Source organism: Myiozetetes cayanensis, unplaced genomic scaffold (genome assembly GCF_022539395.1).
Source record: "Myiozetetes cayanensis isolate MyiCay16 unplaced genomic scaffold, myiCay2020 scf2-11, whole genome shotgun sequence".
NCBI classification, from domain to species: domain Eukaryota; kingdom Metazoa; phylum Chordata; class Aves; order Passeriformes; family Tyrannidae; genus Myiozetetes; species Myiozetetes cayanensis.
Window position 1 is genome coordinate 77,235,136 of NW_026087411.1, and position 144,179 is coordinate 77,379,314.

The 144,179-nt window shown below is 36.0% G+C and overlaps 1 protein-coding gene across 1 annotated transcript; it reads left to right on the top strand.

Moving 5' to 3' along the window:
• The first annotated feature begins 17,537 nt into the window (after positions 1–17,537).
• Positions 17,538–61,563, top strand: LOC126640148 (uncharacterized). The gene is made up of 4 exons (XM_050315709.1): positions 17,538–17,679; positions 17,804–17,928; positions 54,341–54,403; positions 61,082–61,563. The coding sequence occupies exons 1-4, from the start codon at positions 17,642–17,644 to the stop codon at positions 61,561–61,563; spliced, it is 708 nt and encodes a 235-aa protein (XP_050171666.1). The 5' UTR covers positions 17,538–17,641.
• Positions 61,564–144,179: the final 82,616 nt, after the last annotated feature.

The window sequence follows — 144,179 nt, forward strand, 5'->3', positions numbered from 1 at the left end:
AATCTCTGATCGTTTATATTCTTGTTAACTCAGTCCCTGGTTTTGATTTGGATTTTTAAAAATAATTCCAAGCCTAATCTTTTGTAAAGCTGTTGCTAGCTCCAAACTCTTGGGACACATATTAGTTACTATTTTGGGGTATTGGACACAAGGGGGTCAGTCTCTGGGTCTCTTTTGTTTGATAGGATAAGCAGAGCCATTGATTTTACATAACTTTCTTTACGGTACAGGAAAGGTTTTTTCATTTTATTTTTTAATCCACTTGTATCAGAATTACTTATTATTTTCTTCCTTTCTCTCAAAAAGTTTCTAAAACCCCAAAAGTTGAAGCTTTGCTCAGATAAGTTCTATATAAATATCTTATTCTCCTAAAGCCAGAAGAATTTCTCATTTACTATAGTACAGTTATATGCTTATATAGAGCTCCTAAGGCTATCTCAGGTAGACTTTGCATCAGTTAACAGTATGTCAGTTGAGAAATCCCTCTGCTAAGGTCATAGGTCTCAAATTAGTTCATTTAAGGCCAGCGTAGTCTAAAGTAGCTGAATGAAGATGACCTCAGTTACAGTATTCTGTGTTAAAGCTTTTTTAGTTAATGCTCCCAGGGTCTTTTTCTTCCCTGCAGGACACAAACTGCCTCTATTTAAAGTCAGTAGAAATTGCTGTTATTCTGCAGGGAGGAATAAGGTCTTGAGATTAGGAAGCCTACATTAACAACACCTCAGTTAAGATACTTTTCTTTCCAAAATACCTGTTAAAAAGCAGCTGCTAAAGTGATTTAGGTGCACCAAGTGTCAGATCATGTATCTGTAGTAACTCCTAAAATGTAGGTAAAGCAGTTGAACAGCTGTGATTTAACAGTGGGGAGACTTGTCTTGTTTTCACTTTCTTAGTTCTTTTTGACTAAGCAGTGGTACTGATCTTTTATAACATAGAGGGCAAAACATGGAACTAAAATAGAAATAAATGTATAAAGTTCAGTTATAGATTGTGCGTAACAACATCCCGTTGACTGAGATCACCAGATGCAGTGTTCCAAAATGATGTCCAGGGGAATTACCTTCTCAAGATATATTTGCCTTGACTATTCCTCCCTTCTCCCTTCTTGGGTACATTTAGCTGTGGACAGCTGGTACCTGTTTCCATTGTGTTGTAGAGCTGTGACCCTTGATAAGCTCAGCTGTTCTGATAGGAGAATGGAAGTATAAATGGTGCTGGACCTACCTTCCTCATAAGCTCTGTGTAGTCATTTGGCCTTCATTTACCATGACCTATGAAAAGCCAGATACAAGTAAAGAAAAGATCACAACTTGTACATTAGATTGGCTTTTAAATAAACTCAGTGAGTTTGGTCTCACACTTAATTAAATTAGACATTACTGTAAGTTAGCAGCATCAGTGTGCATTAATATTGAGTACAAATTCTGGTGGTGTTTTGTTATGCTTCAGCTTGCAGGTTGTTGGCACAATATTAAGAGTTCTAAAGAGAAGAAAAAGCACATCTTTTTCTTCATTGCTCAGTCAGGCCCTATCTACACAGGGAAGATGGTTCATGCCTTAAATTTGTTAGTGGCTATCTATTTATTTCTAATCAGTTTGCAGTTGGTATGAAGAGAACTTGAATCCATTAAAGGCATGAAGATATTATTTAAGAAAGGCTTGTTTAAAGTAACTTCTATTAAAGAAAAAGTTAGACGTTATAGTCTTACTTGTCAGGCAATGCTAAGTTACTGAGGTGCTGATTTTAATGTTGCCTGGCTTCTAATTGCAGCAGCAAGAGGTATAGACTTACTTATAAAAATAAGTATGAAATTAAGGTTTGTCCTATAGTTATAATTGTGGTGTAACTGAGTAACAGGGCTGTGCCTGTGTGCACACCTGGTGCACTCAAGTCATTAACTCCTTGGGTGATCCAGAAACTCCCCATGTATACATCTGCATAGAGGAGATAATGGAGTAATTTAGACAATAGACTGACTTGAGACAGTGATTGACCGAACTCCTAGCCACCCTTTCAATTAAGGATTTGACTAATTGGTGCAGAAGCTCTCCTGGTGGAAATTTCATACTGCCCTGAAGATTTCCCCCAGGAAACCCTTCAGTGCCTAGACCAATTTCTATGCTTAAATATGTTGATTAACAACCTAGGAGGAGAAATGTGCTATCTCAGAGACTCTCAGGAGGTTCCTACCGCAAAATTGATCAAATTGTATGTAGGTAAGTCCAGTGGGGCAGTCTTTTGTAGATCGTTAAGAGGATTAGATGTTTTTCCTGTAGTTTGAAATACTCTGTTAGTGGAGCTTGCATATGATGGAGTTGTCACACAGGACAGTGCCAGATGGACTACAAGCAAAACAGAGGGTTGAGGAGTCTCGGGCAATCCAGCTGAAGACACTGCTTCAAGGACCGTTGCAATGGTGATTCCCATCTCTGTCTGGAGAGCCACTGAATTCTGTTTGAAAGATCCAATTTCCCCATGTAAGCCTTAACTTGTGCCAAGATCCTAGCGAATAAGATTTTAGCAAATGCTCCATATGTGTCTATGCAACATAATCATTGAAAAGTTAGTTGCCTAGTCTAAACTCAGAAGAATTAGTGTCACCTCCACAGCATGATGTATGCCACCTACCTTTTAGGTAGTTAAAAACGTGTAATTCTTCTCTAAAAGTAAGAGCACTGTACTAATTATACTGAGATGCAGGTGTGCTTAGGGCACTCAGGTCTGCCATTCACACTCGACAGCAATGTTGTCTCCTATATCCTCTGATGCAGCTGTGATTACACAGCTGCAAAACCTCTTTCCCCCTCCATCACTCTTTTCCTCTTCCCTCACCTCCATCTATGTCAAGGTTGCAAAGGTCCTTGATTTTCTTAGATTCCAGTAAAATACCTCACCCAGTAACTTTTCATCCAAATATCAATAATTTAAAGCAAATACAAAACATCAAGAGTAATTTACAGTGGAAAATCATGGAAACTTTACTGCACTGTGTTAGCTAACTACCTAAATAAATAAATAAATTAAATAAATAAAACAGAAGATGAATGGAGAGAATAAAAGTCACTCAGTAAAAAGGAGAGCATTCATTTGAATTTTGACTTTCTTTTAAATTGCAACTGCTGTTAGCTAGTCCTGTCTCCATACCATATACTCCCTTGTGCCCACATAAGTTTGCAGCGGCAAACACTAGGGATGATTAATATAAAAACTTACACAGCAGAAGGAAACAGTTATTTTTCAGCTCCACTGGTTCTCCAGTGTGGTTCATTACACACTGCTGAAGTGAGAGCAGGTGTGAGTGGTAAGCATTGTTTCTGGCAGTGCTAGCATATGACAGCTTAAAATGCTTACAAACCACCTCACACTCAAAGTTTTCTTATAGATAAACCAGTAAATCATTCCAGAGTTCCTAAAGTTCTATTTAATGCCTTATAATACAAGAAGAGGGGTTTATCCATCAATTGAGGACTATATCTGTAAAAATTAGTTAATTAACACCTTCTTAATCAAGGCACGAGTATCCTTAAAAAATAGAAAAAAATATATATTGTTTAGATTCTCTTCACAGAAAGGCTGTATTTATTACTTTTATTCTTACAATTTTTCACAGAATCACAGAATATGCTGAGTTGGAAGTATCCCACAAGGATCATCAAGTCCAGCTCCTGGCCCCAAACAGTACAGTCCCAAGAATCCCACCATGTACCTGAGAACATTTTTCAAATGCTTCTTGAACTCTGCCACGCTTGGTGCTGTGACCACTTCCCTGGAGACTCTGTTCCAGTGCCCAGACACCCTCTGGTTGAATGATCATTGTGGGTCCCTTCCAACTCAAAAAATTTTATTATTCTGTGATCAGTTTCAGTGATTTCATCCTCACTTGTTGACTCCAAATCTTCACTGTAAAACTGAGTCAGTGTTTCCTTGTGTATCTGTAAGTTGCAGAAGACTCTTCTATTAGAATCCTCAGAGCTAGCACTGAAAATGAAACTGTAACAATATCCACACTTAAGAGACACCAACTTTAAGAATATGTCAGAAAATTTATTATCACTATAGGTTCTCTGTGATTTATTACCAAATTATGGTAATAAATATCTCAAGATTAAGGTATGGTTTCAACAATGAAAGGCAAGAAGCGAAAATAAACACATCATTATGCTCTGTATTGTTCACTCATTTTTTACCTACTCACATTTGACAATGCAACACTTTGTTCTTTCTACATCCAGTATCTGAGTTTAAATTTGGAGCTGTATCACCTTGCACTGAAATCTTGTAATATCTAACATGGTAAACAAGGTCAGCCATAGCTTTTGCTACAGATCTAAGAAGCTTCTAAGAGCTATTTAGAGGTGAAATCCAATTGAAGTCAATAACAAAACTTCTATTTACTTCACCATGTACTTATATTAAAAGTATTATGTTATTGATTCAGTAGAAAATGCTTTTATCTCTAAATCAGAACTCATCCAATGTCATATTTGGGACTCTGAATTCAGTATTTTGGGCAAGTGTGGAGCTGTATTAGCTTTGAAAATCTGCAGGAAATGTTACCATCAGATGACCTTTCAGAAATACAAATTCTGAATAAAATTTAAATCTAGAAGCTTGAATGTTTATAGCTATCAAAATCCAAAGACATTTCTTATAGAAGAGTTTCTATAAACCTTGTAATTTTGTTTAATTCCCAATACTTATATTGTATAACTAATACAAGTTGTATTTGTTATTTTTGTTGCTTTATTATTTTTATATGCAAAATATTCTCTGCTTTCTATTCAGAATTACCATTTTTATATATTTTGATCACTTCTGCTCTGTAAGTGGGAGACTGGGGAAGGTTCTTGTACAAATGAATAGCTGTTTAAAAGGCAGGAAAAAATATATTAAAGATCCAACTTTGCAGTATAGGGTACTTATGAATGGAATCTTAGTGAAATTTTTGTTTACACCAATGAAAACTTAACAAAAGATTCAGAAAGAAATACTGATAGGGAATTGTCAAAATCTGTAATGAAACAAAATTATCTGGGAAAAATGAAAACCAGCTGTGAGGACTGAAGAAATCTCACACAGTCAAATACCTGAGACACCCAATGACAAACAGAAGTCAGTGAAGATAAAAGTAAATCAAAGCACAGTAGCAAAAACAATCAGATTTTCATAGATGGAATCAGAGCAGCCTGTTAACACAGTGGAATACATCCTTGGGATTACACAGATAGTTATATGAATACTTTAACTCTGTGACAGTCAAAAAAAGTAAATGAAGTGTTAGGAAATGAATCTAGAGCAAGCCAGAATTTTTTCTATGCCAACCAGAATTTTTTTATGCCACTGTATAAAGTCAGCTCCCCCCCCAAATTGCAGATCTTGTTGGTTTTTTGCATGTTGCTTTGGTTTTCTGTTTCCAGAAATAATATAATAGAATTGAAGAAAAGCAAAAGTTATAGTCACTTTCTGAAAAGCAAGACTGACAGGTCAGTCGGTCTTGCTCTTGCCCTTTCAGAGCTCCCAAGGGAGCAAGTTCCCTTTGAAATATTGACTTCTGTAATGAGTTTATTATATCTGTGGATGTGGTGGACAGTGCTTATTTTGACTAGCAAGGCTTTGAATCTCATCTGCCACAATGTCTTTCTTGAGGCATTATGGCATAGATGAACGGACTACTAGGTAAATGAAAAATAGGATGTACCACCCTACTCAAAAGGTGGTGGTTCAGAGCCTACCTGGAGAGTGGTTATAGGTGGAGTTTCTCACAGGTTAAACAGGGAATTTATCATGCTCAATATCTTTATCAGTGTCTTGTAGGACTAGATGAAGTGCGTCTTCAAGTTTGTAGGTAACTCTGAGATGGAGCATACAGTTGGTACGCTCAAGGACAGGGCTGCAGTTGAGATGCATCTGGAAAGGCAAGAGGAGTGGTCTAACAAGATCCTTATGAAATGGAACAATGACAGCTGCAAAGTCCTGTGCTTGAGGCACACTCACCCCCTGCTGCAGTATCGGCTGGGGACTGACTGCCAGAAAACAGTTCTGCTGAAAAGGACATGGTGGGCAGTAGGCCAAATAAGAGTCATCTCTGTGCCCTGGCAGAAAATCTCATTGCATACTGAGCTATAGCTAAAAGCATAGCTAGTAGATCAAGGGAAGTGATTATTACCCTTTACTCAGTAGTTAATAGACTCTGTCATGAATGTTCCCATCATTTTTTAGGACCTTGGTATACAGAAGTGTTTATAAACTTCTTGGTGAAGATGGTGGAAGGTCTAGAGGGGGAGCGGAGGTGGGTGGCTGAGGTCACTTGCTTTGTACAGCCTGGAGAAGAGGAAACTGAGTGGAGACCTCATTGCAGTCTACATTTTCCTCTCATGCAAAAGTGAAGGATTTCTTCTCCCTGGTGACCACTGATAGGACCTGAGGGAATAGCATGAAGCTATGTTGGGGAGCTTTAGGTTAGATATTAGGAAAAGATGTTTTAGCCAGAGAGTGGTTGGGCACTGGAACAGGCTTTCCAGGAAAGTGGTCACAGCACCAAGTCTGACAGAATTTAAGAAGTGTTTGGACAATGCTTTCCAGGTACATGTTGAGATTCTTGGGATAGTCCTGTGCAGGGCCAGGAGTCAGACTTTGATGATCCTTGTGGGTCCCTTCTAACTCAGCATATTCTATGATTCTAAGATCCTATAGCAAAGCTGAATGAGTGCAGCAGAGTCCAGCAGAAGGTCACAGAAATGGGTTAGGGTGGAGCATTTGATCTGCGAGGAGATGAGGATTGTTCAGCTCGGAGAAGAGAAAGTAGAAGCTTTCTAATACATAAGAAGAGGCTACCAAGAAGAGAGAGCTAAGTTCCTTGATGGAGTGGGCAGAGGGAGAAGAATACACTCATAATAAATTGAAACAAGTCTAGTTTGAGGGAATATAAGGAAATTAATCTTCTATGAGGGTAATTAAACATTGGGACAGGATGCCCAGAGAGGCTATGGGATCCCTGTGTTTGTAAGTTTCCCAGACTGAAATGGACAGTAGAAACCAAGCAATCAGGTCTGAATTCACTGTCCACTCTGCTTTGATCAAGAGGGCTAGATGACCTCCCAAGGTCCCTTCTAACCTCAATAATGTTATGGTCTCATGTTCACATGTTTCTAAGACCCAAGTCAGAAATGTCAGAAATGAATAGTTCATAGGTTAATATGTTCCAGAAGGTGGTACCTGAATAGTTGTACTCTAGATTGTCATAGGAAACCATATCTAGAAAGCAGAGGAAGTCAAGAGAGTAAAATGGAAAGATGTGCTTCTGCAGAGATCCAGTACTGTCCAATATGCAATAATTTAGACAGTGGAAGCAGAAATGAGATTTATCAAAATGACATAGTATATAATTTTGGAAGTTGTAAACATAAATTGCATGACAGATTCCAAAATCAAAACAATTTTGTCAAATTGAATAATTATTTGGAAAGGAAAAAATCAATAAACATAAATGCAAGATTCTGCCTTTTGATTAGAATGTTTCTTAATCCAACTGACTACCTAACCATAAGAATGGAGCTGAGTAACATGAGCTGAGCATGTATCAATGATATTTTGTATTTTTAAAAGTATAGATCAACACAGTGAAATACAGCAACCAAACCTGAAGACAGGTAGCAGTATTTTCCTTCTTCTGCTGCTAGTACAGCTTCAGCTGGGTCTTTTACGAACATCAAACTACAAGAAAGAGGTGGGTAGAGAGACTCCTGTCATAAATTATCAGGAGTAATATAGAAACCTACTCGCATGACCTGTGAAAAAGGTTTGAAACAACTAGTTGTTTAGTCTAAGCCAGGAGACAGAAAAGAAACATGATACCATTTTTGAAATATGTAAAAGTCTCCTGCAAAGTGAAAAAGAATAATCTGTTTTCTATCTGCGCGGAGGACAGGTCAAGAAGACGTGAACTGAAATTGCAGCACAAGAGCCTTCTGTGACATTAGGAAAACTTTCTGACTTTAAAAATAGCAAATCACTAAAATAGACTGATAATGAAAGTGGTAAGAGTCCACATAAAGTGTGGATTTTGGGAACAGGCTAGACAGACCCCGTAAGGGATGCTAAAGGTATAATTGTTTCAGCCTTGGGGATGGAGAGCTGGAGCAGATGACCTCCAGAGAACTTTTCTAACCAGAGGCATTGAATCATGCTAAGAGCTGAACATGAAGTTTCTCTTACTAAAGGAATGCATAATTTCATGGAAATGGAAAAGTTCAGCCCTTATGGAAAAAAAGACTTTTTTTTTCTCGTACAGTTATGCTTTCCAATGTTGATAAGCAGTTCCACTGTTCTTAAAGTGAGGAGCCCTAAGGATAAGACTGGGCTCAAGCAAATCACTATTCTGAAAAGCTGTTTCTGCCAAGCACAAATTGAAATAGAAAGGATTGAAAGATAGAAGGTTGAAGGGAATGTATTTAATGAAGGAATAAACAAATATATTGAAAAGAGGTGATCCCACAGAGCCTATGAGTCCTGTTTGTAGGATAAGCAACTGCTTATTTCACAGAATCATTTAGTTTGGAAAAGACCTTTAAGATCATCGAGATCCTCATTCTCAGCTAGAGAAGAATACAAGTCATCACTGCAAAAGATGTGATCCAACAAATGAGCCCCCTCCCCTTCTATCAAAACCTCTGCCCCATTCACTAATACACAGAGACAAAATGCAAGGAGATATAGAAAAAATAAGTTTACTGCAAATAAATAAGCAACTGTAACAATACAAACAAAATTACTTAAGCCAATAATAGAAATAATTCCTATTCTCTTCATTCTTCATACACAGACAAGATGGTGGCTGACACGTGCTTCCCTCACCTCTTCCCCCCAGGAGAACAAAGAAAGTACTGTGGCAGACAAATTCTCCCAGTTTAACACTCTCCCCAGCTAGGCAAAAACCACAGGGAAACAGAGGTAAAGCAAAAACCTGGAAGGCTATCCTCCAAAAAGAAGTTATGCACCCAAGATGATGGCATGGTTCCTGGCACCACAGTAGTGAAGGCAGACTCATCTCTGGCTCTCTCCGGCATGGGAGACCACAGTAACAGCCAACAGGGACTGTAGAAATGGCAGATGAATGGGTAAAAGCCCTGGAGCAGCAGACAGCCCTGGGTGACTTCCCCTCAGCCGGGAGTCCATGGTGAGATTTCGTGAAGTGGGATTTGTGAGGTAGCAGCGATCGCTTTTCTGCATCACTCAACAAAGTGCAGCTCTGTTCTCGCTTGGTGGTGGTGGTGACTCCCATCCCTGAAAGTGACCAAGGTGTGTGGAGCCACGTGGCTGGCAGGGCTCACTGGCTGCTCCCTTTTATTTCTTTGGCACCAAGGACGAGAGGTGGCTCCCAGATGCAGAGAGTTCCACTTCCTCCCTGGCAGCCAGGACTATTGGCACATGTTCCTTCCCACCTGCCCTGTTGTGGTAAGGGGTTCACTCCTAAAGGAACAGTTTCTCCAAAACAGTGTTGGAAAAAGGGGAATAAAATACAAAACCGACTTTAACCATGCTGGTCTGTTGGGAGGAGGAAATATTACAATGTGCACTATAAGTTACTTACAATTTGCACTCCATTTCACACAAAGCTTTTGTAAACATAAGAAAAGTCTTACCAACTCCCTTTTCTTTCTCATTGTGTTGGTTCTCTGTCCAAGTGTTGGTACTGTAATTGTTATAGAGCAGCTGAGACGTAAAAGCTGGATCCACCGCTGGTGATTATACAAGACAATTATATTCACTTCAGTGGAATTCTGCCAATTTATTACAGCTCAGTGGCAAATCAGAAATGTCATGTGTCCAAAAAAATGCATCTATTTTTAATATTGAAAGGCAAAATGCCAATAGGCTTTTGGTTTTCTAATTTGTTTAGAAAACTTATTTTTAAAAATCATTATATGAATTTATATCAAATTAATAATCAGATGAAGTATAACAGACTTTTCAAGATAAGCTATATTTAAAAAAAGACCCAAAACTTCTCTTCTTTCTATGGCATCTTTTTAGGCAAATTCATACTAAAAATGTGACAACAGGACAATTTCAAAGTGGAAATGGTAATTATTGTTTTGGCCAATTGTGTGGTAATCCAGAAAAGCGTAAGGATTAAGAGTGCTGTATAGGAGACAATTATTCTGCCTGAGAGAAGAATGGCTAGAATTAGTTGCTCTTTCACAGGAAAGTGATGAGAAGTGGAAGGAGATCTCTAGAGCACTGAGTATATTCAACAATGCTGAAAAAGAGCAGCATTCCTTGTTGCTGAGAGACAGGAGGAATAGCAGCTGTAACTGTCCCCTTAGGGTAATGACTGCTATCCCACAGTCTTCAATGATTCTTTCAATAAGAATAACAAGATTGATTTGCTGAATTTAAGACATAGGCAAAATAGGTACCAGGATCAAGGTGAGTCTATCAGACTGCAGCCAGATATGGGACTCCCTGTAGGCATAGGCATCTTTTTGAGCCAAAAAACTTTCACATTTCCCTCTTAGAGTCTTTGCCTAAGGCTTCTAATCAGGGTGTTTTAATTATTATTGTTTTAAGCCTCAGTCCATAAAAGCTTAATGCTTACACAATAATCTACTAAAAATTTCGAAGGGATTTACCTATGTGCAATTGTGCATAACAGCTTGCAAGATGAGACCTTCAGCGAGTGTTTCAAAATCGTCTGAGGAAATTGGGAGCTGTCCTTTCCAGTGTCCTTGAAAATGACAATCTCAACCTAGACCCCTGTAGTCATGGTAGTTTGTTCAGTTTATTTCCATGTGAATATCAAACAGGCAATTTAGAAGTCTAATTTTTACCCTCCCTTTACTGTCAAAAGGGAATTAGACCACATGAAGTCATCAAGGACTATCTGAGGATTTGCTGTAACACCCATCACCATGGTATCTAAGTGCTTCCTGAAAAGACCTATTAATCACTGTGACTAAGCGTTCCCTCCTACCTGATCTGTCAGCTGAACGGCTGTTACTTCAGTTTCTGATTTATGTTCTCATGATCTAGCTTAAATATGGGCATCAAGTAGGATGCTGGATAAATTCTCTATTTTTGAAATTATCACAGGAAAAGACTCACTTTAACATTGATGAATTTGTTTGTCCTAGAAACAAATCTGGGGCAAGATTAGGTAAAGAGTATAAATTTTCTCACCAAAACTGGGAATTTCAAAATTAAACTAGTGTTAACTAAAGGAGTGACACTAACTGAGTTATTAGTGCATTTTCTGACAAAACAGTTTTCATCAGCCAGTATTTTGATTTGAAGAAAAATTAAGGTAAAGATTCTGACAACAGTTTCTCAAAAGCAACTGGAAATACTCATCATAACTTGTATCACATTGTCTAAAAAGTCAATGTTGGCCAGTATTGTGAAATGTAGGATACATAGTTACAGTGTGATAGTCTAATCACGACACTTTCAGATACAGCATAGGAAGTTTAACAAAAACTATCTAAGATTCATGAAAATGGTACAATTGAGTTTTCAAAATGCTTCAAAATTTTAAAATGCTTTGGTCTTTTTCTTTTCCAATAGGAAGACTTAAACACGTGAAAGAAAAATAATTTAATCACCCTTATGCTTATTTTTATATGATTTCTCTGTGAATTTAGCCAGTCCTACCAGTTCATTAATTCAAGGAAGATGGTAGTTTGTTTTGGTTGTTTATGATTAATCTCAGAGGTACTACTGTTGGTCTATTTGTTTTGATTTGAAATAGAAGTAGCATTCAGAATTCCCCGTTGTCCTCAATAAACACTTAATTGACACATCATCACAAGAAAACCTAGAAGTTTCTAACCAGCTTTCATTAAGGATTGTGATTTTTCTTACTTTCTGATCTTTATCATGAGTCTTGCACTCCTTGCTGAACTCAACCAGCTTCACCCATTTCTCTTCTCCCATATAAAAACTTTGTTCTAAATACATAAATGTGTTTTATGAATATCATTTTATATTTTAGTTCTATGAAATCAAAAATTTGGGACCTTTTTTCTGAAAAAAAAAAAAAAAGCTGGTAAATTATTTTATGGATCTTTAAAATATTATATTTGTGTAAAGCACACTGTAATTTTAGAATTGTGCCTGACATTATGGTATTTCTTGACACTTTTAAATCAGTATTCTTTTTAAAGAAAAGCTGGTAGTCTCTTCCTCTCCCCCTCCCCTTCCCTTTCCCTCTCTCTCCTTTTTTTTAAGATAATATATACAAATATATTCGGGTCTAAATATATACCTTTACAAAAGACCTATATGTACCTTTACATGGAGACAAAAATATACAGAATGATTTGAAAATGGATCATTTTGTTCTCCCAATGCCATTCAAATATATTTTAAGGAAAGTAGAAGTTGCATGCATTGAAGTCATGAGAAAGAGGCATAAGAAGTTAATCAAAGCACTAAATTTTGGACAAACATTTTCATCAAGTCTGAGCACTGCAATCAAAATCATTTCAGTGTTTCCTCTTAAAATAAATTTTGCATCTCCTTCATAACTCCAGTCTTCTGCCTCTGAATCTTTTCTGATTTTTATCTATTTTAATGACAAAACAGAGGTGACTACAAATGTTCTAAGATATCTAAAAGACAGAAGTAAATCACAACTAATCAAAATCTTACCACAAGTATTTTGTCCAGAAGAGAAAGATTCAGTTTGGCTAACTCAAGTTAGTTAACTATTCAAAAGTACTTCTCAGAGCCTGCCTCTTTCTCTAAAAACTCTGTCAAACAGATTATGGCTTTTTCAGTGACCTCACAGTCATTAGGATGATCTCATGTAACATTTTTACTGGCCTTGTCTGCATGCTCTTTCATTTCCACATTCTCCTTTTTTTTTGAACTTCATTGTTATTAGTTAGGTCTTTATAACTTCTCTCTAGCTGATGCTGTTCTTAAGTCACTCAGCTTTAAATCATTTCTCTTTAGAAATATAGTTTTAAGTTGCCTCCTATGGATGCCTTATCACATTCTTTAAGCTTCAGCTAAGGGTCTTAAATGAAACCAGGACAGATCATCCACTGACTTTTACACTTCACTAGCATAAAAATCTAAGCCATCGTCTTCTCATTGTATTCCTTCTCATAATCTTTTGTAATCCTTATTCTGTGTTATAATTATGCATTAGAGAGTGTTCTCTGTATCTAAAAAATGCACATCTTAAATTTTGCATACCTCAAATGAAAGAAGAGAAAAGCACTCTCTAATGCTGAGAAGCTTGTGGTTTTTCTTTTTGTATTACTAATTTTCAGTTTAACTACTGTGTGTTTGTTACCTATTTATCTATGTACATAAATAAAACATAAATAAAACCACATGGTATTTCCTTGAGGTTATGAAAACCTTGTTTCATTTCAACACCAATGAGGGATTAGTAAATTGCAGAAAAAAGTAGGTGCATAACTGAGGTACAAACAGCTGGAACCAGACGGAATCCCCCATATATTGGACCATCACCTTTCTTGCCTCAGTTTTCCCTGTCTGTAACAAGGATTTCTGTGTTAGAGGAGCATGTGTAACACAAGAACTTGGGTGTGCAGAATAAGAGCAATTACAGTTGTGTAACAGCATTAGCCTCCAATATCTGGTGGGAAGAAGAGATGTCTACCGCCATCTCCAAAAGTCTCTTTTAAAGCCCAAGTAAATACTCTAAGCTTTCACTTTCTCTGGGGATTGGTAGTAAGTATGTTTCCAACAAAATCGGGCAGAAATAAGGATTATTGTCTGAAAGAAGTTAATTTGTAGTGGGCAGATAAAGTTTGAAGTTTTCCAGAATTTTCTGCTGAGCATATCTGTTTCCATTGGGATCAGCAATGAATAAGCTTGGAGCAATATGTTGCAGGGCTTATTTTAAAGGAAGGAGAATGGGCTTGAACTTTCAGCTCAATACTCTGTCCATCTTCCATTAAGTCACTTTTCAAAAATTGTCTGTTCCTAACTTTCCAACCTTCTTCCTGTCAGAATGTAGGGACATAGCTGTTCTTCCAGTCCCAGTGTGCAGCTTGGCTGTATCAATGAGTACTTACAAGCCCCAGAAGAGCTTGACTCCTAGAATCATTTAACATTCCTTGGCACTGGAGTTTAATTAGAGAATGTTTGAACTCTTTAAAATACTAGGTGCTCACAGTTACTTGCATCACCTTTTCAAACTTTCAAACATTTATTTTATTTTTAGAAATGCTTAATCCCTTTTTAATAGAAGAGAGTGAAGAGGATTAAGCCAACGAGCAGCGAATTGAATACTAAACAATGTGAGAGAAGATATTCTGACAGCAGCCTGCATAGATCCAGTTGGGAAGGCTGTTGCAAAACAGGCAGAAAGATAGAGGACATTTTAAATATACGTATTTCTTGCAAATGACTGTCAATGCCCATGCATACAGAAATGTGAGACTTAGGTGTAGACAGATGTTCAAATGAAATATGAGGGAAATAAAATGGAAAGGATCTGGGAAATAAAATTATTAGGGATTGATCAAAAGGTAAGAATATACCTACCCACAACTGACAAATGTACAGTTAGTCAGCATCCAGCACCACACAGACATCAATTCATTGCTATGCAGAGTGCCAACAGCAGGTTTCCAGTTCAGATGTGCCTTTGAAATAAGGGAGAAATATGCAGTGGGTTGTGGAGGTTTGCTCATTTCTGGTAGCAGAAAACCTTTGTGGTCAATTTCTTAAGAAAGCAGTATCAAAGGATAATTTAGGTTAGAAGGAATCTTTGGAATTCATCCCACATTTGCTTTCAGTAGGGTCAAACTCAAGGACTTCTGCTTCATTGAAGCCTGCATCCTATTTTGTGGTGTAGATTATATTGGGTCTCACATAGATCAATGCACTGTCAGATCTATGTTTATTTCAGAATATAATTCAGTCAGCTTTTAGGCACTGATTATTTAGACTTATTATAGAGATATTATGGATAGATTATGTGCCATACTTTGCCAAAAATAACCACAAATACAAGGTAATAGAAATCTCTGATAATAAATACATATTGAAGATTTTAGGCATCTGAACCACTGATTTGCAGCCTCTCTCAGAAACAATCAGTTTTCCTGAGGACTTACAGGAGAGGTATGATCCAGATGACAATTTATGCACTTTTACAGATGGTCTGGATTATTTTTTTTTATGCAGAAAAATACTAAATAGTAAATAACAGGTAGGCAAAGAAGCTCCTTAAAATTCAGTATTTATTTCACAAATATTTCAAGGGTCCCATGGTTGTGTGAGTACTCACTTATCTGTGTTTCTGAGCTTTTTTGCAGCATAAAGCTTCTGCAGCTATAATATATGTTTTGCTGTGTTTGAGTCAGCTTTGTCCTTTGGGCATCAAAATTATTTCCTTGAACAGAACTTCAGTTGTCAGTGGCCTGTAAAAGTGAGCTTGGTTCCTTGGCACCATGTGGGATTCTTTAGTGAAATTCTCCTAATTTTGTTCAGCCTGAAGAGAGCATTAAGGAGGACATGAAGCCCAGGGTCCACCTTGTGGGTTAATATGCAAAGAATGATAATGAGTATGAAAGCTCCTTTAGCTCAATATCATTTGAAGTCCTTGCTATCACAATGCCTGACCACTGGAGTTACTGGAATGGAAAAGACTGTTCTGTCATTTAATCAGTGCTTTCCACTCATTGGGATTCAGCCCTAGTCTCTAGTGGCAACTGTGCTAGGATTTCTACAGCTTTAGGGCTACAATAACTCACTTAACCATAAAAAGGGGTGGGACAGATGAAGAAGATTAAGAAATGCAGTGGTTTGTGGAGGTTTGCTCATTTGCATATGTTTTCATCTCCCCTGTGGACAGGCTGACATTCTGGCATTCATGAATTTCCCCTCAGACAGCAACTCTTGTTTGTCACAGAAACCCCCAAATACGTCTCCTGTATTTGTCCTACATACAGATATTATACTACAGAGAGCAATAAACAGTATTGATTGTTTCCTATCATATTTGGGTGACCCTGACTACTTTGTAGTAATTTTTAAAATCTGTGTTTCTTAAGCAGTATCCAGGAGGCTGTTGGACTTGTGGCTCAGCTTCTGAACACATTGTGTCTCCTTAAGAATGAGCTTTATATTGGCTGCATCCCAGAGGTGAATATAATGACCTCTTTCACCTTGTCAAAAGGGCAGCCTTGTCAAACTCGCAGTAGTCAATATCCTACAGCGCATCCATTTAGCACAGGAGCAGAGCCCAAACTGGGACTTTGGAGTGCAGGTACTCAAATGCACAGGTCTGACAAAGACAAATAGCACAGGGATGCACTAACCGAGCAAGGACAAAGGGACGCCTTGCCTCCACTGTGTGAGAAATTGAAGCCCTCTTAGATTTCTCCTGCATGGATTTTATTATGTGAGACGAGATTTAATTTTTTGAAGTCCCTGATTCTAAAATGTGAGAAGCAGAGGAATACTTCTGCTCAGTCCCATGCATTTTCTTTCATTAATTTTTCCTTTTTCTTTTTTTTTTTTTAATCATCTGGAACATCATCTTTTTCATATAAGTAGATTGGCTGGGGCTTTTAAGTAGTACAGTTTCTGTATTCTGTGGCAAGCAGTGGTCATATTCTTTATGTGAACAGTTCTGATCTTTTTACTGACTCTCCTGACCAAATTACGCTACAATTTTGTTCTGTAGAAAACTGCAACACAGAATGCATTTCACAGGAAAAGATTTACTAAATTTTAGGAGTACATTTCAATTTAAAAAGAGAATTTTGGATGACACTCGTGAAAAAAAAGAACCAAGAGGTTTTCAACTGATATTTTTATGACCTTTTTGTAAAGCCATATTAAGTTTTGTATATGATTTTACTTTTGCATAACTGATGGTATACACAGTCCAGCTGCACACAGCTCTGCTGTTTTTTCTTCAATGTCAAGTTCTGCAATGATCTTGAATTTATTTAGAATTAGGATTGCATGTCCCCTTCAGATCACAGCTTTCTGACTGCAATTTTAATTCAAATCACAACAAGCAAACTTAGTGGAGCCAGTTAAGTAAGTTCTGTATCAAATCACCACCCGTCTCCAATCCTACAAACACTCAGCATGTAGCTAATAGTAAGTCACATCGATTTCAACAGTACTACTAACAGTGTGCAAAATTAAACACATTTATAAGCCTTTGCAGGATCAGGGCTTCAGAGAGCTCACAAACTGGCCTTTGATGTCCATTTATAAATCCCCATTATAATTAACAGGAGTTTTACAGGCACATCAATAGCAAAGTATATGTAGAGTGCATTCCTGCTAGCCAAATAGTCTGCAGATGGAGTCCCAAAATATTCATTGACTCCCTGCTGACAAGGAAATTATTTATTATTACTACCTACATGATACAGTACTAACCTTGAAAATCCATTATATTCTAATGAGGCCAAAGCCACTTAAATTAACAAACAATCACCACCTCAAAATCTGTATTAATTTAAGGAAACATTACAGCTACCATAGAATTAGAAATTTTCAGACTCTTTTTATTATGTCCCATAATGGAGGAGAAAAAGCTTTCAAGAAACCAGAACAATACTTACTGCACTGAACTCTATTCCTTTTCTACAGTAGGAAGTCAGCATCAAACTAAACCATGGGACAGAAGGGCACATGGAAAAAGAAAGAACAGACTTTTCAAGCAAGGGGAGGTAGGATCAGTGGGCGCTTCAGTGTAAAAACCAGTCCTCCTACATTTGCTCTCAATGGAAGAGCAACCAGAAATGTTAGTCATTTAAGAAAACCATATTACTATTACAGTTTTTTTTTTTTCAGGTACTTATGGAATATGCAGGAGTATGTACTGGAAAACAAATTACTAGTTTCTTTTTCTTTGATTTATACTGTTTACCCTAAGGCCTTGCTTCATTTTCTCAATGGGGAAAAAAGGACACTGAAAGGTGGGAAATCTTTTGCTGTTTTTGATTTTAAAAGGCAGCAGAAGTTTAATCTGTACGTGTGGGGTTAACTGTTGAGGAAATGTTCAGATATACTGATTACAGTACAGAACAACTGATTCACTTTTCTAATTAAAAACTTTGAAAACACAAACATTTATTTATTTATTTCAGTGAAATTAATGTGTAATATTGAGGAAGGGGATTTGGGAAGAGGTAGTATGTATATCTAATGTATTATACAAAGACTTCAGTGCAGTGTCTGATTCTTATGCTTTGGAAGGGTCAAAGCATAGCATACAGAATAGATATCTGTCTTAGGTACATGGGGAAATATATTTTTTATAAATCTACTAATAAAAATCTTATTTTACTGGTTCTATGCCTTGATCTTCACAGACTTTTGCAAACATTTTATATTTCTTCTCATACCAAGCTCACTTAACCCAGGAGGATATCAAATATTAATTATTTGGCTGAAAAAAATGTTCCCCATGTGCCAAAGGTTTCTGCTTTGTGAACCTGGAGAAAGCTGATGTACATTTACAAAAGCAACTTAGTTTTGCATGCTAACACTGAAAAAACGATAGTTTCATTGAAGTATGACAAATTAACCAGAGAGATTCTGACCTATTCAGCAAATGTCGGGGCTGTGGGGGTTTATATTGTGTTAATAACAAACAAGCAATACAGTCAAAAGTTCAAGTTTGGAATTAGAGTAAACAAATTTTGAATTTTGTGTCTGAGTCACAAATTCACCAGCTGGTGTTTTCATGATAAATAAGGTGACCTAGTGAGTGCTCTGAGAAGGTAGCATATATGCTTTTTGCTTGTGACATATTATGAACGACTACTTATGATTCACCATAAATTTTTCTACAAAATGTTCTGGAAATTGGAGTAAGAAGTCTATCATATAGTTCACTAGCTGTAAATATGTGTTCACCTCCTTCCTCTTTTACTGTAATTACCACTCCAGGACAAGGTAAGACAACTGGATTTTGGTGAAAGATCAATATGACCAGATCGTAAATAAAGACCTTCTCAAGGAAAATGTACCCTCATACTCATTGTCCTTCAGAGCAGGAGTTTTAGTCTCTTAAAACCTCTTCATTATCTTTAATTGAAACATAGATAGTAGGAGAATTTATCCATTTCCTCTTCTCTCCATGCTTTACTCTTATTCTAACAATTGTTATTATGAAAGAAGCCTAGATGAGTTTATAGTAACTTGATTTTTGACATGAGAAATTTCAGAACTACTTAACTCTTGAATAATTATGTATCTGGAAGAGCTTTCATGCTATGGCAGAAACAGGATCCCAAGTGTTAACTTTGTAATGGATATCAGAAGATCACCATATGTTATATTTTATTATACCCTTGATTTTCTGGTTTTTGCTGAGATACTGGTTGAAAAGTTAAACATCTTATGTCTATACTTAAAACAAATTCAAGTAGGTACAATGGGAAAGGAAAAAATATAAATTATCATTGTAAAGCATGCCTAGAATGCCACGTGTATCTCAGATTACCGTATCCAGGAAACATGAATTTCAATGAGGAATATCTAGTAAAATTCCGGTATTAGACATCTATTAGAACAGAGAAGACAAAAACAGTCAGAAAGTGATTAGCTGGTGTTTTCAGACCTGCAACAGGTATTGACAGTGTGATACCAGGTTGCTCAGTCCGTGGGTCCTACATTTTTCATTATTAACAAGGGAAAGGACTCCGTTCCATTGAGCCCGGCTCCTCCTGATCATGGAAGCAGGATTAATACTTGTGTTATGATTGCAACAACTTTGCTTTATTATCCTCCTCCAGCTGCAGTGGAGCACAGGAGATATCCCTGGACACCCCCAAACACATCATATATGTATCTTATTGCCCCTTTTCCCACTTCTTTACCTTCCTCTTCTCCACCATTCTGCACTCCAGCCCTGTCACAAGCAATTATTTTCTGATAATTATTTTCTTCATTTGAGCTCATCTTGCTACATTCATAACCAAATTTGGTATTTCTTTTTCTGCCACCTAGGTAATCTCAGCATTACATGCTCAACTAACAAGGCTGTCTAGGTGCTGTTCATCCTGCAGGGCTGTTCTTCCCCAGAGGTCTGCAGTGCTCCCCTCCATTTATCTGTGATGTTCAGCCCTTTCTCACCTTCCCATTAACCACCTCTGAGACTCAAGTGTCCCTGGCAGTCCTCAGAGTGCTTAACTATAACTTCTAGCATCTTCTCCTCTTGTTTATCTCTTGTGTCCGGCAATTTATCATGTCATAGTTTCTTACGTCCAATCATGTTCAGTCAGCCTAACTCTGGACCAGGGCTTATTCAGATGCCTCGATATTTGCTGTAGCTCTAAGAAAAAAAGGAAATGAGACTTGGCTTGTGTATCTTTGCAATATGAAGACTGAGTTCAGATATGAAATAAGATCTTGCAGATGTTGGTTTTAAAAGTACAGTATGTAGGGCTAAAAACACTGAAAAGAATAATTTTAATAAACAAACTGATATGGCAGCAACTGAATATATGTATAAGGATGTATCAAACACCTAAATATCATTGTAATGTTTATAAGACTGATAAACCTGGTCAGTTTGAACTCCAAATTAAAACTTAACTGGATTGACTTTCATTAACACCCTTCATGCTAATGCTTAATCCCTACTCATTTTTAATTGAGATTACTACACATTCAAAGCAGTCAGTCCTTATGAGCCATATGCAACACCTGCTGTGAGCACACAGTACTGCAGCATAGGTCCCAAACCCTCGTTGGTCGCCATCACCAGCATAGGAAGCAGGCTCCAGAGCCCTTCCATGTGGTAGACTGATGTGGGTAACATACTTGGGATCTTTCCCTTTGTGAAAATGTCTAAGTTTCTTGACACTTCTCAGCCCTAGGCTTCTGGTGGTGGCAGAGGTGCTGTGGGATACTCAAGGCAGTTGCTGAGGCAGGTGCCCTGTCCTACTGCCTGGCTCTTTCTTCCCTACTCAGTCATTTCTCATTTTCTTAAAGGTTTCATGTTTTCAGTGATCAGCAATTGTTCTTGAGCAGGTTGCTTATAGTTCTGGAGCTTCTGCTTTTCAGATATATCCATGTTTTAAACACTTAAATACTCCATACTTTCAAAATTGTACATCCTACCAAGAGACACCATGTAACGGGTTCCAGTTTGCATCGCAAGTTCTCACAGCAAATTGGTAACGCTCTTAACAGACCACAGCTGGGGCCTTGCAGAGTTAGCTTGAGGTCTTGAAGCTTATTCTCTGAAGCATTACAATTTTTACAGGGCTACGGGGTGCAAAAATGTTTTTATACCTATTATTATTTACTGTTCTTGTGTCTAAGTTTAAAATAACCTAATATTTATTAAATCATGCTTAGTCTAGATCTGTTTTTATGAGTGCAATAGACCTTTGCTTTGGCCACAGTATAGGCTGTTCATGTACTAGGAAAGTCTTTCTAAATGCTAGGCAGTAAAATTAAAAGGCAGTCAGCCAGTGGGATAGGAGATATAAAAAGACGATATATTATAAAGCAGAATTTAACATTTATGCAAGGAAGGACTCTGTGATGTGTTGGCACAGAATGATCAAGGATTACAATTCCTACTCCACTCTCCAACAACAGATAATGTCTTGGCTTCTAACATCTCAGATATCACTGATCTCTGTCTCCAGTCCAAGCTGGATTTACTCTCTACTGTAAAGTTTAATCCTGAAGAAAAAGGACACAAGGACAAAGAATTTGAAGTGAATTCACCATTCCATCAAAAGTTAATTTAGAAATCAACAGATAAGGTACTTGTTGTCTAGTTAAGAGCACGCTTGAACTGCAATAACCTCATACAAACCTTACATTACATCGGACACTCCAATTCAAAGAGTATTTTCAGTGAAAGTACAGTATCTAGAAGCATATGCATGCTATCCTCTCTTTTTCTAACTCTTCTTCTATGCATGCACTCATTAGCTTTGAAAGACAACTCTTAAAATGAGATATGACCTCTTACATAGGAAAATACATTCACTTGAACTGAAACAGAGATAATTGATCAGGAAACAATGCAGGGCTTCTTCCTTTAAAATAACAGTCAAATCTTGTGAGTAGTAGCAATTGAATTCTTATTAATTTTGCCTAATAGTTGTTATCATAAATGTATGAATACATAGATTATAATTTTTAGACACTAGCAATCTACATGTAGTAGTAGAATAATTATGCCAAAATTGCTGGTTTACGATGAGAGTGAGAAAAGGTGGGCATATTTTCAAGTACTGAATAGAAATGTGATAGCTGTCTCACTTGTATTTAACAAACTGTATTACTGTTTCTTTGTTCTCCATTTAATATCTGATCGTTTTACTGTTCTGGCAGGAAAAAAAATCTTTTTAAATTAGGACACACTGTCTTGTTTATAACTGAAGTATAAATAGGCAAGAAAGCTTAAGGACTCAAGAGACACTTCCAAACACATTTTGCTTCTTGTACTTGAAGGAGATATGAGGTACTCATTCTTCAGAGTATGAGACTTTGGGAGTGTTACATGCCACTATTGTTCTGAACATGAGATTTGACTTCTGCTGTTGCCTTTGCTTTCAATTTCTCAGACATAATAGTGCTATTATCTTACGTTTTTGAATTATTTTTCTGTCAAATGTTCCTAAGGCATTTAAACTTTAAATCAGTTTGTCATTTCCCTACAGTGAGTTTTCAGAGAAGTTGTCATGCTGCACTTCCCCCTGTCCCATCCTACTCTCCATCCCCCAGTCTTCTCTACCAGATGTCATACCATGTCTACCTCATTGGTATTGAGTTTGAAAATGTAACACAGCTTCGTGTGTTTCACATACTAGGTGGGAAAAAAAAAAAAGAGGCTTCTCTTTCTAATTCCCTAAGAGAAGATTATCTCCTCCCTGACACCTCTTTGTAGTGTGTTGTTCACTGCTGGAAGAAATTTTGGATCAAATGGACATAGCACAGAAAATCATTTTGACTACACACTCAAAATGATCCTCATCTTGCTATCCAGCTGTCTATCCTGCTGTAACACAGCTGCATCCCTGCCTGTATGCCCAGTTTCCCTTCCACAAACAGGACAGAAACTGGGCTAATAGTCAGCACTTTTCTCCTCCCTACATACTGATACAGAACTGTCAAGGTTAAAGGTGTATTGGCAAATCTGTCTAGGCTGTTTTTAAGTATTTTGCATCTTATTCTACCCCAAGCCCATTCAGTGATCAGAAGGTCTCTGCACACAACCAGAGCACTGCACTTCCTGCAGACAGTGCTACTATACTACCGGTGTCCTCCAGAACTGACCTCTAGTTTATAGGTTCTAAGTATTGAAGAAGCAAAACAGTTCTCTCCCCTTAATTAGGGAGATGATTAATGAAGGCTCTTTGTTGGGTGGGTCAGTTCAGATGACAGGAAAGACTGACTTGTTAACCTTGTGGTTAAATGTATGTTTAGAAGCTGTTTTAAAGATACATTAGATAAAATATACTCCATCATCAAGCATTCATAACGTAGCTTCAAAAGCTAAACTAAGGACAAGAGAGGAGGATTGATTTAAGTAATTTTTTAATAAAATTACTCCAGAAATAAAAATATCCCAAAACACAGAGTTAAAGATTCTGCAGTCAAACACCAGAGGACATAACTTCTATTTAGCTTTATGTTGCATAATTACCATGGTATACCCATGATGTTCAGGGTGAAGCAAGCATATTAAAGATAGATTCATAATTAGATCTGAGGTACTTGGCTAATTAACAAAATGGATAGACAAAATCTGTATTTCATTAGGGTGAGATGTATCAGTTTCCTCCTGTGCTTCTACATGTTTGATATATTATACTGCAGTGAGCTATTTCCAGTGGATCGTGTTGGGATGTGGTGATAAGTCACATGCCAAGCAACATAATAAAATAATTTACAATCAACCAGACTGGAAATATCAGTTGGGGGATTCTCTGTATTTAATGTTTCACTGTAGGAGTTCATCACATTGCTCTCAGGCTTTCAAGCTGGTGTTGCTACTGATATTCTTTCGGCAGTCTTCCTTCTCTCTCTAAGAAAATGAAAGAATAAAAGTCCCTAAATGTATGTGTATACTTGCTAAAGTGCTATCCTCTCACACTGAATGTTGTGTGTTTTAGGTCTTATAATATTGTCTTATACAGCTTGTTAGTCAAGTAAGAGCTTGATGCATACACATCCCAATGAAAAGTGATATACAGGTAAATAGATAGAAAGCTAATTCTCATTCTCTGTTTATACTATAAAGTTGGAAGCTTAAAGAAGAAAAATGCACCTTATTGAAGAATCACAAAAGTATGAATTAATTTAAAAAAGCAGTACGACTTTTTCCCCATAATTTTCCTATTGTCCTCTAAAAGCATTAAAAAACCCCCAAACCTAAGGCTTTCTTGTAGCCAGTGCTGCACATGGAAGAAAAGGAAGCTACTAAGCCCAGGATTGTGTCTATCAGATGATTTTCTCTGTGTGTGTGCACCTGTGTATTTTTAATGTTTATTTTCATATACACGTATATGATGCTATCTTTCTCATGGCAGATGTTCTCTTTGCTTCTTGCTATAATTCCGCTCATATTTGGCGTGCCGGTATTACTGGATCTTTGTGTCTAACTTGTGTACTCCATCTATTTTTTATACAGGTCTTTCCTGAAACTTGCAGCAGGTAATGTTAGTGAAGAAGAAATCAAATCTGTTTAATTACAGTAAAAAAAAATTAACATCTTAAGCAGCCATGCGTCATGCCTTTTCCCGACTCCTCTCCCTCGTACCAGCTCAGGACAACTGTGACACTGACAGCATCGATGTCATTATTATTACCATCACTGATACCAGAGTGCTGTTGAATGCTTTTTTTCTTCATAGGTAGCTTATGTGCTAGTTTGTTGTATTCACACACTAAAGAATAATAATATTTCTAATGATAAGGATAATATAAACCAAGACCTAACTATGAAGCAAAGACTAAAATAACTCCAGGGGTTAAACTATTTGATAGACCTTTTACTGCTTGGATATAGCAGTAATCCAAAATGAGGTAATAAAATCACTTACCTCCCACTATACAAAGATTACTTGATAAATGCAATAGAAACATAAAGAGAGTCTTCATGTTTAACAGTAAATTGTTATGGAGTTGGGGTTTTTGTTGTTTTTATGTTAATTAGATTGGAAAAGACTTCTGAGATCATTGAGCCCAACGTGCGATCGAACACCACCATATCAATTAGACCATGGCACTGAGTGCCACATCCATTCTTCCATTAAACACCTCCAGGTATGATGATTCCACCACCACCCTGGACAGCCCATTCCAATATGTAATCACTCTTTCTGTGAAGAAATTCCTCCTAATGTCCAACCTAAACTTCCCTGGCATATCTTACGTCCTCTTGTCCAGTCCCTGGTTGCCTGGGAGAAGAGGTTGACACCTAGCTGGCTACAACCTCCTTTCAGGTAGTTGTAGAGAGTGATAAGGTCGTCCCTGACCCTCTCCTTCTCCAGGCTAAACAACCCCAGCTCCCTCAGCTGCTCCGCATGGGGCTTGTGCTCCAGACCTTTCACCAGCTTCATTGCCCTTCTCTGGATAAGTTGTATATTGTTATATACTATTAGCAATTCACTACCCTTCAGCAGTCCACAGAAATGTAGTATTATCAAGGTTACAACTGTTCCCATTCAGAAATACTTTATTTAAAATGAAATTTACATGATTTATACTGCTGTAAGTATTAAATCTTGTTTTAGTAGTCTACTGCTTTCTCCAAGATTCCAGTGTTTGAAATGCTGTAGATTTGTTCATAGTCAATCTATGCCTTACATTTTCTTCGTCACAAGTTTTACAGACTTACGTTTGAAAAGCAGCTTCATAGGTTTGGAAACAATGTGATTTCAGACCCCATTGCATAAACACAGTCCATCTGATGTTTGGCAGCTTGTAGTAGTACTGACATGACAATTTTGACTGAATCACTAAAAAATGAGACCAGGGCTCAGCTATTTAAAGACAGTTAAGAGTCTAACTTTGCTTGAAAACATTTTTTTTCTCCATTGCAATGTTGTTGTTGTTGTTGAAAGCTTTTATAAGGACATTATAATTGTTCAAATAATACAATAAATGAATATTGGACTGCTTTGGATAGTGTTGTGAAGTAAACTGACATTAAAGTAAGTGATAACAACTGCTCTTGTTTGTAGTATTGTTACCCTCCAACAAGTTTAAAGAATGGCATTCTGATTTGCAAGACCTTCTCCATTATTATTTTTAATGTTCCACACAGGTACTTAAGCTCAGATGGCATCTGAAATGTCTGAAAATCTGTGGCTGAAGAATTCCAGCATTAGCTTGTAGGAGGTACATGTAACACTGATGTTAGTAATTAAAATGACATCTGCAGAGAAAACATGCAAAAGCAGCTGTCGTTTGATTTGGGCCATTCTAGATGTCTAAAATCCATCAGACTGCTTGAAAAACTAATAAAAGCCAGCTGATTCACTGTATTAGTTGCTGAAAGGCATCTGGGGCTTTGAATTTGCAGACAGCATATCCCTTCCAGACCCAAGAGAAGAGATGTCATGGAGGCCAATTAACCTAGGAATAGCTGTTAATCCCTTTCAGGTCATGTAGAAGAACAAGTACAGATAAATACATGGGACAAAAGCACTTTTGAGTTTACTAAGCTGCTTTTTAAAATAGTTCTCAGGCAGTCAAACAAATAACATAGTAGCACTTCACGTCTTCTCCACGCTATACAAACACCTAATTAGCTCTCAGAGTCGGTCATTGTTCTCCAGATCTTACAGGCAGGAAAACTAAGGCACAGAGCTGGAAGGTATCCAAGGCCAAACACAGTGCCAGTAACCGAGCCAGGATTACAGTTCTGGAATAGCTACAATCAAGACCCCAGCTTGATATGCCCCATGCAAAACAACATTTCCATTCACGAGAAAGGTTGTCTTTAGAGTACAAATTTTCAAGATCCTGCGTCTTTGAAAGCTAGTTATTGACCCTGATGGGCTCACTCTAGGTGCTAAACATCCAGGCCCTGATCCAAGGCAATACTTAAGCACCTTTACTAAACAAGCAAAACAAACAGACGAACAATAGTTTTCAAGTATTTAAAATCAGTCTCAAACAAATAAACCTGAGGGGTTTTTTAATATAGTTGTCACCCCAACAGGATCAGTAGCCTTGGTTGCCATCTTTTACCAAGAGTATCTCTTTTGCAGTTATTATGGTCACTTATCTATACTGTCCAGCATAAAGACAGTGAATAAAATCAAAAAAGTGCCTATGATTCACCCCATTCTGTATTTTTTTCATGGGCTAGGTAATCTGGTGCTGCCGTGCAGCCAGGCAGACCATGTTGAAAAGCATAAACTGAAACATTAGGCACAGCAGGTAAAAGATGAAACGGGATATTCCTGTTTATGTCAGTTTAGATTCAAATATATATGATGTATATTTATGGTATTTAAAAAAACAATAAAACCCCCATACCTTGTGTAATCCAATATTTTCTCCCATACCTGGATTCAAATTTATGTCCAAGAGATTATTTTGCCATACAGAGAAATGACAGAATATTATATTTGTGTTTACTTTATTTTGTGTGCTTGATTAAAAAAACAGCTGCCTCAGAAGTTGTGATAATCAAGGATCGCCAATTCCATAGGCTCTGTCTTCTGCAGCTATAGAACTCCTATAAGTCTCTTGCAACATGGCTTTCTAATTAGTAACAGATACAGGTTTGTTGTTGTTTTTTTTTCATTTCCACACAAAAAAATTCTTGTTATAAATTTTTTTCCTAGTCAATAGCAATCTACTGGAAATATGTATATTATGTACTATATGTCATTTGAAAACACTGGACCCTGGCTATCAGTTACATTAAATGTGCAGTCCACAATGAGAATAAGAGATCCAAAGTACATTTCTCTGACTTGTGTTTACCAATCAGTCCAGAATAAACCAATTACTTTTTTTAATCCCAATTTATATAATATATTTAATTTAGGATACTGGGTTTTGTTTATGGGAGTCTGTTGATAACGTATATTATAAGGACCATTATTTTCTTAAGAGTTCACTTCCTCTCCACCACTTTAAACTCCAAATTCATATTTTTAAATTGGTTTCTCTTATTTTCTAAGAACTAGGTATCAGTCTATGCAAATTCTTATCTTACCAGAAGTTTTATTGAAAATCAAATATCCTGGTTTTCCCTTCTCCATAATACTATTTCAAATAGATATACTAATTTCTTCAATCCATTCAGTGTTCTCAGTGTTGAATTGAACTTTATTGAAAATCTAGTGTTAAAGAAAATGCACTATATTCAATCAACCTTTGTAAGAAACAGAGAAACATTATTTTGGTATGTTAAGCTTAGCCATGGAAAATATATGGACAGAATTTTAGATGCTATTAAATACTGAGCTACAGTAGAACAACTTCATCATTGTCCTAACAGATAGAAATATCAACTTAATATCTAATTTTTTCCCTCAGTTCCAAACACTGTAACTTCACTGTCTTCAATTTATAATTGCCATAGGATTTACATTTGGATAAATATATACTTCCAAGAACCAGTTATGGTATTCTCACGTTAGCCTCTTCTTCTACTTCAGATCAACAAGCTCCTTATGGAATTCAATATCGCATCTCCTCCCATGTTGAGGATGCAAGCTCTTCGTGATTTCAGACACACGTGTTTATTGGTAGAGATGGTGATATTTGTTTACGGTTTTGTTTTTGTTTACAGCAAGCTGTGTCTTCAGCTGAAAAGACAAATTCAGATGTGGAATTTTTATTGCCTCTTTGACCCTGTATCCGTGAGAAATACTGGTTTTTATTCATACTCAAATGTACTAATAAGATTTCTAGCTTGTATTTGTCTTATGGAAAACGCAAAATAATTTGTACCAACACATCCTTACATAGTAAGTAATTGGGGGATTGGAGGGAAAAGTAAGATGCCTATCTACAAATAGTGGTTTTCGGGAATCTTCTCTACATCTTTGTCACTTCTATAGAAAGCAAACTCTTTCTCTCTTTTCTTACACATTGCAGCAGGATAATGATCCAAGCGAATAAGATAAAAGTGGTAGTGAGAGCTCATTAGAAGGACTATGTTTATTCCCTTGCAATTGGCTCACCTCATATTTCAGTGTATATTTACTGCCACAACTTTTTCTTTGTCCCGTCAGAAGATGCATGCAACTTTGTTATGAGAATCAGTTCTGTCAGGTGTATCTTTTTTTTTTTCCCTTCCCAGCCACTAAGATTTCAGTATTTCTGACATCAGGTCTTATTTAGAAACTTTGCCTGTTCTTTCCTGAGCCATTTATTTCTTTTGTGCTTTCATAAATAGTCTACAAACTGTAGTTGAAGCTTTACTTCTTATTAAATTATTGCTTGAAGGGTTTATTACTTTTCTGTCTCAGGATGTAAAGTTAATATTGATTTGTCTAGAAATCTTCCTTCTAGAAAATGTTGTGGTATTTTTCAAAAAAAGAGAGATTGGCAGAGAAGCCCAACCGACTAAAGTTCCTGACTTTTAAAGCTTCCAACTTTTAAAGTTTTCTCTCCTCTGAACGAGGAAGCAATGTCTGCAGAGATCCTAAATAGATATTTCCTTACTACTCTAAAGCCCTTCTTTAGATTATTCTAAAATACTGAAGAGAAGGAAGGGGAGAAGAAATGAAGGAAATATTTATCCTTTATCTGAAATGTCTCGCTTAGTGTAAGATAGTGTCTCCTACATAAATTTTTGAGAAATTGTCCTTTTGTTTACTTCAAAGTCTGATCTAACACGTCTTATCTAGTGCATTTTCAGGCAACTAATATATGTTTTCAGGCAGATCACAGAAATCATCAGTCTGGTTGCCAGTTTTAAAGAAGTCTTTCAGTTGGAAATCACGTGGGAGGGGGATATGACTAAATATTTTCACATGGAAAAAATTATAGTAAGCTGAAAAACTCACTCTCCCCACTCTCCTAGCAGTTTAACAAAGAAGACACTTCTCTCGAATCTTGCAGCCTACCAGGCTCTGAGCTGAGAGTAACAGTTACCACCAAAGCATTTAGAGTTTTCCGTCACGTCCCAAATCTGCCCCAGTCATTGTCTCATCTTTATTGTTTCAGAGGAACAAACTTGCAGGGGTCCAGGAAGGAGCAGATAATCAAAACAGAACCAGGACATATTTATCCAGTTGTGCTTTAGGGAAAGTATTGCTGAATTTGGGTGACTGAAATGGTGAGGCGTGACATCTGATTGAATGTTGTTATCCCAGTGCAGATCTGCACATCCTGTGAAACTGTTAGTGCTGGCAAGAAAAGAAGAGATGAACACAGAGACCAAAAAAAAACCAAAACACACACACACACATGAAAAAAAGTAAACCATACTGTTTAAATTATGCTTGTAGAGGCTATTTAGCAGCTCCAGAAGAATTGGACTGAAAAACTTCTTTAAAGGAAATCTTGTCTCTTAGAAGAAAAAATATTCCAAATGATACTGAGTTCATCATTACTCTATGTGAATTGCTTTAATATCCATCTCTTAAATTCACGTACAAAGATCTCACAACAAGTTGCTGAAATACTGCTGGCTATTAAATATGTTAATATAAACAGTTAATTTATAGGATAATTAACCAGTAATTAAAGACTAATTAAACTGAGAGACTCAGGAAAAAAAAAAACAGTTAACTCATGAGACAAAATGCTGTCTGTGTCAACCAGAATCAAGAAAAAAATCTACATAAAATTTGAATATCAATAAAGTATGCAGTTACAATCACATAAGAACGAACCATTACTGAAGACTCTTTAACAAGTTATTACTGCAATTTGCAGTATTCAAAAAGCAAATTTTTAGCTAAAAAGTGAAATTTAGAGAGTTCAGACATGCTGATAAGCTATGAGAGCCATGTATTTTCTTAAGAAAACATGTAAGCTTCTCTAAAATTGTTGCAAATTATTTGTCCTCCAGAGCTGGGAACAAGAGAAGAATATTTGTTGATTCTTATAAATATTTCTCGCGACTAGTAACTCCTTTACTATAAAATAGTATAGCCTAATCCCTAAACAGTTCTATTGTATTGGATTAACTGAAAAGGAGAACAAATCCATAAATAATTCAGAAGGAAGACTGGATTGTCCTTCAGATAATTCTATATTCTTATCAATTCTATTGATATGATTTCCCTGAGCCTTCTCTTGTCCAGGCTGAAGAGTCCCAGCTCTCTCAGCTTTTCCTCAGAGGAAAGATGCTTCAGCCCTTCAGTCATCTTTATGGCCATTTGCTGGACTCTATCCAGTATATCAATGTCTCTCTTGTACTGGGGAGCCAGAACTGACCACAGTACCCTAGACGTGGCCACATCAGTGCTGAGTAGAGGGAAGCGCTCGCCTCTATCTTTCTTTCAATCCATAACTCATGACACATCTTAATAGAGGGTTTTGAACACAGCAGGTAAGTAATTTTTAAACATTTTTAACTGAATATAGCTGTTTATTTTCCTGACTCTATAATATGAAATTTTTGATAAATTTTGTTCAATGAATTAGTAATTTTTGTGCATCTTTTTTTTACCATCCATACCAATTATGTTGTATTGTGTTTCAACTGATCTTATAGACTACATTTTTTCCTTGTTTGTGTTTTTTTAGTAATTGTTTATTTGTTTCTTTGGGGAGAGATGCTTTATTTTGTTTTGTTTTCTTTTGGTTTAATTAATAAATACACCTAGAAAAAAGGCACAGTGGTGATGCTAAATACTTTGAAAAAAGGTTACTCATTCTCAAGTAGCTACATGGAAACCCAGCTCTTTCAAGAAAATGACGCTGGTCCCAATACATTCCTGAAGTTTCCAAGTTTCCTAAGCTGATCAGCAGGCTTAGGTAGCTAAATGCAATAGTACATGGCAGTGAATCATCGGATTTGCCACTTAAAATCCCAGGCTGGGGACTGAAATTCTTTACATGAAAAAAAAAAGACAAAAACATCAAACCACAGAAACTAAAACCAACCAACCCAAACCCCCCACAGTTTACAATACCCTGACTTACCTTTTTATCACTCACTATCGTAAAAAATTATCTAAAATCAGTACCAAGTGGTGTGTAGTTCCTGTCTATCTGCTTCTTTGGTTTATTGTTGGTTTTGTTTTTCTTTTTGTTTGTTTTTTCCCTAAGACAGTTGATTTATTTCAGACAAATTTAGGAGAAAGACGTCCGATTCTTTTATATCATGTACACTGTATATATGTTTCCTATGATACCAGAATCTAGGCAGGGAGAAGAAGCTAAATTAAGGGCTCTCATTGTCAGTAGCTGTTTGATCTGCTTGGCCTGGTGAGTATTCCATTAGAATGTGCATGTAAGCTATCCAGTCATCTCTGATTTAACAATGGTGAGGGCTGTATACTGCGCTGTCAGTCCCTGGGAAAAAATGGGATGGAGCTAACTGCACTTTACAGGTTTGGTGTGAAAACTAGAAAAGTGAAGATACCATGATAGAATAATCATATGAAAAACGGATAGGCATTTAGAGACAGATCCATATGAACTCAAGTACGATTAGCATTTCATTTTGTTTACTTTTAAATTTTATGTATTTAAATTCCAAGTACTGTGTATCCCTGTGGTAACACAATTTCCTGTCGAACTGGCATGAGATACTACAGAAAATCTCTTGTTTTGTTTATATTTGTAGTGGAAAAATACATATGAACTTGTTTGTCATGAAAACTATGCTAAGATTGTAAACTATGAAGCTATTTGCTATCATTCAATAAGTATCAGTAAGATCGTATGGAAATCAATACTACTTTTAGGCAATGAAAAAATTGCCAAGTTCCAGTTCTGCACTTCATTATGAGCTACTGACATCAATACAAATTTTAAAAACAAATTAAAAAAAATATTTCTTTGATGTGTACAAAAGGGGACCCTCAAGTTTCCATCGTTTCTGTCATTTATTACTGTTAGAAATGTGGTTCTCCTATTTGTAAATAGCTGCCTCTGGTGCTCTATTAATGCTTTCTCTGAATATAGCTGAAGTCATGGATATGTACAAGTACAAAGAAGTACTGAAAGAGCTCTTCCATCATCAGAACAGGATTTTCCTCTTAATACTTTTGCATCACTCTCATTAACAGTAGTTGCAGATACAAGGGAAGGATAAATCCCAAAGTATTATCTAAATGCAGTCCAGCTGACATTAGAGAATTCTACTTTGTTACTTGCTGAGTGTTTTACACAGTGACATTTTAAATTTGAGTTAAACAAAACAAAACAAAACAAACAAACAAAAACCAAAACAAAAATCAAAATAAAACCAAACAAAACAAAAAAACACAAAACAAAACCAAAACAAAACAACACAACAAAACCCAAAACCCACAAACAAACAAACAAAGAAAAACACAGAGAGAGAAAGAGGACAACCAGGGAAGGAAGAAATTAAATTCCTTTTACACTTTGGTTTTTATTAATATCCTGCACCTAAGACATGGGTAATCAGTTCAGCATAGGTGTTTAGTAGTCTGCCTTCAGAACACACATATACATACCTCACTAAGGCCTGCCTTATATATGCCTTAACTTTAACAAAAAATGAGAATTTTTCAGAATATGGTTCTCTTTCACAGCAGGTTCCCACAATGTCATGTTACTAAAAAATACTCGTTTCACAGATGTAACTCAAGTGTGTAGAAAGATACAAATATCTTGTCACCTTTCCATGTTAATACCAGATGAAATTACATATTTTTAACATGGGGGGATTTGTCAGAGGTTTTGAGATTCCATATGAACAGACTAATTTTGTAAGGCTAAAACAATGAACTAGGCATGCTTTCCCTATGTTTTTTGTAGTGTATGTGGCTGTGCCAAGGTCTGAGCTCATTCGGAGTAGATAATGTAGTCCTGAACTGACAGGAAGATTGCTGCCTTGTTAGTCTGCAGTCCCACATGAACTCACACACATGTTGACCCTAAGACTCAGCAGGCAACTCCAGAAAAAACACTGAAGTTGTTCTCAGAGCATAAAGATAAACAGATGGATGAATATTTGTAAAACAGGGATCTTAGAAGTCGTGCCATTTGTGGATGAAGTGACAAAGTAGTATTCTTTTGGTTCAGTCACATAGACTGTGCTTTCTGTAATATTGACTGATTCTGATTTTATAGTGTATTTGATGCTCTTTAAAAACACAAGGATAGTGTAGAGATGAATCAAAGATGAGTTTGTATGTTAAAAAGAAAAGGATTCACTCTCATTATCAGCAAGAGTACTGTCTATGTTCCCTGTCAACTCACAGTTCTCTTCAGGGAACTACCAATATGTGCATAATACTTTAGGGAGAAGAAGGTATGCTTTTTGAAGTTGATAAAAGAGGAAATAACTGTGGATGAGACTGAATTATTGGTATGACTATTTAGGAAAAAACAGAACTAAAAAATTTATTCCAACTGGGGTCTCCAGGCTATGGAAGAAAGTGGAAGGAATTGATCCCTATTAGATAGCATGCTGGAGGAATTATCAAGAGAATTGGTCAGGACAGAATATGTTAGCAAATGAAAAAACATGAAACTATATAATACATGTGCAACTGTCCATGTGTAATCACTGACAGACTTCTAAATACCACAAGGGAATAGATTTCTTTATACTTCAGAATTCAAAGCAGTCATTGAATTCTGTTTGTTGTTAAGGTTTTTTTTTTTTTTTGACCAAGGCAAAGAAAGAGAAAAGACAGATTAATATCATCAATGTTATCCAATACAGTGATAGCTACTGACAACATTAGTGTATGACAGTGTCTTCTGCCAGGAAATAAATAGCATGACATGGAAAAATGATTTTTAAAAGAGGCTGCATTATATTGTCTGTAATAGGAGGGAGGGTTAGGAAAATAAAAAAGGAATGTTTAACTCGTTTGGTTTTCAGTATAAATTTTCATCTGATCAGATTTCTCCACAGATTTTGAAACATTAAAGTTACTGAAAGTTACTTCTTCCCCTTCCCTGCACATGACAACTAGTCCCTCTTACTGCTGGTGCTTGGGAACCTGTACAAAATATATAAATTTTACTTGAAAAGTTTGATTTGTCAAATTTAAATAAATAGTAGATTTCATTCTGTTGCCTCAAATTTGGAAAATGAACAAGACACTCCAAGTTGCTGCTTAGAAATGTTTTTTTTTTCATTTCATTATCAGAACAATTTCTTTTAATGTTGAAATTCAAATCCATTCAGAAAAACAGTTGACTTAATCACAACAAAGATTTGTTTGAGTTCAGTTTACTTTCATATTTTGGCTCCCTTTTTCTACTTTTACTTTTGGTTCAGGACAGGAAATAATGTAAACCTCCAAATAATTCATCATATCAAAAACATTAATTCCTACCTACCTCTACTTACTCCAGCCTATCCTTTCTTTAGCTCTGTACTACAAATATGGCACTTACTCATTGCGAAAATTCCTGGGGCAATCATATTTCAGACAAAAGAAAAAAAAACACAAACATTTACTCTCAGCTTAACTCCTTGTATTTGCAAGGAACTATAGTACTACAACTGAAGATACTGCCAAATGCATTTCATGTGATTGGTGTTTAAAATCTCCCCTGAGCTGCAGTTATGTTTCTGAATTCAGAATTTACCCCAAAGTACATGGTGTTCCCTGTGTGCATTTCTATAACGTTTACTATTCACAACTTGTACAATAGCATAGTGTGTGTCATATTATTCAATGTTTGGGATCTAACCCACATAACATGCGAGAGTGAATCTTACTGCTAAGAAATACTTTAATTCTCAAAGGTGCATGTTGTCTTTCTTCTTCACTTCAAAAGCAAATAATGAGGCAGGCAAAAAGGCTGAGTGTTTCAGAGGCCATGCAGTCAACTACATGTTGAAGGGAGATGAGCTTAGTATCTATTTTCTTAGGTTGTTCACTACAAAGTGAAAGCCTGACATACCAGCTGAATTCTGACTCAGGAAAGCATGTCTTATTAGATAAGCTCTGAAACCAGTGAATTGTTTTTCTTTCTAGTTTTGGGGTTTTGTTTAGTTTTAGGCACAATTTAGCACTGAGAACACAGTGTGTTCCTAATACAGGGAATCTCTCGTATGAAAACAGCAATGAAAAACACAATAACAATAGGAAACTCTGAAATGCACCATGCTGTTGTTAGTCATCAGGTAAGCCACCCTCATCTGGTGATTTGAAGAATTCGAATGAACTCAAACTAACCTACAGAAACAGCTCCATGAGCCCCAGCTTACAGGAAAGAAAGGTTGTGTGGGGAAGCCTCCTGTAATACTTACTTTATCCAAAACATATGTGACTCTTGTTTTAACACCTTTTTAAAACAATGCCTCTTTTAGGTGTCATGCTCGATAAAACACTTGTTCGCCAAAACTCAGAATGAATTAGAGAAAGAAGGAGAAATAAAAGCCACACTTTTTATCATTACATTTTTATTGAAATTTAAACACCCAAGTGGAAGAGATTTACATAAAAGAATTTGACCTACACGATATACCATACGTGATTGAAAATTGCTTTGCCATTCTTCATAAAATCTCAGCTTGACTGACAGATAGAATGTAGAAGCAATATATGAACTCTGCTTTCATTTATATTTGCACTCTCACGTATCAAATAGTATTATATATTTTTGCTTAGTATTTTACAACAACCAGGACTTTAGTTCAGCATCGTTCTAAAGAATAACCCAACGTATGCCAAAACAGGCAGAATTTTTGATTCTTTGCTTAACTTTTTATATAATCACGCTTTCAGAGACTTAAAATGTAAACAGAAGTCAATGGGGATACTTTTACTGAAAGTCCAGCTGATTTGCATAGTAGGGTTTTATCTATGTAAGGAAACTTTTAAAGTATCTGTGGACATAAAGGAGTTGGACATGCAATTTTACTAATTAAATTTTGGAAACTAAGAATATGATTAATGGGATTAATTTATCTCTCTGTTGCTTGCATTTTGATAAACAAATAATAAGTAAACTTTGAAATTGCCCTCAAATTGGAAACATAATGATTTTTTTTTAAGTAAAATAGATTAATTTCCTTCAGAACATGAATTAGCAATAGTCTCAATTAGTTTGGAATTTTTCTGCAAATGATAAACCTAGAAAGAAGTATCATTTCCAAAGTTAGCGTGCAAATCACAGAGGATAACAATAATTTCAATCCACTTCCTGCATGTAATAAACAAGAGGAAAGTTGAACTAAAAAGTAACAAACCTTTTACTACACTGTTCTAAAATTTCTAAGTAACTAGCAACAGGATGGAAACACAGGAAGGAATGATCCAATAATCTAGTATGTGTTAGATCTGGATATTTTCAGAAGCTGTCATGACAGGTAAAACCAAAATAAAAAGAACATTGAAAGTTTGCAGTGAAGAAGTACAGCATTAAGCTTCACTCTATATCACAGAGAATTGTAAAACTCTGTGAGAATTGTGCATAAAACCCTTACATCTTTGATGGTTTGGTCCACAATACATATTTGGTATGACAATAAGCATATTGAGCCAACTCTTTTATCCATTTCTGGGTTCATAAGCTGGCTTTGACAACAGTGAAGAGGTCCTGAAGAGCAGCCTCTGCCAGTCAGTAAAACCAAAAACTATTTCTAGGAGAAGCCTGATGTAATGAAGTTATTGTCAGGGAGGTGGGTGAGGGAATAGTTGTGTAAGAGAAGCAGTGATAACCCACAAACAGCCTTTTCTAGGGGCAGGGTTGGAGAATGGGAGGGCAGGGCTGAACAAAGGGTCCAAGTGTGAGGACACAGGACAGAGACCTACTTGTACATTGTCAAGCTTCATTGGTAATGAAGATGATTGGAGAGGAGCAGAACTTACTGCAAAGAGCCTTTAAGGGTTAAGCTACCTCTAGTGCAGTCTTAGAAATAAAACTAAACATGGACATATCATCAGAGAGCAGAGGGAAAAGGAAAGGTGCTGGTGGACAATAAAGAAAAAGAAGCATAGCAAAATATGTTGTATTTTCCGAAACAGCAAGATTGAATCACTGTGTTTTGATTGACGCTTTGCTATTGAAAGTGTGAATATTTTAAATTATACAGTTTTGCATCTTCAGTCTGATAAAATTACATATATATATATGTAAAAATAATGTCCACTAGTACAGTATAAAAATTATAAGACAGGGAGACATGAAGTTTAAATACTTTAAAAACATAAAATCGCAATAAAAATGCATACATGTATGAATATGAAATAACTCCAAATACTTGAAAATATTACTTAAAAATTAGAATGCTAATTTGATTTGACATGTTTACATCCACTTTTAATGCAAAATTGCTTATCTAACCAAATATTCTAGCGAGAGTAAGACTATATTTTTTAATGGAATTTTTTTCACTGTATAGTTCCAATCCCATTAGTAATGTCTTAGAGTGGTGTTCACATAGGAGGTTATATAGGGATTTAAATACATAATCATGCATTGTGTAGATCAGCATTTAAAATCAAGGTTATGAAATATCTATTTGCTGAAAAAGTGGAGTGGTTGCATCTCATGAACCCTGAAATATTTCTTTTTTGAGTGTATTTCAAAGTTTCAGGTTTATTCCTCATAAATGATCCCCTATCCTACTCTGAATTGCCTGTGGGGTTTTTTTTTTTAAGCAGAGGTAACAATAATTTAGAGTCTACTGTTGAAAAACAAATGCTAGAGTAAATTCTTCTATTCAGCAGTAAAAAAAAAAAAAGCAGTCGAGAGAGCAGTCTCCTTGAGGGTATCTACATAACTATATTGATTCTTTTTCTGTAGTGCTCACAGCTACTGTGCTAAAGGGATGCACACAAAAGGTTAGAGTCAGCCTTCACAAGGTCCTTTCTAAGTCTGAGACAGGAAAGTTTGACTGGGCTTTCTCTCTTTCCTGGACATTTCATCAGTGAATCTTCCCTTTCAAATTGCCTGGTCTTTGTCTGTTTGTTCCTTTACTCTTTATAGTCATTGTTTGGAGTATCTATGTGGGTCCCTCTGTGTGAAACATTGTAGGATATTGGGAAAGCTTGTCTTTAAAGAAAAAAAAAGAAGTATTATGCCCAGTGTTATCTTTTAGACGGTGAGTATCTGCGTCTGTCTATCATAGCCAAAACCCCATAATCCCTAACTATTTATATGTGCATCTTTTCTCCTAGCTTTTTTTTTTTTGTTTTTTGTTTTTTGTTTTGTTAGTTGCCATGCTCCAAAGGATCAAAGCTGTCTTGCTGGGTCTCAAGTACAAAGCCATATCTAGGTAAAAAATGTTATAAAAAGCTACATGATGCAGGTCTAACCCACTCGTTAGTATGCCTCACAGGTTCTCCTGTGAGCCATATCCCTAGGGGCTATCAGCTTCTCATGGTCTCAGCTGAAAAGCTTGGGATCAAATTGCTGAGACTTAGGCATTTAGCTTCTGAGATTCCGTGCTTTGTTTCTGAACCTGTCAGCAAATATTGTGGCCTTCACATAAAAGGAATGGATCTACATTTGAATTACTGTGCCACTCACATGCTTGGATCTGGCTCCTTTTGATTTTGGGGAATAATTAAATCATTGTTTAATATGTACTGTAATCAGAGAGAATATCTTACAGACTGCATGTATCTTCACTTTGCATATACCCTCATGAAACTCAGTGCATGCTTTATAACACTGTTTCCCACAATCTGAAGTATATTGCCCAAAAAGGTGTCTGACATTTCAGAAGATCAGTAGCTCAGAGAATGAGTTTTGCATATGCCAGAGAGATAGTTGGTAATGTTTGACTTTGATGCACTATTATGAGAAGACTGAACGCTGCCACTGCCCCTCTGCTATTTCTGTACTTTTCTTATTATTTCTATACTTCTGTATTATTGCTGTTAGTTCCTATACTATTCTTTCAGTACAGAAAAATAGCAAATATTAGGATCCAAATATTACATTTTCCCTGGAGTTTACATGATAGTAATTTCTCAGTCATTTTTGAGGAGGCACATAATGAGAAAATACATGGAGAGATCTGCCGAAATAACTGTTCTCGTCTGAGGAATTATCAGACCTTTGCATCATTTGATTCCTGTGCAAAAGGTGAGAAAGAGGATTTACCAGAGGGAATCAGAGGGTTAATTTCTCTTTTCTCTCCTTGTCCTCTCCTAGTAACACCTGCTTGTTTCTTTCCCATGTCACTTCTGCTGCCTGCAACCACTGTATAACTCACTCCTTTTAGGTCAAGGACTTGTCAGCCTTGATATAAATATTAATAATTTCAATTCTTTACAAAGAATGGTGTATATGTTGAGTGAGGGATTTTCTAAAAGCCAGTTTCCTCAAAAACAGATGATCTTAAGGGACAGAGCATTGTCTAGTAAAAGCAGCAGAAACTGGAATAGATGACTTCTAAGCTCTGCCTTTGAATTTTTCTTTGACACAGAAGTAATTTAATTCCTGTGATGCAGGCTACCCACTTGTAGAATTAGTCTAATAATAATTACCTGGCTCACAGCATGTTCCAAGACTTCATTATTGTTTATAGAGCACTCTGTTTGTCAGGTTTGAGCGTTTTGCCTCAAAACTTTACATAATAGGAAATCAAACAACGAAACTGTTAATAATTATTAAATTACTTCTCAAGTAATGCAGAGCTCTTCATTCACACTGATAGTCTTTCTCTGTTTATCTTTTCATGTATAAATGTGCTGCATTCTATCAGATCCTGAATTTCAAAAAATATTCAAAACCTTCAGCATGAAGAAGTGGAGATTACATTATTTGAGACTTCAGGTTTTGGATATGAGGAAGACAGAAAAAGGATATGTGCAAGGGAATTTGTCTGATACAGGAGTTTGTCTGATATTGAAGAAAGGAATGTATTTGCTAGATTTGGTCACAAAAATTACTCCTCTTCATTTTCTTTTGACAACTGCACCAGTATGATAATGTGACAGAATGTTCTGATATCAACCAAACCTTCTCTGGAGCTTTTCTGGCACTGCTTAATTTCTTTGGGGCACCTATTTGTTATCTCAGTGGATACTCTAATCTAAACTACACTAAATATTTACAGCACCACAGCTCCTCCAGACTTTTTCTCCACAGCGAAATATCTGTGTTTCAGGGAGCAAATAAGCCAGTGGTTTTCCTTACATATGTTCTCAGCTGATTCTTACACTGAAAAATAAATTTACACTTCAAAAGCTGCATACCATGCACTCATGTGCCCCATGGCTCTCTCACTATATAATTTTATTTAAGAATATCCTGATTCATTTAACTTCTAGAATCAATCTGCAGTTCTGAAGGCAATATTTTATCAAGAGACATGGTGAAAAACAAGCAATTTGCGAAGCAAATCCAATAAACAAGGACAAAACCAGATGACAGAACCTTATTTTTTTGCAGTTTTGCAGGAGCAAATTTTGCAAAGGCACTTTGCACTAGCAGATGTCCTGTAAAAATACATTGAAAATACATCTTGGGATATCTTCAGTAAGGCAAAGGTTCTTCCTGCTCATTTTAGTGGGATAGCTACAATGCGATCCCCATATTGAAATGGCATGAATCATGCAAGTGTTTCTGGAAGTATGTGAACATTGCTGTGCACAAATAGAATGACAGTGATCTAAAAGGATTTTTTCAGTTATTCCCCTTCAACAGCATAGGCAGTTTGTCAGCTGCTCAGGTTTTTCAGAATATGTATGTAATCTCAGATGGGGGCAAGATTTTGAATTAGGTAATGCCTTTACAGCAGGAAAAAAATCCCAAACCAACTGTCTTACAAATGTACTAGCAATATAAACTTAATTCAAAGAGATGTATAAAACATGCATATGCAGGTAGCGACATAGATGAAAGGCAAGTAAATCCGTTTGGATCTAATACTGCTGTATCTGATATTGGCAGGTTGTTCCAGTGTCTCATCTACTGCAATTTCCAGCTGTCTCTCAGTTTTGATATGTTTCCTGTAAGTAACATAACCATTTTTCAAGTCTCAAATTCACAGCTTCCTATTATACTTGCAAATAGCTAAAGTACATATGTTCTCTACAGAGAAATATGGGTTTACCTCTTTTTTTTCTCCATGGCATTGATTGTGGCATACCAAGATACATATCAAATAATCTTCAGAAATATTATTTTACCTTAAACACTGTATATTCTAGTAAGAAAGCACATGCACATAGATATGCATCAAATTTAGTCACTAAAATATTCTGCTAAACAGGAAAAAAATTAGGAAATAAGTGTATGATACTTTTATATTACACTAGGCTACTTGTATTAAACCACGTAGGTATACAACTGACGTTGATGGAAAACCTTGGAGAATGTTTTTTGCTCACTAAGCACAGATTTGCATGATGGAAAACAGTTTCTCCATTACTGCTGATATTAAGAGGCAGTATTCATCTACTTGGCAATTTTGCTGCCTCCCTGCCTCTTCTGTGTTTTTCACTGTAACTTTCTGGACTGGACACTAAAGATCCTTCATTTAACTGTCATCCAGGCCCAGTGTTTTAGCCTGACACCCAAAGTTAATTTAAAAGGATAAGATTGTTGCTATGTAAAATAATTCTTAGTATCTGCATTTAAGGTATGCAAAATGTATTGCAATTTTAATGGCTCAGTTGTTCACATTTTTCTTCAGTTGCTGCAGAACACACTTCAAAACATATGTTTTAAATTGCATAAAAATATATTTTATTATGGTGCATTGAGAGCAAGGCAATCTGGAGGACAAAATTTTCCAGCAGCAACAAATCTGACTTGGTATTATTATAAAATTCTTATATTCTGAATTTTGTTTTTTTCTTTCTGTTACATTTGTATATTTGTTTTTTTCAGTGGGAAAAGATAAAAAGGAAACACTTTCTATGAAAATAATGTATCAAACAAATTCAGGAGTAAATCAGAATGAAAATGAATAACTTTTTTGTATTTACCATCCAAAACCAATGGTAAAGTGCTAATACAGAAAACATTAAATTTATAATGTACACTAGATTTAGTAGCTTTCTCTGTTTATACAGCTCTGCCACTATTAAAGGCTTTACCAATAAGTATATATGGAATTATGAATGAATGCATGGAAAATACTCTGATATTTGATATGTCTGTGCATTCTTGCAACAGGAAGTTACCTGTAGCTCTGCTGGACTATACAAAATCAGGGGGTTTTCAAGCTAAGCATCCTAACCTTTAATCTCACATATTTGTGAGGCAGGAGATTAGCTAACTAGGAGCTGCTCAGTCTGTGGTGAGAAGACACCTAAGGGAAGCTTTGAAAACCCTGTCGGAAGATGGGAGCCAAGACATGTTCCTTTGTTATTTTGAGAGCAAAGCCTACTGTCACCCACAGATGTTTTATTCACCATCAACATCCAGCAAGATGTTCAGTAGTAAGAAAGCCTCAATGACAAGAACAAACAATTCAGATGACTCTACTAAGCAGCCTCCTGCAGTCAGAATTGGCCCAGCAAAGCCCTGCTGTGCTTGGAGGAATTTTGCCTCTATTCCAGTTTAACAATGAGCCAGAAAGGAGACATTTGAAGCAATAAAGTGAGGAACAGATGGGTGAGCCAAAGGTTAGTGTTAATATGATCCTCTGAAAATTAGCTGGATGGTCATCATTACCACAGACAGGCACAAGAAATGTCACTGGAAGAAACAGAGGAAAGTAGTACAAGCACAGAGGGGCAAAACCCCTCACTCTACCACACCCTCCAAGAATATATACACATAAATTCATAAAAAGAATTTCGTGCACCTCCAGATCTACTAATTGGAGATGCTGGTGGTCTCCAAAGATAACAGAGACATCTTTAGTGAGGACACCCTAATTGAAATTCCCATCAAGTTAGAGTTGCTCAAACAGACTCATAGGTTTCAGAGGATATTAGTTGCCTTAGGTGGAAATGCATTTTGTTAGACAGCTCTCCCTGAGAGTGCTTTCCCGAGCTCTCATGCGCTTTGCCTCAGGCTTGTGATATGCATTATCATAGACAAGCACAGTTGTCTCACTGATTCATAGATTGTAGTGGGGGCATGATCCATTATCCTAATTACCATGTTGAAGGAAATATTCAAGAAAAATATAAAAAGATGTCTTTTTAAGCTTCATCCTCAGAAATCCATGTCTGGCCAAGTGAATTAATGCACCGACGTTTTCTGGAAACCTCATATTATACTCATTGGCACAGATTATAATTCCAGTGAAGTCCATGGAAAGATGCCAAATTACAATAGATGAAAAAACTAGATCTAGCTGCACAATTTATGCTTTTCTTTTTCTTTCTACCGGTTGAATTAACGTATCATTGAATATGTGTACCAGCCTTATAATATAAATAGCAGTGCTTTTTTTTTTTTTAAATAGATGACTAAATAAAATGGTTCTTAATGGCAAAAATGGCAAATAGTATAAAGAATGAAATATAATTTCATACAAATCAGCAGAAAACAGCATATTTTTACAGAGAGAGAATCATTTATTATCAGACGGCTTTGGAGAGTGCTAAACTTTGATAGTCAAAAGATCCTAGAAACAGACCCTGTTAAGAGCCCTGTTGGGCCTTAAAACAAAAAGAACTGGTGTAGCACTACCTGGAACCACAGCCTAGGAGTGAGAAAATGACTTCGTTTTACCTAAGAAAAGTTAGAAAAAGCAGGAGGTGCAAAATGACAAAGTCCACCTTGAAAAGAAGGAAGGGACACAGGAGGGCAACTAGGCATGAACAGAAGAAACAAACCCTTTGAAACTATATATCCTCCCTGACATTTCACTCACTGCATCTTATAAAGACATTGGCTTAAAACCTTCCCTAACTCTAAACTCACCTTTGAGCAATCATAAAAATGTTTGCAGGTTTACAGCATTTACAAACATTATCCAGAAAGACTATGCTAATTGGCCACCCAGCATCTTATTTGAAAAGTAATACATGTTTCTCTGTGGAGTATCTGATATAATAAAGATCCCTTGTTCACTGTCTCAAAGAGCAGAGAAGGAGGCAGGAATGTCTCCAGCTTCTAATGCAGTTTCTATATTCTGTGAACAATTATATCTTAATTGCCACCCACACCCACGATTCACAGTCTGCTCAATCGTTTATATACAGAGACAAAGAGAAGAAACTATATACAATCCTATTATGTCTTTCAGGTGAGAGAGAAAGATCACCCTTTTAACTTTCCTTCAAATTTATCAAACAATTCAAATCTAGATGGCAGTGAGAATATTTTCCTTACAGCATCATTTAGAGATATTAGAAGAACTTACCTAGGGAAAAAGAAGTAGAAACTGTTTAAGTCTTAGATGACTGAATTAGTTTCTAATCATGCTCTTATTTATTTTAGCTTTATGATATAAACTTGTTCTTTGAATAAGTCAGAAGCAATTCTTTCCTATAATTCTGTGAGAGTAAGAGGTGTATCAGCCTCTATCAGCTGAAACAACATAAACCCAACAGACTGTAACACAGCTGAGTGCTTTCCTTAAATTTAGGATTCAGGATCTGGAAGAATTTGGAGAAAATATAAGATCTTTTCCATTAGATTATTTTCCATGGGAAAGACACACAGACACCCCTTCGTGTAGGTAATATGGGTCCTACTACACAAAACTAAGGTGCCTAAAACATCTAGGGGGGGGCAAACCTCTCCTGGGGGGCATTAGGCAAAGCATCACCAGCCAGCTGAGGAAAGTGATTGTCCCACTCTGCTCTGCAGTGTTGTGGCCCCACAGTAGTTGTGGACACCACAATGTAAGATACTAAGCTCTTAGAGAGTGTCCAAAGGAGGCCAACAAAGAGTGAAGGGCCTTGAGGGGAAGCCGTAGGAGGAGTGGCTGAGGTCACTTAAACTGTTTGTCCTGGAGAAGAGGAGGCTGAGGAGAGACCTCATTGCAGTCATGAGAGGAAGAGAAGGGGCACTGATCTCTTCTCTGAGGTGACCAGTGACAGGACCCGAGGAAATGACTTGAAGTTGTGCCAGGGGAGGTTTAGGTTAGATATTAGAAAAAGATTCTTCACCCAGAGGGTGGTTGAGCACTAGAAGTTGCTCCTCAGGGAAGTGGTCACAGCACCAAGCCTGACAGAGTTCAAGAAGTGTTTGGACAATACTCTCAAACACATGGTGTAACTTTCGGGATGCTTCTGCACAGGGCTAAGGGTCTGACTCAATGATCCTTGTGGGTGCAGAATATTCTGTGATTCCATGATCTAAACCATAAATGCACACAAAAATGTGCCTTTCAGAACACATGGGTTCCCAAGGGGTCTATCTCTCTCTGTCTCTCTCTCTCTCTCTTTTTCTTACACTCTCTCTAAGGCTATATCCATATATCTATATACACAATACAGTTTGTCCAATGTGCCTAGCCTTTTAATGACTTCAAGACTTACAGGTATATACAAAATACAGCCCATTAAGTATTTCTCAGCTAAGGACAATTCTTTGTTGCCTCCTTCAACTCGGGCCACTGAGATCTAAGAGAATATTTCATTAAAATATTCTGCTGTTGTTAAATGTTATTTGGAGAGCAAAAATGAGTCCACTCAGAATTATAAAAACATAACAGTATAATTCTGTGTTCACCAAAAATTCTTTGAAGTCCCCTTGAACTTCTGTAGATATAAAAAAAATTAAATCAAGCAATTAAAAAAACAAGTGTCAAAATTTGAGTCTGCACTGATTAAAAGGTTGCTTAAAAAACTATTTTGTATTTTTTCGAAGGTAATTTTTCACAAATAAACATTTTGAGTTTCTGATGGCATTAAACATTTAAAATTTCTGATGGTAATTTGGGTAAGAGCAACCATGTCTGGTTATTTTATAATACTTTAATTTAGCATGGTTCATATAGAACAGGTACTGACGTTACTCTCTCCACAAGCAAGAAATCTGGGGAATGGGAAAAAAATGGTTAATCTCTGTATAGAAGAATAGGACCCAGAACTGAGGCTGGCCTTGCTTATAGACTATATATTGACCTGAATGTTCATGAAGTTAAGTCTCTGTTATGAAGTCTCATACATATCCTCAGATCAGATATTTTCGGTAGTCAAGTAACACTGACTTTTGGGAAAGCTCCTGGGGCATTTAATAAAATAGAAAATTCATGTCACTCTATGTAAACCACACTTTCCAGTGTCCTATATGCAGATTAGTACAGATGCAGTGAGTCTTGCTGAAAGGGTAAAGTCAGACAGTTGCTTCAGCCAACACCCAGTATTGCTTTCTCCCTTACCATTTTCAGCTTGGCCTTTCTAATCTCTAGACTTCAGTGCAGCTGTATTTGTGGTATCCATGACAGGTTTACTACTAAGTCTGTCTCTGGAAGCAGCCAGCAAAACTAACAGCAAATCAAATCTCACATGCTTGCACTTCACTATTTTGCCTAATTCCTCAAGTATCCAGACACCAGCTCTGATAATTTCTGAACAAGAAGTATATGGAAAACAAATTATTGTATGCATGCACATGTGTTTATAAACATGGATAAATAAACACAATCATATATTCCTTTTTAAAAGCAGATGATGTGTTACAGTTAAAATGTATCGCTGTGGTATAGCATTTTCAGTGAGGGAGAGACAAATAAGAAAGCTGCCAAAAATTATGGCATCTATTTTCTGGAGGCATCAGCATGTACTGTTTAACTGTATTATTTTAGAACAAGTTTTAACTCTGGGCTGGGATCATAGAAAATGTTACACACATTCAAACCACAGAATAGAGTGTGAAAATAAAGATCAGTGCCTTTCCATCCAAGTAGAAACTAAAAGGAGTTCAACTTCAGACTTGTAGGAGTTGGGCAAATTGTCTCAACTTCTCTTTTCTGAGGTTATCTATGCAAAAGGGAAAACTATCAAAGGAATAAAAAGTGGAACACTTAAATATTTCAGGTTTTATTCTCAGATCCCAAATTAAAGGCAAGTATGATAACAATAATAATACAATAATAATAATAATTATAATTATTATAAAAGCTCTGGAAAAAATAAAGGCTTCATTGTTTTATTTGGTGTGTTCCCCACACCATCTCGTTTCCTCTAATTTCTGAGACAGGCTGAAAATACTTAAAATTACCCTGATAAAAATGTGCTCCTAGAGGCGCATCTAGCCAAGTTCTTTCTTCTTGCACAAAGCAAGGATGGATCCCTAATAACTCCCTGCTTAACAAGTGCTTTAAAAGCATGAGATGAGCAACAATGTTTACAACCTAACAGTGGTGATTCTGGAAATGATGGCTCAGGGCACTTCATAGCTATGTTATTGCTGCTCCGCAATGTCCCTGTAGTTTATGAGGACTTGTGCATGAACAACAAGATTAATGATGTTATTTAGTTATGCTTACATATTGCACCATATTGTTTTATTTCAGTTTTATATGTATACTACCTCTGCAGTTTAATACACCCAAAAATTTGAATAAGAGATCCCCAGGGACCTATGTCAATGGGGGTCCTGGTCGATGGCAAGTTGAAAATGAGTCAGCAGTGCCCTGTAAGCCAGGAGGGCCAACTGTGATCTGGGAGGCATCAGGTAAATCATCACCAGCTGGTTGACGGAGGTGATTTTCCCACTCTGCTCTGCACTGGTGTGGCCTCTCCCTGGATATTATGTGCAGTTTTGGGCACCAGAATATAAGAAAGGTATAAAGTTCTCAGAGAGTATCCAAAGGAGGGCAATGAGGATGGTGGAGGGCCTTGAGGAGAAGCCGTATGAGGAGCAGTTGAGGTCACTTGGTCTCTTCATCCTGGAGAAGAGGGGACTGAGGGAAGACCTCGTTGCAGATGTGAGAGGAAGAGAAGGGGCACTGATCTCTTCTCTGTGGTGACCAGTGACAGAATTTGAGGGAATGGCCTGAAAAGTAGCCAGGGAATGTTTAGGTTGGATATTAGAACAAGGTTCTTCACCCAGAGAGTGGCTGGACACTGGAACAGGTTCTCCAGTGGTCGCAACACCAAGCCGGACAGAGTTCAAGAAGTGTTTGGACCAGACTCTCAGGTGCATGGTGTGACTCTTCAGGATGGTCCTATGCAGGGTTAAGAGTTGGACTCAATAATCCTTGTGGGTCCTGTCCAACTCTGAATATTCTGTGATTCTGGGATATATTTGGAGAGGTATAAGACAAGATAGTAAAATATTTATTTAACAAAATATTTATTTAACAAAATGTTTAACAAAAGGCTACAGGTATGAAGTGAAAATGAGACAATTCTTTCTTAAAAGGGTCCTTGGAACATAATTCTCTAACTAAGCATGCAATGAAGAAATATGAGTAAATGTCTGTGTAGAAGACAGATGTAGTAATCCAAACTAGGTTTTAGTCTGTATGAATATGAAAAAAAATTTTAATGAGCCACAATGAACTGAGCAAGTTTCTTCCAAATTCTTTTTGTTCATTGTAGGAAACATCCTGTTCCCAACTCCTAATGATACTCCCCATATTCCTCCCACTCTCTTTCAAGCTCAAGGAATGGTTTAACTTGAAGCTGAGGGATAATTTTTTTATATTTCATGATTTTCATGTTTAACTGAACTAGAGAGCCAGAGGAAAGGATGATTACCAGTTTGCATCACTTTGACTTGGACATAGCCTAATTTTAAGAGACGGGCATGACAAAAGAAGGAATAACCCATAGGAATATATTTTTTCCAAACTATTTTAGGATGTGCCTCATTTTCCTGTGATCTCTTCAAACTTTCTTCCCCTCAAATCCATTTCCTTTTAATTTCTTTGAATTTCCTGGTCAATCCAATATTTTCAATACAATATACACTCTTCTAAGCTCAATTTATTCTTAAAGTAAAAAATTATCGTTCAGAGCCACTGCATATCAATTTTGAATCAATTCATATTAATTGAAACTGGCATATTTTACCAAAAGATTACTTTTTTAATGTACTGTAATTAAAAGTGATGACCTTTCTTTTTAAATGTGTTTGCTGTTACCATTGTAGTCAAAATAGTGAGTTATATGATGATATGAGAAATTGTTGCTGTGAGAGTTACTATTCTGTTTAGTTCCTAAAATTTCCTGTTACCCATGAATTGTCTAGAAACAGACCACCAGAAGAAGAATATACCTAACTCTCAGAGTCTAGGCATGTTTTTAATTCAAAGCATGGTTTTATGGCCTATTTCTTCAGCCTTAGAAGATAAGCTGCAGTAACCTTAAGGCTAGAATACAACCAGTAGCTCATTTTTATATTAGCACATTTTATGTTCAAGTAGATGAAGACATCTTATCATATCTGAATGGTGCTCAGAAATGCATTTTCATGTGTCCAAGAGCTTTAACAGCAGAAGTAAAGCAATGGTAGAGTATGACTATGTTATACACTGGAAGGAATGGTAGCAGCGTGAAAACTGGCTGTGAATTAACTGTCTCTGGCACTGGATATAGTGTCTTCATAGAGCAAAAGATAGGTATTTTGTAGTTAACTTTATTATCCTGTTTGAATTGCTTTGACACTGATTGGAAACTCCCAGTTTATTTTGTGAAAGCTGATCCTTTACCATATTTTCTTCTTTGCTAGATTTGTAGATGCTATCTTTAGCAGTAGAGACTTGGTGACACATTAATATTTCCTCTTTCTTAACATCAAATAACAATTATCTCTACCTTTCAGTGGACTGAGTACAGTAGAGCTAAGGAGATTTAAAGAGTTGCTATGAATCCTGCCACTGAAATCTAGCATATGGCAAAGGATTTGAAATCTAGGTTTTTATTTTGAATCCTGATATTAGCCATCCAAAATAAGCAGATCTACTTTTTCTCTAAGATCTGGTATGTTCTCTAGACCTTCTCTTAAAACATTGTCTTTCTAAAAGTTAGAGAAAGTTGTGTTGCTAAACAATAGTGTGCTCCATTCATGTGAATTTCATTGTAGACTGCACTGGAAGCATGCAATATTCCCAATCTTTACAGTTCAGACACTTCTAGATAGCCTGTATTTCCAAGAATTAATGACAAAGCATCAAATCAAATGAAGGGATAAGTACTTATGCGGTGAGCTGGACAAACGTGTGCCCACGACATTTTTAATTTAAACTCCTTTTAACTGTATATATACTAATAAGTTCTAAATATATGCACTTTCACCCAAACTAATATAACTTAATACCAATGCATATTTATTGTTATTAGATTTTTATAGCATTTTTCCTGTATGGCACCTCATAGGCGTTAAGTTAGCTGGATTCTCTAAAATTTGGGCTGTTTAGAGAACAATAGGCCTATTCACAAGCAACATTAACTGCTTAGCAATTTATAGCTCTTATTTACACTTACCTTGTGCAATATAGGTTGTGTAAATCTTCATTGAAACCAAAAAACTAATGCATTTGGATATAATGAAACTAGAAAATATCTGAGATGGGTTTTTTGTGTTTCATGAAAATGGTCTTTAGGGTTGTATGTAGGCAAAAATATCCATACTGAATATAAAATCCAATTTCTGAGAATAGTTTTCCATAATAATGTTTCATTTACCTTTTTGTTCTCTCTGCACCTCCCACCTCCCTCATTTACTGCATTTAACAGTGAAAGCCTCCAACAAAGATGAGCTAGGAACAGAAGAGGAAAATCAACCTATTTTGTCAAAGCACTGACTCTGACAGTGTTATAAATGATGGCAAGGCTCCAATTTTTAAAATAGTTTCATTTAAAACCTAAACACTGAATCCCTGTACAGTGTTTAGAGGTTTCTCAGCCTTCTCTGATTCAATTTAGAGGAAACATTTATGGGGTTTAAATTGTTCCTGGCAATTCTGAGCTCGGTTGCATATTAAACAAATATAATTTATACAAAGCTGTGCCACATATAGTCCCAAGAAATATAAAATATCAATCAAATTTCATTTGCAAACCAGTTTTACTAGTAGTCAATTATTTGATTGTTCTTGGTAAAAAGTGTAGTTTAATACTGATAACTGTGAAACACACATTTCCAACAACAATCTTTCTCACATGGAATGACTACAACACTTCTATGTCTAGATCAAATAAAAGCATCAAAACATCATATAGATTTCTTGTTCAGTTATTATATATCAATCCAGTACAGTAATCAAACATCAGCACAGCAGTGTTTGGATACTAAAACTCTTGGTTTGTTTATTTATTAATAAAATAAAAACACAGAGAGAAATTCAATAATGTCCTTCTGGTTTTGAGATGTTATAATTAAACAACAGCTAGACTACTCTCAGTGTGTCAGCTATTCCTTTTTTCTAAGATTTTTCTCTTCTCTTAGCTGTTGCTGTACTATTGTATATATGCCTCTAGTTGAAGTGACACAGTGAGATCAGCTGATTTAGTCTTCTTTTTGTGAGCTTTACAAAGAGGATAGGGCTGTTCTAAATCAAGATATAAAATGTATACTTGTATACACAGATTAAAGAACACCTAAAGATTGAATGTGGAGTAACACGGTTCTATTCTCAATGTGTTATTGATAAGTTCTACACTCATGTCAATTGTAATTATGTATGTATGTCAATACCTACATAAAACTCTTAAAATACTTAATGTTCCACTAGGTTTTTTTAAGTACTCATTTACTTTACCTTTTTCATATTTTAATATTTAATATTTTGCTTGTCCTTTTTAAAATTTCTTTCTCCTTTCTCGACAGCTGCCTGCTCAATTTTTCCTTTTCAGTGAACATTAATCCTATCTTGTCTTTCTTCCCTAACTTATATAATTATTTTTTTCTTGCTTCCTGCTACTTTAAATTCTCAAACCTGGAAAGTCTGATAAGTAGCCTTTCTCTGGTTTTGGGGGTTTTTTCCTTCTTATTTCTTTTCCTTCTTATTTTTTCATTTAGACATTATAGCTGCCTGTTACTTTATATTAGCCCACTTAAGGTGCAGATTGTCACATTTGTTAGTTAGTTGCAGCCTGATTTTCAAAGCTGATAGATTCTTGCAAAATCCACTAACTTCAGTCAGATTGAATATTCCGGTGCCTTTCTGGAAATCTAGTTCAGAGTTAAGTTTTCATCTTAATTTACATCTTTCTGCTAAGTAAAACTTTTTTAAGTACTCACCTTACACCTTTCTCATTGTGTGAGAACTTGGGAATTCTTTCAGCTCAAACCCTACCATTGAAATGACTGGCAGCACCTCCAATTAGCATAACTTCAACTAGTCAGGTGAACAGTTACCATTTCTTTTAACTTCATAAACTGATTAAAGTTCAACCAGTACATCATTTCTCTTTCTAGAAATCTAAAAGATTTACACCAACTGTTTAGAGAAAGTACATTTTTGCTTGCAGCTGTCAAAACAGCCTGTCAGTTCAATTATCTGGAATGCCTATTAGTCAATTTTTAATAAAGCTTCAACTACTTTTCTCTGCTGTTTAATGAATAAGGTCCTTCTGCACACCTTTTAAATATGTGTTTCATGGCCCCTTGGAATTCAAAATTATAAAGAAAAAGTGATTTGATTTACTCATAAGATGCATTATAATTTCACGTGTTGCATGAAACTGCCATTAATTCTGCTTATGGGACCTCCTGCACTCTTGACATTATTAGGCCTTCTGCTGGAAAAAGCCCTTTGTGTTGGTAAAAGCACTTCGGAAAATGTGGCAATGTTAAAATGTTTTATTTTAACATCTTCCCATACTCACTAAGTAAAAGAAAGTTAGGTGAACTAAGTGCTTGCTTGCATAGTAAACATATGAAAGGGTTGTGACATTTTATTTTTCTTAAAAAACTATAATTATTACTACTAGTAATCATTACTAGTAGAGTAGCAGAGGGTAAAATGAGGAGGGATTGGGTACCATATACAGCTGATGTCTTGTTCCTGTTCATTTGCTTCATCAGCCCCCAAAGTGGGGTCAGGCCTACTGCCAAAGGGTGGGGCAGGTCAGGTGTTTGGTTTCCTGTGGATACACATAAGGAGATGTCTCTTACACCTGTTCTGGATGTTCAAGGGAACACAGCACCCTTTCCTCCCCTTTGGAGAAAGCAAGTCCTTTGCTGTTTAGCCATAGTATGAATTAAGCCTGCAAAATTTACCTGCGTGATTGCCCTGTGATGATGGTCCTATCACTAAGCAGCAGCAGCCTCCAGGTTTCTTGCCCAGCATGGTCAAAGGACATTCAACCACAAAATTATTGCAATTTTGAGGAGCTGAAATGACCATTACTTACTTGACCTTATCTTTCCTGACAGCTGCTTTCTTGACACAAGTTTCCATGGGATATTGTCTTTCAGGCTGTCTTCTGCTCAAGCAACATGATGACAATTTACTCACATTTCTAATGGGAATGAATTTTCTTTCTGTTCCACTTTACACAGCTAATCCTCTGTGTGAAACGACACTGATGATGTCACTGATAAGAGTGGACCTTATTGCCTGGGGTAAGCAGTTAATCCAGCTGTTCAAGTATTAGTTTTGTATTGTATTGTCTTGTTCTGCATTGCTTTGCTTGGTGGGTGGGGGCAGTGGGTGATGTCACTGTTTTGCCCAGCTTGAAAACTCCAGTCATTTAAGTACACCTGAAATTTGATGAGGCTTTCTCATCTAGCCTTATCTGAACCACTGAGACACAGCAAGTCAAAATCCTTCCCATAAATGAATATCTACAAATGTTTTAAAATAATAAAGATTTACTGAGTAGGTGATATTTGTTTAAAAATGGAAAAGAATTTGAATAAGAAATATGTCTGACTGTGATAAGACTGCAGTGAATGTGAGATTTGAGATTAAATTGCATGAACCTTTTATTTAAAGTGAGCACAGCAGGACATCATCAGGACTTTCAAGCTAAAAGTTAAGTTTTGTTCCAGCATTCCTATAAACAAGAAATCCTAAATCTTCTCCTTAGAGGAAAAATAACCTAAAAATCTCCTCCCTCCCATGTACACTCTCCTCCAACAGTAGATATTTTTCCAGTCCTGATCTTTGTCCAGAAACTTTTAGCAGTTTCTCTGCTTCCAGCAGCCTCTCTCCCTTTCCTGTCCAAAGAAAAATCTTTTTTTTCCTTATTGCCTCTGGGAGGCCTGGCTATGTTCCTGCATACTTATCCTCTCTGGGGCTGCCCAGCCTCTTCCTGCTGTGGACCCTCTGCTTGCTGTGTCCTTCACACTCTGCTACACACGTCCTGCTCTTCCGAAGCTTCTCCCAGCTGAGCAAGGTCAGCTGCTGTCAGGGAAAGCAGCATCTCCCCTTCTTCTAGAGGATTTCTCCTGACCCAGGCTTGAGCTGTGTTAACAATGCAAAGCAAAAAGCTTTCCCCTCTGCTGCCCATCTAGTTCCCTAAAATGGAACAGAATCTAAAACAAAACAAAACAAAAATAAAACAAAAAAAACCCTATCATAATTGCAAATAGAACAGATAAACATCAATTTTACTGTAATGTAAAACCTAAGTCTACAAGTAGCCTCTTATCTTGTATGCTTGGAAGCCAGAGAATTTGAAAAGAGATGCTGTTTTAAAAATTACAGCCCATGTCAGGCATAAACAAGGTCATTTCAACAGGAGATTAGTGTAACCTGCTAAGAATGAAATAAATCATAAGGGCTAAAATGTGTCTCTAATATTGTGCAACATTTTAAGTGGTATTATGTCATATTATTTTTATCTAACTTCCTAGATGCTACTATCATCATCATATTAACTCTGGTTATCAATTTCATCCTCATAATAGCTGCATACTACTGACAGAAATTATTGATGGTATACATGGAGAAGCTGAAACACTGAAAGACTAGGGATGAGATTTGATACTGTGTGTAGGGATCTAAAATAACCTCTACTGGAATGTTTGTCTTTAAAATAAATCTGTGGTCAAAATTAATCCTCTATGGTGCTTAGCCCTGGAGGTGCCTATATTTTATAGACTTCCTAGTTTTTCACCTGTAGGATGGTACTTAGGGGTCTGAGCTACTCCAGTATAGATTTGTTCAAATTCAGGCCTTCTCTGAGAGTTCAGTTAGGATGCCCAAAACCTGACTGAGCCTGTTACAGGGTTTTATGCAACAGCAACTTGTCAGTTGAAATGCAAAGGCAGTCTAAGTTTTCTTTAAAAAGGAAAGGAGACTGCTGGTACCCTTTACTGGCATTGTTTCCCCTTTACTGTTTTGTAAGAGATGCTACATTTCCCTAGGGTGTAAAAGTGGGTTAATTCCATTCTCTGTCTCTTACAATTTAAACATACTATTTTCCAGATAAATGCCCTAGTCACCAAGGCCATGTTTCACCCATAGCCCTCATGAGCTTTTCTCTTCCTCTGCACATGACTTTAATGGGAGGGCTAAACAGCCTTTTTCCCTGGAGAGCTGAGCAACTAATACACTTACATAAAAATCAGTTTAAAGAGAGCTTAAAATTCAAGTCTTTCTAGGGATTGCTCTGACTTACAACATGCTGCAAAGGGTGCATTGTGGAAACACAATCAGTGCAGTCACAATTGCAATTTGTGAAAGTTTTGATGGGTGTTTATCCATAGCTAGAACATACTTATTTCATCAGATTCCTCACAACGGAAGGCACAATACAATGTGGCTTCTGAATATCAAAAGACTTACGTAGAGGAGCAGAATGGGAGAATTATATTATGTGGTCATGAAGTCCCCAGGATGAGTGAGAAAGACATGGAAGTGGCTGCTGAGACCATAGTTTTTGACTACATGCCTAACAACTATATTTGATATTCGTATTTTGTCTTTGATGCAGTTGTAGATTTCGAACTTTAATTCTTTACTTTAGGAGTCCCAAAGTCTTGATCTACAGCATTAAATTTTAACTGGAGGACACAAGGCCTTTCCAGAATGTATATGGCTTATAATTAAAAACATAGATATTCAAAATATATGCACGAAAAGACATACAGTTGCCAGTTGAATTTAATAATGTCATATCTTGACCTTTGATCCTCTAACTGGTGGATTTTTTTGTATGGAATGCTCTTTTTAACTCCTTGTGTAGCATGTCAGCATGACATTCTTTGGTCCTCAACAAACAATAAACCCCATTCAACTGAAGACAAAAATGATTGCCAAAGACAGTAAATTATACTGGGTCACTTTATTGCTTTACTTACGGTTTAGCATTTATTAAGAAAAACAGCACAGTGGAAATGGGATTCCTAATTCACAATCCTCACACCCTGTGCTTTTTGTTGTTTGTAAAATACTGCTTTCGTTTTCATCTGTAAAAGATGTGACACTGGGGGAATAAAAAAAGTGACTGTTCATTTAAATAGAATGCTCACAGGACAAAATAAAGTTTTATATCCATTGGTTAGCCAGTTAATTGAGATAATTCTAGTTCAAACAGAACCTGTTCCTCCTTATTTTAAATTTACATTACAAAACTATGAAAGAATCCTTCAGGGAGAACAAGGAGAGTTGTAAGGGAACAGTTTTTGGACAGCTGAAGAAAAAGACGGGCACCTGCTGTTCAGTAAGTTGAGGGAATTGTTGCATATTGCAAATTTTCTCTGTGTTACCAGGACAAGCAGATGGCCAGAGACAGCATTTTCTCCTTATGTGAGGTTTATCTCCTTACATCTTCTAATGGCCTATATTAAGGCTTCCCAGCATTACATTCAGTTCAATTTAACATAGTTAATATATGTTTAAGCAGTACAAGTTGCTGTCAAAATTGCCTACTTGGAATAGATAGCACTTTCAAATACTTTAGCAAGGATGGCAATAAAAGGGGCAGAAATGTTTGAATGGTATTTCAGGTGCTAACTCAGACCCCTGGGGATGCAGCTGCTGCCTCATTCAACATTAGTCACTTGTGTTTCTCAAAAAATTGCTTTGTCTTGCTGAGCCTTCATAGGGGAGAAAGAATATAACAGCTTTTGTCTCCTGAGAACTATTGCAAGGTTTAATTTGTGCTGACAATATGCAGAACTGGTCAATGTTGTTTTTTCTGCAATGCTAGACCACCACTCTTTTTTGAAAATGTTGTTTTGTTCATAAAGTTATGCTGTCAAAAATGTCTTTGTTCAAAGCTAATCAGGCCTTTATAAATGTTACCATTGAACGTTACTGACATTTATATTTTAATTGTTAAGGAACATTAAAAAGTAGTGGATATTCTTAAACAGAGAAAGAAGGAGGAAATATGAGTATTCAGTAGCATTCAGTAGTATAAAGACTATCTTCGGCAGGACACAGGAGAAGCTGGAATTGCTTTTTTACTGATACTTTTACCTGCTTGGACTGCCTCTTTTCCAACAGCTGCTGAAATGAAGTAAAATGAAATTAATCTCTGAAAATACAGACTGTGTCCCACAACTTCTTTATATTTCTTATGTTTACTTTTATTTTGTTTCTTCTTGAATTCTGTATTCTTGTCTGTAACACAGTTTAAACAGCGCAGTGGGGTTTAAGTATGGTGGTCTTCAAACTGGTGTAGTTTCCTTTTCAGTTTTGGACTGAAAACATCTAACATCTGTCTTGGACAGCTATGTCCCTTTTTGGAAGTAACATTTAACATGCGGTTGCAACCACAGTCACAAACAAAACAATAGACTCCATTATTTTTACTTTGGTGGGATACCACACAAAAATATTTGCTGTTACAATATTTCCAGTCACATTCCAGTTTTCAGTTTTATTTACTTTTATAGTAAGATCTGTTACCTAGCCCAGATCAAATGATTGGAGAATACAAGAAAGAATCTCTGAGAAATAAAAATATATTTTAGATTTTTTTTTTTTACTGAAAGCCAATGTCAACTGCTCAAGGCAAGATGATTCCTGAGGCTTTTCAAATTGTTGTTGGAGTTTGAAGTGGAGATTTAGCAGTCTTATCCAAGGGCAACTTGTATCAGTTCTCTGGCTCAAGAAGTGGGTGCAGAGCACTGTGTTCTGAATGTGGGATTTATGAATAATTTAGGAAAACAGGGATCAATTTCCAGCAGAATGTTTTATTTCTTGTCAGTTTTACTGGAGGACTGGCCATTTTGATTGGAATACCAAGCATCAGCTCTTTCCAAGAATAATGAGCTGATCAGAGGCAATGCCTGACCACAAGAACTCAGACTCACAAAGTGGTAGTTTATGTAGTGCCAGTAGTGTCTGGTACTAAGCTTTTCACTATTTCATGAAGAGTATTAGGTTGTCCTTCTCCCATGAAATGCTTTACTGCTGATCATCTGCTCCCTCAAGTAAGGATGTAAGAGAAATAAGTGAGTGCTATGATAGTGGAGTTCAAGAAAAACAGGATGAAAAGGCTGATATTGGGAGAGTAATTAAGGTGCATTTTTTTATTAAAGAGAAGTGTTGTCTCCTTGAACAGTAAAGTCTTTAGTATTTTGTTTGTCTGATGCTTTGCCTCAGCAGTAAAAGAGTAGATGCAAAAATATAGATGATCAAAGTGATACGTAATTGACAATATCTATTGTCTACTTGTTGTGTTACCCATTGAGACTAATCTTGTGAGACTGAATCATCATTTGCTTTATTCAAGCTATGTGTTTTAATATTATTTCAATTTTTTTGCTATATAAATAATGTTATATGAAATGTACTATAGTTTTGGAAACAGGAACTGAATCTTACTTGAAATAAAAACCGAAATCGCTTATTAGTGTTGCCAAAAAGCACAGTTCAGCTCTCACAAAAGAACTCTCAATCTTGTAATCTCTATTTTTCATCATGAAAATAAGCAGTAGAATCTCTGTCATTTGTTTCCTACCTATTTCTTATGACGTGTCTTTAACAGGACAATATTCTGTCAGAAGCCTTCTAGAAAAGGACTAAGAATTGGGTACTAGAGCATTACCAAATTTCTTACATCAGCTTTGACTAAGCAGCTTTTATTTCAAGACAGAATCTTGATAAATATGAAACAGTGATATGTATTTTAATAACATGTAAGTTTCATTTGTAATTAGGAGAAAGTTCATGAGAAAATGGGATTTTCATTCTTTTTATCTCCAGCTCTCAGGTTCAGTAAAACTCAATATAACTTTAATTTTTTATTTTCCATAAATCTGAAAAATAAATACTTTCCAGTTCTAAAACAGAATTTCAAGGACTATTTGCATGTGATATGCAAAATTACCACCTACACAGTGCTGAGAAGAATGAAATTTTTATCCCAATTGGCTGTTTCAGAGACTGGCTATAAAACAGTTTCAGTTATTAGAAATGAATTGTATTTGGAAAAAAAAAGTGCATAAATTAACCATGCTGTAAGACACTGGAGCTAGCCCACAAAAATAGTACATATGGCATATATGTACATATAAGTACACAGACATATATGTACAGAGCTGTGACTATATACAATTAAGACAGCCATGTAAGCAAATGCAAACTGAGCTGATTACTCCTCCCTTATACCAAGAAGATGGTAATGTTAGGTGTGTAAACAAGTGTAAGTGCACACACTTCCAGATAAAATAAAAGGCTGTTATAGAATTGTTATAGTACAGCTAATGTCAAATTGAACCACAGAAAACCTTATACATTATAGTGCTTGTGATGAAATAACAAACCAAAACAAAACTCCACGGAAGCAAATCGACTTCTGAATGGTTATGGATGCAGATTCTACTGAAGTGTTCTTCTGTGATGACACAGGATTTTACTGACTTTGGCTCACTCCATCATTTTTACTGTATGCAGGAATAACGGTCACATTTTAAAGTATTAGTTGGCTTGGTTTTGATAAGCATCCAAAAACTCTGCTGTTCATTTAAATTTTGATGCTGCAAAATTGCTTTCATTGCATTCTGTCATTTTACATTGATTTTATGTGGGTTGTTTTTTTTTTCTTCGGAGAAGGTCTGAGAATATCCTTGTTATCAGAGGGGTCAAAAGGACAGTAAAATATGCTAAAAATGTAAAAATGTGATAGAGAGATATCTTTTTAGTTAAATGACATAGAATTGAATTCCATACCAACTTCAGCAAGTAGATTATGTTTTACAGTATCTTCATTTCTGTAAGCCAAAGTACAGAGAATTTTTTAAATAATTGTTTTGTTTTACTGCTAAACAGTTTTTATCAGAAATGTTTAGTTTCAGGTAAATAATTTTTTTTTCACTTGAACTTCAGTGATTATTTTTAAGATTTACAGAGCACCAAGTTTTGTGGTGAAGTCAACACACTGGATGGAAGCAACACCATGCAGAGGGACCTTGAGAGGCTTGACAGGTGGATCTATGGAAAACTCATGAAGTTCAACAAGGCCAAGTGCAAGGTCCTGCATCTGAATCAGGGCAATCCCAACCGCAAAAAAAGGCTGGTCAGTGAATGGATTAAGAGCAGATCTGGGGAGAAAAACTTGAGGGTGTTGGTAAATGAGAAGCTCAACATGACTCAGCAATTTGTGGTTGCAGCCCAGAAAAACAACTGTATCCTGGGCTTCGTCAGAAGAAGTCTGACCAGCAGTTTGGCAGAGGTGATTCTACTCGTCTACTCTGCTCTTGTGAGACCCCACCTGGATGGCCCAGATTGGAAATGTGTGCAGGAAACAACGTTGGTGCAGGGCTGTACTTCCCTTGGCAGGTCTTTTCCATCCTCACTGTCTCTGGAGCTTGTGTCTCTCTGAACCCTAACCCTAATGGCAGCTTGGGGCTGCTCTCTGTCTATGTTTATGCAACCTATACCTGAGTCAAAAACATTTCCATTGCATAAATCAAATTGACAACTGCATTAGTAATATATCCCCCACCACCTGACTAAGTCCAGGAAGGAGAATCAGGTCATAGCATTGTCTGGCTTGCAGTCCTAAAATGTCAAAGAAGTATCTATGGATTTGGACTGCATTTGTCTAGGGGATGAACAATACCCATATGTTCACCAGATGACTATAGACCTAGATTGTTTGAGTCAAAGTTCAAGGCTGCAACAAAGGAAAAATTGTTTCTTCAGGACTGTCTTCGATTAGATTGCTATTTACAAAAAAATTTTTTTAAAAGAATATTGCAAGATATGTGGGAGTATCATTGTTCCTTGTTATCTCTTTATTTTTCAGTTATGTTCTATTAAATGCAACTGTTTTATGGGCTATTTTCATTAAGCATTTATTTCCATCACAGTGACTCACAGTTGGAATCACAACATATGTAGTTCTCTTAGTTCAGAAGCTGTAAAACTGTAAATTAACTCTAAATAAAAATACCAGGTAATGTGTATATTCACTCTCATGCTCTCACTCTGTATATGTATGGTCACAGATGCATATGCAGGCATAAAATAAAAAATATTTTAATTAATTAATGCACACATGCACACACACCTCTACATGTATATGTAGTGTGAATATGTACTTAATGATATTTACGTACATTGTAATGATACTTAGATATATAAGGATTTTTGTATGTGGGTGTGTGTGCATGTAAAATTCCAATTTTGTGTTCTTCATCCATTGAGTTACTTAAATTTTGAATGGAGAGGGCAGAAGAATTTGTTTTATGTTTTGTTTTTTGGATATGAAATGGCTGGCAATTGACACATTCTGCATTATAATATCCTTAGGCAAAATGTTAACATTTACTTATGTTCCAAAGTCTTTCTCTAAAACAGTTGTAGCAAAAACATTAGAGGCTTTTAAAAGTTATTCCTTGACTAATGTGTGCTTTGCACATCCTAGAAATAGAAGTGATCTGGACTCTGAACATGATTCTTTTATATTTACATAAATTGAAGTAATGCAAATATAAATTTCCTTTATTCTTTTGTGCAGGCTATTTACACCTTGACTTTAATGGAGCTTCACTGCATCTTGAATAGGCAAGGAAAGACTAGAGGTAGGTAGGGAATATGCCCAAAATTTTTGCTGTTTGTCTGTAGATTATTACAGGGTGAGAAATACCTTTTCCCACTGAGGTGGAGGATGCAGTGTAGAATACTGTTTCCAAGTATCAAATAGCTTATGAGGGCGGAAGTGAACCCTGAAGTGACTTGCTGAGGGAAAAATCCTTCCCAAAAGGAATAATAAACTTGCAGAAGCTGGAAAAAAAAGCTTTGCTGTAACTTAAATGTACACATTGGTAAGTTTGCTTAACCATTACCAAAGGTTTAATTAAATAATTGTTTTTCTTTGGAGTAGAATAATTTAATTGGTAAAATAATGTTTATTTAATTTAAAATGAAATTATAACCCATTATCTAATGCAAATAATCTAAAAAGCTGGCAAGAAAGGGGATGAGAAAGCCCTCTGAGTTTGAGAAAGACATTTTGGTGACACAAAATACTTAGATATTTTTTACAGGGCCACAACATGTTACTAGGTAAGTGTCTAGATGTCTGAATGATGAAGGGAACAAAATATTTACCATTTGCAAAGTTGTATTTATGTATCTTGGTTGATATGAGAGGGACATATTCTGATTCACTGGAGTTACAAATATCACAGCAACACGTGGTCTTCTAACTTTACAACAGAAAAAAACCCCACAAAATATTGTGGAATAAAAGTAGTAAAATCCTAGTGACATAAAAATCATTATTTCTTGTAACATGGGAATCTGTATTATGAATTTTTTTGTTGTTGTTACTTTGTTCTTTAACCATCAGAGCAGTAAAATCCTGTAGCAAGCTGACCAGAGAAGTAGGGGGAATCTCTGTCATTGGAGATGTTTGGCAACCTGCTTGGATTAGACCTGCTTTCAGTAAGGAGTAGGACTAGGTGACTTCTAGATATCCCTTCCAGCCTGTAAGTCTGTGACTCTGTAATTGCATCAATCTGAACCATCAGAAGATTTTAAAACCAAACTAAAATAATTAATTCATAATCTCTCCTCTCCTGTGTTGTTCAGACTACTATTTACAGTGGCACTTTTAATATTTTTATTCACCATGGTGCCATAGGCTTTGTTGCCTTCTCTAGTTAGCTGCAACCCTCTGCAGTCTTTGTATATCACCACACGGGAGCCATGCATCTTTTTGTGCTCTTGGGTCCCAGTAGGCTCTTGGTTTTAAGTCTATTCATCATTGTAGGGTTTGCCAGCTATTACTTCATGAATGTAAAACCCAACATTGATCATTTCTGAAATATGTTGACTTTGTTGTAAATAAATAGTTCTATCAGCCACAGGTCATGTCAGATTTTCTACAGTTCTTTATATATATTGCAGACAATATTTGAATACTTGAAGTAACAGTAGTTAATCTTTTAAGATATCTTCTAAATTGGGAAAGTAAATAAACAATATGAATGCTGTTCAGAGTCCCTGCAAAAGAAGATAAAAAAAAAAAAAGAATAATAAATGAAGTTGGAGAATTCAGAAAAGAAATTTCCTTGGTCTCATGAAAAAGGACAGACACTCCCAATAATTCTCAATACCAACTTTCAGAAACATGTACAGCTATGCAGGTATTATATATATATGTATATATGTATACATAAACTCACACAGCAAATTCATGGCTAAACAGTGAGCTTTGTCACCACAGTTATCCTTCTGGGATGATTGGGAGTATGAATATGATCAAATATCAAACAAATAATCAGTGAGATTCCCTAGCAGTTCATTTTTATACACATTTGTTATCCTGCAATTTTTCTCTGTCTTCTTGGAAAAAAAGATCCTCAGTCTTAAGTGCACTGCATCCTTTCAAGTTTATCAGATTTGAAACAGTGTTTAAACACTACCTGAAAAAAAATTCATTGGGAGGAAAAGCAATTGTCAGGACAATAAGAGGAAACTTGTTGTCATTTAGGAATGGTATTCTCCAATTTACTGCTCCCACTAAAACCACACTGCTATGCATTCCACCCTCCCTCCACCCCCTCTCCCCTGAAGGTGACTGGTGAGAAGTGGAGGCACAAAACGTAAAAATCATGGCAATAGATGAGATAAGAGAAACTTACTGGAATCAGCAGTGAGACAAGAAAACAAACAGTAACAGAAACAATATCAATAACAAAAGTGTGTAAAAGAGTAATTCACATACAGAAATGCCCACTGTGGAGCCTGTGACCCAGTCAGAGCCACAACCACTCCCCCATCTCAGGACTGGCATTACCCAACCGCTCTGTCCACCAAGCTGGCCCCATCAGAAGCAACCTCTTCTCCCCATAAGAGAGAGTCTCTTTCCCCCAGCCCCAGCAATGATGTGAGGTGGTGTAGAATAACCTCTGGGTCATAACCATGCCCCTCACCGTACTGCAAAAATGAACTTTGTCCTGGCCAGAACCAGGACAAATTGTGATGAAAAAAAAAAAAGCCAGTGAAAACTTATTTTGGAGGAAATTCTTACTATATACAAAATTCCCAAACAAGGAGATGCTTATGACACTTTTCAATCACCCTAAAACATATAATTCATTTAATTTCTTTGATTTATTTATACATGTTTTGCCTCATTCAGTGTTTTGGGTGTTGAAGGTTGAAGGTCCAACGAAGAAGCAAAAGTCTAACCTTGCAATAGGAACTTCCATGTAATCTATTTGTCGTGTAACACCGGACTCCTACCTTTTTTATTTTTGGAATGAAGTATACAAAAAATACCAGCTGAATGATAATGGAAAAATTAAAATTATGGCATTGGTTTAGTCAATATTGGCATATCTATAGAGAAAAAAATATCTCTTTTAACAGATTGAAAAAAAATTATTTACTAAGTCAGTTAAAATTTGATTTAGAACCAGTCTTCAGTGAAATGTATATAAATGTATATAAAATACATGAAAAAACCTTGACGTCTAAAATATTTTTATATATTTTTTCTGCCACTCCAAGTAAAATATTTCTAATAAGCCTAGAAAGTTGAGAAATCACCTAAATCTTATGTAATTGTACACACAAAACAATGAACTTATGCCAGCATGAATAACTATGGTTAATATTTTTGAAGATGACATCATAAGACTACTACAATTTTCTTTATCAAATAACAATAATAGAATTTTTTTAAAAAATAAATATTTTAGATGCTTTTTGTCCTAACTGTGATTTTATATTCAGTTGCATTATTATATGCCATTTAAAAGCAGACAGTGATTTTAAATCAGAAAAACCAAAATATGATTTGAAAACTGTTAAGTATTGCCTTTAACCAGTTCATTTTCTTTTTTCTCTTCTGAAACAAAGAATTCCAGCAGTCTGAATACAATTTCCAGTTTCAAGTTTTAAATGAAAATTGCTTTCATCAAAGCTTTTTCAATATGAAAACTGATAAACCCACAATTTAAACTCAGATCCAAAGATTGTATGAAGGAATAACTTTCCCTGCCTCCTTTCTTCTTATTTCTATGCCATCCATTTGAAACATCACACTTTTTTAGGAACTACTCTTCCTAGTCTTCCCTGTAGTCTGTGAATCATATCATCTGAATGAGAGGTTCTTTCCATTTACTACTTTGAAGAAACAGTTTCAGGAATGTTAGTTTAAGCCTAGGCTCGAGATGGGTATCACCTTACCTAACAGGAGGACTGCAGTATAGATTCGTACTTCATATATACTCCTTACAGCTGATGGGGAGAAATATACAAGTTCAGCATATGCCAGCATGAGAAATAAATTGCCATGTCTTTAGCTGAAGCTCCTGGCAAGTAGAAGTTTCAAAATCCAACCTCTTGCACTGCAATTCTAAGAAAATAAATATTTAAAGCAAGCTAATAATAACTAATAATAGAATGCAAAAAATGCAAAATATGTCCTTTCTTTCCTTGCATTCTACTTAATATGAGTGACGTTTGACTTATCAAAAGCTTGAAATTATATTCCCACAATCTACTTTCAGTTCTAAATCTACAAGTCTGCTTATCTTCAGAATGTGTTTCATAATGTGTTTCATAATTGAGACATATTTTTTATATTTTTGTTATTAAAGTTATGTTTATGAGTATAAATTATTATAACACGAAGAGACGTTTGTAAGATAATTCTGTCAATCTGCTTGTTCAACACTTAAGGCAATAATTTTTTCAGACCTGTTCTGTACATACCAATTAAATCCTATAGTACAAAAAGAAAAATCCATATATATATTTTATTTTATTTTATTTTTACAGTTTTTGGTTCTTAATGATCTCAGGACAGGGTATTTTGAGGGGATTAATGATCTGCTAGAACAGGTTCATTGCCCAAGGTATAGAGATTTAGGATAGTCATTAATACTGAGGAAATATTTTGTACTTCAATCATTGCTGTCAAGTTTTTAAATGTATTCAGACTTTAAATAAACTCTTAAAGACTGTGATAATGCAAATTTCAAACTTGAGGCATCTGACAAGTCTCACATTGAAACAACCTCTCAGGAAAAAGATCTTCCTCAGAATATATCTTTCTAGCCCCTTATCTATTTTTTTTCCCTTTCTATCTGACCTACTTTTCTCCTGCACTTGTCCTCTGAAGTCCTTCAGTAATCAGGCTGTACATCTATCTAAAGCCCATGAGCAAAGTTTTTGGCCTTTGGCTGAAAAACTTTAAATAGCAGTACTGTCATATAGCCTGTTGAAAGACAGATAGGTATTCATGTGAACTGAACAAGTCTCTTTAGAGCTAGTTATATGTATACATGCACACACATAGAGAGGGAAATACATTGATATACATAACTGCATAAAAATACACAAGCACACACATTTGCCTTTTTGCTGAGACTGCTGAAACAACTTAAAATATTCAAACTTGGACTTTATTAAGGGTAAAGATCAGAAAATCCTTACTTTGTAGATCTTATTTGCATTAATCTACCTGTGATAACTTTACAAGAAAATGTAAATTGAATAAAAAACCCTGTTTTTCGCTAAGGTTTTGGTTTGTTGGTTTTTTTTGTCATGCTACGTAAATTGAATGGAGTATAACAAGAATTTACTATTTAATTTACTCCTTACTTTGCAAGTATCCAAAACATGGTGACTTGGGCATTTTTTTAACCTGACTTACTTTGGAACTTCTTACTGTTCTCAACAAGTTTGTTTCTCTCTGTTTAGTTTATTTGGTTTTTTTAAAGGCAGGCTTATATTTTTAAACATACAGTTGTGGGAACACCTCTTTTGGATGGAATACACTCCAAAACAAGGCAATTCCTGCACTGTCATCCTTATTATTGAATTTCTGTAGGGGAAAGAGAGCCTACCTCAGACAGTACTCCACCAAGGTGTACTTCACCACCTTGCTGGTGAAGAAGCCACTGACTCAGGTTAGCCCTTGGCCGCCCTGATACAGCCTCTTTCTTCTCCTCTTTTTAGTCTGTCTCAATGCCTTTCAGCACATCAGTCTCACCTCTTCTTAAAGCAGGAGGACAGCATAGCATCCTGGCTTAATAGTTTGCTAGAGTCAAAAGCAGAAGTTCAGTTTTTACCTAAGTGAGCTAATCTGCCTGATATCAAAATTGCTCATATGCATTTTAGATTAACTACATGGGACAGTTTTCTTGTTAGGATCCAGTTAGACTGAACCTGGTGCTTTTCCAGACACTTTCAAACCACCCATAAAGCACCAAATTTAATCTGCCCATGTAATCATGAGAACAACAGCGTTATGGTTATGATCGTCTGTTGAACGAGAAATCATCAGTCAGCTTGAACGTTGCTAGTGGCCACCCATTTGATTCAGTTGCCTAATTCAGGAAGACAAGTAAGAAAGAGTAGATCACAGTCTGGGATTTAAGTGCTTAATTAATTTAATGAGCTTGCTTTATCAACTTTATTAAATCTTAGCTGATCTTACTAGCTCATGGGGTTTCAGTATATACAGCCTGTGATAAATTTATATTATTGTTACCAGTGTTTGTCAGTTTTAAAATATTTACCCAGCTGCTAACTTGAAATTTGTCCTCCTGCTAAATGTACCTGGAAAAATCACAGAATATTATGAGTTGGAAGGGACTCATAAGGATCATCAAGTCCAGCTCTTTAAGCGAATGGCCCGTATAGGGTTCAAATCCACAACTTTAGTGTTATTAATGCAATGCCCTAACCAACTGAGCTAATCTCAGGGTCAACTGATGGCATGTGGTTTCATATTTTTGTCTTGAAGCCTGCCCAGATGTGCTGAGTTCACAAGTAGGTATATATTTCACTTTTTTCAAAGTTAAATTATTGTAATTTATCTTGAAATTTGAAGGCAAACTGACCTCATCCATCATCGTCATGAGTACTACATTTCAGTCACCTTCTCTCCTCCACAGAATCACAGAATGGGTGAAGTTGGAATAAACCACTATAGGGTCATCTGGTCCAACCTCCCTGCTCAAGGAGGTCTGTTAGACCATGTTACTCCAGATTGTGTCCAGATGGCTTTTGAATATCTCCAGTGCTCCGTGACCCTCAGATTCACTCCAGCATCTTCATGCCATGTTTTTGAAGTACCTTTGAAACCATCTTTAAGGTACTTACTTAGAAAGTAATACTTGGCAATTCAAGTAATGATTTCTGAGTCAGAATTATGTCTCTTGAATTGTGTCAGGTGTAGAGTAATAATAAGATTAAAATAAAAAAAGAAACCTTGTTAGCATAAATAGGTATTTACAGTATTAAATGCACATTGGGAGCACATCTGTTTTTAAAAATGCTGCACATACGTCTGTCAGAGAGCTTGTTCATGTAGGTAAACCATAAAAACTACTCTGGCATAGAAAAAGCAGTAGTTCCCTATAGAGCAAGAGTGATATATATGCAAATGCAGGCTCCCCACTTAGAGCAAGGGATCTATTTACATGTGAGTCGTATGTGTCCTTTTTGGGCCATGTTTTTCCTTGAAAAGCATTCTGAGATAATCACAGCAAGTCAGGTTAATTAAAATAATAGCCCATGTACCACTTAGCACATCTTAGCCTAAAGGCTGAGAAAGTGTTAATATTCATGGACAAGACTTTTGCTGGAAGCTTAGTGTCTGCTTAAACTTACAATTCTAACGTTAGGTATTCCACCAAAAAAAAAAAAAAAATCCTACATTACCTATAAAGTCAAGGATACTATCCAGGCATTTAAGGTGGGGTTTGCTTTATCTTATTTTCAAAACGATACTGTGTAATAGAGGTATGCTGTCTAAATTAACCAGTAATATTCAAAGAAGAAAGCTAAAAATCTTAAGAACAGTTTTCCTTCAGACATTTTAAATTGGTGTTCACCTTTGTCTATTGACTGAACACTCTACTAGGTTAGAATAGATGTCTAAGACAATTTTAGATTGGAAGAAAACCTTTTTTACCTAAAATCTGAGGATAAATGCCTTCTTTCTGAATAAAACTGATGTCCCCAACTGATTGCAAATGAAATTAGGAGAATTTAGAAAACTATGTGCTTACCATAGAATAATGTTTGCAAACCAAATAAAAATTTAGGTACATTTTTTAATCTTTCTTTGTCACAAATAGATTTTGAAAGACAGTTGCTCTTTTTTATTTCTGTATAGAGAATTTGATATTCAGATATTATTTACAATGTGAATTGGTATGGCCTGTTTAAATGCAAGATAGAGATCTAATTTCAGTACAGGCTTTTTCATGTTCTATACTCTGGCTTCCTTGATGTTTAAAGCTCTTTTTTGTGTGGTTTAATGGATATTTTGATTTAATTTGAGAGGCACCTCACTGGGCAGCATACTCATCATTTACCAACATATGACAATGGAGAGTCAATATATTTCATACAGGACCAAGTAAAGGCAAACACTTCCTAACAGAATGATGAATGCTGTCTGATCTGATGATTCATCAGAGAACATTCCACCTGTTTTCTGTGATTATGTATTTTGGTGAGCATTGTTTCCTATGTTACAAAATTGTTTTGCTGTTGTTGTTTTATGTGGATGTGTTATTCATGCTTCACTCTATCCAAAATGGATGTTAACATAGCACATGTATCTGATACCTGCCAGTCATCATCAGAAAACAGGATGATCAAATAACAGTAATGGAAGAAACAGCAGATGTTAGTGAACTCAATATCCCTCACTTTTTGGTCCAGTTTTAAATATTCTCAGCTGTGTGAATTTGAGAGAAATATGCATCTTGGACCAGAATTTGCTTTCTCTGCCAAAGACCCTGCTTAGTGGTTGTGGTGGCAGTGATGGTGATAGCAGGCCCAGAAGCAATGTTTTGAATATGTATGCCCCCTTCTCATCAAAGAATCAAAGAAAGGTCTATGTGCTGTGAGTGAAAGATATGCAGTTGATTTAGCTTCTTCTAAGACTGTTTCTCTGAAGGCATTCCTCACTTTGATCGGTAAGTTACCATAAATAAAAAACATAGCAGTTGCATAAAAGAGTCTTTTTCTTGGGAAAGAATAATGTATTCTCAAAACTCGGCAAACCCATAATCTCTACAATGTGGTATGGCTCTAGATCAAGAGCAATCCTTTCTACTATTTCCTGGTGTATAGATAGTGCGGCTGGATGATTTGTGATGTTTTTTCTTCTTCTGGGAACAACCTATATAGTAAAAATTAAGTTAGTATTTGGTTTTTTCCTCTCCAACTAAGTAAACTCTTTGTTTAGCATAATAATGACAGTTCAAAGTCAGTTATTAAATATTGGATAAATAAAATGTTGCATTCAAGGCAGAAAAAATTATATAAATTTATATATTTATATAAAAAGAGTTTAAAGAATCTGCCCAAGAACAGTTGAAATAAATTAGAATAGCCCAGGTTGTTAAAATGTTTGGAATCGTACAAGATAGGAAGTAGAGATCACCACTCTCCTCAGCAATGCCCTAAGTAAAACACAGAAAGACAAGAAACTGTTTCACATATCTTGAAATTATGCAGAAGTATATTTTTTCATGATTGTCTATACTATCTTTACTGGAAAGAGTGTAATTTTATCTCATAGATTATAATCCTTTCATGCACACAGCACAGCTGGCATGGATGCAGCTAGTCAAAAAATGTAAAAATGTGTAAGTATTTTAGTTTGCAGGGCTATATTGGTTGATCTGATGTAAGAGACTGACAGTTTTTTAACATATGTGATAAAAATGTCTTAGAGTACTGTGTTCATGGTCATCTTAAGAGAAGAGAAAAACCACTTGGACTTTTCTGTCTTTCAGCCACCACTAGGATGCTCGTTTCCTGAGAGATGTTTGCTTTCTCTCTGTATTCTGCATGGGTCTCTTGCATCCTCTTGGAGCTGTGGAAATAAATCTGAACCTGTATTCATTAGGGAAGAAGGGCTTTAAGGTGTTGAACGGGACAGTTCAAACAAGTATTAAATCTTGCACACTGAATTGCAATTTGCATTGTTCTTTGGCATTTTGCAAAACATTTAAGGATTTCCTCTATATTTTATAGAATTAAGAAAACATCAATTAAAATGCATGTAGCTATAGTTTGTGTTGACTTGCAGCAGGACAGGACTTATATAAGCAAAAAGAAAGTAAGTTGGAAGGAGAAAAATAATTCATGGTTTACATAGCAACAACCTTAGTCTCCTGTGTTACCAAGTAGTGCACATTCTACAGGATGTGATCTATTATGCAGAGTCAAAATAAAATTTCAGCTTTCAAGATAGTTCCACCAAAGAGAAACTTATTTAACAACACTGTCTGTACATAGGAAAGTGACAAAAAAATTACTCAACTACACCACCAAGGACATCATGCTACATCCTTTAGATGTGAGAATTACCATCACATAACATATATATATATATAACATCTGGAAAGTATTATACAATACTTTGATTATACTTGTTCATTGTTTTGTCACCAAAGATACAGATATCACCTTTCCATTTATGTCTTGCATTTATTTCTAAATAAGTACAGTACATGAGATAAAAATTTGTTTAATCACGGGTTACTGCAATATCACTGGCATTAGATTTTCCAGGTACAGTGAACCAAGGACACTTTTGTCTTAGGCTACCTTCACCTGAAGCAGATGAACAAAAAATAAACAAATGCAAAATTCTTTTATGGGTGAGATATCTTTCAGTGTGAAGTACAGATTATTCTAAACAGTTTGGGATTAAATTAGGTTGCTCCTACAGTTGTTTAATAGGCATTGCCTTAATCCTCCATCAGTTTTAGTTATAACTCCATTGGGATAAATGATTACTCCCCCCTTCTTTTCATAATTCCTGAAGATTGGAAACAACTTATTTAAATACAGTTAAAGTTCTTCAACATATTCCATCAGTAGTTAGACCTTGCAAACCAACATAATCATGCATTTGAAGAGACCAGCACCTTGATTAAAGATGTAGATTGTTCTTGAATTGCCACTTGAGTTCTGATAAAGAAAGATACCTATAACAGTCCTTAACTGTGATTTTCTTAGCTGAAGATTAAATTGCTGAGAAACAGATGACCAATTAGAACAGTAGGTGATTCAAATAAGGCAAAAATTTACAATAAATATTAACTTTTCTTGAAAATAATTCGAATATTGATTACTCCATTATACTCCAGAAATAATCATTTTTCGAACTTTAATTAAAAGTCTGAATTCACATGGTTTGCTGAACTCCATCAAGCATAACAGCACAAAAGTAGACCATGGTTCCCATAACCAGTTTGTTTACTCTGTTAGCCTCTTGAAAATAAATGGAAAGCAGGAATTACTTGCCACAACTCTATCAGGATATCACCTTTAAAAAATTCTGTAAAAAGTTCAATGGTCTTTTTTTTATTTCTTTTTAGAGGAGGCAGATTTTCTACATGTATGCTAAAGTAAGTGGGGCTTTCTCTTTGCAGGATTTTCCTGAAATCATTTCAGTTTCCTAGTTCTGCCAGGAATCAAAAATCAGGAAGCTGTTCTCTGTGAAATTATTTGAAATAACCTCTCCATTCTGAAGGGAAATCATTAACTTCTGTGTGTGCCCACCCAAGCAACTATACTACTCCCCTCCTCAGATGGACAGGGGAGAGAAAATATAACAAAATATTTGTGGGCCTAAATAAGGACAGGAAGAGATCACTCACCAGTTACCATCATGGGAAAACCAGACTCAACATGGGGAAATCAGTTAAATTTGTTAACAATCAAATCAGAGTAGGATAAAGAGAAATAAACCCAAATCTTAAACACTTTCCACCCACCCATCCTGCATTCCAGGCTTAACTTCACTTCTGAATTCTCTACCTTGTCCACTGCAGTAGAACAGGGGGATGGGGATGGGGAAGGGGGGTTGCTGTCAGTTCATTGCATGTTGTCTCAACTGCTCCTTTCTTCTCAGGGGTAGGACTTTTAACACTCCTCCCCTGCTCCAGCATGAGTTCCTTCTCACAAGAGACAGTTGTGCGTGAACTTCTCCAATGCAAGTTCTTCCCACAGCCTGCAGTTTTTCAAAAACTGCTCCAGTGTGGATCACTCATGGGGTCACAAGTGGTGCCATCAAACCTGTTCCAGTGTGAGCTTCTCTCTCTATAGAGTCACAGATCCTGCCAGGAGCCTGCTCCAACATGGGCTTCCCATGGGATCCAAGCTTCCTTCAGGTGCATCCACCTGCTCCAGCATGGGGTGGATATGGGGCTGTAGGGGGAACAACCTGCATCACCACAGGTGAGCTGTGAGGGAATCTCTGCTCCAGATGCTGGAGCACCTCTCCCTCTCCTTTTCCACTTACCTTGGTGTCTGCAGAACTGTTTCTCTCACACATTCTCATTCCTCTCTCTCTCCAACTACAGTTGCACAGGTTTTTTACCCTCATTCTCATATCTGTTATCACCATCACCAGTGGGCTTGGCCTTGGCCAGTGATGGATCCTTCTTGGAGCTGGCTGGCATTGGCTCAGTTGGACATAACAAAAGCTTCTAGCAGCTTCTCACAGAAACCACTTCTATAGACCATGCCCACTAAGACAACCTGGCCATGAAAACCAAGTAAAACTTCTAGTACTTCTCTTTTCAGAATGAAAGTATTAGCTTAGCAGAGAACTGTTGGCTACAATAGAACTGTCTTGCGAAGCCAAGGTCTAGAAACAAGCAGCTGAGCACATAAAGACTGGTTGACAAAACAATTCAGAAAAACAACTATTTCAGCAAAACAGTAGAAGAAAAGCTAACTGCATATATTGACTCTAATGAAGAGAAGCAGAAAGCAGAGACTACTGTTAAATTTAAGGATTTACCAGTGAAATATCAGGTAGGTGACATCTGAGAGAACAGAGCTTTCAAAGGAACTAGCAGAAGCTGAAAGGACTCTGGGAAATTATTTCTTGTCCATTTTATCCTCTCCCAAGTGCCAGATAATTTTACTTTTCCTTCAAAAATACTTTTGTTTCTCAGGTAGAGCTTATTATCTGCTACAATTACCCTTGGCAAAGGGAAATTCATGCACTGTTTTCTGTTCTTGACTTATAATCCAGGTAAAAAAACAAAAACATCTGTCAGAAAAAAACACAATCAAAACTTATTTTAATGGGTATTATTTACCGCAAATATTTCAGACTGACTTTGGTTTTTTTTAATTATAAAATATTTCTCTGTTTAGAGTATACATGCAAGTATGTCTATGAAAATTCCAAATGTAATCATAGGAAATTTTGTGCATGCATTTAAAGAAGAAAAATGCAATTGAGTGAGATATTTCTGAATATAAAGAAAAAAAAATACAATCAAAATCTCATGGTCTCATTTGAAAAACTAAAAATGTTTTCTAAATCTGTTCTGCTTAGTTGAGATAGTTATTAACTTCTTTGTACTGGTTGTGAACTGTTCTGTAAATGAAAAAAATCTTTCATTTATAACATTATGAAATACTTCGGGTTTTAGAACTTCTTAGTCACTAGAATGGTCATCTGCCACATGTTACCAAACAAGGTGAAAAATAAGTTAAATATTTGAGTATTTAAGACAGTTTATAAATAAATTTATAAGGAAATACACCATTCATTTTACTTCCATTTTGTTGTCATATTCTTATTCTCTTTTTATTTTTTTTTTATTTTATTTGCTATGATTGAAGCCAGACTAATAAAATTAAAAGAAATTATGTGTTAATTTGGAATTTTTTTTTTTTCAGGAATTAAACTTTTTGCTCAAGTTCTTTCTGGAAGGAGCAAAATAGTCTCATGTTTTGTGAATCACTAATAAATAAAAGCTTATGCCGATGATGACTTAATGCAACACTCTGGAAGAAAAAGGAGTTGATAAATGCAAAGATTGGATCACACTTATTTTCAGCAAAGCAATCTTTTAGCAGTATCCCATTCTCCTCCAAGCAACACTTACAATAATATTTCACTTTTCCTTTGGACAACTATTTCCTCACTTTTTCAACAGAATAGTTGCAGTGGGAGATCTACCATCCATGGAGAAATTCAAAGTGATGCACCCAGCTGAATAGAAGCTATTATTTTACGTTTGATAATGACCTTGCTTAATTACAACTGAAAGCACAACCTGACTTCACAGAGCAGGCTGGTAAAAAAGCAAAATATCAGCTGTCTACCACACCACCTGGTATCCTAAATCCTTCTAAGGCAGTTCTTTAATCTGGGGAATAGTAGAGAGTAAGTGCTTGCTGCTTTAGCTCCTAACTTCCTTCTATCCAGAAACAGCTAAGTGTGTCATTTCTTATAATACCAAATTTCCCTGCGGTACTTGGTGCAGCAAAACATCTAATGCTTCTGTCCTGCCTTCCAGAGATGACAAGGACAAATTAACATTCCCGTCCAGTCAAGCTGAACTCAGATAGCTGTTGCCAAGGAAATGTCCCCTTGTAGTTAGTACCTGCACATCTGGAGGAGGATGGGGCTCAGTCACACTTGCAACCTAGTCCAAAGGCATAGGAAGCTGATGGCAGAAATGGGTAATGCCAGCAGGCAAGACTGAGCTTTGCACATCCATTCTGTTAAGCGTAAACAGCACCACCTTGTGTTCTCAGCCTTCTCATTTTTAAGATGGCCCTACTGTAAATCATTCCTATACACTCTTTTCTATAGTAATTAAAACAATGCTCTTTGCTGTGCCCCTGGGTTAATACAATTTGTTTTATTCACAGGCTAAGTCATTTGCCTCCCTGCAGCACATTACTGTATTATGTCTATCCAGCAGTGTTGAGGAAGCAAGCAGAGTACATTCCAAGGTGTACATAAATCCAGTTCAGGTTATTTCAAATGAAATAATAAGGTAAGTGCTATGTGCTTAACTCCCATAGGGAAAACTCATAGGAAGACAAAGGAAAATCCAAGCTTTGTCTCAGATTCCTTCACTTAAAAATGTGAGAAGAGGGAGAAATACAAAGATGAGTATAAAGAACTGGCCACTCTGAAAATGTCATAAAGGACAGGGCCGTGATCACCATGGAAATACCACCCCCTGCTTTGAAGGTGGTTACCAGTATCATACCCTTCTCTCCAAGTCACAAATTCCAGTAATTAACATTGACATTAAGAAAATCAGAGGAAATTTTTAAAGAACTGTAAAAGGGTCTACCTTAGAAAGCAAACATTACAGAAAAAGCCACAAGCCAACTAGTCCAGTTCATCTAGAGAAGGGTAAAAACAGAGCAAGTATATATGATAGTAATATCCTCCCAACTTCTGATAATTTTCCATTTAGAGGCTTTCCTCTGTATTTTATTGCTCATATATATATATATATATATATATATAAAACAGATTTTAGGAGTATTTCAAATAGTATACAGATCTCCCTGTGAAAATTAATGCCATCTCTTGGGTTTGGACTTGACTTTCACTGAGGTAATTTGATAGTGACTTGATCGTTTAGTGAAAGAGGGACTAAGCAAACACTTCCTATCATCCTCCTTCATGCCACTGATGATTTTTTGTAGAATTCCTTGTGACCTCTTTTTTCAGCTGAGAAGTCCCAGGTTAGTTCATTGTCCACCATAAAGAAATTGTCACTGTATACCTTTGATCAACTTTGTTGATCATGAATTTATGCAACTGCATAGTAATCTTTTCTGGTTAGTTCTCTATTCCTTTCCTAACAATCTGATTTTTTGTATGCTACCAAGAACCAGGCTATTTTCATGCAGTCATTTGTCATAACTCTGAACACTTTGTGTTTGTCATCATAGAGTTCATTATTTTGTATAAAAAATAGAACTATTTCTTCCCACACCTGTAACTTTACATGTATTTACATTGAATACCATCTGTCATTGACAAGTCGTTCAATCTGCCACAGTTGTCTGTCAAACTAAGAACATTGAGAAACCTTGTTTATTCTGATTTAATTTGGGTAAAATAAGTTTTTGTGCGAACTTTTAAGCAATGGAATTTAGAGGGAATGCTGAATTCAGTAGGGAATATGAATCAAATACAAATGGGATCTGTTGTAGTCATAAGCCACTGAAACTATTGTAAAAGACAGTCTCGGGAACTGAGAAGGTACAGCTTGTACCTTTTGTTTGATTCAGTCTATATTCCTACAAACCTTACTCTTCAGTTAATAAAATATTTAACCAGCGATCTGTAACCTGGGAATGACTTGCTAGGCTATTGCCTGAATATTGACAAGAGCTTAAAGACAGAATTGCAATGGACTCACATATTTTGTCTCAGTAAGATCAACAACTTCAGACCTTTGCTTAGCAAGAAACAAAATGAACCTTTAACATGAGAGCTATTCTGAGAAAAGGAAAATAAAAAGGGTAATAATTTGCTGAAGACTATTCTGCATATTCCTCGTATTCTCCCAGTGGTTTCATTTGAGTTATTTTGGGGTGACATACTGCCCCATGGTAATATAATCTATGAATAGAATCCCGTGATTACAAGTATGGGAAGCCATCTCTGGATCATTCAAATTGATCCATCATTTTTGCAGCACTGAACTGGTTTATTTTTCTACTTTTAATCTGTGAATAGTCTTTGTAACCTTGCTCATTTGTAAGCAGGATAATAATACTTATAATTTACTTTATGATGAACTAGTATATTCCCTGTTGTTTGTTTATGAAGAAAAAAACATTTAAGGAAGTGATTAAACAGATGTTTATTGACATGAGTTTTACTGCTTTGGAGGAATGTGAATAATGGAGTTTAACTCAAGAGAGTATTCACTAATAGTAATAGAAAGTTACATATCTACATCAATAGGGACCTAGAAGCTTTAAGAACAAGTATTTCATTGTACTTACCTTGTCTGCATTTATTTAGTGAAAAAATTTCTGTGCTAAAGGGACAGTGTCACCTTACTGCCTCAAAAAAAAAAAAAGAAGGAGGAAAACGACTATAACTAACATCAAGAAAACATTTCTTCCCAGGCAGCATAAGGAGAATTACCTGTCACCTATGACTCATCATTTGCTGTATCTTTTCAAACAGATCCTCTTTGTTATTGACTAATTGGAAGAACAATAGTGGGTATACAAAATATTCCGAGAAAGATAATGAAAACCCTGGATTCTTATTGTTCTATTAAAAATGTAGCAATTCATCACTTAACACCATTAGTGGCTGATAACTGGAATTGTGTCTATAATACCCATTTGAGGTTTTATTGTGTTTCAGTCAACATAAAGCATAGGTTAACTGTAGTAGCTGTCTGTATTAAAATTTAGATGCTGCCTGTTGAAAATGGATAGTAATTTGGTGATTATTCATATTTTTAAACATTCTGCATTACACTAATTTATTATGCAAAATTAAATTAGAGTGCATAGAGCATATGGATTTTTTCCATTTTTTTATTCTTATTTGTGGCAGTGATGAATGGCAGATAATTTATAACACTGAAGTTTAATAATTAAAATTACTTTTATTATTCTGTTTACTAGTTTCTTCTTTCTGCAGTCTCTTGTAATTTTGCCACATGATTAGCAACAAATTTTGCACAGCAGCACCTTCTAATAGAACACAGCATGGACAATTTTCCATGCAGATTCAATCTCCGTCTATATTCCACTAATCCCTTGATTGTTCCTGGTGAAAATAATCAGATCCCTGTTGTGTTCCTGATGCACTGAGCATTTGTAAAGATAATAACAAGATTCAGTGCATCAAAGGACTCAGAATATACATCTCCTCTTTGGCCTAACTGAAAAGGACCACACAAGGAGCCTGTTCAATTATTCACTGAAGATTAATTAATACTGCTTCATTTGTAGACTGTATCTACTTGCAGTGGAAATACGGTGTTGTGAGGGGTTGATCTTGCCCAGCTAACAGGTGCTCACCATGCTGCTCTCTCACACTCCATCCTCAGCATAACATGGGGATAAGTAAGATGAAAAATCTTGTGGGTTGAGACAAGGACAGGGAGATTGCTCAACAACTGCCATCATGGGCAAAACAGTCTTCATTTGGGTAAGATTCATTTAATCTATTGCCTATTAGTAACAAAGTAAGAAAATGAAAAATAAAACCAAAACTAAATATTTTTCCCTCACACTCCCTTTTTCCCAGGGCCAACTTCCATCTTGACCCCTCTACCTCCTCCACTCTAGGTGATATAGTGGGACAGGGAATGGGTGTTGTGCTCAGTTCATAACGCTTAGTGTCTGTTTCTCCTTTCTCTTCATGCTGTTCCTCTTCTCTGACATGGTTCCTGGAGCTGCAGTTCCTCAAGAAATGTCCTTTTCACAGGGTGCAGTCCTTCAGAAGTGGACTGCTCCAGCTTGGGTTCCCCATGGGGAACCCTGCCAGAAAGTCTGTTCCACCAGGTGCTCTCCAAGGGCTGCAGCTTTCTCCAAGTCACATCCACCTGTTCGAGCACATGGTCCTCCATGGGTTGAGGTCTGGGTGTTCGTTCCACCGTGGGCCCCCATGGGCCGTGGTGGGGACCCATGGTCTTCTACATGAGCTGTAGGAGAGTCTTTGCTCTGGCTCCTGGAGCACCTCCTCACATTCCTTACCTGCCCTTGGTGTTCTCAAGGCACATTTTCTCACTCATCTGTCAGAGTTGTTATGCAGCACGTTTTTACCCTTTCTTAAGTAAGTTATCACAGAGACACCACTGGTGTCACTGTTTGGTTCAGCTTTGAACCAAAGTGCTTCATCCCTTTCAGAGCCATCTGGAACTGCCTCTGTTCAATATGGGGACAGTTCCCTGTCTCTTCTCCAAAATGCCATCCCTGCTGCTGTAGTCTTGCCATGTAAACCCACTGCAGGGGTTAAAGTATCCAGCTAGCCAGGAGACTTTTCAGTTGAATAGGAACTGATGCCTTTTCACAGCCTGCTCACTTGACAGTCACTGGGACCCAGATAATATCTCAGCAGATGCAGCTTAATAACAAACCAAATAAAGAGCCCAGGCAGTGTCATGTTCTTTATGAATTCCTAATACTACACAACACTGGTATGAAAGCTCTACCCTAGTTTATGGTTTAGCACAGTTCAAGTTTGTTGTTATCTATAGCTGCCATCATAGAAAATAAGCACTTGACTAGACATCTCCCATTTGTTTGGCTGACAAATCAAGTTAGATTATAAAGATTTATCTGTTCAGCTGGGTACAGCTACAGGCAGAAGTCCACAGCAAGGTGCATGCTCCTTGGTCTTTCTCTGAAACTAAATACCTAAACTGCCCTGTTTCTGCGACTCTTATGGAGATGATCATAGCCTTAAATTTAAACATATACTTTCAGACTCTTTCAGAACTGGATTTTTCAGAGTAGTAATTTCAGCTTGTATTAACCTAAAAATATGGAGCTCCTGTGGATCAGAGGTTCATTTATCTTAAGCTTCCCTTTTACTGTGCAATCTAACACAGTGATACAGAACAAGGGAATTAAAAAAAACTTGTAAATTATATTTGTTCATATTTAAAGGCCTTTTACATTGCTAGCATCATAGAGACTTCAGTGTAAACAATATTCTACTTTGCTGTGTTTCTTATCTTATATAGAAAAAAAGCTACAGAGTAGGTTTTGAAAAACTTTTAGGGATGGATTCCTTCTGTTTGTGCTGATTGGTAGAACTTTCACTGACACGAATAAAACACAGACCAGGACAGTGCAGAAGATTTGAAAATGCCTTCTAAGTGCTACAATATGTGATTTTGCATTTGATTATGCAAAAGTGTGCCTTGAAATTCTTACATTTGGAATACTAGCTTCCCTTAGGGGAAAATGAAAAAAAAATGAAAAAAATGTTTTCCGTAGTTAGAGAACAGCAGAAACATGGATCAAGTGAAGAATTAAAAAATAATTAAATTGTTCAGAAGGCAACATAACCATTGATCTAACAAAGCTTTTCTACTGGAGAATAACATAGACATCTATAGTCTAATTCAATATCACTTTATCACAAATGTTTCAGGTTTTGCAGCAAGTGTTAATGAGACCAACTGTGAATCTAAAGTTTATATATCTGACTCTTCCTTTCTGGAATGATCATTTGTATTCAATATTTTGGGATGTTTGAGTGCTAAGTAATTTGGCTCCTGATCTTAAATGCCATCTAAACCTTACAAAGCTGTCTCCTACTACATGGCTACTCTGAGTGTATAATTAGGAGTAGGTCTAATATTTCTTTTACATTGCAGCACCACAGTCTCTCTCTTACTCCATATGTTGTCAATAATTCAAATGAGTTCAAGGAAGAATTGAAAGATTTAAACACTACATTTTAAATGCTGTTTACCCTTGTGCCCCTTTGCTTCTCCATCCCAGGACCTTGTACTCACAGGGACCCCATTAGCCAGCATCCCCCCTGGCATCAGTACAGCAGTAAAACCTTAATTCTGTTCTGGTAACTCCACAAACCAGAAACAGCCCTTGATATCTGATGCTATTTCATTGTCTTCACCAAAAAGATAGTAGTCTGACATTAGCCCTCTTTACAATCTACCTATAGTATAAAAAGAGCAATATCCCTAAGGAAATGGTCTATCTACCATGAACCGCTTTACTCTGAATGTTTCATTTAAATCATCTAAAAAAAATTATTAATTTGAAAAGTAAAATTTGTTCTATTTTTCCGTCTTCAAAAATTAACAGCTTCCTCACTCTCTTTTAAGTGTTGCAAATGGTACAAGCATACAAAAGATTGATATACTACACACTTGCATGATTCTGCTAAAGGAATTTTACAAAAATCTGCTTGTTAAATTAAAAGTAAATTGCACAGTGTTGAAATATTGGATTTTGTTTTACAGTATAATTAAACCAAGATATCAAATATTTGTAGGGAGGATATTAGAAACACAAGTAGAAATTGAAATGTGTAGCATTCCCTATAAAATATCTTACCAAAATGGGCTTTGCAAGCTATCAGTATTTTAAATAACTGCAAATAAAGTGGTCTTTTTCTCTTCTGGAAAATTAGATATTGTCCTGATAATAAAAAATAAAATAAAATAAATGGAAAATTCCAACTGGACATACAATAAAGGCAAATTACAAATAACTTAATCTTTTTGCAAAGAAAGGTGAAATAATAATATATTTCTGTAGTGTGATAGGGGATTTTTGTGTATCAAGATGCTAAATCACAATGACTAAAAAACATGCAGAAAATTTTAAAAAATTGGTTTACCTACTCTTTAAGTACACAAGTAATGCATGGTTAATTTAAAATATAAATTTAAATGTACTGTTGTTTTGTGGTTTTTTTTCTGTTTGTATGCATCTTACATGGAGAAAAGTGTTTAGAATCTGAAATTTAAAATGTCTTGTTACATATCCTGAGGAAAATCTTCTTTAAGTTAGGAAGACCTATATAGGTATGTCAGCTTCATTTAAATACTGTGTGAAAAAGCAGGATATGAAACGTGTACTTGGAGTAAGATTGTTAACGTCAGCATTTTGGTTTTATTACAAATAGCAGTTCAGTAAGAGCAGTTATACCACTTAGAAGTCGAAGGTATTTTGTGATCAACTTTTTGTTATATTGAATTTTCATGAAATATCTGACATTAGCAACTAAAAGAAAGGTGACTTTGCATGCTATCTCTTGCATAAACTAGAATATCAATTATCTCTACTTTGCTTCATTGTGGATTCACTGAGAGTGTGTGTTACGTTAAATTTTGTTCACAAAAATTTTTTCTTAATGTGACTCCTTGTCCCAGCCTTCATGTTTTTAGTATATTAAAATAACACCAGTATAAAGAAGGAATTCCTGGTGCTTTTTAAAAAACCATGTGCTGAATCTCAAATGTTTATGATTATTGCAATAAAACACATATATAATGTTCCTTTAAGGATTTCAAATATACATTAAAAGGTGCAAATCTCACACAATTTTGAGATATGCTGAAGTAAGTTTGGTAGAGTTCTAATACAGTATGAGGAACTCAACTAGTGCTGCTGTAATGAATATGTACAAAGGTGGGCTGAAACACATGGCACATACAGAAAAGATGGAAGGTAATGAAAGAGAAATTCTTTGTCCAAAAATTCTGAGTGTACCTAAGACTGGAGCAAATGGAAGCTCGGAATGAAAAAAATCTTAGGTCAGAATATAGCCATGCATCTTCCAGAGGCATGGTTCAAGAGCATACTGATCATCATACTTGCTATATGCTACCATGGCCACTCATTCTATATATTTTCTCAAAATAGCAGTACAGTTTACCATGGAAAACCAGGGGTTTAGCTACTCTTAGACAATCTTTTTACTAGTTCAAAATGGCAGAGACTAAAACGGGCACAGTGCTGGTTGCTCACATAGATGTGTGTCTAATTGTCTGCACTTGCAGTTTAAAAAGAAAGAAACATAAGAACATGTAGCAGATTTCACCCACATCTAGCTTTTGACAGTCAGGGCATAGCATCCTGTGGTAATATATCACATGTGCTAATTCTGACACTTTACTCTGGGGTCATATTTTAGTCTTACTTCTTTAAAAAAAATATACAAAACAAACCATCAAATAATCAAAACTTCCCAAAAAAATTTACTCTGTAACTTGAACTGGAATGAGATATATTCTCAAAGATTAAAAATCAAGGAATATTAATTTCTTTTCATGTCAGTAACAATAAAACTTTGTCAAACATCTGATAAAGCTGCCAATAAATAAACATTTGTAAAATTTGTTAGGCAATGGACAGGTGCTAACATGAATATTAGATATCTATAAGTGTTATATTTTGCTATTAGTAACATTTTTGCATCTGACATCTTTATTAAGCACAAATGCATAATCTTAGTTATTTTCATTTTAAAGAGGAATGGAGGTTGTGAAATGTATTCCATGGGAAGCAACTGCAACCATTCACAAGGCTTGAGCAGGATATCTGGGGCTAGACTGCCTTTTTGTACTGCTATATCCTAAAAAGTCAAGTTACTTCCATTGTCAGTTGATTTTTCTGTGTTTTTTATGAGTAAATACACACACATTTATGAGATTAATAATTATGTTCAGAACAGTCTCTGAAATCTTTCAATAGTAGTGATTCTTCTTTATGGCAAAAAGTGTCAGCATTTATAGCTATACAGATTCAGCACTGGCTTCTGTAGGCTTCTTTTCTTTGTGCTATTAAGTTACCAGGTGCTGGAGCAGACTCTCCTGTGTTCTTCAACTAGTATTAAGGAAAAAGATCCTCAAACAACAGACCACCTTGGGAACTGCTTAGACTGCAATATAAGTTTAGTGATACCTCTCTAAAGTAAGAGTACAAATGCATTAGGAAGTAGGCAAGTGGGGTAGACATCTGTTTTACAATACTTTGACATGATTCTGAAAAAAAATTAAGCAATATTTTATCATACGATGACATGAATTAGGGTTTAAAATATACCAATTCTAATAAATAATAGGGCTTCTGGATGATATATGTGAGTGATAACATTGAGATCTGTGAGATGGTTTAAAATACCTTTCCTGTATTAGTTACCATAAGGTCACATGCAGAAAACACTTTTTTTGTGTGAGAAATGAGAAATTTTCTGTTGAAATATATGATATTTTGTTATTAGATAGTCTCAGAACACCCATGAGGAAAGGGAATGTTGTTTCCTCCTTTTGAAAAAAAAAAAAAAAGGCAGTATGAAAAGTAAAAAGAGGTAAACAGAAATGTAAATTATGATATCTGAGTAAATGGGAATTGTACAACATCAGTTTTCAATCAGTGCAAACCCAGAATTCTATTTCTGTTCACTCTGTTCCTTTGGGCTTAATTTTTAAAATCTTGGTTGAGAACCACATTTTAAACACTACATTGAGATAATTTTTTTTCAGATATGCAGCACTGAAGAATTCCCAAAATACACAATACAACATTGGGAAATAAAAGCAGAGAAAGATAAGTATGACAATTGTCTAAGGAAATAATGACACACTGTATGAACATTTTAGCTCTGTGGTAGCCTGAAGATCAACTATAGAGTACAGTAAGTGTTACTGTACATACAGCAACATAGGGCAGGCAGCCATTCATTAGATGTGTGGCATATTCAATTTTCACTCCAAAGAGGGTTGTACATTAGATCCTACATGTGGTTATTTGTTAACTCTTTCAGAGGTGGTCTTGCATGTGATATGGTATATCAGTATTTAATTCAGAAACCTCTTGTTTTGTAGCATGAGGAAGGTATGTCTTCCTGAGAAAAGTAGACTGTCTTGTTCAGAAGCAACCATCACTATGGAAGAGGAAATAAACATAGTGGGGGTTGTTTTTTCCTGATGGCTGAGGTGTGTCCAATGTATTTGTAAAATGGCACTTTTGCTATTGCCTAACTTGTCCATGAGGCTCTGTGATAAATTATAATATAATATATTTTAGAAAAGAATGTTAACAGTTCACCAGAAATTATCTTTGTTCATTTATCTCACAAGTCAAATACAGGATTGCTCACATTGTTTAAGTGCCACAGGAGCTCAGAGCAAATATCCAGCCCCAACTGGACAATTCAGGTGTCTATGCTGCTTTTTCAATAAACAGAGCTGTACAATCAACAATATGTATACGACAAGTGAAGAATTACCTAGAGAGAAAAAAAGGATATACACATAGTACAAAAAAATAAGTATTACCTAATTCTGTCTAGAACTTTGCTGTGTGATTCTGGACTGTATATTAAGGCTTCACTCCTCATTTAATTTTTAGAATCTGAGGTTATCATTGTAGTAGTTGTTTCTTTACTGAAGGTAGCATTTAATAGAGCCATGATTTTCCTTTAAAGACTGATAGAGATAGGCTGCTCACAAAGAGAGAAATCTAAGTTCCCAAACTCTTTTTTACCTGAGTTTAAATTTTTTTTCACTGTCCTAGAATGTGATAAACATATTAGTCAAGGCAGGCTTGCCTTTTTTTGTGTAAATAGCATACGTAAAGTAAGATCATAGACTTTGCTAATACTTACATAAAAGGACAGTTTAGTAAACATATTGCTTTGCACAAGTCATGTTTCCAAATTCTGTGATTTTGTTTGTACCAAGTATCTCCTAATTTAGGGATATAAGAAAAGCTGAAGACGACTATCACATAACTGAATATGTCACCAGTTTTTTAGATAAATAAGACTTTAGGCAATCACATACTGATTTGGAGACCATTCAGAAGACTCTGTTGTATGCATTAAGCAAATAATTGCTAGAGAGTAGTAGATATTTTCTTTTATATATTTCAGTTACAAAGCTGAGTAGCTATATTCATATCATCAACCACCCACAAATAACAAATAAATCTGATGCCAGAGATTTCTTCTTCTTCACATATACTTCTGAAAACTCCAAAGGAGACATGTAGTATTTTGCACCTACTCAGATACCTACCTGAAATCAGGTGACAAGTGAAGTCACGGGATAACAACAGAACAGAGCAAGTATTTCTTATACAAGATAAAGGAGGCCAATAGATTCCCTTTTGGGAAAATGCTCGTTCTACTTGAAGTGGTCAAGAAGCAGCACAGCCTATTGCAGCCATCATGTGCTAGTTTTTACCTCCCCTGCTTTCCTAAGGAAAAGAGTTTTGTGTAATCATGTTCAGTGCAAGGCTTTGTCTGCCTATCTGTTCTCCTGTTGTAACATTTTAGCCTGCTAGTTCGAGAGAAATAGGAGATGCAGAGATAGCAACATCCTACAGGAAGTCAGGGAAGCGTGTTGCCTGGGAATTGCATCCTTTGTTTGGTCCTGCAGGCACCAGGATACTACATGTTCTTCTTGTCTCACACAGAGAGCAAGAAGACGCAACAAGACACTAAGCAGCTCACGCATGTTTACCACCAACTCTAAGTCTGTATTTTCAAACCAATCATCCCATGACTGATTACACATCCACCAGGATTTCAAAATTGTTGAAGAAAAAAAAGGAAAAAAATGAGCTGGGAATACCTCAGTGAGAGTGCTTGTAGTAGATATGTATTTTTAAGGTTATATCAGTTATTGATTATATGATGATAGGAAGGAAACAAATGCATTGCTATTTTACTGCAGACAAAAAGTCAAAGAAAGTACATTCTGCTAATTACAGAAGTACTTAACCGTTTCCATGGTTGTGACAGATTTGCACACCTCTGCGTATAGCATGATCACAAAATGTTCATAAGGAGCAGCTTTGCAAAATGATTCACCTGCAGATCTCAGTCTTGATTCTACAAGTGAAGAGATACTTCACTAATCATCCCTCCTCAAAGAATCCCCCAAAAGTCTGGCTCAGATATGGTGCCAAAGGAAGGACATACCAGAGAAGGCCGTGTCACACTTTGCAGAGTGTGTATTGTACTGTAGCACATGGGACATTCCCGCAGAGGTGCAAAATTGTGCCAGATGACTCTTAGTCTGTAGAGTGGCACAAATCAGAAGAGTTTAATGTTACCTCTTCTCACTATCTTCTGACTTGTCTGCAAATTCTGTGCTGTGCATACCACGAAACCTCAGCCCCAGTACCAAGATTTATCAAAACTGTTTATTTTCAAGTTGGAGTCAGGACCCTGATCTAAATTATTCAAATACAATAGTGATACTCAAGGTTATTTAAAATGTTGGGTACTGACTTGCTACTTTTAGGATTAGTGCAAAAACATCCTGCAAGAGCATGCAAATGAAGTTAGAGTACCTTGCAGGGAGATATCGTGTCCAGAGGATCTCACCTTTGAACAGAATGAAGGGAAATTTTGCTGTTCAGAGCCCCTCCTCTTCCATTCCCACACAACAGAAGAAGTGATACCACAAAGGACAGGAGAGACCGAGCTTAGCAAATAGACAGATGGGTATCAGGCTGACATAAGGCCTGGAATATGCAAGTATTGTTCCAGCAGTCCCAGGGGATTTACAATGGCACATTTCTTGACATTGAGAAAGTTACAGTTAGCTCAGTGACTTATTTTTAATCTTCATTGCATGCATCTCTGCTATACTGTATTCATATTGTAATTTGAACCAGATCACACCCTTTGGTAAAACAAAGGAGAAAAAAAAAACCAAAAAACTAAAAAACATGGAACAGGGATGAGAGATTTTGTTCACACTGAATATGTAGCCTTGCTATGTGGAAAAATTTTATGAGCAGATGTTGGTATGAGGAGAAGCAAATCAGGAAGATCAAAATGATTACAACATGGTTGAGAGGCTGAATTTAAGTCTCTTTAATAAAATACAATATCATTGGCTATCAAATAAAAATGGAAGCTTATACAAAACGTGGATACATGAGCAAGACAAATAAAAGATGGAAAAGTTAAGTTTTAATCAGGATAGATAAATCTTCTGGAATTTATTATCTAGTCCAACAATAAGGAAATACTTTACAGTTTGTTGTAAATTTTAAGATTGATAGAAAACTGTTGAGATTCAGACTGGAAAAATACAGCAAACTTGTAACCCAAGGAATATGCAATATCCATAGGTTTTGAACCTGAAAGAATAGTTGGAAATATTAATAAAACTCTTCAGACTCTGCTTTCAAATCCAAAATCTTTTCAATAACAAAATATTTATGAGATACTTTGAATATTCTTTCATTAATATACTTCTGCATTTATTTCCAAGTGTATTTATATTCTGAGTGAATAAACAAAGATGTAAATCCAAAGCAACTCTACTGTAGTTAGTGGAAATAAGTTAAGGTAATATTGGTTATTAAGCAGGCTGAGACTCAAGCTATTAATACTGTTTAAAATTCTGTGCCTTCCACATACTTCAAGATAGCGTGAGGCCTGTTATGTTTCCTCCTCCTTCCTACTCTGTTTTTTCTCACTGTACAGAGAGCAGCAAAATCTCTATGTTCTTTTCAGATAACATTCCATATTAAGGGCCAGGTCATGCCATCAATTTTTAAACCAACTACCCACGGAGATCAATGCAGAGTGCTACTTAAAACTGACAGTGGGATGTGACCCTATAATGCCAAGAAATACCTCTTTACTTGACTAAAAACCTGGTTCTAGTCACAACAACCATCTACGAGCATTAGATACTGCATTTGTAGCATTCCAGTGCTGATGTGTTATACCCTGCTGTGTTTTCAAATGTGATCATTGCTTATACTTTTCAGCTATCTAAACTTCATTCTAGTTCATAATAATAATAATAATAATAATAATAAAAACAACCAACTGCAGCAATTTTAACATTGAGTAAAGAACTAATGAGGGTGTAAGTCCAGACCAAGGCCCAGGATGTGGTTGAACTTCTGGGCTGTGAGCACACAGACTTGTGTCCTGTTCTTTAATCAACGATATCCTAAAAGATTGATGTACATCTTTAACCACACAGCAAATACTGTAATGAGGGCAAAGAGGTGTGTTCAGAAGTCAGAGCATGAAGCAAATGGATAAGGTCTTTACAAAACTGAAGTCACCAGTTTGTTTTGAAAGACTCTCTTCTTTGCAAGTGTCATACATCCTGCAGAAAATAATGATAGTTTATTAATGGGAATAATATTTAAGTATAAATTCCAGCGCAAGGGATTTCAGGTGAAGTGAGTATTAGAGAGGTCTCACACAAAAAAACCAAACAGGTAAAATGTTACGGCTACAGCTGTAGCTAGATCATTACAGATAAGCTATGCCAGCAGCTATTCATCCTCTGCACTTTACAAACTCATTTTGATTTTAGCAAGCCAGTCAAAAGAATTAATGACCTAATATTCATTCCTCTCCTCTGCCTTATCCTCATGTATTTATTTCCACACATAGACCTTACTCTATACAGGTAAAAAAAGTTTTGATTCATTTCCTGGTACAGGCGTGTCATTGCCTTTCCATGAAAGAACAGATGAAAAATGTTTGCTTAGGTATTATTTTAATATGGAGGGAAAGAGCAAGAGAATATACTCCAGGCATGCATTGAAAACTTCTAACTTCCATAGTTTAGAAGTACCCTTACAACTGTGACATTTTCAAAAAGGATTTAAAACCAGCTTTTCCAAGGGGCTTAAAGATTGCATTAAGTACAAGATGTGATTTTTAAAAGGGCAGAAACAGATGACATGTAACTTCCAAGTTACTTTCAAAGGAAGACTGAGTTATTAAATGCTAAAGTCACCTCTAAAATGTGATTTAGGCTGTTAAATCAGGTAATGGCTTTTGAAAAATTTACCTGCCGTTAATAGAAGAATAGGGTTCTGTGTGAAAGAGGAGATTTTTTGACACCATTTCATAAGTTCCAACACTTTTTTTGACATAAGAAGACTTGGTCAGGCAACTATAATTTTCAAGGAATTAATAATAGTTTTTGAATCCTCTTCTTGCAAAATTTAGCCTTGGATCTTCTTCCACCAAAGAATGAGTGAAGTCCCCTAGAGTTTAGGAACTAAAACTAAAGGCTACCTTTGGTGAGTGTAAGTATTATCCTGTGAAACATTGGATTAGAAATTTGGGGTGTACATTATTGTTTTAAGTATGCAGAATTGTTAAATGTCTTCATTTTGATGCAAAGGGAAGTTTGACAATCAGTATAAAAGCTACATTCCTTCTCTAGCTAACATCCAAACCTGCTCTACTATTGCTTTTAAAAACCTGAAGTGCAGTTTCTGATAGAAAATAATTACTTCTGTATCGGATCTAAAATATTTCTGTTCCAATAAGTACAAATTAATTGTCAGAATCCCCTCCTCCTGTGATTATACTGCAGACAGTACCATGTTCTCATTGTAAAAAGCATTATGGACAGTCACAAGAAAATATGAGATCTATTCCAGTTACCTTAAGTATCTTTCATTAAGCCAAGTTCAAACTGTATTTCTGACCTATGGTGGTGATCCTTCATAGTAAAAATACTTATAATACAGAAAGGGGATGGGTGGTTGTGGTTTTGATTTTGGTTTTGGTGGGGTTTTTTTGGTATATAAAAGACTATAAAAATTCATGACTTGGATGGTGGTATTTCTGAAGCCAGCTGATTCAGGAAAAAAAAAAATGTTATTGTCACACTCAGAGCTCAGATCTGCCCTGATTTCCCAGGATGCAAAATACGTGTTTTCACAAAGTATCACAAGTGTTACTGTCTTTAATGTGACATAAATCGAGGCATACACATAGGAATAATTGTAGAATTCATTCAGTTTCTGCTGCATATTTTTGATGTTCCATTTATAAAGCTGAAAATGACTAACATACCATCAGAAGGATACAAATAACACCATAGAATAAGCTTGTGGAATACATTATGCCAGTCAGCTTTCCATACAACACTGTATCAACTTTGCTTTCTTCTTGGTAGCAGAACTCCAGTTTGTAAAATATAAGAGAGATTATATATTCTCTATTGCCTGTGACACTACTAAATACTTCCATCAGTTACTGTTAACGCACTGAAAGTTACTTAAATTACATATCAAGGTCAGAGCTGCACGGTACCACCTAGCACATAATGCAATTGCATAGTTTGACTTTTTAAAGCTACACATGTTGCAGGACCCAGACACCCGTAATTTACTGTGACATGGAATTAGATGAGGTGCAATCTGACACCATGCAATTACCAACTTGGGATACAGCACTCTGGTTTCAGAGGCCAGACAATATGCAGCAGGGGAACTGTCTGCAGAGTTAAGCCTAAAGCAGATCATATGCATAGTATGGGCACTTCAAAGGAAGACCAAAACATTCTTTCATTGTATTGTTATTTGTGATATTGGACATCATTCATCTATTTGTAAACATATTCATCTATGGTGTTGTTGCTGAAAGTGTGTTTTCAATAAAAGTGGGTAACTTTGATAACCCTGTCTTATTCTTGCTTACAACAGGGATGTCATAGCACAGAAAAAAACCAAACATTCCCATGCTGAGGAGTGTAGGTATTTTGAAGAGTGAAATTTCTTTCTTTTATAAAAAATACAGTCCTGAATTTCTACTTCATTAATGTGCCAAGAAATTAATCCACTTAGGACACCAGTTGTTCTTGGTTCTCTCTGAATTTTGTGAAGAAGAATCTCAAAAGGTGATAAAAAATCCTCTTTTTCCAATGATTGCTTTTTCCTATGATGTGAATTAAATAATCTCAGCTTCTGGTCCATATAATAATGTCACCTGCTATGTTTATTCTCTGTGGCTGCAATGAATTTGGAGAACACCTGAAATGTGCACAGCAGTTGGAGAACCTCCGTACACTAAGAAGTTAAAAGTGTACATTTAAACTTGCTGCTGTTCTACATAAAATTCTTCAAGTGGTAGCACAGACAAAAGAAAAGTGTTTTCAGAAAGATTCACTTAATGTGAATCAGACTTGATGGGAGGAAGTCTTCCGAAATGCCTTTAGCTATCAACTCTATCACATCAATCCACTTTTAGAACTAATGAGAAACCAACCTTAGAAAGATAAAGAACATTTTTCATCTGACTGTACCATAGTCTGCAGTTGAGGGATTGTGCAGTGGTGGCTATCATGAATGCCACTGCCAACAACGAGTGAAAGAATCTTAAGTCAGTTGAAATGCTTATAATGTGTAAAAGGGTAGCATTAATATGTTCTTTTGAGGAGTCAGAAGTTTCATAGGTTTCAGAAGAGCGCTTGCACACACACACATACACACACATGTGAGTACAAAAATCCTTTTAAACTACTGAGTCTGCTCATCTGAGTAATTGCTCAAAGGTGAGTAAAGGATCATGTCATTGCCCTTTGGGACAAGCTTTCATGAAAAACCTACAGAGTATTTCAATAACATTAACATGTACAGTGTATAAAAAGCATTCAATATGAGCTTACTTCAATTGCCCGGAGGTTTTTGTACTTGCACATGCTGCATAGCTAGACATTCCCCTCTCCTTCTTGCTTCTTCTTATCTTCTACTCCTTTTTCCTGCCATATGCCACTAATGTAACCAGAGGCCATTAGGGCAGCTCACTCCCAGGCTCAGATATTGGAAAGTACAGTAAATGATCAAAGCTCAGGGTCAGTGTGAGCACCTGGTTGGCTTTGATCACCATCATTAGTTATGACAAGCAGGAATCCCTCTTGTCCTCTCAGAAAAGTGTTCACGCTGATGGTGTATTTATTTTGATCTCATACTGAGAATAAAGGTAGACTTGTGATTAAAATCTGTAGCATTCTGCTGGAAAGCAAAGTTACCTCAAAGTGATGGGGATGGATTGCATGTACCTTAAAAATGAAAAATATAGTATGATGCTTTCAGTCCACAATGTCCTTGTCAAAAAACCTGTTCAGAACTAATATGTCTAGCTGTCTGCAAGGAGGATAAAATGCAAGAGCTTTAAACAGAAAGAAAATAGACAGCTCAGTCTCTTTTTCAATCCTGTTGCCCTGTTAGCTCATAATTATTTTTGTGATTAGAAACATCTTCTTGTGTTCCTTCAAATTTCTTTTTCATAAATGTAAAATAAATAATACTCCATTACAGACTGATTTTTCAAATGGTTAATTTCTCCTGAGTTTCATCTGTGATACATTGGCTCATTCCCTACAGAGTGAGTATGTAATTTACTTCAAAATGCATTTTGAAAATCTGGTTATACTGTGTTTTTTCCATGTGAGCGTCTTCATTAGTTTAGATTGCAACCTGTTTGTTTGAATGTAGTCTTGTATCAATTATTTTCATAGGTTAATTGTTATGACATGAGGAAAGTAGAAATCATTGAGCAGCTTTATTTCTGCCTTTTAATTTTAATTTACTCTTTCTTGTTCTCTATAAAAGGATGGGGAAGAAGTACCTTGCAGTTTTTGACATCCACTTGCTCATTTGAATTTTCTTTCTTTGATTGTAATTTATTTTCCTCTCTCTAATGCTTTATGTTCCAAATTCAATTGTATGCAATTGCATGAAAATAACAAACAGCATGGAAATCAGGAATAGTAGATAATAAGAGGAAAACTCACAACAAGCCTAGGTGGTAAATTATCCATGAACAATAAAAAAAAATGGACTGTTCTGGTCTAGTGATTTTCTATCAGTTGTCTGATATTCTGTGGAATACTTACATGATTTTAGGAACACACTAAATTGGTGTTCTGAATTAGATTGTACAAGAATCTTCCTCTTTATTCCTCTCTCTCTCCTCCCTTCTCTCTCTGCATTTGCGCACAAACATGCACGTAGACAAACACATATACACACGTATGTATATCTCATTGCAGGAAAAAACTAGCCTTCAGACAAAGTCGTTTCCAAAGAATCTACTCTTGGTAGACAGGCTTTGTCAATATATAATTTTTAATATTTCAGATGGCGGCTGTTTACCAACATGTTAGTTTCATGAAGAGTTTATCACACCTATGAACAATGTTTCACTGCACTTCCCACAGATAATAGCTCTGAAAGTCAATTTGAAATTTAGACTCCAAGCATTCTCTGGCCCCTCTAAATTATATTACACAAAATCATCTTTGTATGAATTAGCAACGGCAGGCCAGTCCAAAAAGTCTGCTCAACTTGCCTTCACATAGACCATTTGTACTTTGACATTCAGTGCTGCTAAAATTGTGTTGAAAACTGATACTTCCTCTTCATACCCTATTTTCATACACTTTCCATACTTGAAAAGGAATTGCTTGAGTTTCTTCCAGTGATAATCTGCTACCCTTTTCTCTTTGTTTTTCCCATGGTAAGTGTGGGAAGATGGTTGGTGGTAAAAATTAGAGGAAAATGAAAAGTTATATTTACATCCTAACAGAAATTATAAGAGTGCAGAAATTATAGGTGCTGGCAGTTATTGGCAGTGGATAACATACTTGAATAAAGTGGGAAGACTTGCTGAGGGGTCTCCCTTACACTGTTGGTTTAGCAGGACTGTTCAGTGAAGGGTTCCCACAACAAGATGCTGATGGATTAGTTGGGCACAAGAGTCTCAGCTTTCATAGGGCACTAACAGAAAAATCAAACACTAAGGGTCAACAAAATCTCCCCTTTCCATGTGACAGTAAGCCACAATCTACTCTCTTCTTGCTAGCTTATAGCCTACTTTCTTTTCTCCACAGGAATTCCTTACATATAAACTTCATGAAGAAACACATATTTTCTCAAAGTGAATAAGGTTCTCATAAATACATCAAATTTTTATATAGTTTGGATTTGTAAAAGATAATTTGAATGAGCTTATCTATTTCTGATTTTTCTATTCCTGTATTGCAGCATGAATCATGACTGAAAGTACCAGACAGTAAATAGATTTAAATTTAGGAACATTTATAATAGTTTAGAGAGATTTGTGGCCTTTATAGATTATCTTAAGCAGTAAGAGGGCTAGAGATACTTACTTCTAAATGAATTCCAGCTTTCTCTAACATAATAAATATCACTTTAATCTAGATTATACAACCCACTTTACTTCCTCAGAAATTCACTTTCCTGTCATGTTTGTTGGATGTTCTTGGATAGTTCTTGTATTGTGGTGCTCCCAAGTGCAGCGTGGGCACTGCACAAACACATATGTTCATCCTAGGTGAACAAAGGCTGAATTGGAAAGATGTATTAAATATCAATGTTGAAACAAATGTGACTTGGTCACAGCTGCCCCACAACACAGAGGCACAGCTGAAACCAGAATCCATCTCAACAGCCCCCTAAATCACTGCGTTTAGTGCTAAATCCCATCATTCACCTAAGTGAGCTGCATTGCCAATATTGCCAAGGTTGGTCGTGTATTGGAACGCTGTGGGTGGTCTGAATTTGTTAAAGGAGTTTTCCCTATGCTTGTCTATATTTTTAATAGGTATGCAGAGCATAAACTAGTGCTCTTTGTTCTCATAAATGACTATGCATTTCCCAAACTGCTCTGAAAAACAACTGGAGAAAAAAATGTCTTTTTTTCTCCAGCTGATCTGCTGCCACTTTAAGCTACACTGCTTTTTTTTTTTTTTCATTCTGTGTTGTTTGAGATCTCATTTAGTTGCAACAACATGAGCCTAATGCTGCAGACATATGGATGTTTAGGGCAGCATGTTATTGACAAATTCTCTAGACTGATGATTTATTATGTACATCAATGGACAACACTTGTTCTGTCTATGAAGCCTGTTTTCTTAACTCTGCTCATCTGGGAGAGACATGCTGTGCACAAATGGATACATACTTTGTTTTATCCAATTGAGCCTTCTACGGAGCCATGTATTTCATTCTGATTTATGTCTGGTTTAACTCCTTCAGTCTGTTCTTTGACCTGCAGGTATGCCATTCCAAACTGAATTGCACTTGAATACATAAGTGGTGCTCAAGAAGAAGGGGAACGCTATGGAGAAGAACTATTCCTTAAACAGTATACTTGTTGAGAGATTGAAAATATCACTTGAAAACAATGCATTGAGGCCTGTCAATGGCATTTTTAATGCAAATGGACACTGGTGACTTCAAAATGGCTCGATATGAAAATGTACATGAAGTGCCTCTCCTGAATTTACCCTGCTGATGCTACTAAACTCAGATTGACTGAATTCAGTAGGATCAAATCCCACATTCTTAGAAAAGTAAAGGTTTACAAAGTTTGCAAAAGTTGTATACTGCTGGCATGCTGAATAGTGTTTTCCACAATGACTGGTATTTTTAATCACCCTGAACATTTCAGGTTCAACAGAGGGTATTTATCTTGAATTCCAGGAAAGCAAAACACTCTGTCATTTTCTGGAAAGAATCAGCTAATATCATGATTGTGGCTGAAGCAGACATAGTGTATAGTTGCTCTAGCTAAAAGTTACATGTTACATTCGCTTTTTATAATGTCTTTATTTTTGGAACTAGGAAAATTTTCTTTTCTTTCTTCCATAGCTATTGGAAGCAGTGAAAAAGAGTAAGGTTCTTGAGTGACATGAGATCAGAGGTGGAAAGTCCTCAGGGACACTTCTTGGGAAGTCTTCTGAAATTATATGCCGGCACGTACAAGAGATATCCCACCGCATAGGATGGAGTGAAGTTACTCCTACAGAAAGCATAATTTGACATATTGAATGTGCTATCTTGACAGCTGCCATTACGAATAATTAAATAACATGATTACCGACTTCTCAAGTTACATTGCAAAACACAATGTAACTGTAAATGTAACTGTACAGTCTTTTAGGTAAGTTCATGACATAATCTTGGATGGATTTCTTATAAATCGTCTTGCTCAATCTGACATCATGATTCTTCTTGTGTGAAGTAGGGACTTCTGTTTGTTTGTTTTTATTTTGACTTTGTGCACATTTGTAGATCTGAAGATAAAAACTTAGGCATCAGCTAGAACCCACTTACCTTGGACATGAGACAAATTCACTAGCGCATCGCAAAACTTCCATCCTTCCTCAGGATTCCTCCTGGGATACGTCCTGGGATGACTCCTACAACCAACACAGTGAAAATAAGAGAATGTTAATGAAAAAGTAAGGTATTTCCAGAAGTATTTGTGCAAGTACAGAAAATAGTGAGGTCACAGAATACCTTACTGATGCAAATCAGAAGCATGATTCATTCTGATTACAGTTTTGGTAATTCCAAGAACATGGGATTATTTTTTAAAAGTAATTTTTACAAGCACCTTTAAATGTAAAGTGTTACTTTCAGATTTTTGTGGATTTTTTTATTGTCAATGTGTTTTCTGCTGTCTATGACATTATTAATTTATGAAATAAAAACAAGTTACTCAGGAAAATGTAAAAGTGTTTTAGGTCCAAAAATTTCTTTATTTTAAAAACTTTCAATCATTTACATTCTTGTTTCTGCAATAGCAGATCTTGTGAAAAATATCATTTTTACTGCTGATTCAAAGATCTCACCTTGCAACTGAAATTGTTGTCTAGTCAGCTGAACAAAGGAGACTTGAATTTAGTTAAAAATTCAATCATAAATGTCAAATCTGTGATTTACCTCAGGCACTCTTTTATGGCAGGATTTATGCTACATAACTCTGAAAAGGAGTATATCCACAACTATTATCAGTTCTACATATCTAAACTACTATTTACAGTGGGATTCACTGTGTTCTAAAACTGGTAAAATTAATTAAACTTTAGTGGATTCTTTCACCCTACATTGACAGTATGCAGAACCCATAGCTTGGTTGACTGACTTTTAGATTGCTCAAAATAAATGAAAAGTTGCCAGCACCAAAAAGGCATCTCTGGGACTTTGCAAGGCAATAGGATAAGGATCTGATTACAGGACCAAGACCTAGAGATTATCATGACAATATCTTTCTGCTATTTTTGTGACAACTATTGTATGAAAGTTATGAAGTGACAGAAATAGAAGTCATTCTGTCAGAATCTTAAAATGTGCAAGCTGAAGACCCTATTTGTTGTTCTTTTTAGCTGTCGTTTTAGGACCAGCTCACTTTACAGTGCATTTCTCTTTTTATGAGAAGATATCAGCTGCAAAAGGTGGTCTTAGATAGATACCAGTGCTTCAGAGAACACTGGAGACATGCTATAGTTATATGTGTGTGTTTATATAGAAAATGATGTAAGAAATGAGATGCAAAATAGTATAAAAATTTAAGTTTTCACCGATAATTCTGTAAATAATTTTTTATAGTAAGTTTATAAAATTCTGATGCAGTCAGTGATTTGAATGAAGACCTTGATTTCCACGAAGGCAGAGGGCAAGAAACATATCATGACTGAATAGTGAATGAGTTATGGATAATGTACCCCCACAATTAAATTTATGGTGAATATCTTGCTCAAATCTATTGTCGTCAACATGTAAAAATAGTGAAATATTTTATGAAATCATTTTCCTATTTTTCAATTGGTTATATCTGCAAAACTCCAAGACAAAGAAGGTTTTATCATATATTAGAAAGCTGAATTCAAACTGAAATACACTTTTAAAGGTATAATGATAAAAACTATATTTTTTCTTTTTTTTTTGACAATTGACTTGCTGATTTTCACTGATTTTCACAGAATTTCATAATAAATTAATTTTGATACCAGTAAATTCAAATACTTTCAGTTTTATATATTAAAAAAAAAACAAAAAAAAAACCCAAACAATACTGGTTTTCCTTTGGTTTAACATTCTGGCTATATTTGATATTTCATCCTTCTAGAATTCACCTGAAAATTTGGGATGACTGAAAAATTGACCCTGTGAAAGTTGATCAGTGCTTTCTGGTTGATTCTCATTAATAGGATGTTCTGCTTCCTAAGAAAATATTTATAAAGACACAGTGATTTGCATGCATTGATATATCATATTTTTTTAAGAAGCATGGCTAATGTGTATAATTTTTTTATTTAAAAGCATAAAATTTTGAAAAGGACTAATTATGTCCTGCGTTATCACTTGATGACAGAGTATCAACAATCTATTTTAAGTGACAAGCATTTTGTAGAAGAAGCTTTGCTGTTTTTAAATATCAGTTAAAAATAAAATCAGTCTCTTTCAAATTATGGATTTCAGGAAGGCATGAAGGATTGGTGCTCAAAACCACTGAAATAATAACAATTCATTTGAAGCTATGCAAAAAAAATGAATTTGAAAGTGTTCAGGTACAGTGAGTTATATTAAAACCTCAGTAAATGCTGCTTCAAAATGTCACTGCATCATGTCCCTTTTGAGGCAGCGGACAATAGCAGACCCTGCCGACCCATGGAGTATTCAATATTGTATTTTTAATGATGCTCACTGTATTATTCTGTTCTGATTATCCACTCAGCATCTATAATATCATTAGAGACCTTGATATATCAGCACATTCTTGGTTTTCTGCCCAACACTTCCTACCTTAGAAATTTTCTGTCACAGAGTAATTTACCTAACATTATATGAACTATTTTCACTTAGGCAAACCTGTCCAACAAGAAAGTACGTCTTTGTAAGTCTTGTTGTTCTATTTACCTCAGACTGAATATTACTTTGGAAATAGTGTGGCTTTATTAATAATAAAAACAAGCACTCCATGCTTATGACTTGGATATCTTGCAGCAGATGGCTGAAGATGCTAGTATTTGGACAGCTGAGTTATGAAGTGGTGATACTTTCTTGCCACTTAATCTGTCTCTCTGTCACCCTCTTTCTCTCCCTCTTTCTCTCTTTTTCCTATTTCTATCTCTCTCTATCTCACATTTATTGTTAAATAAAAATCCATGCCATGGGTTTTGCCACGTGGTCTCCTTTGCACCTTAATTCGGGCAGCGTCATCTCTCTAATAATTTTAAAGAACCTGATCATAACATGTCCCTATTCCACAATCACTATATTTTCTTCTACGAAGTTCTTCAGGAGTTCTGACCACGCTTTTGATGCAGCCCAGGATACTGCTGGCACTCTGGCCTGTAAGCGCAAATTGCCAGTTCCTGTCCAGCCTCACAAGTGGAAAATATGAGGAAATATGCACCCTCATATAAGAAAAAGGACAAAAAAGAAATTCCAGATTACGTTAGGAAAACCATTGCCAGCAGGTCAACAGGGTGATCTTTCCTGCTACTTATCTCTTGTGAGACACATCTGAAGTGCAGGGTCCCATTCTGAGCTCCCCAGAGAGACAGTAATGTAGTGGAAAGAATCCAACAAAGGGCCACAAGAGAGATAAAGGGATTAGAGCATCTTTTGTGGAGGAAAAGCAATGAGAGTGGGGATGATTCAGCATGGAAGAAAACTCAGGAGGATCAATATGTATAAAGTTCTGATAGGAGCAAAAAGTTGTGCCCAGTAGCAGGAGAAGAGGTGATGCATACAAGTTAAAAACCAGGGAATTCCATCTGAACATAAGAAAAACTTTTCTACTATGAATGTAATCAAACACCGAAAAAAGTTTCCCAGACAGACTTTGGAGACAACAAACGTAGGTGACCCTGCTTGAACAGGAGGCTTAATCTAGATGATCTCAAACTGTCTCTTCCCACCTTAATCATTCTGAGAAATGGGGCTTTATACCTTTCTGAAAAAAAAACTGCTATGGCACAAACCCACCAATAGCCAGGACTGTTTTATAATCTGAAAGTCATAGATTGCCATGTTTGGATCTTTAAAAATGTATTTTTGCTATTCCCTTTAAGTTAGTGTCAAATTTTATGCTCTGCCAGGGGAACTTTAGGTTGGATATTAGGAAGAAATTTTTTACAGAGAGAGTAATCAGACACTGGAATGGGCTGCCCAGGGAGGTGGTGGATTCACCATCCCTGGAGGTTTTTAAGATGAGGTTGGATGTGGCACTTAGTAACCAGAGTGGTGTTGGATCAAGGGTTAAACTTGATGATCTCGAAGGTCTTTTCCAACACAGCTGATTCTAAGATTATAAGATTTCTAAATATGATTTCCAAACCTGAATTTTAAAATAGATCCATAACAAATGATAAAATTAAAAACAAGTTCGTAAGTTGTTTAAAAGACCAAGTAAAAAGATACATTTTAAGATTGAAACAAGAACAAGCTGGATATATCAAAGCCCTACTATGAAGAAAACAAACAAACAAACAAACAAACAAAAACCCACACCATTTATTTTTAACCCTCTCAAGGCCAAAATTCAATTTTGTTTCCAGTAGACATTCTTCTAAAGTGGACATTCCTGAGATAGCTTCCTGTCTTAGATATAAAATATAGATTATTTTTGGGGGGACGGAGTGAAAGAAAGAAAAGGAAGGAGTATATTAAAAGTTTGTTTCATGATGCATTAATTTCCCAGAACTGGAAAGACTGAAAGGTTTGTAGAACAGTTGTATAGTTGTGGAATTAATTTTTGTTAATAAGATTGGTAGCATTCAGCCTTTTTCTGTAATGTTCAAAGTGTTCTTCCTTATTTTTCTATCTTAGAAAAAAAGACCTGTAGAAATAGAAAACAAAATCCTGGTTCTTCTGAGATGAGAGGCAAAGCACCCTAAGGTGGTAGGAAATCACCTAGAAGTTCAGTGTGATTAGCTCTTCAGCTAGTAAATAAATTGTGCTTAGAAGTAGAAAGCTTTCAGGTCACTTTCACTCTGGTCATAGACCCACTGAAACTCAGTAAGTTATGTGAGGAATATGCTTAGTATATTCTCTGAGAAAGGAGGAAGAATATTACTATACAGATTTTAGCAGGCCTATACATCTATATGATTTCTTATGAGTATCTTTTCTATCTTAACTAAGTAGAACAGGTATTGGTTTTCCCAACTCTTCGTAAAGCATTAAAGTAACTTTTTGGGATATGCATTCTGAAATGAAGATACTGATTTTTCCTTAATAATAATGAGATGAAAATTTTTCTCTTTTATGGTGCAGGAAGACAACTTACCTAAAACACTTTTAAAGGCACTATAGGATTGTTCTTTCACAATTTCTGATTTTTTTTAGCTGATAAATCTTAACAACTGGGAAAAGTAATAAGTGATTAAAAAATTATATTTTGTCATTTTGGATATCTTTAAAGACAGCAAGGAAACAACTGTGTTTCCAATTACTTAAAATTATAAAAAGAGTAAGGATCTTGTTTTATGTACTAAGAAGCATAAGGAGTAGAAAGTATGATCATAGTATGATGTATAATACTGCTTGGATGTTTTTGTCTTCTATTTCTTTTGTTGTTTCTATATATTATTACATTTCTATATTTGATGGGTTCACAGCAAAGGTAAGGATTGTTAATAATCAGAGAAAATATCTGAGGGCATGAAACTTATTCCTATCACTGTTTGCAAAGTCAGCACTGCTCTGTTACAGTTTGTTCCAACTGTAAACTTGAGATGATGAACACTCTACCATGTTCTCAAGAAAACTGCTCCAAAGATTTATTACATTTATAACCTTTATTGTGAGCAGTTGTCACTTTATTTGCAGTTTAAATCTGTTTGTTTACTCTTCAAGGATTAGGACTTATCTCTGCCTCCTACACATCTGCTTTTAGGAAATGTCTTCCCAGTATTTGCTTGCTGACCACAAGGTTACTTTTAAACCTTGTCCTTTATAAAATCACTGGCTTAAAACAAGTGAAAATAAAAAATAATCACATTTTTAATTGCAGTAACAGTTTCCAAAAGCTACATCCTGGCAAAATGTAATAAAATCCTTAAATTAAGAAAACACTTTTCAAAAGCCCTTAATACAGAATCACTGAGTATCCATTATGCATAGTACACATTGGTTTTGCGCTGTCACTTTTATTTAAAGAAAATATCCACACATTTTTAGCGTGTAATGCTTGTATCTTCTGCAAGTCATCTCCCCCCTGAACAATTAAAAAATGGAGTATGAAGTGCTTTCCTTCTTTCCCAAGGAATCATAAAGTTGTGCAATTAGAATGTAGATGGCTAAGGTGGGGGTCTTGCAAGCAGATCTGAATTATGTCATCAAGACTCCACAGGCAGAAAACGCTTAGCAAAAGGATGGCTGGAAGATATTCTAGGTTTTAATAAGAGGGACAAGGTTTACAGGAAATCTACCATATAATTATCCAAAGCAGGAGGTGCCATTGTACATGTCAGATATGAAAATTATTATCTCAGAAAAGGCAGAAAGGTTTTACATAGAAGAAAACAAAAAATAGGTAGATCTAAAAATATAAGGTACATTTTATGTGCTGTCACATCTGTTTTTAAAAAATATATATGAAGCACAGGTATAGAACATTACACAAAAGGGGCAAACCAGAATACTTTGTAAAGCAACATAATTCTGCTTAATTGCATTTTATTTTGGACTTGTGTTTGAAAGTAGAGCAATGTCGACCTTCAAATTAGTAGGACACACCTAATACTGTTGAACCATCTTTTGGCCATATTTAAAGTGAATTGGGTAAGGGTTCTGGAAGTATTTGCAGGAATTCAAAATGTTTTAAACACTTTTTTTGGCACTTTGTGAGGAAAAAGATCAAGAAACCCTACTTCATTTACTCTGTGCCTTTAGTTGAGAACTAGGGGAAAAGTCTAGATCGTTCTTCTCTATTTTTAAAGGATGGAAAGATTTAAAGTGGAATGTCTCATTGGCTCTAAAATATGCTGTATAGGGCATTCAAGGAATGATAAAATTTAGGGTCTAAACTGTTGATGGTATTATGTCAATACTTTTTCATTAAATAATAATTCCTTTTTATAGATAGCTTGTTTTAAAACCCTGGATGTGTGAACAGAGAGGTGAAAGCATAGATATAAAGAAGGGCTTCTATGGTTCACATTTATAAACAAACATCCTGTAATCTAGGGGGAAAAAAACCCCAAGCATGAGAAATCTAGTCCTAGTTTTTCTAGGATTATGCTGTATTTGGGATAGAAATGAAAACTATTTTTAATTTTGCACTGTGAGTCTCAAAGTAGATTCTCTTGCTCCAAATTAACCCTTCTGTATCCATTCTTCCTTATTTATCTGTGCAGTAGCTGCACTGAAAAGGTTTGCCAAGGAAAAGGAGACTTTACAAGCTAAACAGATGAACCATTTTGACATTTAAGATATTAAAATTATAATGTTTCTATGCATTATCAAAATCTGTTGACTCTGTAAATAGCTGAAAACTTTGAGAGAATGTGTTTTCTACTGTGATTTCTGCTAAATTGAATTGCACTTTGAAAAATCACAGGACTCAAGAGTTGAAGCTTTCTATTTTAAAACTCAGTGAAAATTAGAAAGATTGAAAGTTCATCCCGTCAAGTTTTTTGTTAACTGCTCTGGGGTAATTGTATAGCATAGGTTTTTTTTTTTTTTTTTTTTTTTTTTTTACCCCACAATAATACTGCAAGCACTCCAACTTTCTGACAGGAAGCTCAGGAACTCAAGCCCAGACTACACTTTCCTTGTCATTTCTACTGCTTCTTCTACACTTCTTACTTTCATATATAACAAAAGATAGGTTATACTGGTGATACACTTCTACTCTCAGTGTTGTTTAGAATTTCATTTCTTTCTGTTTCCCATTTTTAAATCCCTTTTCTCCCAATTCCTTAGTTATAAGAACAGTGTAGAGTGAACTATTCATATTAAAGTTCCCTTTTTACCTTGGGTTCCTCCCCTCAGTCCTATTTTCTGTATTGATTGCTAAGGAAATCAGAACTTTTAGAAAACCCTGTTTCAGATAATTTGCATCAGAAATACGGTATAATGAAAACCAGGTAAACAATAAAGTGATACAGACAAAAGATCCACTTCTTGTTGTTTGCACTTCAGAAACCTCTACAGTTAATAAAAGTCTCACAATTCCTCGGAAATTTAGAAGTGGCAGCAATATCCTTTTCCAATGTTATACAACTAGAATGCACCTATTTCATTTACCTAAAAACCTGAATGAATAGGTACTATCTAATAAACATTTGAGTATTTTGATTTCTTGAAGGAAAGGAAGAAGACGGATTTCTTTTGTTATCATCCAATACAATAAATTCTCTTATTTTGTACCAGTGTTATTTCATGAGGTTTCAGTGTCAACCTCATTCCATGAGCTTTTCTTCAGACAAATGCTCTTTTTTTAGCCATGAACCTGTGCATTACAAAAAGAGAAAGAAAATGAAAGTCAGAAATCAAAATTGAAAAAAAGTTTAAAAGAGGTGTAAAGACTAATAGCAGATGATAGATGAAGTCGTAACTCTGAACATGATGTCATTGTCAAAAGACAACACTGCTTTTGGATTTAGAAACCTTATTTGAGATAAAGTGAAAAAGTGCGACTGGAGAAAAACTTTATTCTGTTCCTGCATTTACAATATTTTGTCCTCATAATCAGGAGTGCCTATTAAAAAAAATTAATCCAGAAAGAGACAACAAATATCATACAACTTCAACATAGCAGTGTGTGGCTTTTAAAGAGACAGCAGAATCAACTGTACTGCTCAATCTTCTCACTCTCAAACTGTAATATATTTTAGCAGGGAAGTTATAGATTCACTTTGTGCAGAAATGTCTTAAATAAGAAGTTCTGAAAATTCCTTAAGGGCTGTAAAGCTCTGGAAGGAAATGTAATCTGTATCAACAGATAAACCAAGTTTGTTACCATCCTTCGATCCTGAGGGCAAAGGTCAGAACCTGGCATGTGTCCTCACAGGTTAGCCCACTCTCAAACAACTCTGAGGCCTTTTCCAGATTTCTCATCTGAATATCTTACACACTATGGTAAGGGGATTCATGGGTCAACATTAGTTTTCAAAAGTATATTTATTTACATAAAATCACTAAGTCATTGACATTTGTGAGCACGAAATAAATTCTTTGAAGTATATTATCTGGGTAGTTATTAATCTTCATATTTTGAATCAAATAAATGAGTTCAGAGATAGGATCTATTGTTTTGAGTTGTTATGTGCAATTCCCTTATAAACAGCAGTTCATTAAAGTAGATCATTAGCATCTTCTATTGCAGTGAGCATGTGTACATTACATTACACAAACAGTGTGCTTGTTGTGTGCTAACACATACAATCATCTAAAACACAGTTTTTGAGTATGTGACTAATCTGCAAAACAGAAAATGAGAGTTTTCCTTTCATAAGTTCATCCTTGCAAAATGCTTGTTTGTTTCATTAGGGTATAGTTCCATGGGAAGAAAGATAAAAAAGGAATCCTACAAATGCTTTTTATAACCTAATCTCTAAGGATTAGGTGTTCATAGAGTAGGATTTGAAGGTTTGCTCTTGGTTCTGCTTGCTACACTCTCATCTAAATCAATTCTGTTATCAATCATTAATTTCAAGGGAAACCAAGAGAGACTAATCTCTAAGGAGTTTCAAAACTCCAAATCCTGAAGTCAGTATTCAATTTTTATTCAAGTTCCTGCTTGTCTGACTATTGCTGCCTTGATAAATATCCTGGCAAGCCCCTACCTTTGGAGGCAAGAAGAGCTTTTTACTTGGCTTTTGCTGAAGACCCTGAATTTAACACCTGAAGGCAGGCTGAAGGCAGTTTAATCAACATCTAAACTATCTCAGGGGATAAAGGAGTTAGTTTCATTTAAAACTTTTATTAAATTTTTTTTTAAAAACTCTCTTCAGGGTATGACTTTTGAAGCAACAGATCATGAAACAGAGGTATCTTAACCAAATCAATTTTTTTTTTGCAAAATCTCAGTGACACAGTAAACTACATCCTCCTACACCCCTTACAAAAACCTGCTTTGCTGCTTAGGTCCAAACCTTGAACTACTTCCTAAAAAAAAGCCCTATCCTACAACTACACAAAATAAATGAATCTTTCTTTTACCCTCAGCTCTTGTGGGAATTTCCTTTGGTTTGAACCTCATGTTGTAAGTCTACCTCATATACCAAAGTGCAGTGTGATCTCTGTGCTGCAACCTGCTTCCCTAATAGCTTCAGCAATACCCTCCTGACATTTTTACTCATAGGACATGCAGTCTTCTCTTTCACTGGCTGCATACAACAGTCAGTGTGTGCTTTCCACGAGGGAGAAAACCTTTCTTCTAAACTCCTGTAGTAATTTCTCCAACATTTCAAGAACTCCTTTGATCCTCTGACATACAATTATTTGCCTTTCCCACAAAATGGTTTCTTACTGCTGGAGCTCATCCAATGTGCCGTGACTTTCCCAGATGTAAGTGTAAATCTTTCACACTGTTAACATTCCCTCCTGAAGCAACACTTTTCTACCTCAGTATTCCTCTGAATTCCAATTAGGATGTCACCATTCTGATTTCAGATGTTAAACCAGAAACAGTTTATTAGACCATCTCTTTTCAGTCAGATAAATGTGTATCTATTTGTTTTCATATAATTTCAGTTTATCAATAGTCCAAACATCCAAACCAATATCATCTATGATTTCTTGACAGATCTTGTCTGATCTCACCCACAATATAATTCAGTGATGATAGTTTTGAAGATTCTGAGCCTTTTAATGCTGAGGGAGGACAAATTACTTTAAATGCTAATAGTTCAATAAAAGTATAAAAAAATTTAGTATATTTTAAATAAGACAAAGCTTTTGCTTTTTATTGGCATTTTAGCAAAGATTTTTAAGTCCACCATGATAAGATGTTATGTGCAGAGACTTGTAGAAAGTGAGTATATCTAAGCTCTTTGTAAAACTATGGGGAAATTTCTCTTACGTCACTGAAAACCCTCTGTAGAGGAAGCTTAGGGCAACTTAGGCCTGAAATGTCCATGTTCCATTCTTGTGTCTCAGTGTACACTTTGTAAAATACAAATAATGCAGTTTTTATATCTTTGGAATAAGAAGATCCATTACTGGACACAAATTACTAACATTTGAAAGTGTTAGAAAGGACTTGATTTTCAACCGTATCTCTGATTTTTTTTTTCAAGGTAAATGAGAAAGAAAAAAAGAAAAACCTGAAAGATAATTCAGAGGATTGAAGAGAAAACAACAGATATCATGTATCTTTTCACCACACATATCTGGAGGAAAGAATAGGCAGTTGCTTAAAAAGATATTCTTTCCTTCATCAGTCAGCAAGATTTATTCCACATTTGGCAGATGTTTTCAGGTGTTTCATATCAAGAGAGAACAACTTTTTAATAAATTGAATATCCAGGTATAATCTCTCAAGCCTTAAATGCAGCTGAACTGCTTGAGCTGAAGCAGTGTCTGAGTTAAGCATGTGTGTCAAAATCTCAGGAATTCTGAAATTCTCTTTTCTACCATTTATATGTTGTGTGAATGTGGATGCTTTGCTTTGCTTTTCTGTATCTCAGCTCCCCACAGTTCCACTCCATGATAAATGCAAGAATCTCTGGATGGAAGTATTAAATTTCATTATAATGACTTTTCATGTGAGCTTGACAGGTTTTTAACAAGCTGCATTTTGAATACTAAACTCCTAGCTGGATCCAGGTGGAGATGAAGTGGACAGAAGGACATTTTGTTCCAATGTGTTTTTTTTCCTTTTAAATCTTATCCTTAAGTCAACAATAATTAAAAAAAAAATTTTCAACCTTTGTAACTACAAAGAAAGTTAGGGTTTTTCCTTTTTCCTGTCTGAAACTGGAATATGTCTGTTTCAGGTAAAAAGAAAAAATAAATAAAAAGAAAGAAAGAAAAGAAAATGAAAAAATATGTTAACTCTTCTGAGTTTAATTTTCCTTGAAGTGCTAATTCAGCACTTATTTCTTCAAGACAGATTTTTACCAACTTTTTCCCCATAAATTTGGTCAACTAACATGTTTACATTATTCTCGATTTTTAAGCATATCTGAGCCTATGTGTACCAGTATTGTTAGATAAAATACAATAGGAAGGAGGAGTCAGGGAGGACACATTTAGGGTGGGATGGGGTGGACACAAGGGATAACTGCTGTTGTGTAAAACTTATACCTGTGCAAAGTTTGTTGCTTCTGTTTCAAACCTGAAGCAGGGCTGGTGCAGTCCTTTGTCCTACACATCAGTTGTTCCAAAAAAAAAAAAAAAAAGGTAGTTACATGGCCCTACTAACTTCTTCTCTGTTATAAACAGAGGGCAGACAGGAAGGAAAATGAAAGTAATGTTAGTGCTCACTGCTACAACAGAATAGATCCTAAATAAAACTACTCTGAACCTGTGAACATTTAAATCACTTAAACATGTGTGGAGTTTCCTTGATGTCGATGTTATTATTCCTCTGCTGAATTTAAGCACGTGCTTAAAGGATTTGCTTGGCTGGGGCCTGTGAGCAGAAGCTGACCCTGCTTTTTTTTTTTTTTTCATGTGTGCACAGACAAATGCAAGAAGTGTGTAATGTAAACCAGTGCATTTAGTACAGATTTTCAATGGTTAAAAGAAACACAGCTGCATCAACTTTCTGTCTTTTGGATGTATCTTTCAGTTGTCTCCTCTGATGCCTTGAGAATCTCAACATTTTAAGGGAAATGACTTCTTGCTTGATTGTAATTTCCATAGTCAGAAGTTTAATATGTGTCAATCTTTTGCAAAAACTTATCAAGGCTAAGAGAGATTTAACTTACACACTTTAAGGTGTCCTTTTAATTGCTAGTGTTTCTGAAAGATGCCATCATGTTTCTTTGGTACCGTTTAATAAAGTTAAACATATCAATCAGTAGCTTCCTCCTTCAATTTTGTAATAGCTTTTGAAACAAAGGCTGCTTGTATCTACTCTATTGTGTCCAGGGGAAATGGTGAGAGTGTACATTTCTTTCACAATATATAACCTAAGATCATAAACCGTCTATCTATAAAGTGCAGAAATATTTTATTGGCAACCTTTCTGGGCACAGTCTGGAAATTAAATGTTCCCCACATGAATGGGAGTATATCTGTTGTGAATCACTAAAACATAAACATACTGATAATATTTGGGTTCATATGCACATGTTATATGGCCCTTGCTATAAACCTAAGTCTGGGCTGCATGGCTGCCAAGCAAGAAACAGTGGCAAAGGGAGTTGAAAAAGGTAACTTCATATTAAGGTGGGGGAAAAGAAGTAAATATTTTCCACATCTCCTTTAATAGAGGAGACACCAAGCTACATTTTTTTGATTAGCAAGTTCCTCTTTTAACTGCAGGCCTTTCCAGTGTTCTACTTTACAGCTAAACTCCCTGAGACCTGACATGGGATTTAGTAAGCTTTAGATAACATAATCTCCATCTAATGGGACTTTCTGAAGCCAGTCACTACGTGTATGAATTATTAGAAGAGAAGAAAATCAAATTTAATATCAAAGAGCTAACTTTAGAAGTTCAAGCAGCGGACAATATTCATTTTCCATCGACAGAATTGTTTAATAAGAATCTATCAGCAGTACAGGAAACACTAGGTACTCTGACAATAAGTGAATCATGATGGCTTATTTCCTTTTAATTCTATGATCCCAGCTGGAACAAGGTGTGATTGGAGAATGGTTTAATTGTTCATAGACATCTGTCTTTGGATTCAATTGAAAAATAATATCCTGGGCATAAAATGGCCTACAGAATTTTTGACGTTTTTATATCTTTCACAATCAAGGCATTGTCAGAAAGTCAGGTAGTGGAGCTCTGAAAAACTTATGGATATATTTAAAGTAGAAGAGAATAAAACCCTGGTAATATATCAATATACACAGCTGGAAAGCAGATGTTCAATTGAGTGCACTCAGTTCTTAGAGAAAGCTATTAAAGCTGTTACTTACTCAAATGAGAAATTTCTATAATTTATTGTTCTTGCATTTTTGATTTCTCCCTTTCCCTTCATTTTAAGCAGACTATAGTGCCTATTTTTTTTCATATTGTTGAGGTCAATTACCCTGAAAGTCTGTCTTAGTGCAGTATACTAAATGGTTTCTAAAGAATGCCCAAGGCTACTGTCAATCAAATTAGCCAGTGACTTATGAGTTGTTTACTGTACTGTGAAATGAAGTGATAAATGTTTGTCAACCACTAAAATGTGACATTTAGTATTGGATATACCCACTTGAAATAGGTTTTTCATCAGCTTTATTCTCTTCTTACCAAACTGGCACATATTTTTGACTAAGTTCTGATTATGAAAGGAAACATGTAATATTAAGCTTTATAAGGCATTGGTAAGCAGACAGCTTAAGCCCTGAAAGGCCTTGTGTGGTCCAGTTACTGAGGTGGCATGCCACTGAGAAGTCATATTTTCCATCTGCCTGATAACCAGTGCCAAAAAGAATATAACTTTTTTCTTGAGTGTTCTCCTTCCTTTGATTCAAAACAAAAATTTTGAGGAAGAACGTCTGGTTCAAGTAATTGAAAAAAGGGTGATATGGAATGATGGAAAGGATTGGGTATTTTTTTACCCCTTTTAGATGTTAACTAAGTTGGAAATTAAAATCAGAGTGGGATATCATCACTTGATGGAATAATATATTAAGAATAAGCTTGTATTGCATGATTTCCTAGACAATGACTTACTAAAGTACTCCACTGAGGTTACATTGAAGAGAAACTCTAGCCTTCCTTCAAGAGCTGTGAAAGCTTAATTAGTATTTTGTGAAAGAAAATCAGAGCACTGGAAGTCCAAACCAAACAAGAGCATTTATATTTTCTCCAGAGGGAGATTTCCTCCTACCAAATGTTTTCTTGAAAATTAGATTTAAATGTTACAAAATTCCTGTTTCCATGACACAGAAGAGAGCTCACCTCTTGGCTTGCTCCAAATAGCCAAGCACTTCTGTAAAAAATATGTTAGAAATGTAAAGAAGGAAAAGTAACAAATAACTTTGGCTTTTTCTCAGTATTTAAATTCTTACTGTAGTTCCATATAAAACTTTCCCCAAACACAATGACAATTTGAAAATTTGCTTCACTGTCCATGATGGATGACCATGGTCATTGAGTTAAAAAAGAGTATTAAGTTAGGCACTATTACATTGAAGGTATTGTAATTTTAGGAGATTTGTAATGAGGAAGCTGAACTGTGTATTCAAACCTTACCCATCTGTCTTTCAGGAAAAACATTTTTGTTCAACTTTTTGAAGACTGCTTGTTAGGTTGACACAACAAACACTTTCAAATATCTTCTTTAAAAGGATTAAGTCCACTATTAAAGGGATTAAAATGTGACATGGTAAGAATTTTTGTTGTCTTATCCAAAGGAAAACAGATGTGGTGGTAAGAGATAGGTGAGATATCTGGGGAATTGGTTCAAGTTTCATTTTTGTTGCTCATCCATATTTAATGCCATTTTGTTCTATAGTCTGATATCATTGTTTTAAAATCTGCAAAGATGTGTTTGAAAGGACATTTATAGTGTTTGACACAACTGTGGCAGAGATCCATTTCAATTTATGTTTTGTTTTTTCCTTAGGTCCTATGCAGTGCAGATCAGCTTGATATATTCTAAATGCACATGCACTATTCAAGTTCACAAACATCTTACCTTTATGAAAGTAAACTGAAGTAAGCTTACAGATGGTCAGGGTTGAAATCATTAAAATATATTTTTCCCTATTGCTTTGTACATGTTTTACCTTAATCTTTCAATTCCAGCCTTTAGCATGTAATATGACATCTGGTGCTCACAGGATAATGCCTGAGTGAGGAAATATATTGGGGACTCAGCTGACTCCTTAAAGGGAGACTCTTTGGCTCTTAATATGTGAGAATCCTCATCATGGTGCAAGTAAGAGCAGGCAAGTCTTTTGCTACTGCTAAAATAACTGCTAAGCTGACATGGAAATGTAAGGGCAACTATGTTGTCTTTTACAAGATTTTCCTTTCTTTGCATCTCAGGAGAAATCTTGAATGGGCAACAGCAGCCAGCTTCCAGTTTCTTTTCAGAACTGTCCAACAATTCAAAGAAGCCAAACACAGCAGAAGGAATCTGTTTAAATATATTTAGCTTTTCTGAGTGGAAACAATAACGATAAATAATGATCATCATAATATACTAAAATGATTAATTTGCACTAAAAAGTAATTTTTTAGAACCTTTTGTAACTTACTTTAAGAAAATATTTCTTAACTCTCTGTTTGTTTGTTGGTTTGGTTTTTTTTTTAAATTACACTAAGTACATAGCCGTATATTTCAGGGACAGCATTTTCAATCTTTTCCAGGTGAATCTAGGCATACATGCTTTTCTCAGTCCTCCAGTAATCTGTGACCTTCCTTTTCCTCATGCCAAAGCTTAGTTTTTCTGGGCCACTTAACCTGGAAAAATAAAATCCTATACTGGGCTGCCTCCGCTGGGCCAAAGCATTATAGCTACAACATAGTTCTGTATTTTTTCAGCCCTGCACCTTGTAAAAGATGTGAAAAACATGTTTACATCACTGTCTTTACATCATTTCACAAATGCTGTTTTGAATTTTCTCATTTCCCCTTCAGTCTTGTAAGTCTGAAAATCTCCTCCAACTTACCCATCATTCTTTTTATTCTGGTCTACTCTTGCTTTTAGGTACAGAATGAGTCTTTCTGCCAAAGGAATATGCAGTGTGTTTTCAGGTGTCTGGCCAACGAAAGTGCTCATTGATCCAGGCTTAAAAGAAGTGGCAATGCAGCATCTCAGAGGTGGGGTTGTCATGCTAGTAAATAGAAGAATTCTTAAAGCATTTGGTTTCAGTTTTTCACATCCTTCTCTTAGGAGTAGGATTTCAGGACCTTCTTCTTATAGCAGACTCTTTTATTTTCTGTCCATGAATTAAAAAGAGATGAGGAAATTGCATAGCAGTAATCACAGAATCAGACAATGCAAACATGTCTGTGCATTACAAGTGTCTGGAGACTGCACTTAGAGGATTTAATCCCACGGCAAGAGTTTGACGTCATTGATCACATCGTGATCAAGCAGAAAATCAGAGCCCTGGCAAAGGAGTGAAATGGCTTCACATGTAAAATTTAATTAAAAGAAAAAAAAAATGTGAGGCTGAGAAAGTAGGATCTGGCAGCACTCCTGGCTTTCTCCTTCTGGGGAAAAAGGTCAGCATGCAGTCAGCACATATTCCACTCAGCACACAGAAGTCCTTGGTCAACCATTTTAGAGAAAGTCACTGAAATCAATAGTTAAACTCCTATCACTTTCAGTAGGGTAGGATTCTACCTAGCAAGTCTGAAACTAGAGAACACAAGTGACTCCCTGCAGCAAGAGTATGTGAACTAGTAGGTCTGACAACAGAAGCGACAGAGTAACATTCCCATTGCAAAGGAGAAAATAGAGCATCCATTTTTCCAGTTTCATGACCATTCCCACACCTATGACTGAACTGTATGGCTGTGCTCTGTATTTTGATGTATGCTGACACACTTTAAAAATATGTATAAGTTAAAAATCCAGGCATTTCAGTCAAAGACGGCTTTAGCAACTCAGATCACTGCTTTCTTTTCTGCATGTTCCTCACACCAACTACAGACAGTAAAACAGAAATTCAGCATTCTGTAAAATCCTTGTTGTGACATTGCCTTGCTGCTGTAGGCTGCACTCTCAAAAAACATCACAGTTAGCAGTTCTTAAATGTAATCAGATATTATTCTTCCTTTGGGTTTTCAGCATGAATTTTGTTACCTCTTGGAAAAAAAAACCAAAACACTTTCAGTCCCATGTCCATGCAAATCTCAGGCACAATCTTTTCTCTTCTTTGGCCATGACTCCTGCAGAGCTCTTGCATTGTTGACTCATACCTTCTTTGATACAAAAGTGGTTATATTGCTCCCCCTCACGTGGCTTCAGGAGCAGCTACCTTTTCAAATAATTTGTTTTGCTTATAATTTACTGGCAATATTTGCCAACTTATTGAATACTTCATACTGAAGTCCTGATGTCAGTGGCATACTTTGCCCTGCTGCAATGCAATTTACATCAACCTGCTCAGAGGCTGCTGTAGATACCAATGCTCTCACCTGACCACTCCTCACGAGGTAAACTGTTCTCCCCTGCAGATAGAAATATTACTACTCCGCTTTTGGATCTTAGCTGATCTCTTTGGAATACTTCTACTAAATTCCTCTACTCTATTGCATTAGAACTCGCTGTTCTTTGACAAGCATGTTCTGTTGCTTGTGCTTTTCTACTCCTTTTATATTTTGCATTTTTATGTTTCTTACATTCATGGTGTCACATTCAAGCACACAATTATACATATATTCATCCATTCTCTGCATGTCTTAAAACATGAAGGAGAGTATCATCTAAAGAATACTATCAGCCTACTTAATTTTTTACAATAAATATTGACAAAAACGTAAACCTGACATTTTTATGGTAAGTTTCCTAGTATGGTGACCATCTAAGGTGAACAAGAACCTGCATAAGGGTTTGTAAATAAAGGAGAGTAGGGGAAAGAAGCATGAAATGTGTAGCTACCACATAGTCTATGCTTGGCAGTGTTTGTGTTAGTGATTGGCCATATGGTTGTGTGAAGGCAGAGAGGTTACAGGAAGGAGAGTAAGAGGCAGAAAAAGTGTACGAAGAAATTTCCTGGTGAATAGCAATAAATTTAGCAGAAGCTATCAGATAAAGATCATGGTTGAAATATTGAATCTGCTGTTTATGTCCATAGTTATCATGTTGGCAGATGAAATTATAAAGATTACATGGCAGTGAAAAGAAAAAACCACCTAAATATGTCTACTTTTCTAAGGACTGTGATGAAGCTGTGGTCTCTAAACATTTTTAAATAGATAAACAAAGTGATACAAATATGAATAAAGGAATGTATAGAAAAGGTGAATATTACTTTAATATCTTCTCTGAAACTGTTTTAATAGTGATGATGTAGGTTTTTTTCCTGCTTAAGCAAAATTGTTTGTACACTACTGGAACTATTAGTCAAGGATATGCCAAACCATGAGATAATTAGTATATTCTCTTCTGTAGTATACCAGATAATTTGTGGGTTTTTATCCTTATTAGCACTTACAAAGGAGCTAGTTTGTTTAGAAGCTAGAAATTGCACTAAAAAACATTTAGCTAAAAATGTTCATGTCTCTGAGATAGACTCCACCTGCTGTGGTTAATAGTTCATGTTAAAATTCATCCAGAACCTAGGCATCAAGTTTAAGGCAGTTGTCAAGCTTTCATTTATACTGGTTAGAGAGAAATTTCAACTTACTAATAGTTTAGTATATAAGTTGTCTGATCAAATATACATTTCTTTCTTAAAGTGTGATGAGTTGCATACTAAACTTAAGCAAGAGTGCTGGTTAGATTTGTATTGACTACATAGAAAAACTTTATCACCTAGCTCTGATGTAAATTTCGGTATTGTACATAGCTAATATTAAGTGAGATTTAAATAACTACTTTCCAGATTGATAGAGTTACATAAAATTAATTACAGCTGGTGTATTATCCAGATAGACAGAAAAGTGGTCAAAAAGCTTCACATTTTTCCATCTTAATCATTATCTGTGATCAGTTTTCCAAACTCTTATTTCTACTGCTCTTCTGGAAGATATGAAAGCAAAATACTAAAATAATCCAAAATTAAGACTATGTGTCTTGTATTCCTTCCAGAAACATTTTTGCAGAACAAGTGTTAATTACATCTCCAGCTGCATGAGTCCATCCACATTATTATTATTATTAATTTTTTTTAGTGAATCATTTAATGAAACAAAACTTCTGAAAAGACCTTTACTTTTTTTTTTGTTCTGCTAGAAACATAATCAGCAGTGCAAGGTTTCTTGCTGTGAAGTCTACACAATAATGTTTGCTACAGCTTTGATTTCTGGATGAAGAAAGTCCACAATAAGCAATACACCTTCAAAATGATTAAGATATTATAAAATATGAGTTGTTAACTAATATAATAGAGAATTTTCTATTGACCTGTGTTACTTTTTCTTTAAAGATCATTATCCAATACAGCAGTCTTTTTATCTAACACATATAGTAGCCATTTGTTTGCTAAGTGAGTTTAGAGATCTACTTAGGCATAATTTAAATACCTTTAAAACTCCATTAGATATGTTTATCCCCAAAATTTAAATAGTGTTCTCTTAGTTCTTCTCCACTGCTTTAAAAATTGCAGATGCACAAATGTCTGGCAATACTGGCTGTCAGTCTTCTAAGGCAAATGTTTTACACCAACATGGTCCATTGACCACTAACAGTATACACTAGTAAGTCTCCACTGAAATGACCACAAAAAAAAGAAATTAGGAGAAGTAAGTAGCAATGAACATTCTGCGTTGTATTGGAGTTCACAGACCCAAAAAGTATCAAGAAAGACTTCAGTCATATCTACATAAAAGCTGAAATTTCTAAGGCAGAATACCATCATCAAAAGGGAGATAAAGATTTGATCTCACACTTAGCCTTATTAAATAATAGTCTTAGAACTTTTTATAGTGTAGAGTTGTTCAATACAAATGTTTGACCAAATTTTTACAACACACTTCACAGCTCATGATGACAGGATTCACAAAAACTGTTCACAACTCTGTTGGAAGCTAGAGAAACCTTGCTCTTTTGAGGAACAGAAACAGGCTTGTTTTGTTTTGTTTCTAATGAATAAAACCCATCATCATGAAAAATAAGAGTCTAGGAAACTGAAACACAAACAAACAACCCCCCAAAATATAAACAAAATTAATTTTCATATCTACTTGAATTAACTGATATAAAAGTCAGAAGTGAACTAAGCTTTATGTCTTGGGTCTCTTTCAGATAAGCCTTACAATTTGTAACAGTCTACATTTGTAGATACAAGGAAAGATGCAAATAAAATGGGTTGCTAAAATACATGAATAAACACCATGTAAAAAGTAAAATAATCAACAGTGTGCAGTAATTCTGACACCATTTCTGGAAATTGTCCATCCAAACTCAATTTTCCAGGAAAAAGTGTTAAAGGTTTTCCTTCTTTTCAAACACCTCATTCTTTGTCAAGCTTACTGCATTTCTATATACTAAAATAATCCAATTATTCTTTAATATAAGCACTGATAAACGTTATTCTACACCTCATATTTCCAGTCAATTCAAACTGATTTACTAAACATTCAAGAAGTGAAGTTAATAATTTTGTATACTGTTAAACATTTCTACAAGAAAAGAGTTTATACCTGATTAAAATAGAGACATATTTGCCACAGGAAAAAGTTACTTTAAAGGAGTTTTCCTTTTGACCACTTTAATAACTAGTTTCTGTTTTCCCAAATAATATTTTTCTGTCTAGAATAAAGGTAATAGCATAATTCTAAGGGTTAATATTTTATTTCTGGAAAGTAATAAGAATTCTGGTAAGCAGATCAGAAATTCTTCTAACTGTCTGATTAAAATTAGAGAAAATGCATTTTCTAGAAAACCTTTGTATTTTTGGTTCACCCAGCTATAAAATAAGTCATAACTAGGAAAATAATTTATTATTTCAAATACATTTCTGTTCTCTGAATAAAAACATCATACTGTGAGACAAAAACTTATGGTTTTCAGGAAATATCTTTTTCTTCTGATCAATAGTTGTTATAAATTAGAACTGTTTACCGTCTATATAATATTTATTATGAAGCATATATTCTGCGTATATGTGTATGTACTGAAACCAGGGACAGTTAAAGAATGAAATGAGTATCTGCTCACCAAGTCCAGTAAAGTCAGGTCAGTTGTGCAATAGCTTCTGCTAGTATGTAAAGAAAGAGACTGTGATGGTTTTGATCTAGGCCTTCCTGATAACCAGTTTGTAACCAAGGAAGTGGCCAAGTACCCAGTATTCCATACGATTTTTACGTAAACCAGAGTATAAATAAGTTGGAGATTAGAGACCTCGCACTCTTCTCTTCCAACGAGGGTCGGGAACTGTAGGTCCTTGCGTTGGTCTCGCTTATCTAAAGCTGAGGCCTGCAGCGACCGCTGGCCTGCCACGTGGGGGGTTCGGAGAGTGCTGGCTGTGTCTGCCAATCCTGCTTTTTCTAAGGGAAGTGGTGAGATCTGTTTTGTTAATTACTAGTATAGTTCTTGAATTTGATCAAGTATACCTGTTCGGTGTCCTTTTTTTTTTCCCCTTTCCCTATCCCTTCGGGGAGTAGATCCCCTTTTACTGTGTATATAGCATCTTAACTGTATATAACTTTAATTTACATAAATATATATATATTTTATATAAACAGCTTGACTTTGGGTTCTTTAATTTTTTATAGTTTTTTTTTCTTCTTTGCCCTAAGAGGAGAAGGGAGGGAGAAAGGGGGCTGCTGTCGTGACTTTCGGGCATTTGGCAGGGAGCCAAGTCCAAACCATCACAGATTTTTCTGGTGGCCCGTACGGGGATCGAACCCGCGACCTTGGCGTTATCAGCACCATCTCTGTTAAACTGACTGAATGTGGAACACAGACTCAGACCGAAGTCAGTGCCGTCTCTGTTAAACTGACTGAATGTGGAACACAGACTCAGACCGAAGTCAGTGCCGTCTCTGTTAAACTGACTGAAAGTGGAACACAGACTCAGACCGAAGGCAGTGCCGTCTCTGTTAAACTGACTGAATGTGGAACGCAAACTCAACCCGAAATCAGCGCCGTCTCTGTTAAACTGACTGAATGTGGAACACAGACTCAGACCGAAGGCAGTGCCGTCTCTGTTAAACTGACTGAATGTGGAACACAGACTCAGACCGAAGGCAGTGCCGTCTCTGTTAAACTGACTGAATGTGGAACACAGACTCAGACCGAAGGCAGTGCCGTCTCTGTTAAGCTGACTGAGTGTGGAACACAAACTCAACCTGAAGTCAGCGCCGTCTCCGTTAATTCAACTGAACATGGAACACAGACCCAACCTGAAGTTAGCGCCATCTCTATTAAGTCAATTGAGTGTGGGACTCAGACTCAACTTGAAGTCACCATAGCTTCTACTAAATCTGTTGAAACTGGAGTCCAGACCGTAGATCTCATGGACACTGGAACTCAAACAATGACATCTAATGTTGAGGCTACGACAGAGATGAAGACCTGGACTATCAACCCGAGAATTACTATCGCCCCCCTAACTAAGAAGAAGATATGGATAAGGGATACTGCAGAAGCTACAGGCCTAGTTCCACAATTAAGGCGTATGGAAGGAGAAGAAGAAGAAGAAGAAGAAGAAGAGGGAGCAAAGGGACTTGCCAGCCCCATGGAACCTATCCCATCCAATTATGTAGTAGTGGACGAATGGACGGCTGCAAAAGAGGAAGAAATAACAGCGAGAGAAGGAGTGCGCCCAAAAGAATTAGGAGCGCGTCCAAAGGAAAAGGGAGTGCACCTGAAGGAAGAAGGGGCGACAGCACAAATAGCCAATAAACCACCAAAGACAAGGCTGACGCCCAAATATTCTCTTCCTGACTTTCCAGCGGAAGATACAGAAGAACGGTTGAGACCTTCATCCCAAAGTCTGAAGGACTACTCGCTACCTCCACCTCGTGGGCTTAGACAACGGAGTAGAAGTCTATCCCCGCTACATACTCAGTCTCTCCCTCCACGTGAGAGAGGTAGAGAGAGAGAGAGAGCAGTTCCACGTAGAAACGTCAGAAGAGAAGTGGAAATGGTTCCACCTAGGGGAGACCCTTATTCTGGAGCAGCAGTTGTGCGAACGAGTGAGGTACTGCAAACAATGACCCCAGCAGAGCTCCGGGATCTACGACGGGATTACAGCCGCCGGCCTGGTGAACAAATTCTCACCTGGCTGGTACGATGTTGGGATAATGGAGCCAGAAGCCACTTGTTAGAGGGTCATGAAGCACAGCAGCTAGGATCCCTCGCTCAAGACCGTGAAATAGAACAAGAAATCGCAAGAGAGACATACAATCTCAGTCTCTGGCTCCGAATCCTCCATGCTGTGAGGGAAAAATATCCATTTAAAGAATACTTAATGAGTTCTCCGAAAAAGTGGACGAGTGCAGAAGAAGGCGTCCAATACTTACGAGAATTAGCTATGCTGGAACTCATTTATTGCAATTCAGATTATTATGACTGTTTAGAACCAGAGAAGATTTCATGTACAGAGCCAATGTGGAGGCAAGTGATTAGAGGTGCCCCTGCATCATACCTTAATTGCTTAATATCAGTATATAATCCAAAAACGGATGAACCGACTGTGGACACCATGTGTTCATGGATACGGACCATAGCAGAAAATTTGGAAAGGTCCTCCATTCTACCATAGTTTGCCATTAACCGCACTTTCAACCAACTTGACCTTCCCCTTGTTTTTATATGGAATTACACAGATAAGTGTCACCAAAGAAAAATACACTTTTAGTCAAAATATAACAGATAACATGCCATGCTTATCTATAAATGCCTAGTACATGACTACCTGAAGAATTTTTAAAATTAATGTCTTGCCATGAAGAGAATAGTGTTGGCTGAATTAATCGCTGGGAAATGCTCCTGCTCCATGTACCCTCTCTCACCTGGACAGTTACAACTGCAGCACTCAGCTCCCCCTCTGCCTGTGTCGGTTCCAAAATCTTCTCACCCTGGCACGAAACATAAATCACATATTGAAATGAGCAGACCTTTCCGACTCTATTCTGGTCATTTATAGTTACACTAGGCTGTATTATACCATGTGCCCTTTATGTGGCCCATGGGACAATTTCTCTGCCAAGAATTCTACCTTTCAGACCAATAAAACGTAGGGCAGTATAGCAGCCTGGACTGAAAAGAAGGGTTTCATTATTTTTTTATTTTATTAAACAGTTTATCACAGCATACTGAGGCATTTATTCTTCTGCCTAAGGATACACAGTCTACTTGAGTTAAAATGCTTGTCTAGAGATGTTATATATGCTAATATACACCGATGTGATTTCATATATTTTCCTAGAAATCAGAAGCTCAAGGTCAGCAGTGAACATGAGAGAGAGCATATGCATATTCTTGAAGGAAATTAGTAGATGTATATGTATACTGAAAAATGACTTAAAGTGTTACAGAAAATGGCTCAAACATAAATGTGAAAAACACATTTCTCAGATATAGACGTTTGCAACTCCCCGTAAAACTGGATAAAAATGTCTGACCTAGAAGAAAAAAAGTAGAAGCGGGATATTGTTGTTAATTTACTTATTGTGGTAAAATTTTAAAGTTAACATTCATGTGATATTGCAATCTGCTCAGGTTTTATGTTAATATAAGCCAGATGGATTGAATTAATTGATAGGTAAATAGATAGGACGTGTTTGACCAAATAATAGTAATGCATTCTGAACTTAAAACAAGAAATAAAAGAACACAGATCCAAGGGAAACAGATGAGAAGATCCCCATTAGCTTTAAGGGGATTCATTCTTTCAAACACCTATTAACTACATTATGTTAAATGTAAAATACCATATCTATTATCTATAAAGGTAAAACAACTCTTTGGCATTTTTTACAGTAGAAACAATATTAGGACACTTTTAAATTATACCATACTAAGTAATGTTACTGTTGTAGTCCCCAGCAGTTAACCATTAACTTCAACAGGAGCTGAGTACATAATAGATATCTGTCATCTGGAGAAAACTTTAAAAAAAGCAACTTAATAGAGAGAAAATAGAACAGCACTAAACTATGAGAATTGTGCTATATTTATCTGATTCTGTTACTCTTATATAAGTAAAACAGCAAAACTCTCACACACTGGTGATTAAGTTATCAGGAGGGTTTGATTCAGTTTCTTGCTGTTTGGGTTTTAGTATTTTTTTTTAATTTCCCAGAAGGATGAATATTATATAATCTCGAGTAGGTACCTTTTCATTAATTAAAGTGCTTAACAGTCTCTTTGTCTCCTTCCTTTCCTTCTTCTCTTCTTCCTACTTTCTTCTTATAAACTCTGCTATTGCAATTTAATATTTCTGTGACTAAAAAGTAACTTTGGATTGAGTTTACTTCCAGCATTTTACTGGATCTGATTGAAATGGAGTTAACTTTTTTCATAGCAGCCCATTGGGGGCTCCTCCAGGATGGTGCTGTGTTTTGAATCTGTGGCTAAAATGACATTGATAACGCAGATATTTTGACTATCACAGAAATACAGACTGGCTGAGTTTGGCAGGGATCTCTGAATGTCATTCAGTCCAACCACCTGGTCGAGAAGGACCATTTACAGCCAGCTGCCCAGGACCATGTCCAGACAGCTTCTGAATATCTCCATGGTTGGAGACTCCACAATGTCCTTGGGCAACCTGTAACCATCTCCCATCACTCTCAAGTAACAAAGTGTCAGAGGAAACCTGTTTTCCAGTTTGTGGCCGCTGCCTCTTACCCTGTCACTGGGCACCACTGAAAGTAGTGTGGCCCTGTCCTCTTTGCACCCTCCCTTCAGAAATTTCTGTACATTGCTAAGATTCCTCTGAGCCTTCTCTACTCCAGGCTGAACAATCCCAGCTCTCTCAGACTTCGCTCATAGTAGAGATGTTCCAGTCCCTCAGTCATCATAGTGACCTTTTACTGGACTCTCTACAGTGTGCCCATGCCTATATTGTATTGGGGGCCCCAGAACTTCACACAGTGCTCTAGGTGTGGCCTTACCTGTGTGGACTAGGTGCTCTTGTTGAGTAGTGTTATTGCTGACCAGCGCTTGCATAGGCTCATGGTTTCCTTATTTTCTCACTCTGCCCCCTCAAAAAATAGGTTGGGGTGGGAAAGAAGCTGGGAGGGAACACAGCCAGGACAGATAACACAAATTGTAGGGCTACTCCATATCATACGGCATCACGTTCAGGGATAAAAAATTAGGTGGGAGCTAGGGGATATCTTCCAAAGTAGCAGTTGCTATGAGACTGATTGGGTATCTGTCTGGTTGTGGGAAGTGGTTAGTAGTTATCTCTGCATCACTTGCGTTTTATAATCTCTTTGCTTCACCTATTAAACTGTCTTTATCTCAACCCATGAGTTTGCTCACTTTTGCTCTTGTGATTCTCTCACCTGTCCCACCAGGAATGGGGAGGGATTGTGGTGCTTAGCTGCTGACCAAGGCCAGCCCACAAGTTTCTAAGGAAAGAATAGGAAGAAAAGCCTCATATTTTCAAAGTAGATCATCTCAGCATCAGACATTGTGCAATCTGCTTTATCATAACTTTTTTGAACAGCCTATACGAAATTGATAATTTTATCATGCATGCAGTCTTGAATCTGATCTATGGATGTGCAGAATATGTCAAGATCTATGAAACTAATCACTTAAATACCTAAGGAAGTATCCCGTGTGTGCAGCTGTATTCTTTCAGTGAGTTCTTCAGCCTATGTTGGCAAGAGCCTTTCGTGCTACCATGTCATATCTAGAATGGCAATTAATATTAATTTTTATTACTCTAATTAGTGCTTCCTTTGGAGAAAGCAGTTTCAAACTTAATGTTTTGCAGGGCAAAGAGTTAAATTAATCATGTTTTCTGTCTTTTCTGTTTAAATTAGAGTAAAACTAGTCAAGTGGGACCCTTCAGAAAGGGATACTAAAGGGCCTCTAATGTTTATTGCTCCCATTGAAATGAACTCCATTAAAGCATCCTAATGTTTATTGCTCCCTTTGAAATGAAAACAATTAACAGAGACAGCACACCTGATGGTGTTATTATGCCTTATTCACCTAGCCCAGACATGTTACGTAGTGCTAAACTGAATCGCTTTGAACAGCAGCACATGTTTCTTACTGGAATTAATGCAAAAATTCTTTTACTTGCCTTTCCTATATCCAGACAAATAATTTAACCATATTCCATACATATGCATGCTTTTCAGCTTCAGAATCTAACATGCACTTTGTTGTATTATTGTTCCTAATGAGAATGAATTAAAACTCAGCAGAGACATGACCCAGAACCTTTCACTTCCTCTTAACTGTCAGTTTGACTTTCTGTAACGCTGTGATCAACTGAATCCTAAGTGGGAGTTGACACTGGCTCAACTTTCTGCAAATGCAGGTAAAATGGAATGTGAACTGCCTGAAATTCAAAGCTGATGTAACCTGGTTCTGCACCATTACACATAATTGGTATCTTCAGCTTTGTATAGCTGCAATTTCATTTCTTTAAGAGCATGGACTTTGATAAGAATCATGTTGTGAACCTTGTGTTTTTTGTTGTTTTGTGTGAGGGTTGTTTCTCCTCTCCCTTCTGGTATCACAACTAACATCTCACACAACACAAAGTTAATTTCTGACTAAAATCCTGTCATTGGTCTTTAATGGCAGGTTAATGGGCTGTGAAATCTCAAATTTTGTTATGAGAAGTGTTCCTTACATCTTTTTTGAGGACAATAAAGATCTCCTCTTTTAAAATACCTTAATATTGGGCACATGAAAGGAATTGTATCACAAATCATATCTAACAATGAGATTTTCCTTACTTTCTTCTGATACCAACAACATTTTGGAAGAACTGTTGCCTCAGGTAGGATTTGGTATTAATCTGTGCATCAGTAAAACTTTCTGCAATAGACTAGAGGATGTGCCTGCTGTGAACTTACTTAGATGAAAGGATTCACAAACAACAAATCATCTGGAAGCTGATATTATAAACCACTGTCATCTGCTGCATGATTTCTTTCATTATTTGACATACATCCTCCATTTTTGCCGTTCTGGTCTGGACTTCCCATTATGCATCTTCCAGATGTGTGATACATGTGTTTATGAGTAGTACCTATACACATACACATTGCATACATACGTATATAGACACCCAGATATACATACACATACATATATATATGCATGTAATGCCCATATAAGCATAAATATAAAGTGAAACTATAAGAGAGAAAATAAGAAAGACTATGTATTAGGAAGGCATTTCCCCTAATTTTAAAGACGTACAGACTGTGGCCATTTATAACTGTGTGACACTGCATGCAGAGAACTTCAGTAACATTTTACAGAATCATAGAGTGACTTCACCAAAACTACAGACTTTGTAGAGCTTTAGTGTGATTCCTTTAGGAAATGTTAAAACAGTAGTTTAGGGAAAAAGCACAGAAATAGTTTTCAGAGTTAAATAATATCTACGTGTTCAATTCTTAATCTTAGGAAATATTGCTTACTTTTTCTTCTGAAACTTGGCAAGGTAATCTTATTCTGTATCTTCAGTGTTACTTTTTACTGATGTAATATCAAGGCAATCTATTCAAATTAGATTAATTTCTAAACATACGCTTGTCAGTATAGCTTTCCAAAACACATTTCACTCAGACTAAACTTCAATTTTTTTCTTTTACATAATATCTCTGTTTCAAATGTATCTGAAAGACTTCAGAGAAAACATGACAATATTTGAAGCAACAACTGTAAAAATTTAAAAAATTAAAATAATATTTATCAAGGGTCCCCCTCACCACCCCCTATGCCTTCCTGCACCAAAACCAGAAGGTCACTATTTAAGGGGAATAATAAAAATGCTCTTTAAAGATAGAAAACCTTTGAAATGTTATTGGACTATTAAATACCACCATTACATCCCCCAAACCTGTTCAACACAGGCAGTGATGCTGGGCATGTCCAAAAGGCAAGGCTCTTGCCTTTCCCTACCCAGCTTACTCTCCTGTTCATACAGAACACATCCCTACCTACTTCCCTGTCCCCATACTCTAAACAGCCTGCAGTGCTTAACTGAGAATGCAGTTTTTTCTCAAATTCTCAAGTAGACATTTAGTCCAGTTCAAAGTCTGACTCTGTGTGTTCAGATTCAAGTCATGCAGTCAGTTACAATGTCACTGACAGTGGTTGTGCTTTAAGGGACATAGAAATGCTATGTTAACATCAGTCAGAGAGGATAAGCTCAGAATGATAGAATAAATTCAGGATCTTTTGCCCTGGTTTTCTAATTTTCAATCTTTAAGGTACATTCAGCCCTTCTGGTCTTCAGGCTCTGCTCTGCAGCCTCAAGATTGGAAAGATTTTTTAAGGTGTTCAAACCTTAAGGTGTTCAAACAGTTGTCTGCAAGAGGAAATTTTTATATCAAATGCCAAAAAACTTATGACACAGTGAGAATTGCCAGCTTACCTTTGCATTATAAGTAGTTTTTGCTTTCACACTATTTGTAAATAAATTTCAAGCAACCATTTCTAGTTTTTCTCATCAGATACTGTTTCTTGTAAAGGTGTGATACATGAATAGAAATTATTTAGCAAAATAATTAAAGGACAGATATTCATCATCTTTAGAGACAAATAACCTGAGTTCTATTTCAGCTTCAAATACATCCATCAGTTTTTGAAATGCTAATTAGACATACATATCATATTTTATTTTGTAAAACTGTTTACTAAAAATAGCATTGGATATGTGTTTATTAGTGGTATCCTTATTCAGCAAATGTTACAAGTACTGTTAAGGTATCACAAAATTTTGAAGACTTGCTATTCTTTATTATACTTATACATTATTTACCTTTATATTTTAAAAATGTTAGAGCTTCACTAAGTTACACATGAGAGATAAGAAAGGCTCTCTAGGCTTGCTTAGGACTCATGAATTCACTGTTATTCACCTTCATTAGATGTAGGATAAAAAACCCTGAAATTTGTCAATATTTATGCATCTATATTTAGATATTCTGGCATTTCCTATATAAGAAATTGATTCAAGAGAGAGAAATGAAAGTGTTGACATTTTTCTGTTGGAAAGTTTTCTGCTGACAGATTTCTTAAACTCATGAACTTTGATAGCATTAAATTCTTAATTTGATATTTTCACTCAAGAGGTTTTAGAGTAGGCAAATATGGAAACTGGTTTTACTTCAGTTTTTGACATCTATCACTAAGAGTAAGATTTCCTAAGAAAGAGTTGTCTTCTTTACTAACATCTCTTTTTTTTTCAGCAAATATTCTTTTAGTCCTTCAGATGTACTAAGTTTCTAATTATGATTCTCCCTGCAGGCATTTAAATATTCTTCCCTAAATATTCATATTCACGAGTACACTTGTCTTCTGGAAATCCTGTTCATAACGTTTGCCCAAACTAATTTTAGGAGTCTAATTTAATAGGTGATTCAGAATCAAGATTAACTCAAGTGTTCTGAATCTGCTATAGACACAGCCCTTTCTCTTCAGTGGTTATAGGTTTGTAAGTATATATATAATAAGGATATATAATAAGCAGACAGCCATCTGTGCAGAACATATACATACTGTCCAGTATGATGAAGAACATATTACTGTTATGAGTGCCTTAGAAATGTCAACTCAGATGCTGGACAAAGCTATTCTAATGTTACAGCCCAAGTGAAGTGGCTATAACACGAACCAGCAATAGATATGTGCTTGTGGACAGTCATTAGGGGTGACTGACTGAGATTATCAGCAGTGCTCACTTCTCTTTTGCATAATTTATTCTTAAAAATGTAATGTGAATATATTAGATAGCACCTAGAAAGTTAAGGGTTCTGAGGATCAAAAATGTAGTGAGGAAATATGATGGGAGTGTTTCACATTTGACAGAATTTTAACAGATTAAGGTGATGCCAAAATCTTTTAATTAGCAGGTTGTTAGCTGGATAAAGAACAGAAAAAAATTAAATGTAATGAGAAAAGGAGTTAGGATTTAACACACAGAAATAAATATGCCATTTTTGTTAACTAGAGTGGGGAGTTAAGGAAATGCAATCTGTGATTGTGAAAGAAGTGCAAAGAACAGCATGCACAAGAGGATGATGGAAAAATTTAAAATTGGTCTGCAAAGCTGACATAGGAGATGAAATATATCAGTACAACAGAGAACCTCTAATGTTAGTCCAGTGGGAAATGGGCTAAAAGACAAGTAAGCTAAAAGACAAGAAGAGGAGAACTATGAGCATGGAAGCTGGTTATGTTGGTTACATTAAAGAAGATATGTGTTTTCCGACTTTTGAACTAGCATGTTCATGAGTAATTTAGAGAGTAGGAAACTTAACTGAGAATCTGATCACCAAGGAAAACATGGAGTTGAAGACTGTGTAAAATGTTTGCGCTGATAAAATAAATAAAGCATTCCAGAGAGAGATTAAGAAACATAGGTGTGAACAGAACAATGGAGCAAAAAGTGGAAGAAGGGGAGGTGAAGAAATGGGACAATTAACAGGGAAAGATCCATAAAACCATTAGTTTTATGGAAAGTATTACAAGAATAGAAAAGTCCAATGATACAGGTATTTTTCAAATTAATATACGAGTTAATTTAAAATTTAAAAAGTAATATTTTTTTACAAATTAATCATTAAGTTCAGATATAAGTGGACAATGCTGAGAAAGAAAGACAGAGAGGAAGAAGTAGGGCAATCTGATGAACTGAGGAAGAAGGAGAGCGGGAAAGAGAAATTTAAAATGTGAAAGTATATGTGCAGGTTTTGAATTCATGAAGAAAGGGAAGGCAAAGAGAAGCAAATCAGTTTAATAAGGATGAAGTTAAATGCCTAATCCAAATGACCCATGAATCCATTCACTTAATGGAAAAATGTGTCCACAATGTCTTCATTGAAGCAGGTCATGAATAATCAATGTACTATGTACATGTTTCCATTAGTAAAGACTGATGTTCTACAGAGTGCTGGTGGTGTGGATCATGGATATCTAGAAAAAGTAATCATTACCAGAAAAGTCACAGTTATCTGAGTAATAGAAATATGTGCATAAATGAAATATATTGGTAAAACAAAAATCACAGTGCTTCTTTTCTTTCCTGTATTGGTGCTAATTGTAAGAATCAGTGAAAAACTTAAAGGACAACAAAGGACTTTCAGAGAAACATTCAACTGTGTTTATTTGGAGCCCTGTGCTTTCTCTTGTTTGATCTCTAAAGTCAGATAGATTGAAAGAATAACATTTATTAATCTAGTCATCTCCTCAGAGGATCAGAACAACCATCAAATGATGGTGATTAATTTAGTCAGTACAGAAAAAGTCACAATCACTGTTTTCAAAAAACATCTACAAGATAAAGTGTTGGATAGCTAATGCTTTGAGAAGTGGGACTATACTTCTAACCAACAAGGAAATAACCAGGACTTTTTTTTAAGTCTTCTTGGTGAAGCAAATTTAAATTGGGCTAGTCCTGCAGAACTCGCAACCCATCCTTAGGCCCAGATCAGGAACCAGTGCATGATCTCACTCTGAGGACATATATGGGACATATATGAATCCGTGTAATTCTGGGAATATCTGTTCAGCCACATTCTCTTCCTATAGCTGAAGCATCATTAGAGGAAATCATTTATTGCAAAGGAATCGCAACCAGATCATAAGAGCAGATGATCTACTGCTTATACCTCAGGTCTGCTCCTGAATACCAGATGGTCCATAATATTTAGGAAATCTCCAGTACAGCTGGTCTCCAGTAGCACACTGGGTGTCTTTATAAATGCTCTACACCTGTTTAATCCTTCGTGGAAGGCAAAGTCCATGGCTTACTTCAACTCAAGCAGTAACATTTTATTGGCATGACAAAATCTACCAAAGTATCAGTGAAAGAACCAGCACCTTCAAGGGTCTGAACAAGGTAAAATAGACCTGTACCTAGTGTTCCAGCTCCTTTCTGTAAGTCCTAGAGGGGCAGTAGTTATTTAACCCAGTTTAGTGATAATAATCTTCAAATCTTCTTTCCGAAGCCTAGCCATGATGATGATGATGAGTGATAATAATTTGAAAATTGCATCTTCGGGAGAATGTAGCATCACATTCTTCTAAGCTACCAGATCCCAAATATAGTTCAATGGTTCTTTCTGTATGCTTACCCCAGTATCCTTAATTTTATATTCTCTATTAAAACAAAAATATACAAGGATCTTTATTATATAAAGCTTTTTCCTCATACCTATAGAGTATTTATTCATTCAACTGACAAGCAAGGACCATTAAGGAATGAAAACCTGTTATTTATCTTGGTTTTTTCTAGTGCATTAGGGCAATGGAGCTACAAGAGTTTCTACTAACCAAATACATGGCCATGTTTTCTTAAAAGTGAAATAAAGGCCTTTCTCAGCGTTGTGGATCCCAGTATATAAAAAAAGTCATAGTTAATGATTATGAGATGTGAAAATATACCTCAGTCTTTCTGCTTACCATTTTTGTTTTATCTTTTGTGACAGAGTATTCACATATTTTACCACAACTAAAAAATATCTACTAAAAAGAAAAGTGGAAAAAGCTAACCATAATAAAATAACTGCAGTAGTTCATGTTATTAAAAATACCCTCTCCATAGCTGCCAAAACTATTCATATAAAAATCAAATTTAAATACGAATATGGAATTTTTCTCTAAAATGGAAAAATTAAATTATTCCATATCTCTCCATCTTTCTTGTAAGTCACCCTTTTGAGACTCCTGGCTGTTCTCAGTCTCCAGATCTTTTTCTAATGAGTCAATATCTTCTGTGAACTAGTGAGGTTTTAACAACTCCAACAGGTTCAGAACAAGCTATTCCACCTGTCTCATGGATTACACCTTTGTTAAAGTGTCAGAAGTTACATTCACATTTTTCACCTCTGGCTCATGCCTGGCTGTCTACCCTCTCTTCCAGCTCTTCCCCACTCAGGATCATTTAGTTCATTACTCTTGCCTAAAGTGGGAGAACTTGCACCTGCCTTCGGTGGAGTGAAACCTGTGTGTCACAGTCACTTTGAGTTCGAAATCTGTTCCCCAATCTGCTTACAGCCAGACAGAGCCTGGTGCTCTCCACAGATGTCATTATCAAGCTCTCGATTCCATTTTCCAGGCTGTTAGTGGAAATACTGTGTTATTCAGCACCTACTGGACCTAAACAGATAAATTTGCTACATCCTTCTGTTTTAAGAGTGTGTCCTTGCTAATTATGCTCTTAATATGGACTTCTACTCAGTTTTCTATTTCTATTAGCTAATCTGTGTTTTCATAGTAAGTTTGTAAGTGGTCTTGTACAACAAAGTCTTACCAAAGTCAATATATGTGTGCATGTGTATAAATAATATATATATATACACACACATACTGCTTCTCCTCTATCTACCTGGCCTGTTACCCTCTTCTGCAAGGAAAGTGGAGAGGCTTGACATGATTTATACTTGAAAACTTGATTTTGAATGCTGCTTGCTTTGTTTTCATCTAGGCACTTTACCCTCGCTCGGTTTTCAGAAGAATTAAAATAAAGCTCCCTAGGTCTTTAACATCTTGGTCTTTCCTTGTCTCCATTTTCAAGGTATGTATTTTGCCTTTTCTTTTCTTCCAGAACCTCATTATTTGTCCATGAACTCTCAGAGTGAATTTCATCGATACTAAAAAAAAGTGTTATGTTTTCAGTTACTCCTCACATCATCACTTGTTTTCAGAGATATTTATAAGTGAGTGGAATTCCCCTCTTACCTTTTTTTTTCTTTTTTTTTTCTCCCTTCTTTACAGCATATTTATTCCCTGCAGATCGAGTTCTGACTATAGCACTGTAAACAAAAATTAGAGCCACTCCTCACTACATCAAAGTTGATCCCATTTCCACAAGACAAGATGATTGGCAAAGCTAGGATGCATACTTGAAAGGTTACTCATATACAGTCTGGAGAGAAATACTTTAATGCTACAAAAATTTTAAAAAAATTAGTAATTGCTATAACATGTAAAATTGTGCTTTATTAATGGCACTGGCAAATCTTCTATCAAGACTATAAAAATGTTCTCATTCTTACATACTTTTAGTTTATAGGTTTGCTAAAATTCAGCTGTTTAAGATTAAATTTGGACAGACCTTCAAGCCTTAAATTGTGTGGGGTTTTTTTTCTTCATTTTGCTCAAACCAGTCACAGTAGTCCCAATTCTAACCTCAGAAAGTAAAATTTATTTAGTCATGTGAAAATATTCTAGCAACTTTTCCTTACAATAACACAATCAACCTTGAAATTAAGACAGCTGTACTTTTATGATCATGAATATATTTTTTACTGTCCATCTGAAAATATCTCCTGTTTACAAATTGGTATTGTGACATTCTCATATGCTTGGTAGAAATTTCTTTGGTTTTTGGTTTTCCATTGATCTTTTTCAAATATTTCTTCCTCACTGGAACATGCATAACACCTTAAGGACCAGTCTTTCCATCCCTATAGGTGATTGGTCATGTTCTGTTGCACCTCATACAACTACTCATCTGACTTGATGATTCTTTAATATCAGAGAGACGTTATAAAAGCCCCTTTTTATTCAAAGCTTCAAATGGAAAGCAGTTTTTTTCTTGCATTTTTATTGAAAATTTGTGTTGGTGCTGGGTATTGAAACAATTTCTGTTCACCAATTCATTTTAATTGCTGTACCTTTCCTATGTATTTATACAGTTGTTCCTTAACTTCCCTTTAAACACACTTAAAGGATGTTGTACATCTTCCTTTTGGATAATATCACATTTTCAATCCACATATCATACTGAAAGCATCTTCTTTAGAACGAGAAGACCCACAACTAATTGAAGTACTATATTTCACTCCATCTATTCAATGACTATGAAAGACATCAAGGAGGTTTAATTTAGACACAAAAAAACATAGCTCAGATATCTGTAACTAGGTGTCTTACTCCCTGAGGGGTTAGCTAGGAAAAAAAAAAAAAAGTGTGAAGATCGTATTTTAATCTGATGGAGAAAGGCATATAGAAATGAGATAGTAAAAATATTTATTTGGTCTATTTAACATAAATTAAAATTTTTCTTACCAGTGTCAGGCCTTACTCCCATGAAAAAAGCTTCACTTACGTAGAGGTCAGAGAAGGAACCGGTATCAAACAGCTTTAATGATGAGACCCTTATTTTTCTGAATTTGCCACAAATTGGAGGGTTTTTGTTAGATTTCTAATAAAGCCATCATATTTATTATTAAAATTTTAAAGGTGTGGTAAGGTTAGGTAGTGCTTTGAAGGAGCGTTAATAGTTGGGAATTCTTTGCCAGCACTTTAGAATGCTTTCACCCCAACTATCACATTTCATACAGCCAAATGTGTTAGTGATAAAATATAGTCAGGACCCAAATGAATAAATGAATAATTGCTTTTACAGAATAAAAGTAGTTTCTGACTCTGCAGACATTGGCTTTGATAAATACAGCTGCCACCTAGGATAAAGCTGATATTGCCTTTCAATGTGTGGCCTTATTAAATAGAGATCTTGCTATAGGTCTACTATAACATGTGGGACGTATTTGATTAGTTACCAGCATCACTCAGGGTGCACTGGTTTCCTTTTCTTTAGAGGTGTGGGTTGGAAGCTATTTTTTTCACAATGACCTACTGATTTCAAATGGCTATTTGACATATTATTCATTAACATTTCATATCTTCATTGATAAGGGAGATAAATACCTCCCTGGGTTAGTAATTGCCTATGGAGTTTAATGCCCTCAGATGAAGGAATCCAATACACTACCGACTGAGCAGATTAGAAGCTCTTTTAAGGATTTGGGATTAGTAGGGCTTCATAAATGATCTGAACCTAAGGTTAGTTCTACAAAGGGGCTTCATGCTAGTTTTTGCAATGTAAGCCTCTGGGTTTCTGGTACTGAAGGTGGCATCCAGACTCTGCATTAGATGCTTTTGTTACTTGTGTGATGCCTGAAGAAAATTGGTACCTTACACGAGAAACTCTAAGAACCAGAACAGTGAGGAGTTCGCTAAGAGCTCCTGAAAGCTGGCAAGTGCAAAAGGCTGGAGAGTGCTTGGTTGCACTACTCGAGGCAAAGGAGAACCTTCCTTGATGACTCTCTTAGCCATTGCCCAAAATCTTCCCTAGCAGAGTTCTTTCCTCACTACTTTTACAATTGGGAAAGTAGGGTATGACTGCTAGTTTTGTACAAGTGACAACTGAATAGCACCAACAAATACCCTGAACATGGGAGACCTGAGTCTGATACCTGCTTCTGCCTATGAATTTCCAAATATGCTTCCCCCATCTTCCTGAAAGGTGTTCTAGTTCCAAGCCATTAGCCTCAAATGGTTTGTGAAGGCATCACATTCCATGTACTGTGTCCTTCTCGTACAGAGCAGAAAGCACTGAAGAACAAAAGCAAGGCACAGGAGTGGCTAGGGCACGTCTCACAGGACTGAGACAATTGGATAATAGCTGAGCTATGACTACCTACCAGAGTAGGTGATATAACGAGCAAATCTGGCAAACCCTGTAAATGTTTGGGTGTTATGGGAAAAGGTTTCAAGGACATCAGCTACCACAGTAATTCTCTCATCAAGAGAGAATGCTAAGAGATAGCCAACTAGTCTACTGTGCTATTTATATACCTGTTTTCCACCTTTTTCACTCCCTTCAACACCTTACTGTTTCATTAAGCCAGTTGATTCATCATTTGAGAGTGGAAAAGTACAGCTCACTGAGCACCCAGACAGTTTAATTTAATTTTCTCAGGTTTTTAGATGAGGGCTCAATTTGATGTGACCCCTAGAAACTGAACCCAGCCCTTGCTGTTGCTAATCAAATCCTGACAGTCTGTTACATCAGTGAGGAGAGTTTCAAATTGTAGTACCATTAGTTTGTAGAAAAGTTTATTTTGTTAGATCTGACGTGATAATGAACCTTCTCTTTATCCATTTCAGCAGATAGAAAAGTTGGTATTGGATATAAAGAGCTATGCAGTGAGAAACGAAAAATTAGTCTACTTTCTTATTTACTTATAGTAATTTCAGTACACAAAAGACAAAAGATGGAACATCTGACTTTCAGAGATTAAGGCTTTGTCTGCATTTTCTAATTTTTTTTTGTTTCATTTTTTTATTTAATGATATTCTGTGCTTGAAAAATTAGAATTACTATTTTTCTCTTATCCTTCAATGGTGTGGTTATCAATTTCAGTGTGGAACAGCCTTCATCTTCATTTCAGTCATTCAGATAGAAAGGTGATGGGTTATCCCTTATGACTTTGTTTCGGCATTCTACTAAATTCATCAGGGTATGTATAATTTTGACTGCAACAAATGCAATGTAGGAAAGTAAGATTCAGCTATCTAGTAGGGCAGAACTTGTGATGAGAATAAATAGAAGTTGATACACAATTAAAGGACTATACACTTCAAACAGGGATCAAATTTACTTTTGAATAGATGTATTTAACCTGAGAAATTGATATTTCACAAGGTCAGACATTATCTATGACATAGATGATAGTTTACTGTATAAGTTTTTTTAAATATTATTTATTCATTTTAATGATGTAAAATCTGTAGCTTTGTGAATAGAGTCAATATAAATTCATTAGTCTTCAAGCAGAAGTCTGCGAAAGTAAAAATTTTGCAGTGCCTTTCCAAATGGTTTTCTGTTCTTTGACCTTTTCTCAACTGGCAAAATGCACTTTAAGGGTTTCATTTTTCTCTGAACTATGAATCTGCTGCCCAAGGCAAGAACGAACAAATGTATGGTCAAATCCAGTATTGCAAGTCTTATTTTCTTTGATAATGGCAACTTTGATCTGCTCAAGAAACCTATTCGGGGAAATGTTCCATGAGATTCCCACTGGTGCTTAAATTGATTAAACAAAAACGGAACCAAAAAATGCTTTGCACTGTCAAGATGCTCAAAAAGAGGCAGCAATGTGCACTTGCAGCCCAGAAGGCCAACCATATCCTGGGCTGCACCAAAAGAAGTGTGTCCAGCAGGTCAGAGGAACGTGGTTCTCCCCTTCTACTCTGTTCTCACAAGACCCCAGCTGGAATTCTGCATCCAGGTCTGGTGTTCTCAGTAGAAGAAAGACGTGGATTTGTTCGAGCCGGTCCAGAGAAGGGCCACAAAGGTGGCAGCACCTCTCCTATGAACACAGGCTAAGAGTTGGGATCGTTCAGCCTGGATAAGAAAGGTTCCAGGGAGACCTTAGCCTTTCAATACCTAAAAGAGACCTACAGGGAAGCTGGAGGGGGACTTTTGACAAGAGCCTGTAGTCATAGTACAAGGGGAATTCAGCTAGAGAGTAGGTATAGAACCTACTCCTGGTTTAGAACAGTATGCTCAGTTCATGTATTTGTTCCTCTCACAACAATTTTCGATATTGTAGTAACTTAAAATTAAACCCAAGCAATACAATATCTTCATCTACTAAGAAAATATGGTTACCTCAATAAATTACAATGTGTCAGAAGTTGGTTTATTAACAAATTAGCAATGAAAATACATAATATGTTACCATCCAAGAACACTTGAAAGGAATCCTTTCCTAAGACTACTAGACTTATATATAACATTAGTGAGAGACTTCTCTGACACTGGTCCCTGATTTTAATTTTTTTAAAATCTGGTTTGGTGTATAGGTTTAAAAAATGTCAATGAGGAGGAAAATATCAGAAAAAAAATCCCCTTTATTTTTCCTGCAATTTTATCTTTTTTTGATGACTGAATACCATCTTATTGAGATCCATTAGCATTGAAGGCATTCTGCCTACCTTTCAGAATTATGCATCTGAAGCCTGTGGCAGAGCAAGAACAGAATTTTAAGTTCTGAAGGAAAAAACATTCATCAATAACTGTGTTTTCATTGTTTCTAATATTAAACACAAAAAAAATCCCCAGTAAATTAGTTTTGGATTAGAAAAAATATTCTGTTAAACCAAAAGAAAAATGTTAATAGTAAGCAATATATTTGTTTATCTAAAATAGATAATTTTGAACTTTTAGCATATATGAGGTTTTTTTCAATGCAGCAAAAGTTAAAGTAAATTAATTGCATTTTTGAACTGAAAAATTAAAGCTATTTCAGAACTCCTTAAATTAGTTTTTAGGAAGATCTTTAAAAAGCCTCAAGTGAAACAATTTTGCAACTGACAAGGAATTGTTAAATATTTCAACTCCAAAAGAGGGGAGGGGGGAAAAGGAGGAATATTTACAACAACACTCTATAATGAAAGTCTAATTTTTTTGTTGTTGTTCTAAAAATGATCACCCATCACCTCTTAAAAAGATTAGTGCTTTACTAATTTCTGATAGAATTCTTGTGCTGATTCTATTCCACAACACAGAAGTAGTGGTGCATTCATCCAATTTATCAAATGACATGAAATGCTTAGTGATCAGCTGTGGATTTTCCTCTGTATTTGCTGAATAAATAACGGTTTGCTACATGTTTACACTCTGCAAATGCACTGCAACTGCATCTCTTGAATTAATTCCTGGTTAAGAAGAGAAATTAAAGGTAGGTCTAGACTATATGTGTAACCAACTGTAGCTACAGGACTGTTCCCGCAATTAATGCCCCCAGATAAGGCTACCTTGCCTGAGATTTCAAAAACCTCCAGAGTCCAAGCATGATTAGATTACCGAGATGAGCCAGGCTGCCTGTCTTGGTACTTTAGGTGGATTACTGGATTTATGGGACCTTCAAATTGCTCATGCGAGATCTCCGTTGTGCCTTAACAGACTTAGGCTAACATCTCTCTTTCCCACAGTGGAAACTAAGGGGCACATTCAAACAACCAGGTGCCAGTCCACTGGGAAGTGGCCTGCATCAGAAATGGTCACAAACACATACACACATGCACACGTGACCGTGACTGTCATTTCCCAGGTGAAACTGATAGCTTGTTGTGTGGGTGTTTCTCTCCTACATCTCACTGCTGGTGGTGTCTATGTTAGATTTCCTTCCAGCAAGGCAGAAGGTGAGAGACATTCACATTGTCAGGCTTCAGTGTTCACTGTAGTCTGGTGGTACCCAGCCATTTGAGGCTTCCTCTGCCTTTCCTCATTTCCAGTTCAATGGGTAGTAACTTAGCTTATAACACCCCTCGTTTGAGAACAAACCATCTCACTTTACACTGGTGTGGATCATGGGAGAAGCCTCAAACCAAACCCTACCAAGGAACATGGTGACTTTCTCCAGTTACAGGAGAGTTTACAGTGGCTAGGATCCCAGATAAACACATCAGCTATTTTGCCTTAGTTGGATGCTATGACAGATCTGTAACAAATATTCAGTTTGTGTTGAGAATTCCTAGTATCTTTTTAGAAGGAGAACAGAGAAAAAGGTTTCTGCTGCAGAAAAATATATGTCTCCTTTTTTCTGCTGCAGTTTTAAAACCTCATGTCTACTTTGTAAATAAATTCTGACAAGACAGTATCTGTTACCATTTTGTGTTCCAGTCAGAAAACTAGTCTCACACATTAAACACAAGTGTAGAACATAACACATTTATTCATTCATTTTTTTGTATTGTATTTTTTTCTGGTCACCTGGAAAATATATTAAAGACATTCTATGACATCGTAGTGATGTATATAGTTTGTGCAACTTCATTTTTCAATCAATGACAATTAAGACTAGAACTCTGAAGGTGTTTAGAATGCATAGAAATTGTGAGCACCTTGTTTCTAGGCTAATGCTGCACTTTAATGTCCATGCAACATTTATTCAACAAAGTGTTTTAGTTCTCAGATCAAATTATCTGGCTGAGTTTGGAGCTCAATTACCCTTGTGTCAAAAGACAAACATAGTATTATTTTTCACACTTCTCTAAAAGAGACTTTATGTGAATAGCAAATCAGCTGCACAAAGACAAGGAGCAACAGAATTTATCAGAAATTTTTAATCCAGAAATTAATTACAGCTCAGACCTTATAATGCTGAGAAACAGTTACTAGTACCATAAAGGAATGAAAAAATAATTTAAGTTGCACTGGTAGAACGACTTTTAATGTTCAGAATTCCTTTAGTTCTGTACGAAATTTCAGTACACCATTTTCAGCTAATAGTAGCCCAGCATGTATTAGCACAGGGAAGCATATACTAAAAGATGGCACCCATAGATTATCAGTACTTAGATGTTAATCCTTTTGTAATTATTAGAATTATATTTTAAGAAATACTTGAATTTTATTATGGAGAGGACTCTGTTCCTTTCTTTTACTATCTATGAAAATAGAAAATATTCAGTTAGTATCAGAGAACAGTAACAAATTATGGTTTATCCATTTGGAAATGAAAGTTATCTTAAAGAAAAACCCCAGGTCAAATCAGTTCAAATTTTCAAAGCTCCACTGACTACAAGAATCTTACCAGACCTCTACTAGCTATGACTCCTGCAGGAAATACACATTTCTTAAATGCATGCAGAACGAGGATGCAGCACAGACAATATTTTACTCCATAACTTTCCTCCCGGTTTTGAGAATGACATTAATGTGATTCAAGCTTGTATTAAACTGAGCTATCAGATGACTTCTTGTATTGACTTCTTAAAGGCCATGTCCCATGGTGGGATATGGCACTGTTTCAAACCATTCTTGCCTAACTATTATCTGCTTGGTCCTTTGACATTGGTTGGCCTTGACATTTTCATCAGGCTTCAATAAGAAGTCTTTCAGAGTACTGTTTGTATTTCTAAGATGATTTCTTAGAAGATAATACAAATTAACTATTTTGTCTTTCACACATTCTGAAGCTGTTTTGTGAAGCAGTTTTCTTGATATAAAAGAAATGTAGGAAGGAATAGAAAGCTCCATTTGGATTGCCAGCAAAGACTCAATATGTTGTTTTCTTGGTGTTTCAGGGGATGGACAAGATTATTTAAAAAGAACAGATTGGTCAGACCAACCAACCATTTTCTCAGTATCCATATTATGGACAGTAGCTAATAGTAGATGCTCAGGAAAGAATATTCAAATATGACAGGGATTATAGTGAATGTCCTCCAGAATATTCTGCCAGCAAATCACTACTTAGAAATTTCCTCAGTTAGAGGGAAGATATTCTTCACCTCATGAAAGCATAATATTATGACCTGCCTCTGAGGCAGGGTAAATGTTAATAAATCCCTCGGGATGAATTAGAGTGAGACAACACTGAATAACTGGGGTATATAAGCGGTAGATTTATTTTAAAAATATTTAATTGCAGCAATACCAATATTTAATTGATTCTTTGCTATAGAAGTATAAAAATATAACCAAGAAATTTTATAAGAAAAAGAGAGAAGGAACCAACAAGAGTATATGGTGGAAAGGTATCACCACATATGAATTCAGTGATGAGACTTGATTGTTGGAATTTTGATGTCAGTGGTAGGAGTAATGGTCACAGTCTTGATCCACTGAGTGTGGGGACCCATGAAACAAGGAGTTTGTTGGGTTATACACCTTCCAGTTAACATGGAAATGTCTAGATCCCTCCCCAGGAGGGAATTCTTATGTCTGATATAACTCTATGAGGTACACACAGTTTTCTGATGGAGAGTTCCCAGAAAGAGTTGGGGGGTTGTTTGGGGTCCTTGGTGGTCCATAGCTCCCTCTAGAGATATGACCACTATTTGACCCTACTTCTTGCAACTGCACTGCTGTGTCTTGTGGTGAAAAGGGGGAAGTTGGCATCCGAAAGCATTACCCCACCTTCATAGGATCTGCTTCTTACTAGCAGTTTGTCTTAGTTCATTTGAAACAGCTTGTTTATGACATCACGTTCCCAAATGTCCTGTATGTAATCAACCACCGAGCAACCTAGACAAGTGTTAGATTGCCACAGATAATTTTGTTTTCTGAGTACCTTGGTTTTGAACACATAAAAGGCTTTTGTACCCACACACCCTGTGGCAAGAAGTTTTTATGTTGAACTGCATTGTGTGTGAAGGATGAGGTATAACATCTTGTTTATTTTAGACCTGGTCACCCTATTTTGTCTGCAAGGTCAGTCATCACTGCAAACATCTCTATTATATCATTCTTCTAGTTCCCTAGGATGAGTAGTCTGCATCTATTTGATCCTTTCTGTTTAGGAAATTGCTGTGTGATTTTGATTTCTTTAGTCACCTTCCATTGATCCCTTTTCATTTCTTCCATATTCCTCAGCTATAGGGGATCAGAACTGCACAGTGTGTAGGATATGGGAAAACTGTGAGTTTATGCAATTAGATTAAATATTACATTTAGATTAAAAATTAAATATTTTATGCTTTATTCTTTACTCCTTTTCCAGTAGTTCCTAACAATTTTCTTCTTCTCACTGCTTCTGAACATTAAGCTAGCATTTTTATAGAACAGACTAGTTCTGAAGTTCATGAAGTATGCAGAATTTATGACTGTTTATTCCCATGTTCATTAACTTAAACCTGTTTATACTGAATTTTACTTGTTGTTTTCCTCTTACCCTCTATTACTTCTATGCTGACACCAATGATGCTTCCTTGTTGAGTCTAGTTACTTGATTTAGCTGTGCAAGGTAGTGATGCAGTTGTTAAAGAGAATGATAGCCTAAAATGAAGACTGCTATAAAATTGACATGTCAGAAACGGGAGTGATTTTATTAAATAAACATAGACAATATATAAACACATCTGATCTGTTGAATATTTTTTACTACTTTGACAGCTTCCTGCTTCTATTTCTTTTAAATGTCCAGAAATGTCACAAGGACAAAATAAAGATATAAAAATGATGTTTCATGTTTCAGATGCATAAAAGACTGGGAAACAGGTATACTTCATAACACTAACGAGTCTTGTAAATTTATTCTACAATTTCACAGATTTACTAAGAATTTACATCTAGGTTAATTTTTCCTGTATATGATATCTCATTTCTGTGGCTCAGAGCTTATGTGTAAAGATTATCAAATGTCAAATGCAAATATAAAGTGGATCCACGCTGTACAAAATAGTCCCTTACTGATATTGAGCTGACTATTCCCTTTAAATGTTAATGAAAATGTTGTAATTACTGAAATACCAAAACAGCCTAAGAGCTGGAAATCACAGCTGTAGCCCATTACTCATAAATTACTGGCACAGGCACTACCTTGGCAGAAAGAGTTGTACAAGAACTTCTTCATCATACTTTCTTTTTAAGTAAAGGAAGGAGACCAAGTACAGAGAACACAGTCAGAAAAGTGAGGGACTTTGTTCTACTAAAGAAGTATAAATCTTATCCCCAACCAGGCTCCCTATCTTCCTGTCTGTGTGTTCTCCTCCCTCCCTTTTTTTTCAGAA

Excerpts from the sequence above, each read along its gene's own strand:
- LOC126640148 (XM_050315709.1), top strand. The coding sequence starts at position 17,642 with ATGGAAAAAGAAAGAACAGACTTTTCAAGCAAGGGGAG. Across the intron at positions 17,929-54,340 it reads GGAAAAAAGGACACTGAAAG|CTAATCCTCTGTGTGAAACG; the intron begins GTGGGAAATCTT and ends CACTTTACACAG. Across the intron at positions 54,404-61,081 it reads AGTGGACCTTATTGCCTGGG|ATTTACAGAGCACCAAGTTT; the intron begins GTAAGCAGTTAA and ends ATTATTTTTAAG.